The sequence below is a fragment of the Sturnira hondurensis genome, unplaced genomic scaffold (assembly GCF_014824575.4).
Source record: "Sturnira hondurensis isolate 20B ecotype Veracruz unplaced genomic scaffold, ASM1482457v3 Scaffold0021143, whole genome shotgun sequence".
Classification (NCBI taxonomy): domain Eukaryota; kingdom Metazoa; phylum Chordata; class Mammalia; order Chiroptera; family Phyllostomidae; genus Sturnira; species Sturnira hondurensis.
In genome coordinates, this window is record NW_028093774.1 from 8,761,170 (window position 1) to 8,896,549 (window position 135,380).

The 135,380-nt window shown below is 48.2% G+C and overlaps 3 protein-coding genes across 3 annotated transcripts; 1 reads left to right on the plus strand and 2 right to left on the minus strand.

The window, feature by feature from the left end:
* Positions 1-15,262: 15,262 nt before the first annotated feature.
* On the minus strand, positions 15,263-25,830 carry CALM1 (calmodulin 1). The gene is made up of 6 exons (XM_037031101.1): positions 25,553-25,830; positions 22,777-22,807; positions 21,731-21,874; positions 19,468-19,574; positions 18,929-19,064; positions 15,263-18,758 (listed from the first exon to the last, which is right to left on the minus strand). Exons 1-6 carry the CDS (start codon positions 25,553-25,555, stop codon positions 18,730-18,732), a joined length of 450 nt encoding a protein of 149 aa, XP_036886996.1. The 5' UTR covers positions 25,556-25,830; the 3' UTR covers positions 15,263-18,729.
* Positions 25,831-67,275: 41,445 nt separating this feature from the next.
* On the plus strand, positions 67,276-106,402 carry NRDE2 (NRDE-2, necessary for RNA interference, domain containing). The gene is made up of 14 exons (XM_037031089.1): positions 67,276-67,439; positions 72,645-72,753; positions 74,312-74,551; positions 77,103-77,252; positions 83,118-83,568; positions 84,376-84,781; positions 86,321-86,454; positions 88,675-88,795; positions 92,912-93,087; positions 94,665-95,051; positions 95,836-96,764; positions 97,431-97,569; positions 102,198-102,269; positions 102,780-106,402. Exons 1-14 carry the CDS (start codon positions 67,376-67,378, stop codon positions 102,903-102,905), a joined length of 3,504 nt encoding a protein of 1,167 aa, XP_036886984.1. The 5' UTR covers positions 67,276-67,375; the 3' UTR covers positions 102,906-106,402.
* PSMC1 (proteasome 26S subunit, ATPase 1) lies at positions 104,391-117,695 on the minus strand. Its single transcript, XM_037031090.1, has 11 exons — positions 117,612-117,695; positions 113,065-113,118; positions 112,384-112,480; positions 110,068-110,192; positions 109,650-109,835; positions 109,365-109,493; positions 108,186-108,282; positions 106,896-107,085; positions 106,289-106,440; positions 105,557-105,711; positions 104,391-104,715 (listed from the first exon to the last, which is right to left on the minus strand). Exons 1-11 carry the CDS (start codon positions 117,612-117,614, stop codon positions 104,581-104,583), a joined length of 1,323 nt encoding a protein of 440 aa, XP_036886985.1. The 5' UTR covers positions 117,615-117,695; the 3' UTR covers positions 104,391-104,580.
* Positions 117,696-135,380: the final 17,685 nt, after the last annotated feature.

The following is a 135,380-nucleotide window of genomic DNA, read 5'->3' on the forward strand; positions in this document are numbered from 1 at the left end:
GCTGGTCCCTTGCTCTGAACTTACAGGCGTGGCAACTTCATGCAAGGCATTTTGCCTCGAGTGCCTCAGTTTACACCTCTGTAGATTAGGCATGACCGCATGACGTGAGTATGCTCCCCAGGGCGATGTGAACAGGCAGCGCTGACTACATAATTTACAATTCACACAAATCAAAATGCAGGGACCCTTGCTCAGAAATCTTCAGATATCATGCTGCAACAACAGAGAATGAAACCAAGCCAAGCATGGTGTCCCTTGCAGCTGCCGGGCCACATGCCTGTGAAGCTGGCCCCAGGGGGACGCAGTCATTCAGCCACCAGGCGGGATGTTGTGCCAGGTACAAACCGGACGCGCTGACAAAAGTCCAGAGCTCAGCAGAGCTGGGTGCTCAGGCTGACAGTACAGGGGGAGTCTCTGGGTGGGGATGGTGGCTGCAGTCGCTGAGGGCCTCTCCTCCCCGCCCCGGGGTGTCCTCACTGGTCACCATGCTACCTACCGCCATGCCCTGCAGTGGGGTGCTGCCTCCCCACTCCCACCTTCACCACCCCTCCTCACTTCTCCTGAATTCCCTTCTGCCCACCCCGGAGCAGACTGAAACCCTTAATCAAGCCTTTATTGGAAGTCCTGGGGTGACAGAGTGGTAATAATGGCTGCATGCAGCTGTGCCATCTCTCTGGCTCGAAGCTCCAGCTCTCTGCAGAGCCCACAATCGCAACCACTGACAGCTTGCTCCCCTTGTCCTGCCCCTGCTTCACCATACAGGGGGAGGAGCCTTTGGGGGTTTCCTCGCTGCCACCCAGAGAAAGAGAGGAGGGAAACAGTCTGAGCAACGTGCATCCCGTTCCTCTTGTTTTCTCTCTGACATTTTCCTTAAGCTTCCATCTCGACAGGCCTCGCTCAGGGAAGGAACATCGGGGCTTAGGGTCAACGGACCTGGATTTGAGTCTTGACTCTGCTCTGAATCAGCTGTGTGACTTCCGGTGAGGCACTTCACTTCCGGCTCCCGCCCTCAGTTTCCCCATCCATAGAATGGGTACAATATGGGCCTCCCTCACCGAGCTGCTAGGAAGATCCTGTGCTTGCTAAGGGAAATCGTTTTGTGCTATAGCGTATTAAGGCTCCCGGGAGCCTGTGCCTTGTGCGAATGGCTGCTCTCCTGCCCTCTGCTAAGGGGAGGATTACAGAAACTGCACGAGAAAGCCTCTTCCCTGTGATTCGGGGCCTGCCAGGCCTGCTGGGGCAATTAGGAAGGGGGTAGCCACTGTGAGTTCAAAGCAGCCAGCCCTGCTCCTGTTAACAAAAAAAGTAGGGAAGAACGTCAGAGAGATGGAGGGAAGAGACAAAAAGAGACCCAGAGGAGGCCTGGAACCATTAGACTAGATAATGTGTCTAGCAAATGCATACGGAAGAGAAAACCGAAAACCAAAATTTGCTTTCCGGCAGGCCTACTGCCTCGCATGGGGCGACTCAGGCAGGGTCACTTGCTAGGTGTGTGACATTTGCGTGGTGCAAAGGTGGCTGTTGAATCTCAGTATAAAAGAGGTTCAAGGTTGTCCTCCAACAGGGCCACCCTCACTCACTTGCCTTCCCGAAGTTTCTGGAGTGGGACCAAGAGTGCCGGGGGTAGCAGCTGGGCCACCCCCTGCTCCAGCCTGGGGACCCAGCCCCTATCCACCACATGGAACTCCCCTTCATCTGAGCTCAGCCCACTCACTGCTGGCCCTTCACGGTCATCAGCCAGGCCAAGTGCAACATTCCTTCTTCCTTGGTCTGCCCTTCCCCTCCAGCCTTGGGGTTCCAATGAATCCTCTTCACTCGCCATCGACATACAGTCGTGCAAGCCACACGCCTGGGTCTGCCTTCCAGCCTGTGTGCCCTGGGGCCCTGGAGGCTCACCTCCTCTGTGCCTCAGTCTCCTCACCTCTCAGTGGGATGCTATGACTCCCATCGTTACCAACATGGGTGGTAGGGGTGAAATGACGTCTCGTCTATGGCACTACATCTGGTGCCTGGCAGCCAAGCAGCTGTTAACTAGCCCGTGCTGGGGCCTGGTTTCCCCAGATGTGAAATGAGAGGATTGAAGGAAATGGCCATTGTTATTTATTTGTTTGTTTGTTTGTTTGTTTGTTTGTTTATTTTCAAGGTGGGGGAAGGGAGGGAGAAAGAGAGGGACAGAAACATCGATGTGAGAGAGAAATATCGACCTGTTGCCTCTTGTGCGCACCCCAACCAGGGACCAAACCCACAGCCCAGGCACGTGCCCTGGCTGGAGCGGAACCAGCACCTCACAGGACAATGCCCAACCAACCGAGCCATGCCAGTCTGTGCAGCTTTCCAACTTTTCGATGGCAATTCACAGGGAGAAGTAGATTTTTACGTCACAGCCTAGTAAACACATAGGTGCTTATGTGACCGAAAGAAAGCTGGTCCAAACCAGCACTCCCCCGGACTCTGTGCAATGCATTCAGTTACTGATTTCAGGGCATCTGGTGGGGGGCGACAGCCACTAGGAGAGCACTGGGCAGGGGTCCTCAGAGACACTAGAGTCTCCCACTCCGGGGAGAAGAGACCCCTATCAGACAGGACTTTGGGCCCTGCACCACCCACCCCTCCAGCCTGGACGGAAACAACCCTGCTCTTCCGTGTTTTATTCATTGGGCTTCCCCATGAGGTTTAGCTAGGAAGAAGCATTCTCTGGTTAGACTTCTGCCAAAACAAGAGTAAAACCAACTGAACTGGCAGACAGTGGGTGATTTGACGGTCCGTGATTCTGTGGTTTAAACCAAAGTGAGCAAAGTGAATGATAGTGAAAACAGAATAAAAATGTTTGGGAAAAGATGGAGTTAGAATTATTGCATCTGGAGAGAACTTGAACTTATTTCAAGTAAATACATGATTATTATGCATTAATAAAATGACTACCTTTATCAAGAGTCTTCTATATTCCAGACATTTACACGACTCAGCGTGATCCTCACCACAAATGGGTAAGGAAGGGCTCCTTATGCCCATTTTGTGGGTAAGGGAACTGACGCTCAGAGTTGTTCAGAACTGGCCCAGGATCACACAGCCACGAAAAACATTTCCTCCCAAAAGTAGAGCAAAAAGCAGACACTCCTGAGCAAGAGAGAGCCCCAGACAGGCTCCTCAAGAGGCTCAGTTTTCTTCTTCATCAAATGCAGGAATCCTAGCACTCACCTCTCAGGACTACTAGGGGGATTGATTAAGATAATGCAAGCAACCTGGCTGGCGTAGCTCAATGGATCGAGCGCGGGCCTACGAACCACACGCCCACAGTTCAATTCCCAGTCAGGGCACATGCCTGGGTTGTAGGCCAGTTCCCAGCAGGGGATGCACAAGAGGCAACCATACATTGATATTTCCCTCCCTTTCTCCTTCCCTTCCCCTCTAGAGATAAATAAATTAAATCTTTTAAAAAAGATAATGCAAGCACCTGGCTCATAATAGTCACTCAATAAATGGTAGCTATTTTTTTGTGGGATGATTCCATTGGAAGAGTAAAACCCAACCCCAGAAGATCACAGCCCTTGCAACACACACACACACTCTCTCTCTCTCTCACACACACATATACCATTCACCAGAATCCTGCTCTGTAGCTCAGTTTCCAGGAGAAAGGGCCACAGTAAACATTACAATATTCAACTGCCTGCTTTTAACACAGTCTCTGAAAGGATGTGCCCATGCCCCCCCCCCACCCGCTGTCTGCACCCCATGCCCTTCTCCGCTTGCAGGCAACAAGAACAAGAGTAAGGAAGACACTTTCCTTCCAAAGCAGGAATCTAAGGCTCCCGAATCTCTGACATAAAAGCCACCAGAGAGACACCCAACCACAACCTCCAGCCCACTTCACTGGTGAGGAGATTGAGGCCCAAAGGGGGCCGGGGGTGGACTCGAGGTCAAGGTCACACCACACGCCCGTGGAAGAGCTGGGTCCAGGACCTCAGAAGCTCACTTTCCAGCTTTTATACCTCCCAAAGCAGGGCTGCCCTAAGCACGTGTCGGGGTCCTGGCGTGTTCACCCTCCTGTGACGCCATCTCTGACTTCCTAACCGCCTCCAGCTCCAAGACTGTTGAGAGGAGCAAGGCAGATTGTCCTACCAAACCCGGCAGTCTGCCCTTTTGCTGCTTCACCACAGAATCCAAACTTAGATGTAATAACCAGTAGTCCAGTCACATGGGCAGGTGTAGGTGTGCACATGAGTGCCATTAACGTGTCCTTTTTTCCCCAGACTGCAGGCTTCCCAAGGACAGGGACTGGGTTCTCTCAGCCTGAGATCTGGAGCAGGCTACTTCCACTCTCTTAGGCTTCGTTTCCTGATTTTCTTTATAGGATTGATGGGAAAGTTGAATAAGGTGATATATGTATCTAAAGAGCTGAGCTTGATACCCAAAACCTAGTACATGCTTAATAAATGTTAGTTACTCTTATTATTGTATTAATTTTTGTTATCATTGGTATCCCCATCACCATATCACTATACCTGGTAAAAACAGAAATGCTAAGTATATTTGTAGAAAATAAACATGCCAGAGGGACAGTGCCATTTATTAACAAGCTACTGTCTACAGAATTTCTACTTAGTACTTGTATCAGCCAGCTATTGCCATGAAATGCTGTATAACAAATCGCCCCAAACTCAGAGAATTACAACAGCCATCATTTGTTCACTCAGAGGTCTGCAAGTCAACAGGGGCGACTCTGCCCCCCACCCCATATGCTCACTCTGGGGCCTAGGACCAAGGGGCAGCAGCAACCAGGGGAAACTTTCCTCTGGAGATAGCAGAAGGAGAGGAGGACAGAAAAACAGGTGGAAATATGCACATTTTCTTATAGCCTAAGCTAAGAACTGGTACACTGTCGTTTCTATCCATTTGCCATTGGTCAAAGCCAGTTATGTGATCAGCCTCAAAGTCTGCGGCATGGGGACATCGGCTCTGTCTCTATAATGCACTGGCAGGGTTGTGGGTGTGTTACATCAGCAGAGTGAAGAATTGCCACCAATAAGAACAACAACAAAACACACACACACACACACACACACACAGAGTAACTGCAACCAATAACAGTGCTGACCCATCAAGCCAGTCTCTGATTTGCAGGCAGCTGAGGGCAGGTCATTCCCCCACCCTTTGCCTCCAATCTCTACCCAGAAATCACAAGAAGGATGTGTCCCCACCAGGATCTTAGGGAGAAAAAAAAATCTCAGACAAAAAATGAAATGTATTTTGGTGCATTTTGCAGGTATAGAGCACAAAGCATAAACAAACAGACTGTAATTCCTCTCATTTTGCCCTCTGCAATTAGAGAAGTTCGTACAAACCATTTTTAACAGTGTGTTTAATTTCAAGAAGCTGAAAATCAAGCTGACAATGTGTTGTTTACAAGCAGATTCCAGGGTTTGGAAGTACGAAGAAAGCACAGTTGAAGCCCACGAATCATTTTTTCCACTAGGATCCAGCCTCCACTTTAACATTACAACACCCCTCCTTTTAGGCACGTCCCCCCTTCTGCTTCTTGGGGGGCATAGGGCCAGTCTGACGGGAGTGGGAAGAGTCTGGAGGGAGGAGGCCCCATGGCCCAGTGCACTCACTGATAGGGGGACAGAGGCATCCAGAGCTTCAGGTGTCTCCACGGTGTGTGTCTGTGGGCCCCCCTCCGTCCTCGGAGCTCAGTCCTCCCCAGGGAGCCCAGAATGAAGGAAGCAAAACTGTCAGGCCAGGGGACTTGGAAGGAAGCCTGCGTTTGCTCCCTGGCAGCAGCAAAGACTGTTTACCTCCAAGTCTGTGTTTTTCAAGGAAGTAGAGCCCAGTAGAGGAAAAACGCCCTCGTGCAAACATTTCCATGAATTTATGTCATTCATCTGGGGGACACAGCCCTTCGGTGAGGCCTCAGGGCTTGGCCACTGTCAGGGTGAGGGTGGCCTGCCTCTGGCTGCTCAGGATCAACAGCCACCGAGTGCCTGCTGGGTCCGCAGTCGAAGAACACTGGCTAGGCTATAAGGAAATGGGTGTTGCCCTGGGCTCCATGGCCAAGAGGCTTCCGTCCTGGAACTGGAAGTGGGATTAGATCTACACAAACTACATGATTGAGACTCGAGGATGGTGGTCTCCCATGGACACTCAAGGAAAGGTTCTGGAAGGAGCGAGCATCGAGGATGTGCCACCAACTCATCCAGCCAGCAGTGGGGACTGCAGCAAGGGGCTCAGCAGGGCAGCATGCCTAGGGCCATCGTGGGAGGGAAGGCCTGTGCGCTCACAGGAATGGCCTGAGCATTCAGGCAGCAGTCCAATGGCTTCCATTACATTGATCATTAGCTCAGTCCTTGCTCACCCATACCAGCCGCACTCGGTACCGGGATGCCTTGTTCTGGGACCTCACTGCTCAGGCCCTGCAGGGGTGGTGGGGGCTGGGGGGATTGGACAGGTGAGGCTGGAGTGATGACTGAGTCCATTGGAGAGATGGGGTTCTGCGGGGCGCAGTGGTCCCCAGGCTTCTCCAGATCCCAGCCACACCGTTGGCTCTATCAGCCTCCCTCCCTTGCCCTCACATCTATCCCTTTTAATCCAGCAAAAAGCTTTTACCTTTTTTCATCTGTAGTGAAGCCTGAGGATTTAGATCTTTGGCATTTCAAATATTTATTCGTGCTTTAATTTAAAGCCCTGAAACAAAATCTGGGGACTCCATGCTGACCCTGAATCCTTTGCTCATCCTGGTCTCCTCTCTCATCAGACTAATGTGGTATAACAGGATTCGTATGAGTGTGTGTGTTTTTAAGAGAGGAAAAAAAACAACAAAAGGTTTTTTGAGATATTAAACTGTTGTCTTAGTCTTTTAAATTCTGGATGGTTTCCATGGTAACTGGTAAGTTTGTTGCTTTGTTCTCTTCCATTTTCTAAAGAGGCCCCGAGACTGTTCTGGGGAGCATCCCAAGCAGGTTTGAGTCAAAGTCCCAGAGTGCTGGCCTGGGAAGTGTCAGCTACAGCCAAAGTAGTAGGGAGCTGCCACCCTGAGATTCCGTCACTGATCGAGCCCCCACATACGCGGGCTGATGACCCCACCGCCCTTCCCCCATCTCCCCAAGCTCAGGTCCCATCAAGGCCCAAGAAGGCTGCATGCACACTAGAAGCCCAGGTCGACCTCATGCAGGCTGTAGGGCACGTGAAGGTAGGGGAGTGGGCACAGGGAGTAGCCAGCCTAGGCCCTCCTGGCTCCCACAGGGCCTTCCTGAGGTGCCTTTCCCAATCCTCAAAATCCCTGCCCCCCCCCCCCCCCCCCCCCCGCCACTGCCTGGGCTTCAGGAGGGCCACCTTGGGCTCCTCCTCCTGAGAGCCAGGCCTCTCTGTGTCTGGGCTCAGTTGGCTTTCTGAGCTCAGCCCCAGGGCCCCCAGTGGAGTCTGGGCTGCTACTGCAGTGCTCAGCAGTGCTCAGCAGTTCGGCTCCCGAGGGGAGCCTGCTCTGAAGGAGAGCCTCCTTCGTGCTCACCATTTCCCAGCCTGGCTGTCAGCTGGCCAATCAGGTGGGCCCACCTGACTCCTTAACCTGGGAGACTAGGCCACAGGATGGGTAAGTTTTGATGGGAGTCGATGGAAGACAGGCCTCCAGAGTGGTCAGAGGGCCAAGCTTGAAGAGAAAACCGGGCCAAGTGGATGATTTCGCCTGTGGGGGCCCTGCCCTTGAGGTAATCCACGTGGGGTTGTCCAGTCACCTGTGACTTGCTGGGGTAGAAGGTGCCACCCAGGCATCAGGGGTCTGGCTTCTGCCCTGGTCTTACCACCCTCCCCGTATGTGACTCTGGCGGGTCCTCCTCCCCCACTGGGGACCAGATTCTTCACCTGTTCAGTGGAGAGTCTGGACCCAGAGCACATTCCCAGCTCAAAGTGTTAGGAAAGCCAGCCTCCGCCCATCCCACAGGCCTCTTGCCAAGGAGGACGCTGGAGAAATCCTGCCTGGGGTGCGTTTTCCTCCCTGCAAACATGTTTGGCAGGAGGAAAGAGCGGGGTGGAGCCTCGGCCGCCTGCTGCGGCGTCACCCGGGCCAGGAGGCCTGCAGGCCGGGCTGGGGTAGGTGACAGTTCAGGATGTGAGTGGGTTTTTCCCTGAAGCTTCTCAGTCCAGGGCCGAGGGGAAGGTCAGCAAGCTGGCGGTGTGCTGCCCAAGTCAGCCAGATCTGGCCTCACTCGAGGAAAACTCGCTTCAGAAGGTCAGGAAGTCTGGTGTTGGGCAGGGTGTGTGTGTGTGCATATACACACACACGTGCACCTTGTATGTGCCTATGGATGAGTGTTCACAGGTGTGCAACGTTGACGTTCATCTGATGCACACCTAATACACCATGGCCCTACTTAAAATGACTTAAAATACTTTAAAACATCTTTACCTGCTGGTAAAAAGCTACTGCCTCAAACACCCGAGTGCCCTCTTGTTGCCCCAGCCCCTTCCTGGAGCCCTGGGACCTCCCCATGACCCCCCAGCTAAAGGGCTGGCCCTGCTCCAGGGGAGGCCAGAGTGTTCAGTTGGTTGAGTCACAGGCAGCCCTAGGCTTTGGATGTTCGTTATCTTGAGGATTGCCTTGCACTGGTGCGTGCGATTGGGTAAAGGTTTATACCTGTAAGCTCACGTGGGTCTGTTTCACAGAGAGCCTATATCTCACCTTTCCACAGCAATTTGATAAAAGACGTCCCCTTTCATTATTTCAGAGGAAGGAGTCTGAAGTTTAAGGGCAGCTGAACCAAGTTTTCAGCCCAGCTTGACTCAGGAGCCCCAGGGCCCAGGTGGGGAAAGAAGCTCAGAGAAGCTGACCGCCTGCCTAAATCACTCAGCCAGAAATCAGAGGAGCCAGGGCATAGACCCACACAGTCTGGGTCACGCTAAGCCCAGGGTCTGGCTGCTCCAAGCCAGTCTGGGAACCAGCAGCACCAGCTTCCTCTCTGCTAAGCTCCTTGGCTCACAAAGCTTCTTGCAACTGCAGGAGACCCCCAGCACACCGGTGAGGGGCCAGCACAAGGGTGGTGGGCTCCATTCAGTGGGTGAGGGCCAGGGAGCCCCCATGGCAGAGCTGGGACTCAAACACAGATGTCCCAAGGCCCAGTGCTGGGCTTCGCACCACCCCCAAAGACCACCCCCCACGGGGACCTCAAGGCACAGCTGCATCTTTCCCTTTCAATATGTGCGTCACACACACTGGGGCAGCATTTTCTTAGGTCACTGAACGACCTGCTAAGATACCTGTGTTGCTGACCAAAACAAGGAAACCACCCAAATGCCCGTCAACTGAGGAATGAATGAGCACACTGTGGTCTCCCATACCAGGGGATATCATTCAGCCGTAAAGCAAAACAAAGCAAAGATGCATGCAGTGCAGGTGAATCTTGAAAACCTTATCCTAAATGAAAGAAGCCGGACACAATAATAGATCACATATTATGTGAGTCTCTTGACATGAAATATCCAGAATCAATAAATCCATAGAGACAGGACCCAGATTGGTGGTTGTGGGGGGCTAGGAGGAGGGCGATGGGGAGTAAATGCTTAGTGCTTTCAGGGGACTGGGCTTTCTCTGGGTGAGAAAAATGTTTTGGAGCTGGACGGAGGTGGTAGTTACACAACACAGTGAACGTACTAGATGCCATCGAGTTGTATACTTTGAAACGGTTCATTTTGCATTATGTGAATTTTACACAATTAAAAAAACAAAGGGGAAGTGGGCAGTTACAGTGTAATATATATATTTAAAGCCCAGCTATAATGTACTAGGCCGTATTATGTGCCGAGCTTTATATGAATGAACACATTACGATGCCAGAAGGATGTTACATTAAAGCCACCTGGACCCTGGGGTCCGAGTCCCTGCCTTGGCTCTTTGGGCAGAACCAGTCCCCCCAGTGCTATAGCCTGCCTTGGGCTTGCTAACCTCCCCAGGAACTCAAATCCCACACTGTGACAGGAGGGTCCCCAATGCAGCCCACCTTGTGGTGGATCCTGGCCTGCAGGGTCTCTGTATGTTGTGGCTGCTCATGAACAAATACAAACGGACAACAGAAGGCTTGTAGAGAAAAAGGGACGGCACGGCCACTCTCTAAGTCAGAGAGAGAGGGCGAGAGAGCCAGAGTGCTCAGTCCCTGCCTGGACAGGCTTTTATTCCTTCTCTGGGTGTATTACATAGAGGGTAGTCCTCATTTACTATGCACAGGTTCACTGTGGGGGACTGCCTTTACAGATAACAAAGGAAAGAATGTTGCTAATTCAAAGAGAAGGATGTTGCAGACCAAGGGGAAAAGTGGTTGAACTGGTCACACTCCATACTTGGGAGGTTTAGCTCAGATTTTAGGAAGTTGCAGGAAGCCCTTGTGCCTCAATTCAGGGTGAGGGAGTTTCAGCAAAAGCAAGTCTCATAGTGGCCTAGGGACAATACAGGTCTGATCCCCATGGGAAAACCTATCCGAGGGCGTGGTCCTGTGTGCCACTCGCTCCCCACTGGTTTTCCATGTGAGGGCTGAGCTACATTCCCACAATACACAAAACGGTTCCCTACACCATGCCTGCTGTTGGGCACTTCTGTCCTGTGTCACCTTCCAGTGCCCCAGTGGTGTGTCTTTCACCCACTCAACAAATATTTATTCCTTGAGGACTTCCGACATCCAGGCCTGGAGCTGGAGGCTGGGGACACATTGGTGAACCAGACCAACCTGGTCCCCGTCCTGAGGACAAACAGTAGACAAGGGAGGGACACCAATGATGTCGATGAGAAGCAACCAGACGTAGGTGCTGTGGTAGGGACTAGTGGGTGGGCGTCTTGTAGAGGGTGGTCAGGGAAGGCCTCTTGAGGAAGAAACACCTAAGCAGAGTCCCAAGGGCTAAGGAGGAGCCAGCCATCCCAGAGTCGAGGGAAGAGCCGGAGCCAAGAAGGGTGATATAAGACACACTCCTCATGGGCCCAGGCGACAAAATCCAAGAGAAAGAGAGGCCACAGAGGAGGCCGTACTGGAATATAGAAAGGGCGTGAGAGAAGGGATTTCAAATTCTGGACTCAACCCTGACCCCTCCCTAGCCTTGAGTCCCTCACTGAATCTCTGAAATTCCCACAGTGGCGACCCTAAACACTGTCCCTCCCCCCACGCTGTACATGCACAGGTGTGTTCCGGAACCTCAGCCCGAGATGTTACATAACTGCCCCTTAAATTCCTGGGAGCCCATCTGGCCAGCCTGAACGTTGCACATCCTGATTACATCATGCAGGTTGTTATGTCTCCGGCAGGGCCAAGCACAGAAACACAGAACCTGTGGCGATCTGCTGGAGCCCACCTGCCATGTGGATGTTGACCCCTCACATTTTCTGAGTACAGCCATCTCCACATGTCAGGCCCTGTGGATTCAGACACGAGTAAGAAAGTCTTTGCTCTCAAGGAACTCACTAGTGACTTGGGGAGGAGGGTGCCGCATGTGAGGGAACCCATGAGCAAGGTGGGTTTCAGGGAAAGCAGCCACAGAGGTGGACGGGGCAGTTCCTAGAAGCCGTTGGAGAGTGAGCTAATGAGGCTGGACTTGTCCCCCCCCTCCCCCCTGGGACGGTAGGAAAGGAACCCTTCATTCAGGACTGTGACAGTCAGATTTGCATTGTATGTAGATCTGAGGGGGACAAGCCAGAGGCAGACAGTCCAGTGAGAAGGCAGTGGCGGTCAACCGAGAGAGGGGGTCAGGGACATGTGAATGGGGCACGCTGTCTGGACCGTGTCCAATTCCAGTTATCTGAAGGATGAAGTGAGATGGCGTAGCGAAGAAATACAGCATTTGGTAAAGGCTCAACTGGCAAAATAAGGGCAAGGATTTAGTGGCTCTGCAGGGTGATTAAGAGCATAGCAGCTGGAGCCAGATTTCCCAAGTTCAAATCCCAGCTCCCGGCTTCCTGGCTGTGGGAGCCTGGGTGAGTGTCGGAGTGTCTCTGGGCCGCAGGTTCCCTTTTCGAAGATGGAGCTGATGGTAACGATTCCATGGGGCTGCTGCAAAGGCCGTGTGAGTGACAGTGAGTCAAGAGTTTAGACCTGGTTGTTAATTAAATGAATATAATATAATTGGTAATGTACAAGGGGGCAGGACGGGATTATGGATGAGTCCCACGTTTTCTAGTTTGGGTGGTGAGTGGATGGCAATGCCCCTGAAGTGGGAAGCTTTCGTCGCCGCTGTGCAGCGCTGGGTTTGGACAACGGCCCCCCACCCCCGACGCTCCCCAGGGGTTCCTGGGGGAGGTCCCCTGAACGGGTAAAGGAGCCCTGCTTCCTAGCGGTAGTTGATTGGTCCAGAGGTGAACACCTGGTCCGCGGTAAGCCAATCACAGGCTGTGGCAAACAGAATAATGCCCCCACCCCCCAAAGATTATCACCCCCAATTCCTGGAATGTGCGAACACATTCCCTTACATGGCAAAAACAGCCTTTGCCAACGTGATTCAGCTACAGATCTTGAGGTAAAAAGAGCGTCCTGGGTTGTTCAGATGGGCTCAATATAATCCAGATGGCTCCGTGTAAGAGGGAGACAGGAGAGTCATGAGCAGGGAAGAATGGGCGGGTGGGAGCTCAAAGGAAGCAGGCCGCAACCCGTTAGGAACGTTTGCGCACTTAGACCTGCTCGAAATGGCATGTGCTGCCTGGCCTCTATGGGAGGAATAACTCAATTATGCCATACTGATACGGCCAGGTCCTCCAAGAATTTATGGAGATGCTCAACATGAAAAGTGGGGGGGGAAAGATTATGAATACATGATTCTATTTATATTTGTCCAGAATAGGCAAATTCATAGACAGAAAATAGATTAGCAGTTCCGGGGATAGAGGGAGGGGAGGCCGGGGAGGGACTGCCGAGGAGTACAGGGTTTCTTTGTCGGGGGATGAAACGCCCTAACCTTAGCTAGTGTTAATGGTTACACAACCTTGTGAATGTCAAAAACCATGAACTGTCTACTTTTAAAGGGTGAATTTTATAGTACACAAATCGTATCAAGAGAAAAGTATAATGAATAAGAAGATTGTAATACCTATATTACAAGCTTTTGTATTACCTACACAATACCGATATTGTATATATACAATATATACTTGTATATACTCAGGAATATTATGCTTAATTTTTAAAAACCATACATACACATTGCACTTTCGTCAACTATATCTCCGCATCCATACAGTGAGAACAAATTCTGGAAGGAAATACAAAGTGTTCTGTAGGGTACTGGGGTTATTGGATATCACAAATTTTATACAATAAACATTTTTCAATAATCAGAAAAATCATTCTGGGACAAAAATGGGACTGGGCTATCGAGGTAACAGACGTCTGGTCACAGGAAATACCCCCAAAAGTCTGAGAGTCATCAGATACGTATATTCACACTGGGAGTGTGACCTGCAGTGTATGGCCAGGCTTTGGACTAAGATGTTATCATTTTATAATTACTTTTTCACTTACTTTCTATTTAAAAAAAAAAATCCGTTGTCTTAGATCTTGATTCTGGTACCAGTCTGCGTGGGGGGAAAATTCATATTTTACAGTAACAAGAAATCACACCTTAAAGGGCGTATTCAGACTCAAAAAGGGAAAGAAAATTCGTTTAAAAGCAAAAGGTACATGCTTCTAAGCAGGCAGGAAAAAAATGACGTTGCATCAAACTATTTCAGAAATCTGACCAGACTGGAACCCTCCCTTTCATCTTTATGAAAACGTTAAAATGTGACATTTGAAATACTCTCTGAACGTGTAAATACACACTCACTCCAACGCTTGTGGACACAGAGGCAGAACAGAAATAATTCTCAGGAGGAAAACTGCCATCTTTTTAAACCCAAGTTCGGGGACCGTCAGCCACGAGATGGGGAAGCCAGCCAGCTCCTGGGCCTAGCCAGCTTTCCCCTGGGGCGCTGGAGAGTGAGCTAGCTCCTCCCACTCCCCCCGCCCCCCCGCCCCCCCCGCCCCCCCGCCCAGAGGCTTTGAGGGCAGTGGGAGAGGAGATGCACCCAGCTATAAAAAACTTCTAAGTTTTATTTCCTTCTAAGGCGTCCTGAGTCACTGGGTGCTCCAGCCCCGGTGCCCAAAGAAGCGCAGCTCAAATCGGAAATGTCTGTGTTTTTTTCAGACCACATGACGTTGTCCCTTGCACTGAATCTCTCACAGGCCGAGTGGTAGCTTCCTATTTCCGTCCTGTGAGGAGGGCGGAAGTCACTTCATGATCAGTTTCTCTGACCCACGTTCCAGCATTGCATCAGTCCTAAGAGCGAGCTTACCCTCCCCTCCACCCCCACCATGGAGCTACGGGGACTTTAAAAAGTCCCATTTGTCATCTCAGAGCATACGGCTCTCCCACACTATTTTGCCTCCCACCCTCATTGAGGCTGCAATTTCCATTTAAACACCGTTTGGTCAGAATCCTAGAAAGACACAGGTAAAAGGGACCTAGTCCAATGACTTCCTTTTACCCAGGGGAAAAGCGAGACCCAAAGAAGGTAAGGGACCATGGCTACTGGGGGACAGAACAAAAAGTAGGTGCCAGGCCTGTCCCTACGGTGGTGTCCCCATCCTTGTAGTCCCAGCTCCTGGATAAAAGGGGGCTATGTTTCCATGTGACGTCTCAGCTTTATGGCCAAACCAGGGTACCCTGGGATTGTTCCTTCTTTTCAGCCCCCTCCCTGCAGCTGAGAAAAGTTCCTTCGGGCAATGGGTGGCAGCCAGAAGGTAGCCTTTCCTGCTAGGGAAGCCTGTCTGGGAAACAGGGTCTAGGAGGAAGGGGAAGGCGTCAACTCCCGAGGCCCTGAAAGGGGTTGCAACCTATGCCATTCTCCTCGCGACCCTACTCCTGGGATGGCAGACGTGTGCGTTCAGGTAATTTAAAGTCCCATCTTATTTTTAAAGTGTATTTCTTTACGCAATTCCTAAAGAGACTTGGATTAACACGGAAGTTAAAGGAAAATCAGTTTTTTTTATGGTGTGCATTTTTCTGCGTAAAGCAAGCCGGGGATACATGAAGAGGCCAAGAGATTGTGTGAAAATGTCAGTTATACAAACTACTTCAAATCGGAGTAAGGCTGCAGCAGGATGTGTCTGCGGTACTTCTGGCCCCTCACCTACCCAGCGGGAGCCCAGGTGGAATTACATCCTCGGGCGCGGAGATCTTGTTCACTGAGCAGAGGCATTGAAGGCTACGCAAGCTAAAAACCTACACAGTTCGCAGTTAGAGATGAAAGGCTGCAGAAATGTTTATTGAATACAGTGCCAGGTTTATAAATAAAACTTATTTACAATTTCCATAGAGTTGGTCCCCCATCAGAGAGGTGGTAAAATCTCCAAACAGTTTATCTCAAGATTTACAGAAACGTTCAAGTACATCTCCTTTGCAAATTGCCACGGTGAAGGGTAACTTCAGTAACAAAAGAACTACTACCAATCTTTGCTGCAGACGTGTTTGATGAACATTATAATAGATCTGGAGAAAGAACGCACGCTCCACCCATGCCACTAACCTTCTCGCTCCAAGGGATCAGACGGCAACGAGTCTCCTACCGGACAACTTCGAGGGATAGAAAAAGGAAATAGTAATTGCCAGCTGGAGGGATAGATTAAGACACATTCGTGGAATCTAGTCACTGCCAAAAGGATCGATTTAGGATATACAGTAAAAGGATTATTTCAGATATACAATAATTAGTTCAAATGTTTAAAATAATGGAGTGAATGAAGAGTAGATGGACCAAATTTACATTCTTTGTTTAGGAGGAAGCGCCCAGTCCGCTGAGGGGCTGATAGGCCGCAGCGGTGCTGGGCCGCCCGTTACAATGTAGTTACAAGTACAGTCAGACATGCATTTAGAAAGAGAATATAAAAATATGTACAGTAGCTAATTTTCAATGTGTTCTAAGTTGCTGAAAGACATCAATTAAAGTATGCAAAAATTCATTTGTCGAAAAATCAGAAAAAGCCTTCCTTGGCAACAGCGCAGTAAAAGCCCATCTGAAATATCAGGATACATTTGCCTTGCTCAACACCTACCCCACACAGATGGAGAACAAAACTATGAAAGTGTTTGCCAAGTACTCAGCAGTTTTTATGGCAAGTCTCAGGCTCAAGCGGGATGCCAGTTAAACTAGTCACTTTATATATATAAATATATACGTATATTTATAGAGCAGTCAGGAGTAGGGGCAAGAGTTTACAGGAAGGTGCTAACCAACTTAAAAAGTACTGCCACGACCTTCAGCTATTTCCTCTCTCAAACTCACACAACTGTGAACCACTAACCGCTGGGCTGGCCGTCCCCTCAAATGCCAGAGGAAAAAGGCTACCGTGGGCTCGGCTGCACCTCTGCGCCCACGGGGACTCAGTGTTCCCTGGAGGAAAGCTTCTGGTTCCCACGTAGGATTCTGGCCGCGTCAGAACCTGGTTTCAAAGGCAGTCCTTTAGGAGACTGGGGGACCAGTAACATGGAGCCCACCCAGCTTCTAGAAAAAGACTTAGCTGAAAGGGTAAGATAGAAGGCAAAGTTTCCAACAAGTCACCCCAACCCCTCTTTGAAACTACCAAGAGGTCATTTACCAGACCTGAGACTGGGTCAACAGTTAGGCTATTGGACCTCCATGCGAGAAACATCCAGACTGGTAACTTGTTCAAACCAGGAGCCCTCGGTCCTCCTACCTGACCAGAACCCCCAAGGTTTTCTTAGGTGTTCCTTCCAGATGCAGGAACTTAGGAAAGCCGAACCTAACTCATGAGGTCGACCTCTCCTACCAACCAGTCTAAGGACCAGTTGCAGAGGCAGATGGGCAGGCTCCTCTCCACTGCTCTGACCCACCCCTCTGGCAGGAAATCTAACAAGCTGCAAAATGCCAGAAAGACAGGGAGTAGGAGAGGGGGAAGCCAAGGGTCTCTATAAAATCAGCCCTGAATGCACCCATTTGGCTGCCAAGAGCTTCTCACTGCCTCGCTAGCAGCCTGCCACTGTTCCCTGGCAAATTAAAACCTCCCTCACACTCAAAACCCAGATCTCCTTGCTAATAAGATACAGCCAGTTAACACCCCGGAAAATGCACATCCAGCCTCCATTTCTGAGTTCTGCACTAAATGCAACGTGCCTGTAAAGGGGCTTTTGTGAAGCAGACCAACCCCACTGCAAAGACCAGTACCAGCATCTGTTTTGGTTACAGGTTTATAATTAGACACAAGTATCCTTCTCGGGTGGTGTTTTACTTGCAAGCCGAGGGCTACCATTAGCTCTACTTGGGGGGGGGGGGAGGGAGAAAAAGCCAAGTCAACTTTTTAAAAAAGAGGGTAAGGTAGATCTGATCGTTAATTCAAAAGTTGTGAATCAAAGGTGACTGGTAGTGTCTTTCAGGCATGAAGAGACTGGCTTAGAAAAGGGACTACTGCTTCTACCACACACAGCGAGGATTGAATTACAGACACACAAAATTATGTCTCTTGCACAGATGGTCTCAAGTAGTTACATAAAACAGGTAATCAGCAGCACAATTGAGAAGAACCCCTAAATACATGCTTGAGAAAGTGGTTTTTCTGTTCCTTGAGTCCTACTGCCTGAATAATCATTACGTTACCGCGATTCACTGCCCCCCTCCCCCGCCCAGGGAAAATACAATAGACCTAAATGTCCATAAACACGACGAAGCAGTCGGTACTTGCTTGGTTTTAGGCAAGGTCTCAGGCTCAGAGGTTGGTGCCGGGATGCTGGGAGGGAAACCCAATGCTGGGCTGGGGCAGTTACAGGGGCACTGGCCTCCCCTCCAAGGGCCTCGTCCCCACTCAGATCTCAGCTTTACAAAGCATTTAACACCACTTTAAGTTAATGGTCTTTTTATTGGAAAAAAAATAAAAAGACTAGCATTTACAACTTGGAATGGACGTAAATTGTCATTTCTCGAACAGCAATGTTGACGGTTGTGCTGAAGTCCATAGCCTACCTCTGCTGGCTCCAAGTCACGGTTCAGAAGGGTTTAAAAACAGAGTCCAAAGATGCTCCCTTGGTAAGTTTTTGTTTTTTTAATTTGTGTGGTGACAGCCTGACACCCATTTCACTCTAGTATAGTGCAGACAACGCTAAACCAACACACGTGGGCACGCCACCCAGACGTGTCACTGTCACCGCAGATTGGGGCACATGGAAGTACGAGAGGACCATCCTGCTAGTGGGGCTATGTCCGGACAGCTTATCCTTCGCTCGTTTTTCTACACACATCCTGAGGCAAACCAATTTTAAATGTGTTTGCTTTCAGTAAACCTGCTACTATGACAATTTATACTCACGAACTGAACTAGAACCCATTTGAATAGGTACTGAATTTGTTTTTTCATTTTTCGTTTTTAATACAAATGCCTGACTGTGCTCAATTGTCAAGCTGCATGCATGAAAAACCGGCCAGCCCAAACGGTGTATTAATCATTAGCAAATGGAACTGCAAGGGGTCCACTAAGTGCTTCCTTATCGTTAAGGTAGTACAAGTACTTATATCGTAAAACTGATGTGTAGCTTGATCTTTAGGGGACAGGACCACCAACCAATACATGCAGATTTTGTGTGTGTGTGTGGACAGAAGGTACTTTTGACATTCAGTTTTGCTATATAGAAACAGAATGAGTAAATGATTTTTTTTTTGCAAGAGGTAAGTAAAAGATTCAATTTGATTCTTCTAGAGGGGGGAAAGTTGAAAGTAGGTCTTCATTTTGCAGTCATCATCTGTACGAATTCTGAAAAGACAAACAATCATAGCTTTCAGTCATCTTCAAGAGCAGCTTTATGAACACATCTCTACTCTGCATGAAAAATCGGCGGTGACTGTCTAGTGAAGTGATTAACTTGTTGAGATCGTAAAGGGAAAAACTACCCAAAACTCAGCTGCAGAAACGTCGTGTTTTACCTTCATAGTTGACTTGTCCGTCTCCATCGATATCTGCTTCTCTGATCATTTCATCTACTTCTTCATCTGTTAGTTTTTCTCCTAGATTTGTCATGACGTGACGCAGCTCTGCCGCACTGATGTAGCCATTGCCATCCTGCAAACATTCGGCAGTCGTTACTACGAGGGGCTTATCAGGACAGGAGGTCTTTGACTAATGATGCCCTCTCAACTCTGCCCTTAGCGACAACGCTCCGACCTCCAGTTCCCACCTCTACCCACCACGTACATGCGCTCGTCATAGGCAGAATGCCCGGGTGCTTCTCAAAAGCTAAGAGAAATCGAAAGTAACAAGAAACTTGGTTCAAAGTTTTTGTTATTTAATGCTAACCCTTACTCGATAAGGTTACTGCCGAAGTCGGGATATTTGAAAGTGAGATTTCAGAGACTCGGCAGTTAGGTTAGGCAAGTGTTCTAGATACAAACACTGCTGAAGCTTTTAGAACTGAGAGCAAAACAGCAGTACTTAAATACCATCTGCAATGCAGACGCAGGGTTACCTTATCGAAGACTCGGAATGCCTCACGGATTTCTTCTTCACTGTCTGTGTCTTTCATTTTTCTAGCCATCATAGTCAAGAACTCCGGGAAGTCAATGGTGCCATTCCCTCAAATTAAAAAACAAAAGGCTCTGTAACAGAAGTGCTCTGGCGGCTCTCCTCTGCAGTAGTAATTTTAGAACCACCTTACAGAATACTAAGCACCTGCTAGGACAAAGTGGCACATTATTTCGTCAGGGTGGACCCTTTGTGGGTCCAAACTACTGAAGAACTTCACAGGGCAATTTCACATGGTTGACGTGACTCAAACTAATAATCAGTGCCCTGGAGAGCCTGTAATGATGCGAGGGACAGTGCCCCACAAACCCGACAACCAAAGGGGTGGCCGAGTACAGGGAAACAGGCACACAGCACTGCAGGTTGCGTCTTCCCCTCCCCAGGGAAGCATTCCAGGTTATCTCCCTCGCCCACCCCCACTCCGAGTTAGGGCCACCAAAGGGATCCACTCAGACTGGCTAGTGGGACTGGCTGGAGCCTAGATTTGGGCCCCCGGGGATGAAAAGGATCAGAAGGGGCACAAACTGACTTTACTATGCATGGACCACGGATGTTAGAACATCTTCTCCAGGGGGCATTTCTCAGCCACTGTATGGTAAGTGACCTAATCGTTTCTCCCGACTCTGTGTCTTTATTTCCCATTAAGGACAAAACTCACAAGTGTTCTCACGGCTCAGATCATTAACATCAGGAAACTGTGTCAGAGGAATCTGTTCTGTGGCCAGTATTCCAAACAACTCCTCTAAAACTGAGTTAGATGAACACGCTGAAGACACACCACGCAACTAACGATGTAATGTGAATTCAGTGGAAATAAAGTTAAATTAGAAGAAAAGAGCCTTTAGGTTAAGTTACTCATTTTCACCAGTACCTTTGAATCAAAACAGTAATTTAGAGATCGCTTCAAGTTCTTTGGCCTCCCAAATTTTACAGCATTGTTGAAATTTGGGACAATTAGTATTACTTATTTGGCATGCTCACAGCCAAGCAGAGATGTATGTCCTTAGGCATTATCGTATTTATTCACTGGGAATACTAAATGCTATCACACCCAGGGTCTCCCCCTTCCCCACCTTGTTCCACACAATCCTGGGGCACCAAATACACTTTGCCAGTCCCCAAGCCCAGTGTCTATACAAAGTAGGAGGGAGACACCCCATGTTCCCAGATAGCTGATCACCTTAGCAAACTAGAGAGAACCACATACAATCTTTTTCCAAAACAGTATTAAGGATGAAAACAGTCTTTAGTAGTAGTCTGAACGGGCTGCAACCATTGTTAACCCAATGGTTAGAGTGTAGAGTGTTAGAGTGTAACCCAAACCCCTGCTTCTAAATAGATGTAACCAGACAAGTGTAAACCAACTTTACCACCTTTGAAACTCTATTTTTTTAATGACTATCATCAAGTCAATCATCTAAACAACAGTCTTGGTCCAAACTGTTTATTTTTATTCTTAGCTCACCTTTTGAAAATGTACTATGTTCTACAATAGTATACAGTACATTTACTAGTAAATATACATGGTTTCCAAAAATACATTATTTGGGGGGTCCCTTAAAAACTCTTTATTGATGGAAGTGAGCAATAAAAGGTCTAATGCCCACTACTCTAGGGTCCAGAAGAACAGACGGCTGACTGGTGATCAACTGCTACCGGGGTCACTGCCTTTCCTTCCTACTCTGTGCTTCCCACACCCTTCCCTTCTGTTAGGTTCGGCAGACCCACTCCCTACAGCCCTCAGGCACTCCACCCCCAAGGCTCACATGATCTTCAAAATTCTCTTCCATAAACACATCCACTGCTCACACTGTATCCGATTCTATGTTAGTATCTAAGAATGCTCTTCATCCACGTTCCTTGGGGGGTTTTCTTCTCTAAGAGACAATAAGCTTTTAAAAAGGGTCTATGGCTATTTCCTTTTTGCTTCCCCACAGACTCATGGGCCAGCTGATAAAGACTGAGCCGTAGGTCACGGCAGGTAGAAAACAACACCACAGTGATCCGATCCAGGAAATATTCTAGATGGTGAGCAGGGCAGAGGCAGGCCCACAGTCTTCTATTTGAATTGTCAACAGCCACAAAGCAACCACAGAAAGGATCTTTGCACACTTGTTTTGCTCTGGGGACCTGAAAGCCCATCTCGCAACAGGTCTGAACTTGAATTACACAACACTGGTGCTCATTCAGAGTTCTAAAGCCCTTACCGTCAGCATCCACTTCATTGATCATATCCTGCAATTCAGCTTCTGTTGGGTTCTGACCCAGTGACCTCATGACAGTGCCAAGTTCCTTTGTTGTGATGGTGCCATCGCCATCTTTGTCAAATAGGGAGAAGGCTTCCTTGAATTCTGAAAACAAAAGTTTACCTCTTAGACTGAATGTCTTTACCCAGGAACAATACACACCTCCCCGGGGCTTGCCAAAGCAGGCTGTCCGAGGTGTGCGAGTTATCAGAAGCCACCCCATCTTTATCTACTGAAATAAAGACCACAATCGTCCTGCTGGGCTGGCCTTCATACAGCAGTCCATAAAGCAAACACTGCTCCTGCTACCCAGCTCCATAAAACCAAAATATCCTCACATTTTAAAGAAGGCTAAGTTTGAACACATTTAAGTTAGTCCTAAGTCCAATACAACAAGATTGGTCCATGTGTTCCAAGTCTCTTCCTATTAAATTTCTACAGCCGTAAGAACGCCTTGTTTCATAGCAGTGTGGCGGTTAGCGAGATGGACATTCCCAGGTGACCAGTGTGTCCTTTCTACATGTCATTCAGAATCTGGTTTCATAAGGAAACCATCTCAAAAAAGTTCTCTAGGGATTACCACAACCTAAACTAACACAACTCCCTTTGTAATTACTATAATGGTCTTAGCATTCATTTTCACCCATTCCCATCGATTTTAGAACAGCAAGCATGATGTTCCATGGTGGATTACTAAAAGGCCTAAGTTCATTTTGTGAGTCACAGACTCAGTGCAATTGCATTATATGCAAAACCTTGCATGCTGTGAAACACAGTCAGCTACTCCTGGGTGTAACAAATGCATAGTCTCCTAATTCCACTTCCTTTCACGTTATTGCCAAAATACTGGCAAGGATTAACACCTGACCTAAATATTTCTGCTTGTTTTCATTTGTAGAGTCTTAGAAAACTGTTCAGATTACAGGAAAGAGGGGACGGAGCAGCCACCAAAACTGACTGGGGCCTAGTTCTGGTCTACTGGAGGCTTCCTGAAGTCATCAACTTACCAGCAATCTGTTCTTCGGTCAGCTGATCAGCCTATGTGGAGAAAGAAAAGGTTACAATTCAACCTACAACACTCTGAGGCCAACACTGTAGCTCCAGTTACACTTTTAATAGTGACCTTCCATCAATATCTGAAATATATTCACTGAAAACTTTAGCACTGTCATTTAGAAACTCTTCAGGCTATTTCAAAAACAAAGGATGACAAGCAAGTGACAACTGCCTCCAAGTTTTCTTTTCTGGGCCTACCGCTGTGCGCACTGAGGTCTAACTAGGAAGGGTCAGTCCATAATTTGAAAAATGGCACCTCTAGTGGCAAAGGGTCCCACAGCATAGGCTGCAGCAGTAGGCTCTGAAAAAGAAGAGCGCCACCTACTGCTCCCAGGGCTCTGCAGTCCCTGCGTTCATCCAAGAAGAGACCCAGCCTGACGTTGTTGCCACCGCAGCCCGGATCTCGTCCAGGGGCAGGCTTTTAGCGCACCTTGCGCATTGCTCCGAGCGCTCCAATCTCCAAATTGGCGTTACATAACGGCATTGGGTTGGATTAACAGGCTTTTATATCCATTTTATGAGATACAATTAAGTGGAAAAAATAAATATACCGCAATTGAGTTACCCCACTAACTTCATTTCCATGTAATAAATGCTTTCAATCATTTAAATTAGGCAGTTATTTGAGAGTCTACCATTTACAATGGCTAATGCCTTTTGTTAAATTATCCTGATTCAGAAGCCAAAGGAAAAAATGGAACGTCCTATAAGTGAGCTGTTAGAAAACTGCAAATATTAAGTCCACAAAAAACTACACAATTATGAGACTATGCCCTGTCCCTCTTGGAGAGGCGGAACTTTGCTGCGGGATATCTACCCACCTTAAAGATGACATAAGAGCTGCTCATAATAAACCCTTGACTAGAGACGGTAATGGCCAGGGAGGTAATTCTCACCAAAACACTGAACCTGTGCCTCCAGCCAGGGGAATTCGAGATCTCAAGGAGAGCTAATGTGTATTTTTATTTTAATGAAGGACACCTAATGAAGCCAGTTACAAAATAAGTCCTAATAGGAAGCTGACGACATTTATTCTCTTAAATGAAAACTTTCACAAATAAGAGTGGTATTTCAAAATATCGAAAAACTTTTTTTTCATATTAGGACTGGGCCAGCCTTCCTTTCTACCCCAGGGATTGCCAAGTAGGTTTTCTTTGTATCAAATGAAGAGACACGATGATTTATGTAACGCCAGAGCAACCTCTGTCTTGTACAACAGGAAGCGCTGCCACACCTCAAAAGATAAGCTGTCACCCTTACTGGGAAGAAGAGTCCCACCACGCGGCAAAACTACCGTGTTAGAGGGTTTATTGAGAGCATCAGCCTTCCTGGAGCAAAAAAAAAAAAAAAATTGCCTAATGGCGTTAGCCTTAGGGGCAAGGGTGCTCTGAATCTTCAAGGGGGCCATCTTCCCACCCATCCAAGCCAGAAAACGCTATGGATGATGTCAGCCATGCCCAGGGAGGAAGGGGGCTGTGGGCAACATACTCAGTGAGGTGCACAGGCGCATCTGGCAATCTAGAAGCTACAGAGAAAGCGGAAACGTGGAGGGCATCTCCCTGAAGACTGGAAGTGGCGCCGAGTGGGGAAATGCCGGGGGGGGGGGGGGGGCGCTGGGGTGCGGCCTTAAGGGCAGACGAAATGTAAGAGGACGACCCCAGGCCGGGGATAGGGGAGCCGCCCCTCACCAGCCAGTGCGATCTCCCTCTCCCCCTCCGGAACCTCGCGGCCAGCGAGGGCCAAGCCCGCCCCACGCCTCCCACCCGCTTCAGCTCCCCCAGGCGGCAAGCCCGCCGCGGTGTCGTCTCCTCCCGGAGCAGAAACTTTGTGTCTCTAATGGAAACCGAGCCGCGCGCCAGCTCCCTCCTCCCCCGCCCCCCCCCGCCCCAATTAGCGCCAACCCAGCGCCTCCCGCGGGAAAGGGCCTCTGGGTGTACCGAGGCTCCAGCACGCCTTCACTGCCGCCCTGGGTGGGGGGTTGGGGGCTGCAGAGGTGAGAAACAGAGACACGAGACCCAGCCACACCGCAGGGCCCCACCCGGTCGCAGAGCTGCCTGCCCGCCGCTTCCGCCCTCCGCCCCCCACCTCTCGCCTTCCTGCCCCCACCCCACCCTTCCCCGGCTCCTTCCTTCCCAGCCCACGCCCGCGCCGCGCCCCCCGGGAGGGAGGCGGGAAGAACCTCTGAGGGACGGCGGGGTCGACTGGGAGGCGGGGGGAGGGGGGCAACAGTGACGGCGCCCCCCACGCCCCGGCCAGAGCAGTGTGCGCCACCCTCCTGCTCCAGCCCATTCATTCTCCCCTGCCCGCCGGACCCGCCACCCCCGACCCTAGGAAGAGGCAGCGATGTGGAGGGGGTTAGTGCCCGGCACCGCCCGGCTCCCCCGCCCCCCCGGGGTCCCAACCGAGATGCGGCGCTGCGGGCAACCCGGGTGCGGCGCGCTGGATGCAGTGGTGCGGGGCTGGGGGAGGGGATGGATGCGGAAGCCCCGGCGCTGCTGCTGCAAGAGCCCCTGGAAGACCAAAATTCAGAGGATCCCTGGCCGATGAAAGGGAGATGCAAATCCGAAATGTATCCTTTTTAACCGCAACTGCTGCGTAATACCCGGAAGGGGGGGGAAGCCCACCAAAAGAGAAATTCCGCAAAAAAAAAAAAAAAGGGCTGAACTAAAAATTTGTTAAGAAATGGGCAGGCAGCTGCTCCGCCGGCATTTGCCATTCCCAACCTACCATGGTGCGAAGAGAGGAAGAGCAGAGGGATCGAGAGTGGCTGCACCAGCCTAGGGGCTGTGACCGCGGGGCTGCCTCCGCTGCTGCTGCTACTGCTGCTGAGGCGCGGTGTGCGCTGAGCGCTGTGCCGCTGCCGCTGTACCGCCGCTGCGCCGCCGCCCGACTGCGAGTAACGGCGCCGCGTCCGCGAGACTCCCAGCACAGATGCCGAAGCGCGACCCTGCGCTCTGTGTAATATATACGGCGCTCCGTATCCCTCCGCCGCGGCCGCTGGCGACTCGCTCAGAACGGCCGTCTCGCTCAGAGCGCCGCTGCGAAGGCCGGGCCTTGCCCGTTTGGCCCCGCCCCCCGGCGCTCCCGGCCTCCCGCCCCGCCACCCCCCGCGCGTCTGCCACTCTCGGCCAGCGCCCGGGACCCTCGCGCCTAGCGAGGCAGAGGTCTCGAGTTTCGGGGGCAGGCTCAGTCCGGGCCGGGGCCAGGACAGAGCGCCTTTGCTGTTTCGACCTGAGGTGGCCTGGGCACCATAAGCCGCCAGCCCCCCACCCCAGCCCCACCCCACCCGACCTGTGAGCACGCCTCCCCTTCGGCTCAAATCTCCAGCGGCGCTGCTGGGGCACTGAGTCCTGGGCTGGGGCTGCCGCGGGGAGTCGGGGGCTGGACAGAGGAATTGACCGCACGCCTCCGGGAACACGGATCTGGAAGCCGCAAAGAAACGAGTTTGCCTTGTGCAAGAAACTAGTTGGACGGCTTTCTCCTCAAAATTTGAAACAATATCTGAGATAAATATGCTCAATTACTAAATCTGTCGTGTTCACATACTTAGCCAATCTTATTTTAATGTTTTTACGTTTCCATTGATTTTTTTTTGTATGCTTGAGTAATATCACTCCCCTACTGTTTTGTTCTCTTTTTTCCTATGGAAAATACTGTTATTCCTCCCGACTTCAATCTTACTAAAATTAATGTACCTGTACATCTATAAAACCAATTCTTTACATCTTATAGATGTACCTGTACATCTATAAGACCTTAAAACCAATTCTTTTGATTATTTTCCTGATTCTGAGAAGGATCAAATATTTCTTCACACATCCAGAGAAACAAAAAAAGATCAGATACTTAGAATCCCTTAGATTATAGTTGGAACAACACAGCTAATTGACTCTACTATGGAGCTAGACCATATTTAATCTACAATCTTGATAACATTTTTAAGTAGCATTTTAATCTTTAAATTTACGAGTGTTTTTCATTTTCCCCTGTAAACTAGAAAAAGGACAATTCCAGCTATTGATTTGAAGCCCCAGACTTGTAAAAAAAAAGAAGAGACCTTGACAAAAGGAAAACGCTGCAGTTTCTTTTCCTGCCAAGGCGGAACACAATTTCATCTTTTGTGTACAGGGCCTGGGCAACGGTTGCAAATTATCATTTGCTTACTCTTTCAGAGAATGTGGCAAAGCATGTGATTGACAAGCTCTGCTAGAAAGGGCCTTGCTTGGTTATGTTTGTCACTGGCTTTGACAAAGTCTGCAGAAAGATGTTTGAGAAGAATGGAAAGTATTCAGGCCCATCGCAGATGCCGCAGGACTTCTGGGGGCACCTTAGACAATCACCTTTGGAGTTCTTTCTTTTGTGTTCCCTCTCGAACGCCTCAGAAAGGGTGCACCTGCTGTTCAGTAGGGGCTGCAGCAGCAAGCTGGGGACTCTTCCCTCTGCAGATTAGAGAGACATTATTCAGGTCACAAATCACCATCACCATCACCAGTCTGTGCTGATGGAGGCAAACCCGAGTAGGAATAAAGCATATGTATTAATGGGAGAGTTGGAAATAGGAAGATAGAGGAAAGAGGACTAATACAAGGTCAATTTAAAGGGTATTAAATAATCCAGGGAGTTACAGTGTAAATGGCCAAACACATCATTAAAACAGCTTCATTTCTAAAGGCATTCATTTCTTTTGTCAGGTTCCTCACGGAATACATTGTATAAGTAGGAGGAAATAATAGCCTAGAAATGAAATGTGTTCTATTATTAAGGATTCATTAGTTTCTAATATTCTTTGATTCCTTATCATTATTTTGGCTAAATTGCTCCAATCTATGGTTTTGAAAACCAAGCATTCTCTGAAATAATATTTCTCCCTCTGTTATTTAACCTGTTTCACCCAGATAATTTTCCATGACTCTATTTGCTAAAAACTTCATTTTGGATCATTTTACTTGTTACAGTAAACTTCATTATTCTGATTCTTCATAATTACCACCTACAGTTATCTTATGGTAATTTTTTAATGTATCAAATCACATCTTAGGCCCTGGTAGGGTATCTCAGTTGGTTAGAACTTTGTCTCAGTAGGCCAAGGTTGCTAGTTTGATCCCCGGTCAGGGCACATACAAGAAGCAACCAATGAATGCATAAGTAAAGGGAACAACAAATATCTCTCCCTCCCTTTTTTTCCCTCTCCCCAACCCAGTCTGCACCCCCTTCCTCTCCTCTCTAAATTAAATAAATTTTTAAAATCACATTTTTAGCTTTCAAGTCTATTGGGTTTCTAATGAGGTCATACTTTATTCCGTTTTATGGCTACGTCGACACATGGAAACAAGAATGTCAAGTGATTTGCCCATGATCTTACCATGAGTCAGGGTGGAGCATAAAAATAGAGCCTGAGCCCTTGTTCAGGGCTCTAATCTTAGATTACATGTTACTGAAATTTTTAAACATACAATGTGCAGGATTTGCCTACTTCATGAAGCAGATTCTTCTGACGATGTAGAGGACCACAGGGTTTTCACTAGAGTTAAATAAATACAGGTGACCCTGGCCAGCACGGGGCACAATTGGAACTGCGTGGGCCGGCTCAGATGTGGCTTTTTTTCAGGAAGTACCTGTGCTGTTGTAGTCCACGGAAGCTGACGGCCAACCAACTACATGCGTCCATCTGCGCCGTTTTTACATGGGCAACTTGAGCATCCCTGGATTTGGGTGTCTGCAGGGCTGCAGAAAGGTCTGGAACCAATCCCCCATAGATTTCAATGGACAGCTTAAGTTTTGGGTGCGTAAAAAGTCATACTTAGATTTCCGACTTCCCAGGAGGCGGGCACCCCTGATCCCCACGTTGTTGAAGGGTCCGCTGTACAAGAGGCCCCTTATCTACACTTTCATTTTCTGAGGTTTCAGTTACTCACAGTTGACTGCAGCCCAAAGATCTTAAATAGAAAATTCCAGAAATAAACTATTTATATGTCTGAAATTGCTCACGGGTTTGAGCAGCAGGACGAAATCTTCAGAGTCCTGCTCTGTCCTGCCTGGGATGTGAGTCATCCTTTCGTCCAGCGTCTCCATGCTGTAGGTTAGTCACTCAGTAGCTGTCCGGGTTATCAGAGACTTGCCTTATCAGCCTCTGTGTGCCAGCAGCCCTTATTTTACTGGATAATGGCCCCAAAGTGCAATAGTAGTGACGCTGACAGTTCAGATGTGCCAAAGAGAAGCTGTGAAGTGTCTCCTTTATGTGAAAAGATATGTATACATAGGAGAAAGTGAGGTATATATACGTTCAGCATTATCTGCAGTTTCACACATCCACTGGGGGTCTTGGAACCTAATACCTTCAGATATGGGGGGACTGCTTTAGCTCCCTGGAAATGAATAAACCTCCTACTTTATGAAGCGATCTGCAATCAGGAAAATAAGCCATGTTATTGTGATACCATAATTTACCCAGAACCAAGCCTATAGACATGGCATGATATTATTGAGAGGAAACGGTTATTATTGTGATTTAAATAAAATAATGTCAAATCGAACAAGAGTAGAAAGAATGTCGCCCCAAGCCAGGAATCCCAGGTTTGAATACCATTTCTGTTACTAACCAGACCACTCCAACCCTCTGAGTCTGACAGAAAGAATACAAATGCAATCATTATACATACTCCTGGGTAAAACCAGAAGGTGAAATTTGATCTATAAATTCCTTCCAGCTGTAAAACTGCCTAAGATTATAACATATATGGGTATAATATGCACATGCATCACATGTATGTCCTATACATGGGCAAGCTCAAATATACATATATTGCAGGTGGAGAGGAGAAGTGGAAATAGTTTACAAATGAAAACAGCACTTGCTGAGCACTGACTGTGACCAGGCACGGTGTTCAATGTGTTATTCCATCCCTCCTGTCCTGTGAGGCAGGCACGGCAGTCATGCTCACGTGGAAACTGAGGCACCGAGAGGTCCAGTGACTTGCCTGATGTAAGTGCTGGAACCCAAAAACTTAGCTCAGAGGCCCAAGCACATAAGAATCACACTATGTTTCCTATTCTTTAATATAACTTACTTTAAATTTAATTTTTCATTTGGGGAATGGAAAGATTAAAATTTGATTTTAAAGAGATACTTCTTACCCAATGATCTAAAATTAAAATAAGATCACAGAAATGCAGCTATAGATCCATTTTGCACACAAGGAGTAAGAGCCTTTGTGAAAAAAACTCAAGCAAAACATGGACTTTGTGATGCTTTCTAGGCGAAGGACATTTTTAATTCTGCAGATGAGGCCTACACCATCCCCCACTCCCTCCTCTTCGCCCCACAGTCCAATGACACCCTGAAAATCATCACCCTTCAGACTCTCTGCCTCACTAGTCATCTCCAACAGCCGGAAGAGATGCTTGCAGTTTGTGTGTGGATTTACATTTCTTCCAATCTTATACAGGATTGTTATAAAAGCCTTACTATCTCTATCAACAGCAAAATAACCTCATTATTTTTCCATCTAAAATTTCGCTATTATCTTTTTTTGGCTATTATCATGTATGAATGACTCATATAGGTGAAGACGGGAGTGAGAATTCTAACATTACATTTAAATTTGAATATATGTTACCATCGGAACATAACAAACGTTAGGCCATGAATTCATACCATGAAAAAAGCGTTATCAATTTTAGCTCATAGGGTGCCTATTGATGCCCCATAATATTAAGGGAATCATCATTGGACTGCATGTCAGGACATGCAGTGTCCCAGCTTGCAATGTTCATCAGTGTATGAGTGAATGGTCTAAAGTCAGCGGGTAAAGTGCGATTTCAAACAGCGTCATTCACCTTGTCTGCGTGCCCAGTTCTTTCTTCTTTTTCTAAACACTTTCCTTTGTGTAGTAGAGGACACCTCCTGCCCTCCATGCACAGAGCTTGTGCTTGTTTTGCTAGTAGCTGTGGTGATGGATTTGCACTAGTCCCTCTCTGGCCTGGTCCACCCTTGTGACCAAGGCCATGAATATGCAACACAGCAAGGGGTCAGGGACAGAGCACAGAGCAAAATAATGGGCCATTAATGAGACTAGACCCATGACTTGAGCTCTGTGCTTCGACACACTGAGCTCTTAAGTCACAAGCAGCCAGTGGTTATACAGCCTTCGGGACCAAGTACGTGGATTCAGATTTTAAATGCCCAAAGGGATAAGATCATAGTTTTTGTGCTTTAGTTGTTGACACTAAATTCAAGCTGCTTTTTAAAATAATGCAGCCAACCTACTGAGCAATGTGTTCACTAAGTTATATTGTTTTGGAATTCTTGAATCACCATTTCCTCATTAATCCAAAAATCGAGTACAAAAGTAACATTAGTCAACAACGAAGTACAGGAACCAGCACTTCTTGTTTCTGCTAGATGCGCCAGCATGGGGGCAAACCAGAGAGTGGGTCTAAGACACCCATGCAGCACAGGCATTTAGCAGCTTCCGGATGATTTCATAGCTATTCCGTTGAGGGGCATGTGGCCACAGTGGGAAACTGGAACGGCCTGTTTGGGGACGACTCCGCTTGCCTGAAGAGCAGAGCCGGTTATTGGCACAAATTGACACTTTCACTGAGGTCTTAATATGCAGAAAACGGGCCCGCAGTGGTAAATCAGATAAACTGATGTTGATTGTGGGTGATACCAAAGAATGGGGCCCACCACGTCCAAAGGAGTGAAGGTTTCAATTGGTAACTGTGTGGTTTGGTTTTAATTCGTAATGAAAAACCTTTGTCCTACTTTCCAGAGCCGCGCTCTCCCAGACAGTAGCCACTAGCCATGTGCAGCTCTTTAAATGAAAATTAAAATAAAAAATTCTTCTATTCCTCAATTTCAATCGTCACATTTCAAGTACTCAGTAGGCCCATGTGGCTCGTGATGACCGTATTGGACAGCAGACCACATTTCCATCGTCACAAAAAATTCTGTGGGTCAGCACAACCGTGTTGGCTGGGATTGAGAATCTTGAGGACTCTAAATTTTTTAATACCACATCGACGATTCTGTATTCATCCCAGTGAGTTTGTCCTCTTCTGATCCATTCAAGACATGGCCACCAGATTAGTTCAATCATGTCACTTCTCTGATCAGAAACCTTCAATGGCTCCCCAACGCCCACAGGAGATAAAAGGCTAAACCCTCGTGTCTAGTGTGTGAAGCCCTACAACAGTCTGTTCCTCTACCTTGTCACCATTTTTTCTATTCTACCATAAAGAGGAACTCGGTTACAAATCGGTTTACTCTCTGTCCCCCGAATACATGCCGTGCCCTTCTGACTCATGGCCCTTTCCATGCTGTTTCCGATGCCCAGATGCCTGTCCGAAACGTCACTGCTTCTCTAGATCCTATGGTGTTTGCCCTGGCTGGGTAGCTTGGTTAGTGAGCGTGTTGTCCCAACATGCTAAGGTCGCAGGTTCGATCTTGGGTCAGGGCACCTACAAGAAACAGCCAATGTATACACAAGTATGTGGAACAACAAATCGATGTCTCTCTCCCCGCCTCCCTTTCTCCTTCCTTCGTCTCTCTAAAAATCAACAAAAAATTTTAAAATCCTATAGTTAGAGTAAATAGATAAGTAAATCCTAAGGTTCTTCAGGCCCAGTTTAAATCCCACATTTTTCAAATATTCCTGATTATCATAGCTCCCTGTGAACTTCTTCTCTCCCGAATTCCTACAACTCTTATCCATTTCTGCTTGATATTTTTTCATGTACCTTACCTCCTCAACCAGATAGTAGCAGCAGCTGCCATCTTATACTCTTTGAACTCAATATAGTAGCTGAGTTGATAAATAACCAAAAGATCATTTAATTGATTACTGTTGAGCTCCTGGGACTCAGGAGAAGATATTAGATGTGGATTTTCCAAAGCAAGAGAAAAAAGGAAAAGAAAGTTCTTGGCCCTAATGCTGAACCAACGCCTGAAGCCAGTCTGCCTGGATTTGGCGGCAAGCCAAACCTTCGGAACACGCCGGACCGTTCCTGTTTGGGTCCTGATCCAGACCCTGTATAGCCCTGAACAAGCCTGCGCCTGGCCTGAACCTTCCTGCTTCAGCAATTTTCTCCCTATTTTTACATAACTGAGTTCATTCCCTGTTTCCTGTAATGGAGAAAACATGGCCAAGGCCAAGGGCAAGCTGTACTTGAACAGAAAAACTGGGTCTATTTCTAAGTCCAGGGGAGATGCTTCTGGAGTTTTACTCATTCCAAGTGAAGACCCTGAGTCCCTGGATAATAAATGAATTCTAGGCCTCACAGCAGGGTGACTGGATTCTCTGGGTCACTGGAGATACTTGCCTTCAGGAGAATTTTCGGTCGTACAGTTGAGTACTGACTGGTGTGCCCTCTCATCTCCCATTCTCCTCCATAAACCAAGAGCATAGACAGGAGTTTGGTCTTATTTCAAGGAATCGTCCCTCAAGGCTTTGTTATTTTTATTATTTTGAAAAGTTACTTCTTAAGAAATGTCTTTTGCAATATTGTGGGAAATCATTTGCTAGGTCAGATGGCTGCTTCCTTGGCCGCTTAGCCACGCAGACTCAGCTGTCTCACTTGTACAGTGATATATTGTATTACAGTAATAACATACCCGGAGGACTTGTGTGAGGGTTACACGAGAGGGTAAGTCAAAAATCAAATTCGTTTCTCAACAATAAAGCCCTAGACAAACATGAGTTGTAGCTGATTATAATATTTAATATATTAGCCAACTAAATGGACGTAAGTCAGATCAGAAGTCGATTCAGAACCAGTCACAAGCTAAGGCAGGAGTACAACCTGTGGGCAGCGGGAAGAGCCAACAGGCTGCTGCCCGGGAGGACCAGCCCGGCTCAGCCTCCCTCCCTGCACCTCCCCACCCCCCCAACAGCCCTTGGCCCTCTTCTACGGAAGCCTAAGAGGTGGGCGACCCAGGGAACTGATTGACGGCTTCCCACGTCGCTGCTCTACCTCTCCCTGCTCTACCTCTCCCTGCCGCACCATGTCTCATAGTTGCTTCTGTTTCATGCAAAATTTGAGACCTAGGAAATGAACTCAAAACTGAACGGCGGCAAAGTCCATAAGCCATATTTTAAATGGCCCGTCGACACAGTGGTTCTAATACAGGCATTTCTATTTTCAAATCCTAAAGAAAGGTGGGAAATTGATGAGAGGCGTTCAGCACTTTGTGCCTGTGCGAACTTTGTACTTTGTGATGCTCTGAGGTTGGAGCATCTACCTCGGCCTGTGTTTTGTATGGTGATACCATAGCTCCCACCAAGCCATTCCTAGTTTCTGAGCGCATTTTGCTTGTGAATGTTAGCTAGACCGCCAGCGAGGTTACAGTTTTAGGTGCTGCCAGAGCCAGGGAACAAGGTTTTCTTTTTCTGAAAGGACACCATTTCTAAACAAGGTCAGTCCACACTTGCTGTAATCAGCTGAAGAAGAGAGCCAGTTTTTCAAGGAGCCAACCTAAAAGTTGCATAATGAGAAATGAAGATATAACCATGGTTATTCTTCACCAGCACTTTACAATACGCTAAAAAATACCTTAGGGTTTTATAGAAGAATTATCATTGCATAGCTGCATTCCTTTTTATTTGTTTGTTACCCATCTCCAAACGTGGCCTTTTGGGAATGGGAAACAGAAACACTGCTAGAATTAATAAGACGTAAGTAAAGAAACTATGATAAGGCTTTGTAACAGGAAAGGCTCAGCAATTTAAATGAAGGTCCAAGATTTTAAACAGCTGTATAGATAAGGCCCAGCACAGAGAACAATTCAAGATAGCCAAACCCTAAATGAAATAACAAAGTCCAAAGCGAAAGTCATTCCGAGATTTTCCACAGTCACTTGGAGGCCTTATGGATGATGGTATCTCTCTGCTCCCCTGAGTAGGATTAATCTTTGATTAAAATGCATTCAAAGGTCAAAGGAAAGTACAGTCTAATATAATCCTAAAGCCTGCTCTGTCCCTAACTAGTCACTTCTTAGAAGTTACTTAAAAAAATCAAAATGGTGGACCAGATGCACTCGCTCTGGTTCCTCCCAGACTTAGAATTTTCTGTTGCTGATGAATACTCCGCTTGTGAACGTTGCGAGGGACTTGTACAGAACCCCCTAGCAACCAGGAGACCCCCGGAGATGAGGGCGTAAATAGAACTATGGTGACAGGAGACTTGACTCATGAGTAACAGCTTTTTATAAATGACAAAAATTAAGATCATTATAAATATCCCACTTTATTGAATGATACTCGATTAAACTACTTAGAATGCACTAGGCCATGCCTACTCAAACTGACTGATCAATCCTGACATTTATTTCTAAAAAACGACAGAAGAAAAAAGAAGATCAGAAGCTAGGTAGAGGACATTATCTCTTTACAGAAAACCAGACAAGCAACAATAGAAGGGAAAAGAGAGCAATTTTGTCTGTCAGATTTTTTTAAATCATTTTCTTCTAAATCTTTGTATCCTTCAAAGAATGTACTAGAACACACACAAAGGAAAGCTGGGAGATAAGCCTTGCTCTTTAAGAAGACATTATTAATGTCCCATAATGACGATATTTCCTTAAATTAAAATAAAAAGTGGAGACAACTCAAAAAGAAAAAAATTGTAGTGTTGAAAAAGATATTTCTATATTGCAGACTCTCAGTAAGTATTGATTAGAACACGAAAAACCCTTTTACATCTAATTCTTCTACCGCTGTCTGATTATTCTTTGTCCATTCCTTCAATAAACCTCTACTGAGTTCTTGGAATGTAAAATGAAACTCATTAACCACTGAGAATGTAAGGGGAAAGTGGGTAGGACCTGTCCTTAAGGAGTTCACAACTCAGCGAGCTAATTTGCTGACCTCCAAAAAGGCAGCGCATTTGGTCATGTACTAGGATTGAAGTGATAATCCTAGAAGATTATTTTGTGGCACACTGATTCACATTTCAGATAAACCTGGGGCAAACTTTTTGGCAAACCTAACTTCTTTGTAAATGGGGACTCTCCCTCCAAAATGATGGTTAAGGTTGAACATGAAAATAAACATGAAGGTGACTTTAGAAGCCTAAAGTGCTACCAGCAGAAACAGGTAAGCCTGAATTGAATGGCACGATTAAGTTTTAGTGCAAATTCTTCACAGCAGAACCAAATATTAGAGCTGGAAGAAAATCTGGAAATTGTCTAATCCAATCCTTTCAGTCCACACTACTGAAAACTGAGGTTCCGAGTCCAATGGGACTTACCCACGAATTCCCACTTTGTGGGGGGCACAATCAGATCTCTTTTCTCAGGTCCCTGTTGGATCGATACTAAGAAGTCAGGGTATATATTTTCTATACCTTGTATGTGGAATAGAAATATGGTGTATTGTTTCTTGGGGTAGGTATTTTTATGGTGAGATGCTCTTTTGGAACTTCAGATATTTGATCTCTTGGCAAGCATCTTTGGGGATGACCACTAGCCGCCTACGGAAAGAAAACCACAGCTTTTGAACAAGGCTTTTAGTAAAAGTTTAAGAAGTAGCAATAAATGGCAACCAGCAACCAGCCTTGGATCAAAGAACAACCTTTGTATGGGTAGAGAGCAGTCTCCACTGATTGTAAAACCTCAGGAAAAAAACACTAATAACACAATCTCAGAAACAGGATGTGAATATAGTTCAATGACAAAAAAACACTGGATTATCCAAGCCCCACTGCATCAAAATCACAGATAGAGCATGTTAAATTAAATGGCAGTTCTAAGAAATCCACAAGATTTAAGTGTTCTTGGCTAGATTGTGATAGCAGCAAGAATAACCAAACCACCTTTCTTCTCTGCTACTTTGTAGGGCACGATTGAAAATTACATTCCTATACCTTCAGTTACGCAGTAAAGTCCCCCAAATATTTGAGCCACATCACAACCACAATGGCATCTTCGGAAGGTGGGATGTTACTACAGTAGACACGCACAGGCTTGGGAGACATTCCCCGTTGTGCTCTGCAACTAAATTGCTATGTTGACTGTAGGTGTGTCAATCGACCTTCCCGAGTCTCGGAGTTTCCACTGTACAATCAGTGCTTAGCGATATCTTCTAGCACTATACAGACGAGGGTACCAGATCTGGCTCATTGTTGAAGTTATTTCGCGAAATCTTTATTATCTAGCTGGGCCTTTTGCAGAGATGAAAGAAGGGGCTTCCATGGGGGGAGAACTACCTAGGACTTCCCCTCGGCCTACCGAGGAGCTAACCAGCAGCTTCCTGGCTCCTCCGTCCCCTGGCCCCTGGCCGGTCCTCCTGTGCACCGTGGGCTGAAAGCTGGAGCCCAGCGAAGAGATGAAAACCGCCCGGGGGGGCGGGGGGCGGGGAGGAATGGAAACCGGCCCTTCTCAAATTAAAGTGCCCCCGAGGGTGTTCTCCGGCGCCTGGGCCTGAGCTCGTAAACAGGAAGGGTCGACTCCGTTGCAGTTAGAATCCCGGTTTCGAGATAAGCCAGGATTTTCTTATTCTCCGGCAGCAACTGTTTTCCCAAACCGTGCCCAATGAACGGCAAACATCGCGGCCGTATGGAGCTGGGGGGGCAGAGCGAGGACTGTTCGCGATCGCTGCTCGGAGGGCCACGGCGAATGAACTTAGCTTTGTCTTTCAAGTAACTACCCGTCTCGAGTGTCTCCCAGCGGGGGAAAAAAGAAGCCAGCTTCGCGCCTTAGGCTTTTCAAGCGTGCGCGGGCAGGCTGGGCGGGGCGCGGGCCAGGGTACTATATCTCCCGGCGGAGGAGCACACGGCAGTGCTCGCAACACCCCGCCGCAAACCGCGCTGTGCAGCCGATTGCTTAGTTGGCGCTGCTGAGGCTGCTTTCCTCGTTCAGTTTGACGAGGACGCTCTGATAGGCCAGTGCGCCCCTGCAGTGGTTGGCCGGAAAGAGTTGAGCCTCCTGATTGGCCGCTCCGCACCTGCAATGCGTCAAACCGCGGCGGGCGTGGAGGGCTCCGCGTGAGTGGTCGCGGCTGGGGGGGCAGCCCGCGGCCTCAAGGGGAGGGAGCGGCTCCGCCTATGGCAGCCATCTTTAGTAGTGGCAGCCGGGACTGCTGCGGCCGCGGAGCAGCTTTGCACGGCGCTTTTAAGCAGTGGAATAAAGGCTGTGCGAGAGAAGTTTTGTTTGGGGTTTCTTCTCCCTTTTTACTTTGTAGTGGGTTGTTTTGTGTGGTTTTTTGCTCGGGTCCCAGGGATGTGGTGGGGATAGAATTCCAGGGGCTGGCGGTTGGGAGCTCCGCGTGGCCACCCTGGGAGGAGAGGGTCTAACAAGAATTATAGCTGCCACTTCAATAAAACCGCTCGGCGTGCGACCTCTCGGCGTGCTCGGGGGAGGGCGATTTGATTCCTCCTACATTGTAGAAGCAAACAATGAGATTTGCTCCCGGGCGTCTTGCTCGAGCTGCAAAGCAATATGGAACGCTCCCCCGAGTACGTCACGGTTCTCGCCCTCGCTGTGCGCCGTCCCAGGCGCACGGAATGCAGGTTTGTGGTTCAGAACTGTACACCAAACAGTCTTGGAAACTGTTGATCGCTCCAGAAACAGTGGCCTGCAGGGGCGAAACTGAGCTTGCCTGGCAGACATGCTACGAGATGCTGGCTGAAAAAAAAATTTTTTTTGATCGTATCAGCTCATTTGCCTTTTTAGGCGACTTGTGTGTGTGCGCGCATCCGGTTTGCATTCGTCTCTACTGTCCACTCTGGCAAAAGAGAAAACCTTTTATCTCTTACGGTATCTGAAGTGGTCATTGTTCAGGACTCATCTTCCCTTCAGGGGATAGGGGTGGAGCGGGGGGCGTCAGAATTAAAGAAAGTGTTTAGAAATGGGGAAAAGGAAAAGCCATGGCTGTCTTGCTCTGACGCCAGGCGATGCCCTTGTTGGTTTTATTTGAGCTGCGTAGGTGCACATTCGGGGGTTGTGGATAACCAAGGGTGAATCCGGTGCTGCCTTGGCTACAGGGAGGTCCAGAACTCACCTTGTGTCGGGTGTTGCCATGGCTACGGGGAGAGGTGGTTGGTGAATTTCGGGCCCGATAAACCCAGCAAGGCCAGACCTCTTTGATTTATGAAGTCTTAGAAGTAATGGACCACCCCGGTTTATGCATCCCGCTTTCATCCTTCCCATCCCTGTCCAAGATTCCTGACTGATCGATCCAGGCACACATGGACTGTCCATTTCAGTGTTGACTAATGCAGGGGCACTCACTGTCTTGTGTAGATTTTCTGATTAGATGCTGGATATGGAAGGGAGTACAGTCTTTACCATTTGCCTCCCTTTTTGATTTGTAAGTTATTGCTACTCTTACCTAATTTTAGCAATTGCGAATATTTAATTCTTGCCTTTTATGCCTTTTTCCCGTAGGTAAACCATCACTAGCCCCCCAAAACTAATAACTCCCCATTTTGTTGTTTAGCAGTACAGTATCAGAGCACTGAGTTCATGGACATTGCAAAAGAAAGAATATTGCAATTTTGCATAATCTCCATATAGCAACAACCACTGGAGCGACTGTGGAACACGCAGTAGTTCAGTGTCCTTTGGCAGGTGCAGTAGAAGCCGGGCTCCTTTGCTTGTTGTGTGAGGCAGACAGAGCAAAGTACTGAATTTTCCAGAGCCTAGGTTTCTTCCGTGGTGCGAAGAGAATCGAGTCTACCGCACAGAGTTCTCGTGACGATGGCGTGAGATGTGAGCGTGCCAGCACTGTGTAAATTGTAAAGCCATTGACCTAAAGTTGTTTGGTTACTGAAGCATTTACTGAGTGCCCGTAAGTGTCCGACCTTGTGAGAGGAAGATTTTCCTGGAAGATTTTCTACTTTGTAGGAAGAACAGATGGACAAACTCAGATCCAAAATAAACCTTAGGTGGCATAGTCTTTTCTTAATTGAATATTTACATAGTCTTATTAGCATATATTGTCAGATTTTTATCCTCACCAGAGGACATTTTTCCATTGCTTTTAGAACGAGAGGAAGAGGGGGAGAGAGAAATATCATTGTGAGAGAGAAACTAGTTGGTTGCCTTCTCATACCCTCCTGGACAGGGAGGATGAAACTGCAACTGGATATATGTGCCCTGACTGGGGATCGAACCTGTGAACTTTCCTTCCATGGCACAATAATCCAATGGACTAAGCCACCCCAGCCAGGGCTATATCACCACATTTGGGGGCTCTTGGGGTCACCAGCTTACCAAGTTTGTCTTGGACTTCCCTGGTTTTAACACTCCGATGCCCATACCCAGGAGAGCCTCATTCTCCCAGGCAAATCAGGATGGTCGGTCAACCCTGGACTGTTCAGTGCTGCATGCTGGGAGGGTGAACTGAATGGGAAGCGAAGCTTCTTACTGTCCACAGGTGACTAGGGTTCCCTGCAGCTGGAGCTTACTGGACACAAGAAAACGGATATCTTTGTCTTGGGTAAATGTGGCTGATACCTGGAACTCAGCACAGCCGAGGTCAAAGTGATCATTTCACCCATCTTTATTGTTCTTCCTTCTCCCAGTCCCCACACATGGTTCTTTTTAAAAATATATGTGTGTCCATGTAAAATTTTCTATTTAATTTCTAATCTTTATCTCCGGTGAAGGCTTTACTAAAGCATTAGTCACTTTAGAATGCAGAAGTTCTCCATCGCGCCACGGCACCCGTGGCCTGGCCCGTCTGGTGGAGCCTCGTGCCACCATGATTCATTGCCCATATTCCTAATGGAAGGTATGCTACCGTTCACTTCAAGTGAAAATAGAGATGTTCTACTTTTCTGTCCAAGTTCACGGACCCCCTGAATTTTCCGTAGAGTCCAGCCTGAGAATCCCTGTCCCTCCTCTGCCCTATTTCAGTTCTCTTCCCACTGTGTCCCTTTTACATTCTTTCACCTTTACGTTCCCGTCGCCACCATCATAGTTTAAAACTTCGTTGCTGCTTTCCCGGCTATGGTGAAAGTCTATATTGGGCTCCCCTACCTAGTTCCATCTTCCGCCCCGAGATGGACAGTTTTTCTAAAGCTTCTGATGATGTTACTTCCCTGCTCAAACCTCCTATGGTTTCCCCTGGCCTGGAGAACTAAATCCAGATTGTTTAGGAGTTCCTGCAGGGCCCTCCACAATCTGGATTTTTATTCCTAGTACCCTTTCCATCTCCTAAATCTCAGCTATATATAAATTGTTCTGAAATCTTTGCTTTCCCTCCTCCATCTTTATTCACATTGTTTTCTTGGCCTAGATTTCTGTCCGAAAATTTCTAATATCCTTAAAGGCTTTCTTCAAGTGCAGAGCCAGCCAACATTATCTCTTCCTCCACTGACTCCCTTTGCACTTCACCCTCTTCTGTTACTGCATTCTACTTTTATTGAGAATATTTGATCACTCAATTTCATAAATATTTATCAAGTACCTTTTGTGAATGTGGCCCTCTATGATGGGCCATAGGGATCTAAAATGAAACAGATATGAACCTTCGTTTTTGAAGAACTTAATATTTTAGGTTGAGAGATAATGTGAACCTAAGTAACAGTTTTTCAAGGTAGAAGAAATGACAAGCATTTCAGGAATCCAGAGGGGAAAACTCACTCTGCTAGAGGGGTAAGAGGAAGCTTTGTAGAGTTGGTGGCGTCTGGCTGGCTTGGAGGGTCAGCAGCTTATGTGGATGGCCGTAGGGAAGGCATTCCGCGCAGAGGGGCTACCAGGAACGAAGCAGGGAGGCTGAGAAGAGCAGGGTGTGCTGGGGAAGGAGAAGTTCAGTCTGTTCTTAAGGGGGAGACCAGGCTGGTGTCAGGTTGGTTACGGCTGGGCAGAGAATGGCCACAGGTGCCAGGCAGGAAGATAAGACTATCTTGTATTCAGGGAACCCACTGAAGAGTCTGGAGAAGAAACAAATACAATGTAAGAGTGATTACATGGCAGCAAATTGGGAGGCGAATTTCATAGGCTGTAGACAGTGAGACCGTGGAGGCAATAACAATAAGAATAATGGTTAACATTTCCTGAGCACTTACGGAGTGGCATGCAGTGTCTTTATTTACGATATCTCATTCATTGTGCACAAAAACCCTGTTATTTCATAATGAAGGAAAGTGAAGCTTTGCGTGGATAAATAACTTAGCTGGTTTACCAGTGGAGATAGACCTGGAAGTTGAATTTCAGCTACTGGAAGTCTGCAGTAGTTGGTCCACAAATGAGCTACAATCTGGAAGTTTTAGCAGTGGGATTCAAGAAGATCTGAGAAATTGTACCGCACCAAGGGGCAAAGGATGAAAAAGCCACAGTTATCACCATGTTTGAGCTCAATTCTTGGACTGTACCCTCCAGTACTGGCCTTATCATGTCTCTCTGACATATTGTTCTATAGCAAGTAAAACACCAGTAAGCAAACAGTTCCGCCTCACTTTACGAAAACTCATACTACCAAAGTGACGAAAGGGTACCTGTTAGACTTGGCCTTCTGCTGGGACTCCTCAGAAACCTCACAGAAGGAAGTGGCAACAACACTGGTTTGGGGGTATACCAGGTTAATGCTTCCAAGTATTCCTGTTGGGGGTGCTTCCCAAATGTGGACCAGAGCGTCCCAGGCATTTGCTTCTGGTGAAAGACCTCTCCTGGCCTAGTACCTGTTTAAAAATGTTTAATGGGTTTCAGGGCACTGGAGGAGTGATTTTCTTATGCTGTGGTCAGAGTCAGCAGCCTCCACATTCTCCCTTTCTCCCCCCACCCCCAAAAAAAGTAGCCAAAAGAAGGAAGAGCTAGTGAGTGTGCCGTTCAGGAACTCCTGGGTTGCGTGGCCTTCCCCTTGACACTCTCTTCCCCATGACTGAAGACTATAAAGTAGGTCAGGGAGTCTCGTTCATTCCAATTTCTTCTATTCCTTTTATACTTTTGGTCTTTTCCTGATTGTAGATGGAAAAATTTAAAACCGTACACATCCAAACTCTTTTAAACCTAGGAAAGGCTTTCACTTTCAACAATTCTAGTATGCACTTCCTAATCCATTGACTACCTTTTCCCTTTTTTAATATCCTTACCTCTTTCCATGTATCTTTTATCATTCTGATTAGTTCATAAGTTCCTTAGAAACAAATTACTGTAAAAAGACCTCCTGCCACCTGTACCGCTGTCGTGCACACAGTAGTCAGTCTTGATTTGTCATTTTTCCTTTTTTTTTCCTGACTTTTCTTTTTTCCTCAACACTTCCGTCTGATGACAGCATCAGCAGTTCAGGGATAGTCTAGAAAGAGTACTCACCCAACAACACGTACTGAATTAACTGTACAGAGCAGGGACCTCAGAATGTAAGTGCCGAGCACTCTCCTTGGAGTCGTGATTCTTAGTGATTTGGGAGGGGGGGTAAATCTACACCTTTTAGGGTCTGATAAAAACCATAGAAACCTCCCAGAAATATACATACATAAGGTAATTATGCAACCCCTGTCACACAGTCTAGACTCTCTGACTCCCTCAAAACCAAAACAATTTTTTTAAAAAATCCAAAAGATCCTCTAGTGTGATGTGTGTAGTGTTTATCATGGTATAATCATACGTGATCTCCACATAGATCAGTGTACATAGACATTTGTATGTAGATGATCAACCATCTAGCACTAAGGGAATTGTTTCATTACTTAAACTGTGTGTTGTATTTTTTAAAAATATAATCATAGTCATAAGACTCTAAAATGAAAACTGCCCATCTTTCTGCTACTAGATTTTGAAAGGCGAAACACCTTCCACCATTGTTTTTTCTTTAAGGTAAGAATTCTGATTAATCACTGATGTGGGCATTTTTCAAATCATAATATGCCCTATCAGTAAACCTAGTCTTGGAAAGTGCTAGTATCTTTTTAAAATATTGTGCGACCTGCAACACAAAATTAAATTCAAGTCTGAACTGGAGTACATGAATGAGATTTTCACAGAACATTTTTCCACAATTTGGTACAACTGGTGTTTCAATCAATGCTTATTATCTTGAAAACATATTTTCTTCAAAGAGAGTGAGTAGTGATTGCATAATTTTCACAGCAGTTTATCACAGATTCCTTTGTATTCCTTCCGTGTGCTGCTCTTCCTAATTAACAGCAGTTTGCTAAATTGTATTGCAGAAAGCCTGATTAAGGTGGAACCCTCCCATCTGGAGCCTGAGAGCTCTGAATTTGTGTAAAACTTGTATGTTAAAGGGTGTGGTGGGGGTGGGGTGGGGGGCTGTCATTTGAGAACTTCCTCTACGTGTAAATAATTAATGATGGGATAACTGAACAGGAAACAAAATTGATGGACAGCTGCACCTCCTCACCTCTACCTGGAAACTTGTTGCAATGATCATTTCAGTCAGACAAGGTTGTTGAGATTTCCAAGAAGAGGACATTCTAGGTGGCTTTTAGGAATCAAGTATGACAGATTCCTTTATTGCTGGATGAAGTCTGTTTTAGATGCTAAGATGAGCTGATGACAATGTGCAGAACCCCTCTTCTACCCGCAAAGAAAGATCCGCAGGCAGTACAGACACTATCAGAATCGTCGGGGAGCATTGTTGAGTTTCTTTCCCAGGCCAGGCACTCACAGAGCTGACAGCAGGTTTGCAAAGACTTGTAGCTCAGTGCTCACGACTAACCGGAGTGCCACCTGCACGAGGACAGGGACTGTGTTTTTATTTATGTTGGTTTTTGTTACATTCATATTTGCTTATGCCCTCAATACTCACAATCATGTGTGACATCGAATAGTTGCCAAATACATGTGGAACACCTGAATCAATAGCCATCAAAATTGTTGGAGAGAAGAAGGAGTCCAGTGAAAGAAGGGAAACTTCTGTTTTACAGTGTAGCTTTTAAAAGGCAAATCTTTTATTATGTTCTTTTAAAACACTTACTATATGACTTTGATACCTACAGAATAATATAGTAAATGTAAATTATTGAGCACATTAAAATAAGCCACAGTGAGCCCATCACCTGTTCAAATCACTAGAAAATGACCAGTTTTGTGGAAAACACTGGTGTACTTCCCACTGTCAATCTTGGTCTGCCATCTTATGGATCCCAAATGGTACTGCCAGAATGCAGGGCAGTGCCTCTGTTAGTGCTGGGAGACGGCGTTTGCACAGACCAAGAGGACACCAGCTCACAACCTGTAGCTTATTTCCAAAGGGGTCTGTCTATTCAGCATTCTGAAATGTATATTCTTTGGTAATTCTTAATTTTAACTCTCTAGGAAAGAATCCAAGTAAATTGTGCCAATTTTAATGGTTTATTGACCCCACTCAACATTTCTTAGGCACCATTTCATTTCTTTGCTTTTGAAATGGTCTGGAATGAGAGAACGGTTCTTAGCAGTGATTGTGTGTGACTGCCCGCATGCGTGTTTTATGGAAGCTGGGACCAGCTACTCGTGTACGATTGTGAAGTAGAACAGTCTTCCTCTTTTCATGGCACGTCGCTGGAAAATGATGAGCATAGGTGGTTTTCCACTGCAACCAGAAGGTGTGGTATTCACTCCCCCCCCTCCCCCCCGCGCTGATGCACCCTAGCACTTGTCTTTTGTTACATAAAGGATCCCAAACACAGAACTTATGTTCACAGTGATCACGAGGGAGGTTAGACAGTAGGAAATATTTTTCAACTCTTTCAAAATCATAACTAAAATATTGCAAATAAAAGATGAAGGGGGAAAAGAGTCTGATTTTAAAGTGAATGATGGAACTTGCCTCTAATTAAGCTTTGTTTTGTCCCAAACAGATCCAAATAAAAGTGTTTTGCCTCCCTTCTCCCTAATATAATTTGAGACACCGAGGTATTCTAAGGATTGCATTCGATGGGCAGACTGAAATTTTATCTGGGGCAAACATGGTAATTCTGTTTAAGGTTGCTGATTTCATGAAGCTTTTTAAATTCTCTTCCCCACTAGTTTTCAGTCTGTTTCCGTGTTTGCACTGGGGCGTGGCTGACTGAGCAAGCAGTTGCTGTAACTACCAATTTGCATCAGTGTGGATCCTTACAGCCGAACCACAAACATCACCTTACCCGTCCCAGAGAACTAACTGTAGGGTACTTCTTTCCAAACAATTTCAGCTTCTCAGGGCTCCCTCTTTTGTTCAGCAGAGACGTTGGATGTGATTACCTTCTTCCTGCAGCCTCCTGGGAGGTTGAGGATTTTCTGATCATCTTATGATTTAATTATTAGATCTCCTCTCTTTAGAATTGTATCTCAGTTTGACTAAGTTATTATTATTGACTTGAGGAAACAGTGTAAAGTATTATTTCCACCTCGAGCCTAATCAGAAGACTGACCTCCACATTTTTCTGTTTATTTTGGTCGTATGAAAGGCCCAGCAGGAGTAAGGCTTGTGTGAGTGTTTGGTGAGGTGCGTGAATGTCTCATGAGATGGACAGCGATTGGAACATTTCACCTAAAGTGTTGCATGGTGTGCTCGAGTGGGACATTATTATGTTACAGAATTACATGCTTATTATTTTGTAATAAAAGGTGCATGTTTTATGTCCCAGACCCTGCATTTTAAGGTTTTTGCAAACATTTAATATGCTTTAGCATTCTGGTCAAAATTGAAAGTATTCTTTTATAGTCTGACTCTAATAGTTTACTCAAAACATAGTTGAGGAAAGCTTTTGGTTTTTGCTTCCAGTTTGTTCATGTTTCAAAATTTCTGAATCATCTACATTCGCTTTTACTCTTAAAATATGCCTTCATACTATGATTAAATGACTATTCCAGGCTAACGATGTATTTTATAGAAATGAAATTATCACAAAAATAAATCACTATAGGAAAGATACCTCACGAGTGTCTTGTGAATTTCAAATTTCGCCGAAAGAAAGTAAAGTTTGAGATCATTCTAATGCTGAAACCTGATTCAGAGGAAGGGATGCAAATGTGCAATTTATTGAGTTGGCCAAAAAGTTCATTTTTTTCTGTGAGATGGTTCTAGTAGTGCTTAGTTGTCTTGAACTTCATTTGAAACAATTTTGTTAGATTGTATTGTGACAGCTGTCATATCAGTGTGAATAAAAAAAGTACCAATGTTGGTGGATTTTTGTGTAGCTGTTTTAATGTTGAAGATGGAAGAAAATATGCAACATTTTCAGCATATTATGCTTTATTATTTCAAGAAAGGTAAAAATGCAACTGAAATGCAAAAAAAGGATTTGTGCAGTGTGTGGAGAATGTCCTGTCACTGATCAAATGTGTCAAGAGGGGTTTGTGAAGTGTCACCCTGGAGGTTTCTCACGGGACGGTGCTCCACAGTTGGGTGACCAGTTGAGGTTGATAGCAATCAAATCGAGACATTGAGAACTATCAACATTCTACCACGAGGGAGATAGCCAACATCCTCAAAATATCCAAATCAATGAAGTTATTGGTGAAAATGAAAAACGTGCTTTTTATTTTAAGGAAAAAACCACGCGGACTTCTTGGCCACCCAGTACATGTTGTAACGTTAGTGTATAGCTATCTATTAAATGTCAAGATTTAGTTTACTTTTAGTTCCGCCACTGGAATATCCCAGTGGCTATAAATCCCAAAACAAAATCCTTGCCCGTTCTGTGCCTTTCACTTAAATATGTAATCACAACATTTTTCTTTAGGCAATTACTTTTGGAAAAATAAGGTCCCAGTGAAAATTTAAATTGAGGCAACTGGTTTTCCAGAGCTCTGTGAAAAGCAAATTCAACATTTATTCTTCAAAGCACAGGAAGAAACTGTAAAGCAGAAGTAAAAGAAAGAATAAGGACTTTAATGTCTCATAGATTTGCGTTCAAATTCTGATACTGTCACTCATAACCTGTGTGATTTTGAGCAAGTTATTTAACCCCTCTGGCCTCTACTTCCTCATCTGTAAAATAGGCGTGATAGGATTAGCAGTCTCATCCGTTCTTCTGAGGGCGAAGTCAATGTAAAGCAAATGTGAAATAGACCACAAAAAAGATTTCTAAAGCTCGTTACACAGATTTGCCTAATAGTGGAATAAATTGAATAAAAAAGAAGCAAACTGGATAGACATTTCTGTGAAAGCTCAAGCATAAGTTGAGGCCACCATCAGGGATTTTGTAGAATGTATTTTTTTCACTGGGAGGGAAGTTGGACCAGACATGGACTCGGAGATCCCTTCTGATTCAAAAGTCTAAAATGTTAGCAAGTTTAAACTAAGTCTTTATTAAATGGAGAGTATGCACGGGAGGCATTTGGGGGGTGTTTAATAATTATTCTGGAAATACATGCTAATTTGGGGCAGTGGAGAAAAACCTCTTTCCCTTTTTGTCATCATTAAAGGTATGTTGACAGTAGAAGATAAAAAACATTGCACTCCTATAGTTCTAAAAGTGCTTTGTAAAAGCAATTACCACTTCAAGTTTCTCTTCTATTTCTGCTGATCTCCAGCAAGTTCTTTTTAATAGAATGTGCGGATCATTTTCTGTCATTATTGGGTTCTGAAGTTGGATCTCCAAAAGATGACTGTCCCTGGGTAACTGGCCATGTGTGGTGCCATGTACCTTGTAAGACCTGGGTGTTGATCAATGGTGGAGATTTTTCCATTTTAATTCCGGCAGAAGAACCCTGTGGTCATAACCGGAGGGCATGACTCTGCCCTGTTGGGTGGGTACCAACCACACCTCTCACTGTTCCCCGATATACACCTCGTTGAAGGGGAGACGCTGTAGTTCCCTGGCTGCCAGTGCCTGTCAGGTGTCGGCCAAGCGTTGTGTTAGAATTCCCCGGGGGTGGGGGTCTTATCCACCCAGGATAGCAGTGACCCGGAGGTTTGTTTCTGACCAATGGTACACTGACCCTTAATACGACTATGGCCTCGTTTATACCTTTCACCCTGGTTCCCACTCTCCTCCGTGGTCTTCCGGTCCTAGCTTCCATTCTCAGAAGTCTTGATTTAGTCTTCTCCACAACCCACCGTATCCCAAAGCTTCCTTTCTGGAAAGGATGAGTTATTAATATGCTAATGGAAATTTGGGTTAATGTCTTCTCTCTCTCAGGGATATGTGCATTTCAGACTTTTCTTACGGAATGATAGAATCGGCAGACAGCAGAGGTCTGTGGGGGCCCTTCTGGAGATTCAGTCACGTACAACCATTTCCCAGCCTACTTTCTTTTAAGGTCTTCACCTCTCGTCTCGTCTCCAGCATTCGCTGCCATACCACTTCCTCCCATGCAGTCAGCAGATATTCACAGCGCTCTGATATCTGGCACGCACCAGGCCAGGCACAGGGCATTCCGCAATGAGCTAAGGAAACTTGATTTCTACCTTACACCAGACGTCAATGTGAGATTGCAGGTAAAGGAAGAATTCAGCTGTGTGAAATGGAACTGGAGTATACGAGAAGAAACTGTTGGAGAATGCTTATATACAGGGTGGGGCAAAAGTGGGTTTACAGTCGTCCGTATGGAAAAGAATGCAATAATTAATAAGTAATAATCCAAGAAGAAACTCTGATTTGTGTCCTCATGACTGTAAACCTACTTTTGCCCCACCCTGTATTCTAGGAGTGGTCTTGATTTTTCTAAGCGTGACACCAAAGTCAGAAACCACAAAACAGCCTGTGGCCCTACCACCCCGAAAGCGCCTGATTTCATTTGCTCTTGGAAGCTAAGCAGGGTTGGGCCTGGTTAGTACTTGGATAGGAGAAACCACAAAACAATAAATAAATTTGACTAAAAGGAAATTATGAAAACTTTCCCATGACAAGCAAATCCCATATAAGCAAAAATTTAAGGTGAGCAGCCATCTGAGAAAATAGATTTAATGTATATACTTTTATACTTTTTTATTTTTAGAGAATGGGGAAGGGAGGGAGAAAGCAAGGGAGAGAAACATCAATGTGTGGTTGCCTCTCATGCACCCCAACTGGGGACCTGGCCTGCAACCGAGGCATGTGCCCTGACTGGGAATTGGACCAGTGACCCTTTGGTTTGCAGGCCAGCACTCAATCCACTGAGCCACACCAGCCAGAGCTATTTAATATATTTTAAGATATGTAGTAGGCCTATATAACATCCTATATACAAATGTACGAGGAATTCTTACTAGTAAACTCTCCAATAGGAAAATGGGTGAAGGTCTTGGCTAAGCAATTTATGAAAGGGGAAATACAAAGGACCACAAATATTTCAGTGTAAATTAGTGTAATCTTTCTGGAGCTCCTGTACAGAATGGCAACTATACTCTATCATATATTTGGAAATTGCTCCCCCCCCCACCCCCCCACACACGGGAATTATATGAGGAACTGGAGGTGTTAACCTCACTGGGATAAACCTGTCACAACAGTGAATTATCATGTTGTACCTCTTAAACCTACACTGTTGCACGTCAGTCATCCTTCAACAGAGCGGAGAAGGAAATGGTCTCCGAGTCGGTAGTCTGTGCAGTTAGTGCTGCCTCTCTCGATTCTCGGTAACTCAGGGTTCTCAGCTACGTGAAGGCAGAATTGTATCTTCCTGAGATGTTAAGACTCAAGTGAGGCCCAGTCTTCTCCCAATCACGAAATTTTGCGTTCTCTGCCTCTCCTGGCCAGGTGCCAGGGCAGGCCAACAAAGAGAACAATCGGGACCCATTCAAAACCGTAGTTCAGCGGACTAGGGGACAGCGATGCAGGGGGTGGGAATGTTTGAGTAGCCGTAACAACCATAACAACAACAGCACAAATACCTCAGACGACTCCTCCATAAAAGACACTGTTGTGCCAACAGGCCGGCGGTGTGCATGTTAAACTCTGTTAAATGTCAAACCAACAGATAGGGGTCAAATGTTGATAAGCATTCGAAAGGGCTTTTTCCTGTCAAATAGAGCCTTGTTGCAACATCGTTATCTACAGTCCGAAACAGGTGGTAATCTTGTCAGGAACCTCAACTAAAAAGTCTGCAAAGCTTTTTTTTTTCCTTAACTTTCCTTCAGAAGTGGGCAGTGCGGAGGGAGTCCCTGGGATAGCATGACTGGGAAAGGGATTGACCTTGCTATTGCTGGAAAGGTTGGTTGCTTGATGTAATTTATTTATTTTTAAAAATAGTTTATTTATTTATTTTTAGACAGAGGGGAAGGGAGGGAGAGAAACATCAATGCGTGGTTGCCTCTCGCATGCCCCGCACTGGGGAACCTGGCCCACAACCCAGGCATGTGCCCCGGCTGGGAATCGAACCGGCAACCCTTTCATTCGCAGGTCATCACTCAATCCACTGAGCCACACCAGCCTGGGCTGGTGGATGTAATTTAATAGCAACTGCCAGAGCAGGTGAAAATTAGGATAACTTGGTGTAAGCTCATGACAAAATCTCCAAGCATGATTTGCTCAGGTTCCCTTTTCACACAAAGGAGCGTGGAAGAAATGTGCTCCTGCCGGTCCAAAGTGCCCCGTCCAAGGACCCACACCTGGCCTGCTGTGAGCTGCCGCAGAGGGAGGAACTGACCTGGCATGGAAAGTTCAATGGACGTGCAGCGCTGACTGCTTGAAAATTACTTGTTCCAAAAGCCCTTTGGAAACCAGGAACCCTATTAGCTTGGCTTCTGGAACAGCTACCCACCTGCAATAAAATGTAATCACAGCTGTCAGCTCTGAGGTCTGCACGAACGGGGAATCTTCTCTGAAGGAAATACAGTTCCTTAATGAGTCAGCTCAGCCCCTCATCTCTTTCATCTCTACCTTGGTTGCCAACACACTGGGCCATGGGCCTAAACCAGTGAGGAAGGGTGAAAGGGCTGAGGGAGCTCTGATTGGTGGAAACAAGGCAGGCCAGGGACTCCCAGAGGTTTATTAGCAGAAGGGCTTCCTCCCCCTCCTTTTTCTCTGAAGGTCTTTTCTGAGCCCAGTGGGAAGAAGCCACCCTCAAGCTTTTCCTGAAGAAAGCGTGGGCACCCTGGGCTGGTTTCAGGCCAAGGACTGGCTGCGGGCTGCATCATAAAACCTGGGGGTCTCCGGCCTTTTCCTCCCATTCTTTGCCAGTGCTCACCAGGTTTACAAGGGAGCCTACAGGAATCCCCACACCCGCAGCTGGGTAACAAGGTTGGGGGGAGTTAAAGTCGATGGTTCCCAGAGGAAATCCACAGGAAGGGTTTGGCAAGGACAGGAATCAATTTGTAAAAGGAAAAAAATTCCAGTAAATTGAAGCAATGACTTTTAACTGTACTGCAAAGCCCCGTGTGCTGCTCAGGACTTCTGGACGACCCTGCTTTCTCTTCTCCGAAAGCCTGCTCTGCTTTGATTGGTATCCCCACGTCTCTAACAGATGCAACTGGGATACGGTGGAGCCCACTCTGAGGGGAGGAGATCAGGGGTCAGGCCCAGCCATGCCATAACCAGCCGCCCAGTTTCCGGCCAGCCCTTGAATTTCCCAAGCCGCTGTTTTGTCACGTGTAAAGTAAGAGGGGCAGTTACTGTTGAGGGCTCTCCTACTTGGAAATTCTCTGCTGGGTTTGGGACACCCCTGGGCTGTAGGGTCCGAATGCTGGAGGAAAGCTGCAGACAGCCGGGCGGGGGTGGGGGGTGGTGGTGGTGGTGGTGAGGGTTTCAGGCAGGCTCGGAAGGTTGATTGAACAGTTTTTAAAGGACTCCTGTGCATGGAGGTCCACTGGGTGTCATTAAGCCCTGGGGGAAACTTATACAGAAATAGCTACTGATGTGGAAGGCGGTGGATTGTCAGGTAGAGGCTTGGCACCATAGTAACTGTGTGCCTAGAGGCTGAGACCTGGTGCAGGTGACCAACATTGCTGGGCCTTGATATTACCCGTTACCCTCTGCAAATGCGGAAGATGAAGCACTGCAGGAAGTTATGTCGGTGAGCATGGCGGATGCCCAGCCACAAGCTTCCTGCTTGGTCTTCCACCCCTTAACAGTTAATTTGGCAACTCAGTTGTCTACCAAAATAACAGACCATGGCGTGGCTGCGTATCTGTGCGCCAGCCCCTGTTTTTTCTTCTCTCTTTAACTCCAGGTTTAATATTAGTATTGACTCAAAATATTAAACACCTAACTTAACTGCAGACCCAGTTACTACTTAGGGACCAACAATATTGGTTTGAATGTGTTGCTTAGAAGACATGAATTCTTTCCTAAATAATTGCCTGGGGAAGTTGCATAAGTAACAGTAATTAAGCAAATGCCTGAGGTTATTATTTACCTATTATTAATTCAAAGTGTATTTTCTTTCTCTCCACTTTAGATTTATTTACTTCATGACCATATCTATGAAAACTGTTAACAGAGAGATGTGTATTTAATGAGTGCCTGTTAAGGATGTCATTTGATTTGGGGGGCACTTCTCTAAACTGCTTATCAACTATAACGCTTTTATAAACAGCAATTTTGGATGCAAGGACTAAGGAAATCATTCACTTACTTTTTACAAAGCATTTTGTTCAAAATATTGTGCAGGCAAACCTGACCCTATGCAACGCGCTGCACTACCCATCAGACATGTTTTGTTTTCCATGTATGACCACACCCACGTTCGCTCTGTGAGCGCTGGAGTGGAGCTCTTTGCTGAACACTGGGCCAGGCGTCCAAGTGCTGTGGCGTTGAGAATAAGCCCTTGGCTGCTTTCTGCTTTGATTTCCCTTGGAGAGCTCTTTTCATTCTCAAGATGGAAACTTTGGAGTGCCTGTCTTTTTGTTCAAGGTTTAAAACTCTGTGCAGACAGCTTTCAGGTCCACACGTTCCACCCTGTAGCCCACATTCCCACTCAGGTAGATGTTCTGTCTTTTGAAACCGAACTCTGGCTGGGTCGGTCTTAGTCTGGAAGGCTTCTTTTGCTGGGCCTTGAAGTGTGGGGTGAAGGGCAGGGACAGGTTCTAGGTAAGAGAGCAGCCGACAGAGCCGTTGCCAGGTTCCTGTGGACGCTTCAGACTGGGAGGTGTGTGAGGGAACTGAAACCACTAGAACTTGTGTTTGGTTGAGGGAACTGTGGCGTGGCGTCTGTGTACAGGATGGATTGGAAGGAGGCTGGAGGCAATGGGATCAGCCAAGGGACTGTTTGAATACTGCAAGTAGAGCATAATGATGGTATTGATTAAAATGACAGTCCATTTTGATCCTTTTGGAAGAGGAGAGGGTCATGGAGGGAATAGAATGGAAGTTGGGGGTCTTCTCCCCAGAAAAATATGCACATGTACCCAGTGTTATGTAGAATTGGGGGGTATGGGTTCCAGTGGATGATTAAATGAATAGATTTGGGATCCCCAAAAGGGAAGAGGAATAGTCACACAGTGTAGCTGACAGGAGGCAATGGGAGACTTGGGAAAGGAAGTTGTTTGGAAAAGAAGGGAACAGGTTTAGTGTCATAGAGCAGGACTTGTGGACACGTGGAAATGTGCTTTTGGCAGCAGGACAGGAGTTTGGCACTGTGAGGAGAGAAGGGGACGCACAGCCAGATGGGGAGACCTGAGTCATTCAATTCCACTGCAAGAGTTTACATTTTGAGAATGAATGAGCCCCCCGGGTTAACAAAAAAAGTGGAAAGCAATCAAGCATTTCTTCATATAAATGATGGAGGCCTAACAATGCAGCTAATACTCCTACAAGAGTTTGGGACTGCTGTTGCCAAAACCATACATACAAAAATAGCCACTAGGTGAATTCCTAAGTAAAGTATTCATTAATATTTATTAGGAAGCTTAAAAATTAAACACAAGTTGTAAGGATCAAGATCAGGATAGAAGCTGACTGTTAAAAATGACAGTTACTGAATGAAACAAGCTTAAGATGAACAGATAGGTCAAGATGGCCAAACTTTCCAACATCGCTTTCGCGGCGTCTGTGACGCAGAGGAAGCAGCGTGAGTGAACACAGCTTGTGCCTTGGTTCCAGGCGCTCTGCCCGCCTCCCCCGGAGCTGGCAGCTGAAGCAGCAGCTTCTCTCGCCCTGTAACCTGTGCTCAGCGGGGGCTTTTTGGAGATTGATCTCCCAGGAGCCCGTGTGTGGAAGTAGACTGTGCTCTCAGAAGAGAGAAGGGAAATGACACGGTTAGTTCCTAAAACATCCAGGCTGCTGCCTACTGTACACAAAAAGTCACCATCCTGACATTCAACTTTGGGAACTCACCAGTTCTTCCAACTGGGGCCAAAGTGACACACCTATTCCAGAGGCTGAGGAGGGGCGTATTCCTGAATCCTCCCTCCTAGGCTGTTGCCACCTTTCCAAAGGGTCTGACGGTCACTGCACAGGCCGTGAAAGGCCCTGCATGGATGCAGGCTGGGACTGAAGGCACAATAGCCACAAACCACCTGGGAACTGAGCATGAGTCCGACTCTCTCAGAATCCACATCCTGTTCACGACAATTGGGTCCTTACAGCCAGGTTCTCAAGAAAACCTGGGATGGAGAGCGGGATGACAGCTAAGGGTGGGGGAGGTCAGGGGGGGGAGGGCTGGAGGAAAAAGGAAAAAGGACTCATGGACAACAATGTGGTGATTGTGAGGGTGGGGGCTGGAGGGTGGGAGGAGGGTACAAGGGGACTAAATGGTAATGGGAAAAAATACAATGCAAATTATAAAAAACAAAAATAACCTGACAGCAAGCAGAGAATATCCCTGAATTATCAGGGTATTTCTGGGCAGTGTGATTTATGGAACAAAATAACTGAGGCAGTTTCAGAGGCCCTGAGTAATCTTCCCTTCCCAGGGGCTGTGTAGCTCCTGGGGCCCATCCAGAGGGTTACAGCATTGCAGGCCTGAAAGACCTCTGCTCCCCAGGACTTGCAACTCTTGGGACATGGTTGCTTACTTATTTTTCTAGTCCTTGTCCTTGATCAGAAAACATCAAATGACGAAAGAGGGACTCAAGCTGAGGGCTGCAGTGTCTGGCCCCATTAGCTGCTGAGCCGAGTTGCTGGGTGAGCCCCAACTGTGTGTGGCCTTCACTGATGTTCGTAATGAGGACCCTGAGGTCCACACCTCCCCTGCTTCATCGGGGAAGGGCCAGACAACAACCTACCAGGTCTTTTGAAGTGTTGAGGCAAAAGAAGATTTTTCTCCTTGGCTCTAAATAAGCAAACTCCCCAGAAATACCTTGGTCTGCCGAGCCTCAGGAACTGGGGTTGGCTTGTGGGGACCTGTCCTGGGGGAGGGGCTCCTAGAGGCGCTCATACAAGCCTAATACAAGGAATGGGTTTAGGTTCAGGAGGAAACAGGAAGACAGGGGAAGACCCAGAGAAGCCAGCTTGAGCACCAGGTCCAAGGGTCTTGGAACAGGTTGGAAAACAAGAAGGGAGGGGTCAGGCCAGAAAGATGCTTCTGTGACAGATGAGTGGAGTGGGCCCATCCCTGGGACAGAGGAGGCCATGGCACTGGGGGACGGATTCCGACTGAAGATGACTAATGGGGTGAGCACGGATTGGCTAACTACAATATGCCAGAACAGACTAATTAGGACAATTCTAGAAACCCGAGGTTCTATTATATTTTTGATAAAGAAAGAAAATGCCTAAAATTAGAGTTTGAAGTTTCCTTGTGCGATGGGTATTTTGTATAACTTTGCAAAGGACTAATGAATGCTCGTCAGTCACACAGCTGCCCCTGGTCTCAAGCACAGCCTCCTTCTGGTGTTTTGTGTGGTCTGGTCCCCGCCGGAGTAGCCACCGGGCTCCCCAGCCTCCGGGGGATCAGTCATGCAGCATGTTGTCACCAGGCCTAACTGCTTTGTGGAGGTAAGAGGTCTTTCCCTCCTGCCTTCGTCCTTACAATTGATTAGTAAACCCCTCGAGTCAGGCAGAAAGCTTCCCTTTCCATCAGCACACCTGAAGTACCTGTAGGTGGAGGGTCACAGGGCAGAGTGAGGTGAGGCAGCTGGAGGGAGCCTGGGTGGCCCTGGGGTTGTGTGTTTAAGTCCTCTGCTTGCTGGCGGGATTTGGGGAGCAGTTTGGCGAGGCCCACTCTAATCTTCCTTGCCTGGCTTCACCTCCCGGGGACTTTTCCAGCAGAGTTGGTGTTCTACATGGGGTGCTCCTGCTGGCAATGACACAGGGCTCCCAGGAGATTAAACAACAACGACAACAACAAAACCCGTGGGAGAATGTCATCTCTGTGTTCTGTTCCCCAAGCTCTCAGAGCCCAGGGCAGGGCTGGGAATCACGTCAGTGCTCGCTGAGAGAAATATGAAAAGAAATCAAACACAAGGACACATTTACAGCTCAGTGCAAAGCGTAACAACACAACACATCAGTACTTTTGAAATCTCAGCTGCCTCCTGCTATTACCCTGGATCCTAGAGATTCTCGTTTTCAATGCTGTGGGGGATGGTTTGCTAAGCCCCTTCGGTGACTCAAGGGCAGGAGACCAAGGTTCTCCTGAGCCTCCTGCTTCTGAAAAGCTCACTTCCGGAAGGTGCCTGCAAACCCACTGACGTGAAGCCAGGTCTCTGGCTGGCGTATTAGAGATGCTAATTTAGTCTTCTGTCTTTATTACATGATCCCATTGAAAAGAAATTCTCCCTAGCACTGTTCACCTGATTGCTTAGGGTCTCATGCCATGATGTATAAAGTTTTACAGTAATTGAAAAAGTAATGGATAACACCCCAGACAGTAAACAAATCACAAAGTTCATTAATTCAAAGCACCAAACATCAATTTGTAGAACACTATATAGCACAGTGTAAGATAACATTACCTACAGGGCAAGAATGGGAAAGTGGGAATTAATTTTATTTTAATTTTTAATGCATGTTTCACTGCCCAAAAAGATATTAAACATTCATGTAATTTAATATATACACTGGCATTTATTCAACCACTGATTCATGAACAAATTAAGCATCATGTATTTTTTAAGTATTAGAGACAATAGTGGTAATTAAACAGAATATCAGAGGAAGCCATTATCAACATATTCTGCAGAATCCCTCACAGATTATACAACTCACATGCTGAAGGGTTTCGAAAAGTTGCAATCAGCTGCCTGGTAGTCTCAAGAGAGGTTGAAAGACATCGTGCTGTCACTTGTTCTGATGGATCAGTGAGCCAAGCACTGGACGACAGTGACAAATCAGAAGATAATCCCATCCTCGATGCCGCTTCGCTGTGTCCCAGGGAGTGGTGCGTTTCTCGTTTGGGGCGAATCGAGCTGCATTACGGAGTTCTGCCTAGGACACGAGCATCGCTAATGACGCTAATGATGCTAATGATGCAGTGGTGTGCTGCTCAGTCTGAATGACTGCCACCACTGTGTGACAGGTCATCGCTGAAGTCTTTGAATTTGAGGGACCTGACTTGAATTTTTATTTTTTAAAATATAAAGACTAACTCAAAATAAGTAGCAAACTGAGATGAGTTTTCACTAAAAGAAAAGAGTTGTCACTCTGGGGGCTGATTTAGTTGGTAAACCAATCAGGTGCGAAACCAACATATCCTGTTGCGTTGGCTTTTTCCTAGTTGTGAAAGGGATTTCTCCAAGGAATTCCATTTGGTTGGTGTTGAAATTGAGCATGGGATTCTGAGGTGCTAAAAAAAATAATTTATTGTCTCTGAAACTTACCAGTATATATTTTTGTATTTGTCTACTCTGACAAAGCCTTTTGGCTTAAATGATCTAGTTTGACAGGCTAGAATGGTCAAATCAACAGAATGATTGCCGAGTGTCCATGAAAGACGCCCACCCGTAAATTCTCCTGGATAACTAATATCCATATAGTTTATACCTTCCCCCCTGTGACTCACTCCCACTCAAGGCCGCAAGCTGCTGCACCTCAGTGGCCTCTTTGCTGGCTCGCCCCGCAGAACCACTTGGGCTCACAGTTTGCAATTATTTATGCAAAAAAATTAGCAATCAGAAATTGAACTTTATTTAAATAAACCTGCAAGAAATGAATTTAGGACTGAACTGTCCTTTTGTAAGTAACTTCTTTCTCCTTTATTGTGAAGGTCAGAATATTCATCGTATATTTTGCATTATAACATAAAGTTGGACGCATGTATTTCCCACAGCCCCACTGCCCAGGTATTTCCTTGTTTACTTTGGGATGCATAAGCTTTATTTTCCAAATGGACATCCATACTTTTCCCCCCAACGTGGTCCTGTTCCAAAACTTTTAAGAAGCACGTCATGTATCATGGCAGCTTGCCATATTAATCAATAGAAATCAAAGTCATTACTTTTAAAGCTGCATGGTATTTTACTGGATGCACCTTTAGGTTGTTTCTAATTTTTCACTATTTGTTGTAGACTCAGTTTTGTTCCCCCAGAATTTGTACTTTGGAGCCCTCAGTGAGACCGCGCCTGGAGACGGGGCCTTAGAGACGTAGTTAAGGTTAAATGAGGTCCTGAGGGTGAGGCTTTAATCCGGTCTGACCGGTATCTCTGTCTGAAGAGGCTGAGACTCCAGAGCAAAGGCCACCTGAGGAACCAGGAAGAAGACAGCTGCCTGTGAGCCAGGAAGAAAGGTGTCCGCCCAAACTAACCCTGCTGGCACCTTGATCTTGGACTGCTAGCCTCCAGAAGTGTGGAAAAATGAATGTCCATTGTGTAAGTCACCCAGTCGTGGTTCTTTGTCATCCCTAGCAGATGACTTAACAAACACACCATTATAAACACAACAGATGCGCCCTGGCTGGTGTAGCTCAGTGGATTGAGCGAGGACCTGCGAACCACATGATCATGGTTCGATTCCCAGTCAGGGCACATGTCTGTGTTGCAGGCCAGTTCCAAACAGGGGACTCATGAGAGGCAACCATACATTGATATTTCTCTCCTTCTCTCCTTCCCTTCCTCTCTAAAGATAAATAAATAAATAAAATATTAAAAAAAATTTCATCTTTGGCCCTGGCTGGTGTAGCTCAGTGGATTGAGTGCGGGCCTGTGAAGCAAAGGGTCACCAGTTCGATTCCCAGTCAGGGCACACGCCTGGGTTGCAGGCCAGATCCCCAGTAGGGGACACATGAGAGGCAACCACACATTGATGTTTCTCTCCCACTCGTTCTCCTTCCCATCCCCTCTCTCTAAAAATAAATAGATAAATAATTTAAAAAAAATTTCATCTTTGATCCAACTAGAATTTATTTGGTATTAAGGAGAACTAGAATTTATTTGGTATTAAGGAGAACTAGGGATATAATAAAATTTTTCTTCCAAATTAAAATTTATTTCAAGATCATTATTCTCTCTTCACTGACTTGAAATACCACACTTACGGTAGACTACATTCTATTTCTGTCCTCTATTCTGCATTATTATATCTACCTTGTTTTAAACAGGTGCCATACCATTCCAATTACTATGGATTATTATAGCAATATATTTTAAGTCTGGTAGGGCAAGTTCACTTGAGTGTTTAAATGATATTCTCAGCTCTTCCTGCAAGGTCATAAACCGCATTTCGGGTGTGATAAAACGGGTGTTGCTATTACCAACTGAGACTCTCATTTCCTCTCTGTGGCAATTACGCTGACAATTGTCTCTTCCACGGTCCCACAACATCATCTCACGCACATTACCTGCTAATGTGTATGTTTCCCGTTCTGGATTACGAGACCCTTGAAGGCATCTTAAATGAGATTTCCCTCACCTGAGATGGTATTTTACCACCAGTGTGGAGGATAGTGCCTAGCATACACTGAAAAATGTTTGTGCTTTTTATTTTTTAAATAAAAACCAGCTATTTTTTGGTTCTCATCTCTTTTGGTTACTTTCACTTAGTAGATTAAAAAAAACTTTTTTTTTTTGCATTGAAGCATCATTTCAGTATTAGCTCCAAATTCTTGGGTTAATTAAGCAAAATTCTAACACACTTTGTAATGCAAACATCTGTTTGTAAACTGTGGTTTGAATTAGGTCATCTTTCTTAATAAGCCTACCTTTGGTGGCCCTATTCCAGGAGATATTATTAAACTCACACTCCATTCTGCAGAAGACTCAACCACAGGACCTTTGTAGGATGGACTCCGGGTGGCAGTGTCTAAGGAGACTGAATGAGGAAGGAGTGTTTATTGCCTTTTGTTTTGGTCAGGGCTGAAACATGTCTAGCCCTGTGTCTAACCTTATTTCTGGAATAAATGGTTTCGTGGTTTTACTTTCTGCCACAGTGAATGAAGGAGAGTTGAATTTCCCCTCCCTTCCTTGGGTGGGAACCCAGCCTACCTTGAGAAAGGGGCCACTGCTGACTAGCAGCGGTAAGGGGATGGATGGTGGGGGGAAGCATGTCTGTGCAAGCACACTTGTGTGACAGAGGACTTAAAAGGCAGCACCTTGCTCTGGCTGGTGTAGCTCAGAGGATTGAGTGCAGGCCTGTAAACCAAAGGGTTGCTGGTTCGATTCCCAGTCAGGGTACATGCCTGGGTGTTGGGCCGGGTTTCTGGTGGGGGGCATGCAAGACACAACCACACATTGGTATTTCCTTCCCTCCCTCCTTCCCTTCCCCTCTTTCTAAAAATAAACGAATAAAGTATATTTTTTAAAAAGGCAGTACCTTTACAATCGCATTTTTTACGGCAATGGTAGTACATGTTTTGGGTACTTTTGCTCCTATAGAAGACATGAGAATTAACTAAAAATTTCAAAGGGTTGAACCCTAAGAACTCAGCAAAAAAAATAAATTGGAAAAACCCACCAAAAAATCTGACCATATATTTAATTTTTGGTAGCAATTGCCTTTGGGGAGAGGGTAGATGGGAAGTAAGTTTGGGTTTGGGGAGGGTTATACAGGGACCTCAATTTTATCTATAATATTATATTTCTTTTATTTAACTCAGGGTGTTTCAGCCTCAGCACTCTTGACATTTTAGGCCAGATCATTCTTTGTTGGGGTGTCTTCTATATTGTAGGATGTTTAGCAGCATCCCTGGCTTCTGCCCACTAGATTCACAACCCAAACTATACCCACATATTGCCAAATGTCCCCTGGAGAAAAAAATTACCCCCCCCCCACCATGAGAGGCATTGATTTATAATTTAAAAAATAAACACAAACAATATAAATTAAGGAACAAGAAGAGAATGTTAATAGATGTTAAATGGGGGACATGAGTGATGTGTTATTCCGTATCTTTAAACTCTTCCCAAAGACTCAAAAGGAAAATCTATTTTGTCAGTCCTTGTTTTAGATCTAAATCCTTAGCTTTCGCATAATTAAAAGTGACGTTTCCAATAAACTGCTGTCTTTGTCCCGCCCCAGGCTGGACACACCCTGGCAGAACCAAGCCCAGGGGTGTCACTCTTTGATCTGACACTTCCCATGCTTATTTCAGAGATGCTCGGCCCTCCATCCTCACTCCCGATGCCGTGCGCCGGCCCAGTTTCTTGCTCCCGCCTGATGTTCACAATCCGTAGTGCACCTCCCTAGTGTTCTTTTTGTTTAACCTGGTCTTTGTGCTGCCATAAAGAGTCATTTTTCTAATTCACAAACAGTCGATACTCCCGTACTTGAAAACGCTTCAAAATAAGACCCGAACTCCTTAGAATAGTGTAATAACTGCCATATGATTGCCAACCAAATCATCTGAAGTTAGAACAGACGTAAAGGCCAAGGGCACTGTTCTCAATAAGACTGCTCGCACTTCAGATGCTAGCCACAAATTCAGGGGTCCCGGGACTGACTACCCACACTTCTGACCAACTGGCTGCAAATTCAAGGGTTCCCTCAACCACCTAAGGTATGAACTCTCAGGAAAGTGGCATGGTTGACAATTATAGTTTGATCGTAAAGGATACAAAGCAGGAGCAGCCAAATGAAGCGACTGGAAGGGCGAAGGGCGAGGTCTGGGAGCATCCTGAATGTGGAGCTTCCGTGCACTTTCCCCGTGGAATCGGGATGCACCACCCTCCCCCACGTCGATGCAGTCACCAACCAGGAAGCTCACTGGAGCCTTGGTGTCTCGAGTTTTATCGAAGTTTCATTATGTAGGTGTGATTTGAACTCAATTTCCACTCCTCTCCCCGGCAACCTTAGAGGTCAGCTGGCTCAAAGCCCCTGCCTTCCAGTCTTCCAATCACATGGTCCTTGGGCAGCCCACCTCCTGAGTCCTACGGTCAGCATAAACTCAGGTGTGGTTAGAGACCCACCATGAATAACAAAGAATCACTCAGGAAACTCCACGGATTTAGTGTTTACCTCTGAAGAAGAACCAGGGACAAGGAGCAGCCAGATTCCTCATGGTACAGTGCGTGGCATCGGGGGCCTTCAGGTCCCACCCCGGCCAGTCCTCCTCCCAGGCTCGCCCCAGCCTCCTCCCCGCCCCCGCCGAGTCCTTGAACACACCTTGCCATCCTGCACGAGCTCTTTCCTCTGCCTCCACTTGTTTTCTTCTTGGCCTGTCCAGTGAATTCCTCCTCATTTGTCAAGATGCAGGCTAGCAGCTCCACCTCTGTGGCGCACCCCCCGGGCACTGGACACTCACCTCCCCAGGGCTGGCAGTCCTCTCTGTTCATTTATAGATTATCTTTGCACTCACGTCTTCGGGTCTCAGTTGTTTGTAGGGTTGTCTGTGGGCGCTGTTGCCACATAGTGGAGTGACTTACCTCACTGAATAGGCGTTTTGGGGAGCTTTGTCTTTGTTATTTGAAGTTACACGTGTCTTTTTAGAAAGTGTCCCTTTCCCCTCCTTGGCTGCCCTTTTCAGCACCTCGTGTGCTGGCAGAGTCATCATTATAAACCTCCTGGCTCCTGGTGGATGAGCGAAATGGCCATGGAAAACCTTGTGGCTGGCGGTCCTGTCTGGCCATTTGTATTTGGAGAACTCACGGACAACACCGATGAGACGACACAAGGAAGGTCTGCTAAATACCTAAGAAATAAAGCATAGTTAAGAATATCACGATCCCAGTTGTTAGATGAAGTATTGTACATCCCATATATGTTTATGAGATTTGTACTAAAACCGGGAGATGCTTATGTATTATATTGGGAAGAAAGAATCATAACTATAATGAGAAAATGAACTCATAAACTAAGACACCTGAAAAGCATAAGCGAAAGAAAGAAAAGGCCTGTGTGGAGACACTCAAAATAGTATCTGTCTATGTATAATGGGAATTGGGTGATTATTGCCCATCTTTTTATACCTTCCTGTTTTTAGGACTTTTTCTGTATCAAGCATGCATTGCATGCTTAAAATGGAAGGGGAGGGTAGTTCCTGTGTTCGTAAATAGGCAGGCACAGGTGAAATCAATTTGTCTTAGATACTTGCACCTGCGAGTGGAAGTTTACAGGTGAAAAAAATTCACACTTTTGCTTTTTTTGGCCGTGAGAGGAGGCAGTGAAAAGAGAGGTGCAGATGGGAATGAAGGGGGAGAGAATAAACCAGCCGCTCCTGCCCCACACTTACAAGACGTGTGACCACAGCCAGGAGACTTGCCAGAAAGATGGAAGTCAACCAGATAAAGGAGTTTTTACATGGAGACTGAGATCAAATCAGTTCTTAAAATGTCACTTTCCTAGTCAGAGAAAGGCACCTTGGATAGTGGGGATTTAATTATTTGCTTAATTAAAAATTATAAAAATATAAAAGATTTATGCTGTTTCATTGGTCCCTTTCATTGGCAACGGCACAGGAAACATCTACCCCTTTCTGGGAGAGTGCTAATCACAACAAAAGCTGAGAATACTTTCAGGGCTTTGGGGGAAGAAGTGTTCAGAGTAAGCTTAAGAAAATTCACTTAACCTTTTAAAACTCTGGTTAAAATTACTGTTATCCAAGGCTCTCAAAGATGCCCTTCAGCTGACCACATGACCTTCCTTAGAGGAGAGGAAACCTAAGTGAGGCTCCTCCTAAAGAGTTTAAAGATTCGAAGTGGTAACACCATTAACTACTGTTGCTGACATTAATTTCTATGCAATTTCTCAGATCCTTACATATTTCAAGCACATTCTTGAATATGTGAATTGGGACTAGGCGTATAAATAGGCTAATTTAGCTGTGACTTAAGAACTAATGCTGGGGGTTTTGTCCACGAATGAAGGCATTTCCAACCTGAGCTGTTCCTACTCTCATTACCTAACTCAAAAAAAGAAAAAAAAAGAAAAGAAAAGAAAAAAAAAAGTTGGGGGCAGGAGAATGCAGATCATACCAATGAAGTGGTTAGGGTTCTTTTATTTTCTTGCTGGTATCTCTGGTTTCCAAAGGCACATATTTTTTCTATTACTTCAGAGGAATTACCAGCAAATTCCTTGAGTCTGAGTGTGTTGATAGACCAGTTTCTCCTGTTGGCCTGAGTTAAGTGAGGATTCTTTCCTTCTTAAGATGAAAAGAGTTTGCTTTTACATGTTCTGGGTAGACCAGTTTAGAAGTCTCACTCATCACTGAAACTACCTGGGCTCCCTCCAGACTTTGGGATTATGACCTTGAGTGTGGAAATGGTGTCATTTACCCATTCATTCACTTTATCATTCTGTATTATTTGGGTCCCCTGGTTGTAAAGGACAGAAAGTCAACTTGAATCTGTTGAACTGAAATGCAGAATGCATCCTAAGTACATTGGGCTGGTTCCCAGGATCCAAACATAGGAATGAGGCTCCAGGGACAACTAAAATGAGAGTTCCAAAATCTCTGGGACCCTCTTCTCCAGCTGACATCTGCTCTGTCCTTCTCCTTCCACAGGCAGGTTTCCGCTGCTCCTCCACCAGCTCCTGGGCTATTACATCTTGCAGCCCAGACACACAAAGACATACATACAAGCTTCTCTTTCTCAGTCTTAGTTCCAAAATCCCTAGAAGAGATCTCTTGGTTTGGTTTGGGTCAGAGCTGGGCCGAGCACCTACCACCTGAAAACGTGGCCATGTTGAGTCACATACTTACCCTGACCAACCAACCAGATGGGGCTGGGACAAGGAGGCCACACTGTACTCATATGACCACCTTGTAAATTCAGAAAACAGGGTGCTAATCAAGCAAAACAAAAAGTGTTCACTACCTTTCTTTTTTTCTATAATATCCTTCTGCAAAAGTAAATGGGAATCATGTAAGTGCTATTTTGCCAGAAAACAAGTACTGAGCACCTAACTTACCTTGTGTCTAAGTGGCAATTCTTGGCAATTCTTTTGTTTTATGATATGGCTTAAGGACCCTTTTTTCTACAGTTTTCAGCCCTTACTCATGCCTACCTCTTTTTCATTCTTCCTGGCCAGTCTGGCTACTTAGTCTACTGAGACCAAGACCATATATCATCTCTCATCCAACTCCTCTGCTACTAAAACAAAGCCCATTTTCATATATCTCTACTGTACAATTTTTCCTTCCCCCCTTTTCCTTCATACAGCTTTACTTCCTCCAGTTTCAGAGAAAATACTCACTCTGGTCAGTGCTCAGAGGCGATCAAGATATGTGAGAGACGCAGGTAGGCGCCAGAATAGCAATCTACCAATTTAGACGAGTAATCTTGGCCGCAGAGAACAGAAATACTTAAAAGTGGTTGAGTGGTGCATTCTCTTTCTTAGGCAAGCCACACACAAAGCCAAATCGTAATCTGAAACCATTTTTAGTTTATTCTAAGAAATCCCTAACTCTAAAGATCTTTGAACTCCCAGGGACTCAAAAAATATTTTTTCATTTATTTATTTCCATTTATTTATTCTGCAAATACTAAGTATGCATTTCTAATACATAAAAAGTAACTTTATTGCCATTAGTTCATCTAACAGAATTAAGAATTACTTGACGTCATTGAACACTCTGCTCACCTCTTATTTTTCCATTTGTTCCAAAAAGGCCTTTTTACAATCTCTCCAATCAGAATCATAATGAGGCCATATACTGTATTGCATTTGGCCACCAAATGCTTTTCAAATTCTTGCAAATTCTTTGCAAGATACCTTGCAATCTTCCACCCCATTATGCCATTGATGTGCTGAAGAAACTGGGTTGTTTTTTATAATTTCCCATATTCTGGATTTGGCTGATTGCTTCTAGGTTGTATGAAGTCTTTAAATTGTTTTTTTATCCCCTATATTTCTAGCAGGCTTGATTATTATTTATTTTTATTTCTATTTTTTAGTTAAGAATCCTTCATAGGCCAATAAACATATTTTCTAACCGCCAAAGACTTGATTGGAACTTGCGATCTTTTTTTGTTGTTCCTATATTTAAAATGGTAAACTCACTGAAATTTGGATATCTTACATGGCAATCACAACCCACTTTTATTAAGTGCTTTCCACAGGCCAGGCACAATGCTAAGTACCTAAACTATAAGCTCATTCAGTCTTATAACTGTTTTGCAGATGAGGAAACTACAACTTAGAGAATTTGATTAAATTAATCCAGTTAGTAAGTGATGGTATGAGATCACTGTAAAATTGGAAATCCCAGCTTCGTAACACTTCCTGCTCTGAACAATTATGCCTTTCTCGGTTCTCTCAGAAGCCCGCAGGTATCAATGACTGAGAAGTGGTCCACCCCGCCCTCCCCGGGCCCTGGCCCCTCCCCTCCCCTCCCCTCCCCTCCCTTCTTTGCCCCGCCCCACCCCACCCTGCCGCGTTCCAGCCCAGCCGGTTTGAGGACCCGGAAAACCACATTTCCCAGAGTGCACCGCGACCACGAAGGTAGCACTACCGACGTCCGATCGCCGGCGCCGTTTTTTGTAGAGGGGCCGGGCGGTGCGGCCTGTGATCATGGCGCTGTTCCCGGCCTTTGCGGGTGTTAGCGAGGCTCCCGATAGCGGGAGCTCCAGGAAAGGTAAGCACACATAAGGGATGAAGAAGGCGCTCAGCGGGCTAAAGGCGTAGTTTCTCGGCCCCAGGTGTCGGCCCTTGCTTTGGATGTTTATCCACTTGTATCCCAGAGTTCTCCGCGGCGCTGCAAAGCCTTCTGGGAAGGGCTCTGGTCCTCGCCCCGGCTTTTTTGGGACAAGTGTTGAAGAGTTACGGAAGGACGAAGACCTAGGAAAACTCCCAAACCGTTCTTTCTATAAGCCTCAGTTACTTCACCCCAAGTAGATTCCTGGCGCAAATGCTGGGTGTTCTTAATGCCCTCTTTCCTGTTTTAGTTATTTCTGAATGTTTATTGGGTTTAAATCTTTAGGCAGGTCTAGAGCTAGGGGGAATTAAGGACCCAAAGCCTGTTCAGTTTCTCTCCACGGAGGCACAGCTGCTGGGAATAAGAACTAACATTTATTTGAGACCCTACCATGTGTCAGGTGATGGCATCCCATATCTTACTTAAGCCTTCAAAATCTCCGCGTTTGTATCGAATGTTGAGGCGCAGACAGGCATACCTCATTGATGCTGAGGGTTTGGTTCCAGACCACTGGGGTTAGGGGACTTGTAACCTTGTTGCTGGCGGAGGGTCTTGCATTTGCAAAAAACTCACAATAAAGCACAATAAAGCGAAGCTCAATCAAAGGAGGTATTCCTGTAGTGAATTGCAATTGAAGGTGATTCTAAGTCACGCACTTATGTGGCAGAGCCCAATTGTGTCAGAGACCTCTCTTACGTCCTCCCATGTGGCTCCTACACCTATTTTTTGGTGGCAGTTACCATAATTGTAATTAATTAATTTAATTTATTTTATTTATCTTTAGAGGGGAAGGGAAGGAGAGAGGAAGAGAAACATCAATGTATGGTTGCTTCTCATGCATCCCCTGCTGGGAACTGGCCCGCAACCCGGGCATGTGCCCTGACTGGGAATCGAACCTCAATCGTGTGGTTCTCAGGCCCGCGCTCAATCCACTGAGCTACACCAGCCAGGGCTTGTAATTAATTTCTTATACAGTGTAATTGTGGTCATTCTTTAGTAACTGTACCCTCCATGTGGTCGAGAACAGTGTCTAGACTCCGTAGCATGCGTAGCCCCTTGCAGAGGCCCAGAATACAGGTATTTGATAAATATTTGCTGAATGTACAGACCAATGGTAGGTACTTAACACAGAAATAACAGGATAAGATAGGATGTTAGAAATGTTATAGGTGAACTATGGAAATAATGACTTCGACGGGAGGATCATAGAAGGCAGAGGTATCCCACCTTTTGGCTACTCTGGGCCCCACTGGACGAAGAGTTGTCTTAGGCCCCACATTAGCTACATTGTGACATGTACTCACACAAGAAAACTCACGTTTTAAGTAAATTTATGGTTTTGTGTTGGGCTGCATTCACAGCCATCCTGGGCTGCATGCAGCACACCCCTGGAAGACTTTTTATAGGAACTAACTTTAGGGATGGGCCTTCAACAAGGTAGGAGCTGGATAGACAGATAGTGGAAGGGCCTTCCAGGGCCTTCAAAGGCATGCAGAAAGGGAAGGAGACCAGTGTAGAGAACTGCAGATAATCCAGTGTATCTGGCCATCGAGAGGCATAAGAGGAGCCTTGGGAAATATGGTTGGGACTGGTGGTTACGGAGGCTTGTGACTTGAATACCAGACCAGGGGTTTATCCTTCTATTTTGGAAAGGTGAAGTGGAAGGTTTGTAAGAGAGTGTTGCTCTTGTCATTTATCATAACCAGTATTTATTGGACATCTGGGTACCCAGTGTCAGGGTAATGTTCAGAAAAGTGCTGTTTGTAAAGTACTGTATTTTAAAAAATTTAAATGCAACATTATTACTTATAATGAAATTAACTATAATTCTTCAATGTCATTTAATTGTCAATGTTCAGGTTTCCCAACTTGTCTCAAAAATGGCCTTTTACACTTGGTTTGTCCAAGTCATGATCCAAAAAGATCCACATTGTATTTCGTGGACCTGTCTCTTGGGTCTCTTTTAGATATAAAAGTCTCTTCCTCCCCTCCATTTACCCCTGTGATTTATTTGTTGTGGAAACTGGGTCATTTGTTCTACACACACTTCCTACCAAATCCTCATGGTGTCATTTAATGTGCTTCTCTATCCCAGTATTTCCTGTAAACTAGTAATTAGATCTAGAGAGTTAATAAGATTCAGGCATAATTTTTTTTAGTTGAAAACACCTCATTGAGAGTGCTCTGCATTTGATGTTGAGTCGTAGCAGGAGGGTCTGCTGTCTAGTTTTCTCTCCCATGGTGATGTTAAGATCCATCCGTTTTAGTTTTTTATAAACTATTCTCTCACCCCCCACACCCCACCCCTGAGCTCCCTTATGGCAAAGCCTTAATTGCATCCTTAAAACCCCTCCTGTACCTTCTGAGAGACTCTGGGAAATCACACACTTTGGGTTTTTTTTCTTGACCTTTGTGTTACTTTATCTTTCCTCCAAGATGTCATCACCATCTAGAATCTTTATGTAAAAAGGTGCTGGAATTATTTGAGAGCATCTCTCCTTGCATATTGTTTCATCTTCCCCACTTTTCCTTTGTTCATTCTAGAATCCAATTATGGTGGAAATAATTGTGATCTCAGAGAGCAACAGGGACTGTTTTCACATGCCTCTTGCCAGGAATTAAGCCCAAGGGAAGGGAACCGACCTCAGAAGGAAAAAAGAGACAGGAGAAGAAAGATGGTGTGAAGAGTCGTTTAGCCCTTACTGGGTGTGACCGTACACATTACTTACTCCCCGAGAGCCTTCGTTTCCTCTTCTGTACAGGAGAGATCAGGACACCTCCGGTAGAGGGTTGCCGCGAGGATTAAAAGATGTAAGGATGTAGAGTGCATAACCTGGGGCTTGGCCTATTGTAGGCACTTAGTAAGTTAGGATCCCTCTCTTTTCCCTTTTCCTGTGCTTTTTAAATTCCTCCTACTGTATGCCAGACATTGATTCCACTTCTGGGGTTGAAGCAGTGAGTAAAATCAAGTACCTGTCATCAGCGGCTAGCATGTAGAATATATAAAGAACTCTTACAACTCAGTGATTAAAAGACAATCCAATTAAGAAATAGGCAAAAGATTTGAATAGCTATTTCTCCTCCAGTATGAATGGCCAATAAACACGTGAAAAGTTGCTCAACATCTGTAGTCACCAGGGAAATGGAAGTCAAAACTACACTGAGAAAACACATCACTCCCACTCAAATGACTATAATATAAAAGACAGCCACGAACATGTTGGCAAGGATGTGGAAAAATTGGAATCCTCATACATTGTTGTTTTTTTTTTCAATGTATGGTTGCCTCTTGTGGGTCCCCTACTGGGAACTAGCCTGCAACCCAGGCATGTGCCCTGACTGGGAATCGAACCGTGATCCTTTGGTTCAGGCCCGCACTCAATCCATTGAGCTACACCAGCCAGGGCTTAATCCTCATATATTGTTAATCAAGTGTAAGATGGTACAGCCAGTTTGCCAAACCGGCTGGCAGAACCTACTGTTACCCAGCAATTCTGCTCCTTGATACTTACCCAAGAGAAATGAAGACGTGTTCATATAAAAACTAGCACATGAATGTTCACGGCAGTGTTATTCATGATAGTTTCACAGTGGAAACTACCCAAATATCCATCAGCTGATGAAGGGATAAAATGCAGTATAATCCATGAAATAGAATTCAGCAATAAAAAGGAATAAAGTAGTGATACATGCTAAATCATGGATGACGCTGAAAACCTCAAGTGAAAAAAGCCAGTTACAAAAGACCATATATTGTATGATCTTGTTTAAATTAAATGCCCCAAATAGGCCCATCTGTAGAGAAAAAATATTAGTGGTTGCCTAGGGCTGGGAATTGGGGTCGGAGAGTAGGGGGTGGGTGGTGGAGAGAGCCTGCTAATAGGTATGGGGGTTTGGGGGATGATGAAAACATTCCAAAATTGTTCTATGGTGGTACTGTACCATATACTAAGTACTCTAAAAACTTGTGAATTACACACTTTATATGGTTGAACCTTATGGTATATAAATTATGTCCCAGTACAACTGTTAAAAAATCTAATTACCCTTCTCTGTCTCTCTTAAGGTTTTATTTATTTACTTTTAAAGAGAGGAGAAGGGAAGGAGAAAGAGAGAGAGAAACATCGATCGGTTGCCTCTTGTGTGCCCCCAACTGGGGACCCAGCCTGCACCCCAGGCGTGTGTCCTAACTGGGGATCGAACTGGCCACCTTTCAGGCTGTCAGTCCGCTGAGCCACACCGGCCGGGGCCCTTCTGTTCTCACTGCTACCGTTTCCTGGGTTCTTTCTCCCCAGCACACGGATGGGCCCTGGCCACCCACCCTCAAACAAAACAGGACAGATGAACCCCTGCTGCCACAGTCCCATGCTCTTTTTCTTTCCTTCATAGCTTAGACCCTTAAAAGTCAGAAAATAAGTGATTTAGAAATAGTTCATTTCTTCTGTTCAGGTAATTTAGAAATAGTTTGTGTTTTCACGGTGAAACATTTAGAAGAGTTAGAAATTAATGGATCAGCAGCAAAAAAAAAAAAAAAAATCAGACATTTCATCTCAGTACCCATAGATGTCACTGTTAACATCTTGTATAATTTTAGCATTATTAGAAAAGTTGACACCTTGTGTTTTTATCGAAGAGGAGTACTGGTTGTTCTAACAAATGGTTTATGTTAAGTTACCTAACTAAGATAGAACATGGGAATATTCTTTTAAAGAGAAGTATTATAATCTGTAATAATTTTCAGCATGGTAAGCTTATATGCATGGTTTGATTTTTAACTTTTCGGCATTGTCTACATCAAATTTGAGGTCATTAAAACCTAGTGCTTCGAAGCTTTCGTGCTCATTAGGGTAAGGATGGACTGCCTAGAGTATTGTCGCCTTTTAGGCCACATTCGTTACATGGCTTTTGCTTAAGCCCCAGCCTGATACCACACAGGATTTCGGTCTTAAGTGCTTTGGAGTGTGTGAAAGCCCCGTGCCCTGTGAAATGGAAGTTTCATGGATTCCCTTTGGCCCCCGTGGGCTGTCATGAACGTTTGGCTGACTTTGGCTACGAGTTAGGATGCCAGCCAGTAAGATGGATTTCCTGCTTCAGAAGCCACATTGAGCTTATTTCATTGATCTTTTCTCTCTTTTGCATGGGCAGAATTAGATTGGCTGAGCAACCCAAGCTTTTGTGTTGGGACCATAACAACTCCGAGCCAACGAACTGAAGAGGCCACAGCGCTTGTTTCTGAGGGGTCACCGCTGACGAGGTAGTGTTTTTGGTGGAGGGAGTTTCAGTCTTTGCCGTGCACCGTCCGTGGCTTAGCTCGGGTGGTGCTCCTCAGAAAACCCCGGGGCGAGAGCTCGGTAAACTGCTAAAGCATCGAGGTGACCTTTGCCTCTTTTCCCTTACCTCACCCTGACGGATCAGTCTTCTCCCCGTTGCATTGCAGCGGCAGCTGCGTGACACAGTTACCGCCAGTAATTAGGCCGTCAGGGAAATGGAGTTGTTGTGATTCTTAGGTAACTTTACCGGCCTCATTAGTAACCTTTAGACTATTGATAAACATGGAATTCAGATAGTTCCAACGCGTCTGCAAAAATAGGAGGAGCTTGTGCACTATAATGTGGGGGAGGGGAAAATCCCCCTTTCCCTCCTCTGGTTCTTTTTGGCCACATAGTAAACCAATAGGAGGCAGATTGACAAGAGAAAGTAAAATTTAGTGTCACGTACATGGGAACCCCACACGCGGGAGGGACCCAGAGCCCCCGGCGTGTGAGCGGTTCAGCCGCAGGAGGTGGGTTGAGGCGTGGAAGGTGTCCTGAGTGAGGGATACGGTGAGGCCCCTTGGGGGCTTCAGAAGGCCGTTGCGATGACCAGAGGGGCAAACAGTTCATAAACACAAGTCTGCCCTGCCCTGTGAATGTGTCAAAAGAAGTTATCTCTGATCATCTCTCATGGGTGTGGCCTCTAATTCAAATTCTTCTAGGTAGTTCAGGGAGAAGGGAGAACTTTCTCTTGAGCCAGAAGCTAAAATTCTCTTTAGCTCAAAGTAATCTGCGTACCCCCGAGGCGCATCTCGGGGTGGCTCATTCTGGACCCTGACCACAACACGATAAAATCTCGTGAAAACTTGGGGCGAAGCGGAATGGTACACATTTCTACCCAGTTGTTGTAGATCATTGAATTGAGAAATGTGCTCTCTCATCGCTATAGACTAGATGGTCTGTTAACACGATGAACCCCGGGAAGCCAGGGACCCTAAAAGTGGAAGAAGCCTTTGGAAATTGGGGGCAGTTAATGCATGAGAGGGAGTGGTTTGTGGGCATTTCAGTAATGATGAGCTCGTATAGCCATTAAAAACAGGGACTGGAATGAAAGCTTTTTTTAAAAGATTTTATTTATTTATCTTTAGAGGGGAAGGGAAAGAGAGAGGGAGAGAAATATCAATGTATGGTTGCCTCTTGTGTGTCCCTTGCTGGGAACTGGCCTGCAACCCAGGCATGTGACCTGACTGGGAATCGAACAGCGATCCTGTGGTTTGCAGGCCCGCACTTCTTTTTGCATTAAGAACATGCTGGTATAATAGGTAGGACTGAAAATAAACCTTTTATAATGTAGTTTTTAAAAATACTATAGTTGATAAAGTAACTGTAGATTACTTTGATTTAAAAATGTATGTACATGAAAGTATAGGATTAGAAGATAGAGGTCCATGTGAGCATTTTTAGAATTTCCTTGGGTATTCTCATATATTTGTTTGATTACTTATTTACATATTTTCCCTAATTCTGTTGTGCAAACCCTAATGTGACTTTTTCACACAGGAGCCCTGTGAAATCAGACCCTTCAGATGACAGTGATGCGAACAGGAAGCTCAGACACTCCGGCAGAAAGAAGAAGAGAGAGAAGAAGAGGAAAAGGAAGCATCAGCACCACGAGAAAACCAGGAGACGCCATGGGCAGCCAGGTGGCAGCGCGTCTGCGTCTGCATCGGACGCCGGTTCTGACCGGGACGGGTCTTCCAGAGGCAGCAGAGACGGCAAAAGAGAATCGGAGAAGCCAAGGTACGTTCTCTGCTCTCTGGCACCTGTGATGTTCTGCAGTGAGTCTTCGGTTCTCCTCCCTCACTTTCTGCCCCAAGGTACACACTCGTGTGATTGTTTAACTCAGTCAACATGGACTCAGTAAATATCTCAGTAAAGCTGGGAAAAAATAGAGCTCTGTTGTTTGGTCATCCTAAAAAAAAAGAGAGAGAGAGAACTTCAACAAATTAGGGCCACAATTTTGTTCAAGTAATGTTAACTGGGCACAGCAATGATGTGTTGAAATCTGATTTAGACAAAGTCTTTGGGAATTTCAAAAGATGGTACATGTGCCGCCCATGGTGTGTAGGGGCTAGTTCACCGGGAGCGGCCCTTGGCCCCTACGCTTACAGAGAGACAGAGAACTGTCTTCTCTTCACGGTGAAGTCTCTCTCTTTCCCTCATTCCCATTACCCTTCCCTCCCCCACTCTTTGGGGAAGGCGACTTGTAGCCCTTAACATCGTCGTTGCTTTTGTCCTTTTCTTCCTTCACGTTTGTTTGGACACTGTGCTGAAGGTCTGAAGTAGCTCAGGACCACAGTCCTCCCTTCCCTGGGGCCTTCGTTTCCCCGTTTGCTGCACAGGTGTCTACTGGAGCATAGTGTTCACTTCGTTCTGCAGAACGGTCACGTCACAGGTGCTCAGTGACAGCCCCTCCTCTCTGCCTAGGCTGACACCCTCCTGCTTGGGGAGGCCCTTTGCCCAGGGCTGGGACAGTCAGTATGTGGTGAAAATTCTTGAATTATTCCTCATGTAACTTTTTTTCTTTGTTCACACGGTCGAGAAGAGAGAATAGCTCAGCACCTGTCCAAAGCATACTAAGAAAGTTAGCGTTATTAAGATTTGTGCGATTCTTTTGCGATATGATTGGCTTTTGGGTGCTTAGATGCCCCGCTGACCGCAGGGATGCTCTGTGTGGAGCACCGTTGGAACTCAGCCCGGACTCTATCAGGGAGGCCGACTCCGCAGTCTCGCAGGGTCCTGCTGCCATCTGCCCCGTGTGGGAGGACACTGCCAGCCTCTGGGGGTCTCGGGTGCCACACCCATAACCCAGACTTGCTCTAGGAGGAAAAATAAAGGGGCCAAGCATAAGGTCTAAATCTGGCTGAATTCATGTGGGCAGGGACCACGCCCCCTTTACTGGCCATGGCCTGCCCCAGCCTTGGCACAGGGCTGAGAACATGTCCAGAAAACATTTCCGTTATGGGAATGAATGAATATACGGGGTCTGGTACAAGTAACGCCCCCCCCCTTTTAAATCACAAAATCATAGCCATGTAATTCCTTCACGAAATAATGTCACACTCAAGCTCACCATATGGCATTTGTGGTGAAACGTCCCCAGAGGCTACAGCTTCTCATTGACCTTTGTTTCCCGGGATGACTTCCTCCTCACCTTCAGGGGCAGGCCCTTCCCTGTGCACAGCCTGACCACATGCTGCCTCCTGACCTCAATACCCAACAGGGGAGGGATAGGGCTTGTTGACTCCCCAGAGGTGGTCTGCAGCTGGCCCTTCCTTTTTTTTCCACCCTCAGTTGGCTTTCTGGAATGCATCACCCTCTCCCTCCGTCATTGCCCCTTACGGTTTTCATTGACAGAAACTTCTCCGCATTTGTTCTAGAGGGGAATGTGTTAGCATCACCATGCGTTTTAACCTGAGACGTAGCACTCAAATAGTTATTGAATTGCTACCTCGTGTCCCTGAAATACCATTCTCTTGTATTCCCAGCCAAGAATGACTTAGAGGCTTCCAGAATCTTTATTTCTGTCTGGGCAGAACTAAAAAGCAGAAGGAACGACAATGGCTGCTGTGACCCCCTGGGCAGCGCCTGTGTCAGCAGCATCGTGAGCTGATTTTCCTTAGAGGAGGAAAAATGTCCGATGCCCCAAAATCCACCCCCCTCTCATTTGGCTCCTAGGGACGTGGCTCCATTTGCGTCTGAGATGCAAGTCTGCCGACTCACAAGCTGGTTCAAAGGGGTAAATCAGGTCTGGTCTCACGGCGGCCTCTCTCTGCCCTTTATGTACAGCAGAACCCTACGCAGAGCCCAGGCTAGAAAAACTGGCTTAGACCAGGCCCGAGTAACCTGAGGCTGAACTGGTCACAGCTGTGGCTTTGCCGCTGTCGTTGTTGAGTTTTCGGTTGGAATCAATAACCTGAGCACTTTTTGGGTGAGGTGACGAGAAAAGAAAACCTTGCACAAATATTTTTGAAATTCAGGATACAATAATTTAAATGGAATATTGAAAAAGAGCACCTGTGTATCCCTCAGGTTAATTTCTGAGGTCACTGCCTTTTTGGTAAGGTGCCGCTTGGTGGTGATGGTTTCTGCGTTCTATTTTAAGGCTCCTTTTTGGAGAGGCATCCTCTTCCCTTCCGTGGGGCAGGTATGCGTTTCTGTCCTCAGCCCCCTTTGTGCTGCGCGGAGTTGGAAACGCCTAACCTCCGTGTCTCTGCCGATGTGAACGTGTGACCAGCAGGTCTGTAAGTGCCTCTCCCTTCTCTCTTCCTCACCCTCCCTTGCCCCACAGTCAAGAACACAGTGCTGCTGCGCACATCGGACGTCGCTGCGTCTGGCTGGAGGACCTCCAGGCTCTGACGGAAGAAACCTTCAGAACAGATACGAAACCAGACCCTGCAAACTGGGAGTATAAGTCCCTGTACCGAGGAGACATAGCCAGGTACCCGTCCTGACTTCTCCCCCTGTTCGCTCTGGTGGGATGTAACTTCCTTCTCCTGGGCACTTGGTGCTGCCTCCTCTGCCTGGCCACGCCCACCCCATGGGTTCTGTTGGGTTTTTATCCATTTCACACCCTAACGTGAAAATTTAACCCTGGAGGTCAGGGTCCAGGCCGGATTAACTGTGTGTATCCGTGGCACTTGGAAGAGTGCCTGGCACGGTACGTGTTTGGTAAGTGTGTGCTGAGTGAGTGAACCTAAAAATATCTTCGAGTAATTGTGACAGGCCATCCGGAAACCATCTGATCTAATGTAGATGCCATTTGAAAAAGTTGCAAAAGCCTTTTATTTGTCTGCCCCCCACCACGTGTGCCGTTTGCATAATGACATCAAGTGGAAGTGACATTTTCACCACATTTTTTCGTACATCACCAGATAATCAATGGGAAGAATAGGTGGTGGTATTTGCTTAGGTAACGAGTTTAAGCTTTTCTCCTTTACTCTGTCAGTCAAAAATATTTGAACACTCATTCAGCCCTTCCAGGCGTGACTGCTTGTGAGACTCTGCTGGCAGCGCACAGTCTGCCCCAGGCAGCGCACAGCAGTCAGCGTTGGAGGCCGAGAACCACGGGGCCCGGAGGGGCCCGGTGGAGCTGTGCCGTTCTGCGCAGGCTAATTACCTTCCAAAACAGGTTTCTTGCCCTCTACTGTGCTGCCCCTTCGAACTTAAAGCAGGTTTTCGCTCATGACATTACATCTCACCATGTAAGCAATTCCAACCAAAAATGTCTTTATGGTGAGTTTATCGTAGTTATTTTTCAGTGCATATTTGTATCTGTATACTGCCTAATAAACCTCATGGCTGAGAGTAAAATGCATATTTACTCTCATATTTAAAATGCATTTTGTATTTTAAAATTATTGCAATACTCTCTACAACCTTGTTTGGTTTTCCACGCCACCACATGATAATGCCACACAGATGTGGTGGAAACCCAGGAACAGCGGGGAGGCCAGCAAACACCGGTGGGGCACGGAGCGTGCGCCTCGGTCCTGAACCCGCTCTGTCACTCACCGCGGCCTGCCTCCTCCTCATGGCTCTCCGTGGGGCAGAGAGCACTCTCGTGTTATGAATGTGGGAAAGGAACCTCAGGGAGGGTCAGTGACTTCTCAAGGTCATGCACCAGTCAGCAGCAGAGTTGGGATTTGAACCTGTGTTCCTCTGACTTCTCGTGTTCTTTCTCTGTCCACAGATGAGGCAGGTTATATGGCTGGGCATTTTCTAGCCTGGGAAACCGAGGGCTGGTTCTCATTCTGACTTTGCCATTTACTAGGGATGTCATTCAAGGCAAGTCATGTAAGCCGTCTGAACCTCTGTTTCTTCGTTTGTGAATTGGGAATTGTAACTCTGGCTGTGCCTGACACTCAAATATTAGAAATATTTGATAGGGAGCTAGAAATCAGTGTGCAAATGTGAAGGGTTATTATTTATAAATAGATGAACAAAGGAAAAAACACCGACAGTGAGTGGCTCTTGAGCCTCTGCTAGTGCATGGCCCAGACTCAGGAGGAGAGTTAGCGAAACAGCTTCATCTAAGCTGCAGAAATGCCACTGTCGGGGGTGGAGGGCGTTGGCATGGTGTCTCAGTGACTTAGGAAAGCGCTCAGGAGGTGTGCCTTGCCTGGAGTCACAGCTGTGCAGCTCTTGGTGTCCAGGTCTGGGGAGGCGTGGCTCCCACGGCACTCAAGCCGGTCAGGAGATGGTGGGAGTGTTGTGCCAGGCACTGAATTTTCACACCCCAGAGGGACACGGACAAACCGAGAGCACTGAGAGGGAGCCTCGGCCAGCCCTGGCGCGTGTGGACTGGGCCGTTGTGCGGGGAGCTGTGCTGCATCGGCAGTGTTCTGTGTAATGGGAGGGCACAGCCGGGGCGCATGGGTGGAGGGCAGGGAAGTCCGGCTTGGCCAGCTGCAGAAGTCGGACCGACTGTGGGCGTCCCAGCAACAGTGTCTGGGCTGGAATCCCGTGGTAAACAGGGCGGGGTTCTGAAGTCACTAACATGGAAGAGTCAGAATCGCCTTTGGAAAGTTCCTCAGGACTGGAACCTGCCAGTGAAGTTTATGGGTCGCCCTGTCTTTGGCTGTCCACCTGATGAACTGCTTGGCTTATGTTTAGGAGCCAGGTTTAAAAGGTAGTAATAGTTTAGACTTACCTGCCTCTTACTGTATGGATAAGGATTTTACGTGTATGAACCTCATTGATCATCCCAGCAAGTCTGTGACCTAGGAACTATTCATCACCCCCATTTTACAGACAAGGAAACAGAGACACGGATTTGTGTGCTTGTTTTAAGTAACTGGATCAAGGTCACCCAGTGAGTAAGTGTTGGCCTTGGGATTCGGACCCAGGCAGTCTGTCTCTGGGAGGGGCATGCTCACGCTGATGTCGCCGAGGGAGAGGCGCTGCGGTGCCCAGCCCGGCTCACTGTGGGGCTCGGACGCTGGGCGGGCTCAGGGCAGGGCATGTGCTTGGCTTGAATATGACCTCTCCTGTGCCCTCTTCCTCTTTACTCTTTTTTCCTTGTTTTCTTTTCTTTTCCTTCCTTTCTTGATTCTTCTCTTCCCTCCTGCCCCCCACTTCCTTCCTTCCTTCCTTCCTTCTTTCTTTTGGTGGCCAAGTGCCTATAGCTGAATTTATTTAAATTAAATGTCCATATGATGTCATTTCCTCAACCTCCACAGTGGGGGCTCTGCCTCTGGAATTATTCAAGTGCAGATTAGCTGATTATTGGATAAGGATTTTATAAAAGAAGTGCCTTCATTTTGGGGAATATTGAATTAAATTTTACCTTAGGTCCTGTCCAGTTACTAACATTTTATGACAAATGATAAACTGACCACAATCTCAATGTCCAACAAATCGGAAGTTGTTAAATACATTATGGCACTCCAATGGACCAGTTTGAAGCCAATAAATATTATATATTTTAAGACTAATGGTGTAAGGAAGTGCTTAAATAGAGGGAAAGAGAGCATGAAGCTATGTATCAGCTGTTTTAATGTACAGTGTGTGTATATATATGTAAATCTATACATACACACATCTCTGAAGGTAGATGCTTGATAATATGGATCAGTAATATTCTTTGTTCTCCTTTATTATTTTCATCTAATTTGTTTTGAAATGCTTTGTTAAAATCAGTTTTACAAAATGCACTTTTAAATTCAGAAAACTCAGTAAATATTTTTTTAGAGACTATAATACTGTTCTAAAATAATGTTCATTTTTAGGAAAAATAAAATAGTAATTAAGGAGAAAAAAACTAGTTTTCTTACTTAAAATTGGCTCCGTGGGGAATGGGGGCTTATTTAGAGCTGCCGCAGCACTATGGCCTCTCCTCTGTCACCTTGTGTTTGACGCATACACGGCTGGAGGGAGAGCATGAAGTGAAAGGGTTTGAGAGACAGCTCGTGCGTGCGTGCGTGCGTGCGTGCGTGCGTGTGTGCGTGCGGCCCTCTCCCCTGAGGTGGAGCCCAGTGCACAGAGGCAGAAGGGCAGAGAGGAGGCCGGCAGGCGGAGGGCCAGCGTCTGTCCACAGTGGGGAAGCAAAGGAGCTGTGGGTTCGACCACAGGGGGCCGGTGGGCGGGTGGGGGGTGGAGACAGAGCTCCCTGGAGGTGACTGAAGGTGGCAGCCTTCTCTGCTGCCTTTTTCTCCCACAGCATTTTATGATGAAAATTTTAAGAAATATAGCCTAAGTTGAAAGGCTTTTTACAGTGAGCCCTGATCTGCCACCCCCTTCATTCTACCATTTTACTGTACTTGCCTTATCATATATCTGTTCATTCATCAACCTTTCTTATTTTTAAAATTTTTATTTATTGATTTTAGAGAGAGGGAGGCAGGGAGAGAGAGAAACACTGATTTGTTGTCCCACCTGTTTATGCATTCGCTGGTTGACTCTTGTACGTGCCCTGACCAGGGATCGAACCAGCAACCTTGGTGTATTGGGACAGTGCTCTAACCAACTGAGCTACCTGGCCAGGGAAACCCATCTTATTTTTTTATGTATTTCAGAGTAAATTGCTGACATCAATAAACTACCCCCTAAATACTTCAACATGGATATCATTAACTAAAGTGCAAGATGCGTTTCATTTTTTCTTTTGGTTTAAAATTTTCATACATTGTAATATACGAATCTTTGCTTGCTGAGTTTTGGCAGGCATACACCTGGGTAATGTGGACCACTGTGAAAATGTCAGACCCTGAAATGGGACCCTGAAAGTTTCCTCCTGCTCCTTTCCCGTCAGTCCACCCCCCACCTCCCCAGAGGCCATCACCTTTCTCAGTTTTTCCACCGTTAGTTTTGTCTATTCTAGAACGTCATAGAAACAGTCACGCAGTGTGGATCTTTGTGTCTGGCTCCCTCCACTCAGCGTCCTCTGTGTCCAAGCATCCTCCGTGTTGTGGCGCTCACGCCGCTTGCTTCCCCCTCTCCTGTCGGTGGACACCCAGGCTCCATCCAGTCGTGCTGGGCTGTGAGGAGCAGACTTGCAGAGAACCTTCGTGCCAGATATGTCTGTGGGCACGTGCTTCCCTTTTTCTTGGGCAAATACCTAAGGATCAGAATTGCTGGGCCATCGGATGGGTCTACGTTTAGTTTTTCTAATTTCTTTTTAAAGGTTTTATTTATTTATTTTAGAGAGGGGAAGGGAGGGAGGAAGAGGGGGAGAGGAGCAGTGCCCTGCGAGGGAACATCGGTCACTTGCCTCTCCCACGCCCCCAACCCGAGCCCCGGCCCACAGCCCAGACGTGTGCCCCGACCTGGAGTCAAACCAGCGACCTTTCGCTCTGTGGCCAACCCAACCCACTGAGCCTCACGAGCCGCAAATACGTTTATTTTCTAAAACAAACTGCCAGACCTTTCCCTGAAGTGATTGCACCAGTTTATCTCCCCGTCTGCAGCAGATGGGAGTCCTGGTGACGCCACAGATCTCTCACCAACAGGTGTCGCCGGCCTCTTTAATTTTGGCTGTTTGGGTGGGTCCGTGGCTTTAATTTGCATTTCCTTGATGACTAATGATGTTGAACACTTTTTTGTGTGTTTGTTGGCCATTCACGTCTCCCTTTGTGAATCCTGTTCGGATCTTCTGCCCGTTTTTAAATTGGGTTGTTTATATAACACACGTACTGAAAAGTGCAGTTTCCCTGAGCTTTTGTGCAGATACTCAGTAGTCATGTGTTTGTGGCTTTGGGGACGCCTACACGTTCCATAAAAGCATCTAGAACCAGCCTCTTTTCCCCTAGAGCAGAAAATAGCCAGATGTAATTTTGTTTGACATACTTTGTTTCAGGATTAAAAAAGAACCTCAGACCTACATGTTGTCTCTTTAAGTGGGGACACAGGACAGTGCCGAGGAAAAGGGACTGCTCGAGGACACGGCTGGCCTGGTGTCACCTGAGGCCTTGGTGTCCTTCTTCTGGAGCAGTGTGAAAGGGGATGATGATATCCGCCTTGCTTGTCACTTGTGTTTGTAATGGTCAAATGACGTCATGTAGGTGACAGTACTTGAACTGTGAAGCTCCAGGAAAATAGGAATCACCAAGACCTAGGCACCAGGCCATGACCCTAAATTCATGAGGGGTTAACGAGGCCTCGAAGTGTTAGAAGACTAAGTCAAAGGGTCAGAAAAAGTTAACTGCCAATCCTCATATTTCTTTAAATAGATATAGTTTGGAGGTAAGGCAAATTTGAATGTATGCGGTTACCTTGCATAACAGGCCTTCAAGTCTGATGCGCTTTTACTCATTCAGAGCCAGTGCACATGTTCCCTTAGTAAATTTTTCTCTTTCTCAAATCCAAGGTACAAGAGGAAAGGAGACTCCTGCCTTGGCATTAACCCTAAGAAGCAGCGCATATCCTGGGAGGGGGCTTCTGCGGCGAAGAAGCACTCACACAGGCGTGTCGAGCGCTACTTCACGAAGAAGAACGTGGGGCTGATGAACGCTGACGGGGTTGCCGTCGGCAGCAAGACTGGACCTGCCTCGTCCGAGCCAGTGTCCTTCATCCCGGTGAAGGGTGCGGATGATGTGGCTCCTCCCGTTACAACCTGGCTGAACCCTCTGGGGATTTATGATCAGTCCACCACGCAGTGGCTGCAAGGACAGGGTCCTTCAGAGCAGGAATCAAAGCAGCCAGACCCAGAGCCAGACCGAGAGGACGCGCTTCTCAAGGCCAAGGTGGAAGAGTTTAACAGGAGGGTGCGAGAGAATCCTCGGGATATTCAGCTGTGGATGGCCTTTGTTGCTTTTCAGGTAGGTGTCCCTGTCGCACTTCTCTTACGGTGGCAGTCCTCATTTTGGGCAATGCGAGGTACTGTGCTGGTCTTTGCGAGCTCCTTCCTGGGAGGAACCCAGGCGCTGGGCACCTGAAGTTACTAGAATGCAGCCCTTGGCCTGGGCCTTCCCAGAGTGGCGGCAAGACTGACGTGTGAGGAGCATGTGCCGTCCGGGTGGTAAAGGCTTCAGTGTGTGATTTGGGGGTGGACGAGGGGCTGACTTGCCATAGAGAGTAGTAGGGAAGGGCTTCCGAGCGTGGGTGACATTTGAGTGGAACCTGGAAAGGAGAGTAGATGGTCCCCCGCCGGCGGAGGCATTCGGGGTGCAGCCCCAGCACGAAGAGCTCACAGGGCGGTGGGAAGGGGCTGCTCGCCGAATGTCTGAGGTGCACGGGTTCTCTGAGTTCCACTGTGTGTTTGAGCCACTTACACAACTATGTTCTGTCCCACATCGACTGTTTTAATGGTAGTGGTAAAGTTGACTCTGCAGTAAAGGGTTTCAAGGCGTTGCATGCTAGTCATTGATCCACAAGTCTAAGTGCTAAATGACCGAGAAGGGGCAGGCTGGTGAACACAAGGTCCGGTTTGCTCGGTGACACAGGCACGTGGGGAACTGAGGTTCCATTGGAAGAAATTGTGATGAACAAGACCTTCACGAAAGCCTGAATGGCAGTTCATTTTGAGAGACGAGATACCCTTTTGGGGCCTGTTGGTAACTTGATGAGCAGAATCAGAGGATCCCCCATTGCCTTTGCATTTCTCAGTGGGTCTTTTTCTCGTTGAGGACGAGGTCATGAAAAGCCCCGGCCTATATGCCATCGAGGAAGGAGGGCAGGAGAAGCGGAAGAGGTCCCTGAAGCTCATTCTGGAGAAGAAGCTGGCCATTCTGGAGCGAGCCATCGAGAGCAACCAGAGCAGCGTGGACCTGAAGCTGGCCAAGCTGCAGCTCTGCGCGGAGTTCTGGGAGCCCCCCACGCTGCTCAAAGAGTGGCAGAAGCTGATCTTCCTACACCCCAACAACACCGCCCTTTGGCAGAAATACCTTCTGTTTTGCCAGAGCCAGTTCAGCACCTTTTCGGTATCAAAAATTCATAGTCTTTATGGAAAATGCCTGAGTACTTTGTCGGCCGTGAAGGATGGCAGCATCCTGTCTCACCCCGAGCTGCCTGGCACCGAGGAGGCCATGTTTGGTAAGGAGACGGTGACTAGATCCATTTATGTGGGAGGAAACAGATTTAAAAAAAAAAGGTTTTATTTATTCTTAGATGGGGAGCGAGGGAGAAAGAGAGGGAGAGAAACATCAATGTGTGGTTGCCTCTCATGCGCCCCCCACTGGGGACCTGGCCCGCAACCCAGGCATGTGTCCTGACTAGGAATCGAACCAGTGACCCTTTGGTTTGCAGGTTGGCGCTCAATCCACTGAGCCACAGCAGCCAGAGCAGGAATTATACTCGTGACTGTAGTTGAAAATGAACATTTATTTTGGCTTATTTTAGAAAACTTTTTAAGTTGATAAACCTGATTAATAAGTTGATAAATGGGTTAATCAAGAAAAAAGCTATTGTGATGCCTCTTGACCATAGCACACTGTCCCCCTCGGTGGTGCTGGCAGGGGCACTGGAGGCAGCGGGCGAGGGCAGTACCACTGCCGAGAAGCGCCGCTTCTCTCCTCACTAACCAGGGAGGCACAGTCGGGCTCCGGACCTCGGGCTGCTGACGGCCTTGTCCATTGCGATGCCTGTGCCACTGCCCTCATCCAGTTCTCGGGGTGCAGGCAGTGATGCTCGTGGGGCGCCCTGACTGACTAGAGATCACTGTGTGGATGTATAGGCCATTGGTACTGTACTGTCAACACTTTTGGTGTGTCCCGAAGGAGCCTAGAATGCTTACTCTGTGCAGTCATGAGAGCAGAGGCAGCATGTCGTGCAGGAGCCAGAGGGCACAGCTCTTGCCTTGGACCCTGGGCTTGCCCTCCTTGGTTTTGGTGCGTCCTTGGCCAGGTTCCGTCACCTGTGTGAACTCCCGTTTCTCCCTCAGCGCCCATAGTGTGACACCCGCTTTGCAGCATGTTGTACAGTGACCTGAGGTGATGCACAGGTGCCTGATGCACAGGCAGCGAGCTCAGTGTCAGGCAGTCACTGATCAAAGTCCTGCCATCCCCACGAACTGCTAAAGATGCAGATACATTGCTCTAGAAATAATGAGCGTTCACCACCCTGACATAAAGAGCCTTGTCTGGGTGTCACGTGAGATGTGCTCACACAGCTTCGTGTTATTTATGGGGCACACGGCAGGAAGCTATTTGTTCTGTGGTGAATGGAACCGAACCACAGTCAAGGCCGACTGGAATTTCCAGACCCCCCAGCTCCGAGCACAGGATGAAGATCGCTGGCGGACAGTGCCATCTAGTGGTCAGCAGAACACAGATCTTAGCTTTCTGATAAGAAATCTGCTGTGCCATTCTCTTCCTAGAATTTTTCTTGTGATCGTGAGCTTTGAGTTTCTGATGGTGATTAGGTTTATGTACATGTAGTTTCAATTGTTTGTATTTGTGTTCTGTGATGGAAAAATCAGATTAAGTACACTTGGGTTACCATGCCGTTGTGAGCCCTTGTAAACTGGGACGCGCAGGGATTACAGTTCTGGAGGTGCAGCGGTAGCTCCCTTCGGGGAGGCGCTCCCCTGCCACCCCCTCCGGGGTGCTGACACCCGTGTCTGCCCACCCCCAGCCCTCTTCCTGCAGCAGTGCCACTTCCTGCGCCAGGCCGGCCACTCCGAGAAGGCCGTCTCTCTGCTCCAGGCCATGGTGGACTTCACCTTCTTCAAACCCGACAGCGTGGAGGGCCTGCCCACCAAAGGACAGGTACGGCCCCGCTCTCCTTTCCTCCCCTTGCCGCCCCTGCTTCTCCCCTCTCCTTTGGGGGGAGGTCAGGTTCATGGGAGGTCGTGGTAGTATTTGTAAAACAGTGTGTCTTCCTTTGTATCAGACCTGCTGACTGAGGGTTGTTTCTCAGAAAGATTCTGGCAATGCAAGGAAAATTCCGTAACGAAGAAGACCCTCCTGCAGATACAGACTCCCTCACGTCCCCTCTTCTCCTTCCTCATGGTCCTTGTTAACATGCCGGTTCTGCCCACCGGTCGGGGAAGCCCTTGCCATGCCTTTTAAACCCTGTGTCACCCTGCCCCCCTTTCTAATGTGGGTCTTGTGTCACTCCCCCATTAACCCTTCCACTGCCTCAGATCTTTGCGGGGTGGCAGATGGAACTACGTGCTGGTACTTTGTCCTGATTGGGGGAAGAGCTGACGATTCACATGGCAGATGGACATTACCAAGGCTCGGGGTGTGAAGCAGTACAGAAGAACCTTACCATAGAGCTGCTCATATAAGAGCCTTCTTTATCCTCTTTCCACCGAAGAAAACTCTCTTTCCTGTTCTGCACGGAGGGTCTGGTGGGAGACGGACAGGATGTCTGAATTCGTGGTGACCTTTTGAAGGCCTTCTTGAGAGGCTAAAGTCTCCATGTTGTATAATTTTTATGAACTGCCTGCAAAGACTTTATCATCATTATTTTTATGTTTTATCCTAGACAAAATTGTGTTTTAAGAATATCAGTGTAACTGATTATTAGTGTAACAAGCCAGATAGCAGTTATTTTAAGACAGATTTTACTCCCTTAAGAGTATGCTGTGCTACAGAAGTGACCCTTAGCAGCTCTGTGGGGCACGTGCTGTGTGGTTGGGGGTCAGGGTCGGGGCGCTCGGGGCGGGTGGAGGGTGCTGCCCAGGACTGTGGAGCATGGAGAACCACGCCTCTGACAGGTCGGGAGGGCTGGGCGCCGCTCTCGAGGCTTGAAATATCAACAGCAAGTGGAATTGCAAAGTATTTACATGACAACTTAGAAATAAGCTTGTTATTTAAGGACTTTTGTATCTTCGTGACTGAGAGACATTGTTACCACAGGCAGACAGTCTGGTGTTGCTGGTCCATGGGATAAATTGGTTTTTACCACTTGTCACGCTTTTGGAAAACACACCCATCTTTTTCTCGAGTGCGCTAACTTCTGTCCCTCTTGTAAGAGTAAACCCCATGAAGATGGAGGGTGGTCCCCTTGGGTCGTCTCCCTAAGGAGGAGGCTGCCGAGCGCTCAGCAGCCAGGGCCCAGGCCAGGATGCTGGCCCTGCCCACCAAGGCTCTCCCGGACACTGTCTTGCCCCTGACGTGTCTCCGGGCCTGGGCTGGATAATCCTGCGGCTCTTGCCCTTGGGGTGCTTGCCGGAAGCCTGCTCATCCTCTTCGAAATGCTTCTTACCAAAGCACTCAATGAGCAAGTTACTGGCTCTCCTTTAAAGTCCTTATTGGCTGGTAACTCGATCCCTTTCCTGTTGCTTCCCTGTTCACCTTCTGCTCCACGTGGAGTTGTTTGTTGCCACGGAACTGGACTGCAGAGCTGGTGACGTCCAGGTGAACGAAGTGAGGCCAGGCTTTCACATGCAGGTCTTTTTATTCGTGGGGCGCCAGCCATCTTTAGCTCTGTGCCAGCAAGCACTTTCTGTGTCCCTGTCAGGAGTGGGGCACTGTGCCAGGTGTTGGGGATAGTTAGTTGAGATGTGGCCATGCCCTCAAGACCTCAGGGTCTGTCCTGTTAAAACCTTCAACCCCCTTCCCCTGAAAAGGTCTTAAAAGCAACAGGACTTCAGGCAATGGGGGCCTGGCTGCCCCCCGTTCCTGTGAGACGGGCCTGCCGGGCCGGCACCGGGGAGCCGCTCTCCTCCTGCCCTTGGCCCTGACCTGGGCCAGGCTTTGTAACCCAGGCCTGGAGGTGTCATCCCGTCACTCCTTTGCCGTATTCTAGGTCCAGCCCACACTCACGGGTGGGAATCCCACGGGGCAGGAGGAGAGGGATGGAGGCTGCCGTGGAGGCTGCCTCCCACACGAAGTAGTTACATTTTCCTTCTTGGGGTGTGTGTGAGGTTTGACGGGAGAGGTTTCAGGAATCAGCCCTGGTTCTGCCAGTCAGCACTTTGCCTGGTGGCTCACGGTTTTGCGCAAGTGGGGTAACCTCTGTGTTTTAAATCTGAACAGGTAGAATTCTTCGAGCCCTTCTGGGACAGCGGAGAGCCGAGGGCGGGGGAGAAGGGCGCCCGAGGCTGGAGGGCCTGGATGCACCAGCAGGAGCGGGGCGGCTGGGTGGTCGTCACTCCAGGTGAGGCGCCTTGGCGTGCGCGGGAGTTCTTCCGGACTTTGTCTTCACACGTTCATGAGCTTTTGTTTATACGTGTGCGCCATTTATCAGTAGCTTGAGGACATCGTACAAATACCGAAATGTTGAAAGCACGCTGAGTAGATGTCCCGGGAGAACAGACCGCTCCTTTCCCTTTCGGGGCGCCAGCTCTTGGCCCGTGGCCGCATGCAGCCCAGGGTTCTGTGAATGCAGCCCAGCTCGAAATCGCGCACGTGCTTAAAACATTATGAGATTTTTGTGTGTGACTACATGTCACAGTGTATTTAATGGGTGGCCCAAAATAACTCTTCTTCCAGTGTGGCCCAGAGACGCCACAGGGTTGGACAGAACCTTTGAAGGTTGTGAGAACCTTTGAAGCAGTCCACCCCCCATTCTCAGTGCGTGATGCTTCTTAGAGGAAATACTTTCTTTTTCCTTAGCCTTGTACAGGCTGTTCCTGAAGAACTAATCTTGTTACTAATCCTCCCACCCCATCCCCACCTTAGTGTGTATTTGAGAGTCTTTTACTTTTGTTCTTCACTTGGTTTTACTTTACTTTTGCAGTGTCCAGATCCTTTGAAAAATACTCACTTTTTAAGGAATACTGTAAAATAACCATTAGCGAGCATTTACCCTTTCCAGCAGCACTGCCTGATAGAAATACAACTCACGCACATGGGAAACCTCACACTTTCTAGTAGCCACATTGAACAAACAGAAAGAAAATGGGTGACTTAATTTTGATAATGTATTTTGTTTGATCTAGCATATCAAAACATCAATATTTAGGCATCTAATCAATATTGAACTAATGAGGTATTTTGCTTCTATTTTTCACATGAACTCTTTGGACTCTGGTGTGTATTTTCCATGCGTAGCACGTCTGAGTTCAGACTCGCCACGTTTGAGGGCCCCAAGGCCACGGACTAAGGGCTGCCCCATCAGCCAGCACAGCTGTGTGCCAGTCAGGAATTGCTGCCCTCGCCCAGTTTCATCAACAGTGGGGAGGGCGGGGAGGGGGATGGTGGGCACTTGGGAGACCAGACCTCACCCAGGTGCAACCCGCTGCTTGTCCCAGGCCTGCCACTTTGCCAGGCTGAGGCTCCTTCATCCGAGACGTGACGTGGGAACTGGGTTGGCTGTGGTCTGTGTGGCCCCGTGTGGCTCCAGGTCGGCAGCACGTCATCACCGCTTGGCCTGGGCCCTTGCGGTGTCGAGGACCGAGCTCTGGGCAGCGCCATCCGGTGATGGCCGGGCCCTACGTGGGCTGTGAGTGTGCTCCGCCTGCAGGCCCCGGTGCTCTGGTTCAGGCCCCCGGGGGGTCCACACTTGAGCCAGAACCTGCAGGCCGAGAGGGAAGCTTCGCACGTGGCTGCTGCTTCTGCGTGGGCCACACGAAGACCTAAGAGGAGCAGGTCTTTTGGTAGCACCTCCGCTTTCTTGGAGTGGCCAGCTCAGCACGGCTGTCTGTCTTCAGGGTTTTGTTTGTGTTAGAGTGAGTGAGACCCTCAGAGTGCGCGTGCTCACGCTCTGCGGTCCCTGCGTTGGACCTGTCTGTGGTGTGTGCAGGTGCTGGTGGTGGCGCCTGGAGGCTGAGTCAGCGTGGCGTCTCTGGTGAGGGCACAGAGGTCCCGCGGTGCTCCTCGTCGGAGGCGGGGGTGGTTTTCTCAGCGAGGTGGTGCGGGGACACAGCTTTGGTGTTTCATGTCACCTTAGGGACCTATGATGCTGCGTGTAGCCCCTGCCAGCTTTCCAAACGCTCCCATCGCAGTCTCTGAACGCGATGTGTTTCTTCCCACCGAGCTTGGTGGGGGGCCTCAGAGCACCAGGATCTGAAGGAGGTTGGCGGTTTCTTGTTTCCAGAAAACTGCTTGGTAGCTGCTTTTGTTCGCAAGTTCTCTTGTCCTTCCTCACAGGGTTGGCACTTGAAGAGAGTGTTGGGGTGTATCGTGGATTCCAAGGTATTTGTGGTGACAGCGCAGCTTATTTCTTCTTGTATCGTATCACTTCCTGTTAGTCTGGAATTGTTGCCTGCGCGTTGGTGTCAGACCATGCAGTCTTGTACATTTCTAGTGTGACAAACTCAGGCATCTGGGCCTGACACAGGACGCACTGGGGTGGTTTCCCTGATGCTGCGGGTTTTTCAGCATGAGGAAAGGTTACCTTAAAGGTAGGTTACTAGAAGAAGGTGATAATGAAACTTTAGTTTTCTTTGAGGCATTCAGAGGAGTGTTAAGATAGACTGGTGGGTTAAAAATGCTCAGATTCATGAGAGGTTGGAAAGAGACACACGGGGTCCCCGTCCCGAGGCAGCGTCGCGGCACCGTGTCCCAGCCAGGGGTCGGCACCGGGGCAGCCCGCCGAGGTCGCTCGGATCTCCCTGGTCCCACGCCCCTCCTCGGTGTCCGGCACTGCGCGGTGTTGTCCCACATGAGCTGGGACTCGCCACCACTGCCGTCCGCACACAGCCACGTTCTGCCCCCACACGGCTCCCGCGGGCCGGGCCGTTCAGCCACTGGTCTGTCCTTTATCTCTGTTTTGTCACACGTGTTCTAGAAGTATGTCATGTCATGGGACGTTTTTGAAGCTGTTTTTTATTGTAAAACACTCAATGTGACAGTTCAGCCATTTCTGAGTGACCACTCGGCGGCACTGACCACATCCCCCCTGCTGTGCCGCCGCCACCAGCCCGTCTGGCCAGTCCCTGCTTCTTCCACCGGCTGCGACCGAAGCTCGGTCCCCAGCCCCCGGCCCCCACGAGCACCGCTCTGCGCCCGTCCTCGTGGTTCCATGGCTTCAGGAACCCCGCAGAAGGGGAGTCGAGGGTACCTGCTGGTTTCAGCTGGCTTACGTCACCTCAGGGGTTGTCCTGGGTGTGCTGGTGCTGGTGTCTCTTCCTCTGTAAGGCTCAGTAATGGCACACTGTCGGTGGGCGTCCCGTCGCGTTTGTCCAGGCCCCTGTCAGCGAGGCCGGCTCGCGTCACCTTCCGGCAGTTGTGAAACGTGCCACTGGGAACGTGGTTGAACAAGCGCCCGGTCGAGTCCCTGCGTTCACACCTCGGGGTGTGGACCAGAAGCGGTGTTGCCAGGGCATGGTGGCTCTGCGAGGCTTTCTCCAAGAAACCTCGGTGCGAGTTTCTGCCCTGGCGGCGCCGTTCGCCGTCCCCCGTCCCCACCGCCAGTGCGCCAGACTCCGGCCTCACACACGCTTGTTTGCTGTGTCCCTTTCTAAGCGTGGCTTTTTTCCACTCAGCAGAACTCCCCCGAGGTTTGTCCGCATCGTCGCATATGTCAGTGGGTCCGTGTTTACTGCCCAGCACTGTTCCTGTGGGCAGCTGCGTTGCAGCTCGTCTGTGCTGCCCCAGTTCTTAGCGTCAGGGACACAGCCGCCGTGGGCGTCGTGTGTGGGCTGTGGTGGGAACGGGTGTTCGCTGCTCCGGCCCCGGCACCAGCGGAGAAGTCGCTGGATCTTCCAGCGAGCCCACGCCTGGTTTCTGTAAGAAACTTCCACACCTTTGCGAGTGGCTACTTTACATACCCCTGTTTGTTTACCTTTAAATATGGAGGTTTACAGGTGACTCAGACTTTGCTCCTTTTCTGTTCTGTGAGTTCAGAGTTAGGAAACAGTGAGATAAAGGGTGTCACTAAAGGATAGAGAACATCAATAGAGGGTATCTTGAATTGCCCTTTTTTTCTTGAAGAAGTGAGCGTAGGTCATAATCATAAGGCCACTGGCTGAAAATTCGGATGCCTTAAGAAAACCTAAGCCAGTGGTGTCGTTAAGCCAGTGGTGTCGTTAAGTGTCATTTAGCAAATTCTAGAGCAGTGCTGTCCAATAGCAGCCACCAGCCGCACCTGTCGTTCCCACTGCAGTTGGGGTGGCAGCGTGGGGAAGCGTTTGAGTCCATCGGCCAAGCCGTCGGTTTTTGCTGGGACCTCGCTGTGATCGGAGGAGAGTCCCTCCGTGCCGCCGAGGGCTCCAGGAGGCTGGGCCACGCCGGGTCTTCCTTGTCTCGCCCTCCTGGGTGCCCTTTGTAGTAGCCGGCCTGCAGGTCCACGGGGCGTCAGTGGTGAGCTGGCAGTTTTGTTCTTGTCTAGACGATGACGACGATGAACCGGAAGACGATGACCAGGAAATCAGAGATAAGACTCTGCCCAGGTGGCGGATCTGGCTGGCCGCTGAGCGGGCCCGAGACCAGAAGCACTGGCGGCCGTGGCGCCCTGACAAGACCAAGAAGCAAACTGAGGACGACTGTGAGGACCCAGAGAGACAGGCAAGTGCCCCCCTAGGGGGTGCCAGCTGTGCAGCACCCCCCCCCCCGCCCCATTCCCACTGGGGTTCGGTGCCCGGGAGGAAGTCGTTGGGCTCTTGGAGCACCTGTCTGGCTTAGGAGACGCTGGCCTGGCTCCTTGCCTGTGGAAACGTTCCTTCCACTGAAAACCAGGGAAGAATTTCAGTGGCTGCTGGTGTGCGGGAGATAGAGGCGCTTGTCCAGATACAGCTCTTTCCCCTTGATTCGGGGTGGGGGCTCTCAGGGTCACCCCTCTGGCGACTGGCTTCCAGGTTGTTCAGTTAATTCTTCATGTGGAAGTGGAGGGCCCAGGGTTCAAAGCACCGAGTCACTGGCTGGGTCCTTCGGCTGTGTCCTTCGGCTGTGTCCACTTTCCCCACGCTGCTCTTTCAGCTCCAGAAATGGGACAGGCAGGTCTGACTCCAGAGGACGGGAAGGCCTGGGCGTAGAGGCCGCACGGGGCTGAGGGCTTTTCCCTGCAGCGGGGCTTATTGGCTCTGCCCAGTTTGCCGTCCTGGAGCCTGCCCACGTGTCACCTGCCTCAAGGGGGGAGACGGTGGCCTGTTTTCTGCCCTGCTGAGTCACCAGTGCTGGGTGGGAGGTGTTGGGAGGCGAGTCTGGTGGAAGCTCCCTTCCTGCCTGAGGCCGGAGTGTTCGGGGAGGACTGGGGTCTTTCTGCCGAGTCCGGGGTTTTACAGAGTTCGTCGCCCTGCCAGCAGTCCATTCCCAAGGCTCGGAGTCTTGGCAGCTTCCCGGAAGCTCATTTCCGGAGCAAACTGCTGCTGTGAGCAGTTCTTGTCACTTGGCTTTTTCTCTACTCAGAACCCGGAAAGACTTCTGATTAATTGATGGTTGTGATTAGATGAATCCCAGGTAGTCCCTCTTTGCTGGGAGCCACAGAGACCAGTCAGGTGAGCAGACTTTGAGACAGAAGGTAGCATCGTGGCTTACATTTTAAAGTCACTTCCCAACAGCCCTGCGAGTGCCCATGGTTACTGTTAGGCGCTTGAAAGTGCTCTTAACACGGCCCCTTGCTCCTGGAGTTCTTACCTTGCTGCTACGTCTCTATTTCTGAGCATATTTTTCATTTCATGCAATTTTGTACAAAGAAAGCACAAAATAATAAAGTTCTTTTCTCTGTCTTAAAAAGAAATTTACACTTGTAACTAACTACCAAGCAATTGTGTGTGCTTTCAGAAGTGAATATGATTCTAGACTTTACATGAATCTGAGAGGATACTTTGAAAATTGTTTGTTTCAGCCACCTCACCAACCTCCCTCCTTCCGAGAACCCCCGGAAGTGTGAGCATCCTGATGGCGTTGCAGGGCTCCCCACCCCCCACACTTACTGTCCGGCCCTCCACCTGCCTGGTGAGGCCTGGCTTTTCTGCATCTTGCAGAAAACCCAGCTCCTATCTGTTTAAAATCACACAATGTTGAATCATACATTCATATGAAGAGAATTACGGGGAAAATTGTGAAGGCATTTTTGTTTGTGTGCTTCAGTAAATAAATAAACTGGGCTCCAGACAGGTCACTTTATTTTGTCTTTATTGCAGGTGTTGTTTGACGACATCGGACAGTCTCTGATCCGACTTTCCAGCCAAGAACTTCGGTTCCAGCTGATCGCGGCCTTCCTGCAGTTCCTGGGCGTGCCTTCTGGCTTCAGCCCTCCCGCCGCCTGCCTTTACCTGGCCATGGACGAGAACAGCATCTTCGATCACGGACTTTGTGATGAAAAGCCGTTGACTTTTCTCAACCTTTCATTTTCCGGCGTGAGCTGTGTTGGCCGCACGGACCAGTTGGGCTGCCGGCGCTGGACCAGAGGTCACAACCGAGAGGGCGAGGAGTTCATCCGCAACGTCTTCCACCTGGTGATGCCGCTGTTCTCAGGCAGAGAGCGGTCTCAGCTCTGCTTCTCCTGGTTACGATACGAGATTGCAAAGGTAACTCCAGCTGCCTCCTCCCCGGATTGCGGACCTCCTCTTGTGTCTGTGTTTACGAATGGGATCGCAGGTGCTTGGTGCTCTTCAGGTTCCTGGGCCATAGCACCTCCTTCCTTGGGGACCCTAAAGGCACCTGGCGTGTGGCAGCCCCTTCTGAGGAGCCACACTGAAGAGGGACACCAGCTGTTTCTTGTGTTGGTTCTCGTGTTACCAGATTCCTGTGATTACACGAGGATCGAACCCACAGCCCTGGCATATCCAAACGACGCTCTAAGCAACTTAGTGTTAAGAGCCAAGCTTAAACAAGGTTAGAGGATTTAGGGGCTTATTAAAATAGATCAAATAAGCTAGTAGCCTGCTGTTTTTTTCTGTGTCTGCTAGAAATTGGCTGAGGATGGACTCTTCTGCCCTCTGCTGGCCACAGGTGGAATTTAGCCTTAGCACCCAAAGTTCTGACACTTGAACTACAGATTGCATACCCCGAGTTGTATTATTAAAATAGTGTTGTCTGATGAAACTGGGTGGCTGCCTCTTTTTCGAGGACGTTTAGAGTATTGAAGCCTTGTTTGTGGAGGGTTCAGATGAAAACCAGGCTGCGTTCATTTGGGGGTTCCCGTGGCCTCGGTAAAACCCTGATTTGCTTCCCGACTCAGAGAGCCCCAGTGCTTAACGAGACGTGTGACGAGGGAACGAGGCACGAATGCCTTGTGTGGCTTTCTCAGCTCAACGGGGCTGCTTTCAGTTCACAGGGCACTTGGAGTCATTCTTTTCTTTCTACCTATAGGTCATTTGGTGTCTTCACACTAAAAACAAGAAGAGATTAAAGTCACAAGGAAAGAACTGCAAAAAACTAGCCAAGAATCTCCTTAAGGAGCCAGAAAATCGCAACGATTTTTGCCTCTGGAAGCAGTATGCACATCTGGAGTGGTTGCTCGGCAACACAGAGGACGCCAGAAAAGTTTTTGATACGGCACTCAGCATAGCAGGGAGCGGAGAACTGAGGGACCATGAGGTCTGTGAGCTCAGTCTGCTCTACGCTGAGCTGGAGCTGGAGCTGGCACCAGACCCGAGAGGGGCCGCCAGGGCCCGAGCTCTTCACATATTAACCAGGCTGGCTGAGAACAGTCCCTATGGGCCCTACACTGGGCAAGTCCCAGCCGTTCACATTCTGAAAGCTCGGAAGGCTTACGAACGTGCGCTGCAGGACTGCTTGGGTGAGACCCGCGTCTCTGATCCACCTGGCACCGATTCCCTTGACCGCCTTGTTAGCGTGGTTAAATGCTTTATGCTCTTCCAGTATTTGACTGTGGGGATTGACGCCGCTGTGCAGATATACGAGCAAGTGTTTGCGAAACTGAAGGGCGCTGTTTCCCCAGAAGGCCCAGGCCCCGAGCACAGCGCCAGCGCCAGGAGCGTGAGCAATGCTCTCGAGGCCGTCACGCTGATGCACACGAGCCTGCTCAGGTTCCACATGAAAGTCAGTGTCTACCCCCTGGCCCCTCTGCGGCAGGCGCTCTCGGAGGCCTTGAAGTTGTATCCGGGCAACCAGGTTCTTTGGAGGTCGTATGTGCAGATTCAGAACCAGTCCCACAATGCCAGTAAGACCAGAAGATTCTTCGATGCAGTCGCCAGGAATGCAGAACCCCTGGAGCCATGGCTGTTTGCGATTGAAGCTGAGAAAATGAGGAAAAGACTGGTGGAGACGGTTCAGAGGTAATTACACATCGCCTTGTTCACGTGTCCACAGCCTCCGGGAAGCTTGCTGCGCCCCCCTCCCTGAAGCCTCAGGAGCACGTGAATACGGCCCGTGCCCGGCACACCTGTGTGGGTGTTTCGGGTTTGACAGAGTAGCACATCAGAAGAGGGACATGTGCTACCTGTGAGTAGCATGTCTTGCGTTGGAGGCTTTGTGGCCGTGCTCCTGGGCCATGCTGGTGGGATCCTGAGCATTGCTTACGGTGCGTGGGTGGCGACTCTCAGGCCTTCAGGTGTCTGAGACGCTGTAGGGAAAGCATAATGTGTAAGAGCACAGGCTCTGGTGTTGGACTCTGGGCTCAAATCCCAGCTCTTCCATTTCCTAGCTTTGTGACCTTGGACAAGTCACTTTACCTCTCTGATAGGTTCCCGGGAATCGAGAACTTGGTGTGTAACTTGTAGGCAGACTCACTGTGGGTACAGAAGCCACAGGACCCAGGACACCGCCCTCCTCCGGCCTCAGAGGAGCCACACTGTGTCTGCTCTGCACCCACGGACCTGAGGGACAGCCCTGCCCGACGAACTCTGACCCGGCTGTGGCTGACATCCGTTACCACGCACGTCTGCCCCTGCGGCCTTGGTGTGAGAACTTGCCTCAGAGTCACACGAGCCTTTGTCTTGCAGGGTAGATGGCAGAGAGCTGCACGCCACAATTCCCGAGACCGGCTTGACGCACCGGATCAGAGCCCTGTTGGAAAACGCGACCCGGAGTGACCACGGCAGCCACTGCCCCTTACTGTGGAGGATGTATTTGAATTTCTTGGTAAGAAAATACATAGAGAGAGAGAGAGAGAGTGTGTGTGTGTGTGTGGAACTCTGAGTGAGAAAGTGCAGGTGTCCAGTAGCCACTGTGAGGGCCAGCTGGGCGGGGGCGCCTCCTTCACCCTCCCACCTTCTCGAAGGTGGGTGATGTCAGGTCTCCTGGGACTTGGGAAGGGCCAGGGGTGCGGCAGGATGACAGGGAGGGGTAGTGGCTGGGTGGCTTGGTGTTGACGTGGGTGTGTCTCAGTCAACTTCATTGAGTTGACAACTTGGAAGTGGTCTAAGAGCCTTCATTTGAAAGAGACTTATATTCTTGGCCATTTTGCTCATGCGTTCCCAGGCCCTGATCTGTTATTCAAAGATAAGATCTTTCTAGAATGTGGTTTTTAAATTAGACATTTCCAAAGCAATTTTGTTTTCGCTTAAAAGGACTTGGTGGTTGCATGTGGTGAGACACCATTTGATTTTGCTCGCGTGTATATGCAGGCTGAAAGTTGGCTCCGCCCTGTCAGAGGCCGGGCGGTGGGAGGGGCCTCGTTGGCGGTACCACTGTGGCCGCACTACAACGTACTTCCTTAGGAACAACTTTCTGGGCCCCTCGAGTGTCTCGATGGCTGGAGGCTGCTCATAGTCATATCTGAGTGACCGCCAGTCAGCATTGTCCCTTTGAAAGTCAGTGGTGGTCTGCCTTACACATAAACCTCATGGATCGCTCTGATGATTTCCGTAGGATAAATTCTCACCAGTCAGTCAGAGTGTCGGGACACTCCCCGTGGACATGGCTGAGCAGGTGTAAAGAGATGCAAAAGAGAAAGTCGGGCAAGGACGGGGGTGGGCCTCCCCTGCTTCTTAGACCCCTGACCTCTGACAGGCCTGGGCGTGGAGGGAGGGCGCACAGTCTCAGGCCAGCAGCTCATCGGCCCACCCGGGACAGATGGGCACATCCTCGGGGCAGAAGTTGGCATCAAGATGGATTGTTGTGACAGTCTGTGTGCTTTGACCATTTATTCTTCAGACCTAAAGCTCAGGTTTTGTGTCTTGACTCCCTTGTGTGAAATGGAAGCCTCCAGAAGTCCACATGCTGGCATGGTATTCGTGGTGCACCTGTGGCCTGTCAGCCGGAAGTGGCAGCATGGGCGGTCATCGGGAGGATGGGGTTCCAGTCCAGTCTTCGCTCCTGTCATTGGGCCTCCCAGTGAAGGGGCGGTTGGATGCTCCCTAACGTTTCCAGCACCGATGTTCTGTGTGTCTTTCTAAGCAGATACAAGACTTGTGCATTTAAAAAGGGAGCACTTGGAGTTTGCCAGTGTCACTTCTCCAGTCTTTCATGAGTAGGGACTGATGAGGCCGGGCTCAAACCTGCAGTGTTTTTGCTGAGAATCTGCCGAGCCGGGTTTGGTTGGATTGTAGATAGAAAAGTTCCCGTGGACTTGGAAGACAAGACGGAGCACTTGGGGAAATTCGGTCTTTGGGAAGGACAGTGGAGCAAAGATTGGTTAGAGCTGTGACCCCCCCCCCCCCCCTTCCCTGGTGGCTCCCAAGGTGTCTCACTGAGCTCCTGGGTCTTTGATAAACACAGAGAAACAGGTCGGGCCAAAACGCCAGGTGTCAGCTGCGAGCGCCCGGAGGGGCGGGAGGAGGGAGCCGAGGGGCCTCGTGGGCGGGCGGGACCCGTGGAGGAGGGTCGCTGGTGTGTGTGCTCGCATGTGTGTGCCCTCTGGCGTGCATGTGTGCACGTTTCCATGCCTGTTCACACACATGCAGGCACATTCACTTGTTTTTCACCCCTGAGCAAAAGCAAAGCAATTAAAACTTACAGTTGGTCGTGGAGAGTATGGGGGAGAAAAGGACTTGGACGAACAGTTAAAATTTTCCACTGAGTTTGGAACTCAGCTTAAAGCCTGCTTTTTGAGGGGGACTTTTTGCATACCCACTAGCACTTGCAGGCAAACTATTTTTGTTGTTTTGGCTAAAATTACAGTTATTTTCAGGATAATTAGAGTTCTTCGGTTTGGTCATCTGCCCACACAATAAGGAGATAAATTTAAGTATATAAACCAGTTAGCTGATTCCATGGGCCTGATGAGAGAAGCTTATTGCATGAAGAGGGAACAGTGGCCTTTCTAACGTGGAATCACTAGGTTTCGTTTTCTCCAGTGTGACTTCTTTCCACTTGGTTGGCAGCTGGCAGAAGTGACAGTGTATTGAAAGGCCACCGTGTACAGGAGCTGGCGGGAGGGGAAGAACCTCTTCAGTGCCCCTTTCAGTGGAAGGGCCGGCCTGCTCTGAGGAACACTCTGATAAAGTGTTCTAGAAATGAGTCTTGTTTGGGGAGAGTTTGGTGCCAGTTTTGTCCCATGACTTTTTGAAACAACTGTGTAGGCTAAGTCACTCAGACTTGTTTACGCCTGATTGAGAGGCACGGGCGGCACAAGCTGGGAGACCCGCAGGCACGCCCCCCCCCCCCCCCCCCCCCCCGGGGNCCCCCCCCCCCCCCCCCCCCCCGCCCCGTGGGGAGGGTGCGGAGGGTGCGGAGGAGGCGCACAGATGGGGAGGCGCACAAGCGCCACGACACAGGGCAGCTTCTCTGGCCCAGTGCTGCAGCAGGCCCGCTGCTCTCGGGTGGGGGCGCAGCTCCCACTGCACACTGCTGTCTCCCGAGGCCCCGCCCACCCGCCTGCCTGTGCAGGGAGAGGGTTGCAGCCCAGCTCAGGTCTGGGCAGCTGGCCCACTGCACGTGCCATGGACTTGTGTCCTCTGTCCATGGAGGTCTTGTTTGCGGACTCTGCGTGGTACGTGGGAGGCTTAGTTCTGGAGACTGTCATTGGTGGCATCGGAGGCTTCTGTGGGTGGAGACTGAAACCAGCTGCTCTGCCCATTGGGAAGCTGTGACTTCGGTTCTGTGCCTGGTCCCCGTTAATGCCCTGAGACGTTCTCTGTCTGCCTGGGGAGAGACGTTCTTACCCAGTCACGATCCCATGGGGTCACCGGGCGCGTGGGAATCACCACTGTTAGATTTCAGCCCTGACTTGGGTTTTTCCAGGGAGTGGGGATTTGTTAAGATGGTAAAACGTGGAAGGCGTGGAAGGAGGGCACAGAGGGCCAGGTGGAGCTCGTGAACTTTCTTCGCATTTGCAGCTCTGCTGTACAGAGAGGGAAGAGAGACACCCAGGCCGTGACTTGGATACGAAATCTGAACAGAGAAAACCAGCGGGCTCGCACCTGGCCTGGAACCCTTCTTCCTGCAGTGTCTCTCAGGAAGTGTCTCACAGTGCAGGTGTCTCCTGGTGGCCCGCCGATCGTCACAGGGGGCCGTTCTCACCCGAGTTCCAGGGTTGTCTGCAAAGCTCACAGATACAGTGGTGAGAATGCGCGGCAGCACAGCCCTCCTTCCTTCTTTCAGAAGCGGGGAGAAAGTCTTCAGTTTGGTCCATGGTTTAGGAGAGGACAGTGAAGTATTTTGTCATGGGAAGGGAGGACAGTGCCCTGGCTCCCAGGGTGTGAATTTGGAGGTCTGGCCTCAGTGTGGCCGAGGCTCACGCAGGGCAAGGGGACAGGAGTCCCCCACCCCTGCGTCGGCTCTGTGTTGGGGGCACTTGGAGGAGGTGGGGATGCCTGCACCTTGCCTGAAGCAGGGTTGTCACAGAGGCTGGTCACAGCTCAGAGTGACAGTGCTGGTGGCTGTGGGAGTTACCCTGGAAAAGGAGAAGGAAGGCCAACCTTGGTAGGCAGAGCTCCTGAAGCATAGATGGTGTCTGTGGGTGCCATCGCCAGGGTTTCCGGGAGGTTGGTCAAAAGTCCTTTATGGTGCCACGCTGGGCGCCAAGCACCAGCCACCTGGCAGAGGGAGACCCGGGGGTCCCCTGGAAGGTTTTCTTGTGGAAACGGAGGCGAGAGGATGGGGTGCGTGCAGGGTCCACTAATGGACTCCAGCTCCGTGAGCTGGGCTCGTGTCCAGCAGTAGCTGCAGACACTGCCCACCTAGGGGCTGCCCAGGGGGGCTGAGGGCCTGGCAGACCATGAGTGACAGAGCCCTCCCGGGGACATGGGAGAGGCCCCCGTGGGGGTGCCACACGCAGCTCCAGCTCCCGCAGTGGGCGTGGAAGGAGACTGCTTGTCTATGGGTTGAGACTAAGGGTTTTCTACCTAGAAAATCTGCCGTGTCTGTACACTTTCAGACGGAACTTCCTGACGGAGGGCTACTTTCAGTTTTACGAATTCAGCAGTCTTAGAGTTTACTGAAAACTCGAAGGTAGTTTTCAGAAGGTGGCGGGTGTTAAAGCAGATGCTTTCTCTGTGTAAAGTCATCATCAGTCTCCCCGAGCACACGTGCCCGCACATGGCCTCGTTCCGGGCACCTGGGTTAGTAATGAGAGGCGTGAGGGCCCTGGGAAGGGATGGGGACTAGCGGGCAGTGCTGAAGGTCAGCTCCCTGGTCCTTTCGGTGGAGGGCGCCGACCCCACACTGCAGTGGCCCTGGCAGTGTCACGTGGTGCACAGACGCCCAGTGGCCACTGTGAGGATGCCCCCCAGCCTGGCTGTCTGCGTCCGAGGAGCCCTGCAGGGCCGTGTGGGCCGGTCTCTAGCCTGAGCCTGCCTGAGTCATCTTTGTCCCCTCTCCCCACTCAGGTGTCCTTAGGAAATAAGGACAGGAGCAAAGGTGTCTTCTACAAGGCGCTCCAGAATTGTCCTTGGGCAAAGGTAAGTTCCAGAGAGCCTGCCACCCCCAGATCCCAAGACCTCCCCTCCAAGAGTCAGCGCACCCACTGTGCCTGGCCTACACCTGTGTCATCGCAGACAGGGTGTGTCCCAGGCCTCTCTCAGTGGCACTGTGCCCTGCGGAGCCTGCACTGGTGGGTGTGTTTCTGGGCTCTGCCATGCAGCTGGTGTTTCAGGGGCTGATGCTGTGGGTCGTGGGCTTCCCGGCAGTCACCTAGAGTCCAGCCCAGAAGCTGCAAGCACTGGGACCAGTGTCCTGAGTCAGCCTTGCAGAGCCCAGGTCAAGTCTTCAGAAACCAAACTGGAGGTGACTGCAGTGCCTGCCAGCTACCTCTGGTCCCACTTTGTGTCGATACCCTTCCCCTGTGCCCTTGAGTGCAGCCCTCCCTGAAGTGTGCCCAGGGGCTGCCGAGCAGGTCAGGACAGCGGGGGCCAGGCTTGCCAAGACGGGGAGTGGCTGGCTGACCAGGGCTGCGGCTCTCCCCGCCCTAGGTGTTGTACATGGACGCTGTGGAGTACTTCCCCGATGAGATGCAGGAGGTCCTGGACCTGATGACGGAGAAGGAGCTCCGGGTGCGCCTGCCTGTGGAGGAGCTGGAGCTTCTGCTTGAGGACTAGACAACACCCCCAGCCCTTGTCGTCTGCCCCACGGGCCAGGATGAGCCAGAGGAAATGGTGGCACCTGCGTGTCAGATCCTGTTTCTTTCTGGGTTTGTGTCTGGGTTCAGTCTCACCTCTCACACATTTTCAGATGTGCAAATGACACAAAAGCTCTGTTACATATTGTATATGCAAATATGTATATGTATGTCCATAGACAAGAATCAGGTCGCACGATGAACTAAACCTATTGTGCTTGGTACGTGTGTGTTCTGCTCTTCTGCCCAGCCGGCGCCAGCCCGCCCCGGGGAAGGTGGCCCGCCCACTTGGCACCCATGGTGGTCCTTGCCTGGGCTTCTGGGTTTTGCAGGAACCAGGATACGGCCTGGTTCCTCAACGCCAGGACCTTCTCCCTGGGGCTGGTTCGTGGGAGATTTTGCTCTCATTTTCAGACCAGGGCAGTGGGGAGTCAGGTAAAACCTGGTGTTCTGGTTCTGGCCTGCACCGAGTGTATTAAAGTTTCTTGTTGTTCCCCGAGCCCGACTTGGCTATGCCGCCGTCTGTGGACCAGCAACATCACCTGGGGGCTTGTCAACACACGGGCTCAGCTCAGCTCTGCAGGGTCGGAGTTGGCGCCTGGGCAGAACCCCAGGCCCTGCTGTGCCCCGCAGGGGAGGCTGCCTGTGCCTGGGGGTGTGCCGATGGTAGACTGTCCTGTGCTCTCACTGTCCAGAGCACCAGCACTGCTTAAAAGGTGCGGGCCCTAACTGGCCGCGTCCTTGTTTGGATTTTTTAGGGCTGTCCAGCTTCTTGCTGGTCTTTAAAAGTCATGATCTCTAGACTTGCTGAAGAAAAATTTCTTTGGCAACTCATTGAGAAAAGCCAGTGCTATGGAATAGGGTTTTGGCTAGAAACAGACGGCTGTTAGGCTGGGGGAAAGCAGCTGGGGGAAAGAGGCAGCCCAGCTGGAGCACTGTCCAGGGCTCAGCCTCAGAGCCCACAGGAAGCTGGCCAGCCACGCAGAGCCACTGCCCTGCTGAATGGCTTCAAGCCTGAACTCAGGGAAATGCAAGAATTAAAAGAGGGAGCAGCTCTGGGACTTCCAGAGGCTCTGGAGAAGGGTGGGGCTTCTGAACCCCTTTGGGACAAGGGAAGGAGTGGTAGAAGACTGTTCACCCCTGACCTTTTGAGATTTCTTGCAGGAAACCCCCAGTCTCTCAGCACCAGCACTCCTTTCCTGCCCCAGAACCCACAGCCCTTCCAGAAAGCAAAGCTCCATTTCCTCCGGAGGTCCCAGCTCTGCGACCCCACGGCCTTTGTTGCTGAAGTGTTACCAGAGATGGCTGGTGTGCAGTGATGACCACTGCTTGCCCATCAGATGCTGGTGAATGGCGCCACCCGGCTCTGGGGGCAGCGGGCACTGAAGTCTGCACTCCCAGAAGCTTCCCTGACAGCCAGGCTGCCCACAGGTGCCGAGTGAGGCCCCACGCCCCACACGCAGGATGAGAAAGAGCTCGCTTTATTGGGAATGGAGCACTGGACCACGGGCTCCCACACGGGTGCTCCGGGAGGTGCACAGTGCACAGCACGTGTTGCCGGGAGGTCAGCTGGGGTGGGCGCCCCTGGGCACCTCCCCCGCTGCCTCCCTCCAAGGGGTTGGGCCAACCATTTTCTTGAAGGTAACTGTAGTCTGCTAGAGATAAAGCCCCTCAGGGGTGCCTTCCTGTTTTTTATAGAGAACATTTTCTTTAGATTTTTTGAAGTCTTCATTTGTTACTTTCATTCTGCGTTCTCTCAAGGCCATCAGACCAGCTTCTGTACAGATTGCCTGTAAGAAAGAACAGTATGTTCAGAAGTGAAATACTTTTTAATTTTTATTCTTACAATTCAGAGAGCTATTTTGTAGTAAGGTATATGTTCTCTCTGAGGTGGCTTAGACTAGAGTGATTAAGGAAGAGACTGGCCACAAAGGCCCCAGGGTCCTGTACTGGCTCCGGTGCCAGCCAGTCGTGTGGCCTGGCAGCTCCATTTTCGTTAAAGGGAGTAATGTTTCTAAGAAACAGATGAAATTATACCCGGAAATTTAGAGGTAACAGAGTGTGTACCTACTTCATTTACCTACAGTTGTAAGAGAATACATATTCTGGTTAAATAATGTAAGTCAGTATACATTTTATTATATGTATCTTTTCAATAATTACTTGCCAAAAAGTAAAAACATAACCCACGAAACATGATGCAATAAATACCCAGTCCTGGCACTGAGGTATCTATTTGGTCATGGCCACAGGCCATGTCGAATGGTTCAGCAGAAAAGAAAGATAAAGCATTTTGTAAACTGAAATAATGGGCGTGTAGCTGTTTACTATTGTTGCAACTTTTCTGAAGGCTTAAAAATATTCAAAGTGAAAAAAGTGGTGCAAAATTAAATTTTTGTTCTAAGTGGAGGAGACGCTATTTAAGCTCAACAGACGCCAAGGACGTGCAGTCCAGGGCAGGTGCCACACGAAAAGCCCCGGGGCTGCCTCCCACCCCCAGCCGAGCACGGTCCTCCCGTGAGAAGCACGGTGCACCCACATTCGGAGCTGCCAGGCCTTGCACTATGGTCTGGTCATCTGGGAAGGCACGCGTGTGATGAACCAAGAGGTACGATGGGCCCAGGCTCCCACCTTGATGTCGGCACCAGAGAGGTCATCTTTAGCCATGATCAGGTCATCCAACGTCACGTCATCAGCCAGTGTCATTCGGCTGGTGTGGATCTGAAAGATGCGCTTCTTGGTCTTTTCGTCGGGCAGGGGGAACTCGATTTTCCTGTCAATGCGGCCTGCAGGTGAAACGGGTTCAGGGGCGGCCCCGTGCGGTCCCGGCTCTGCCCGTTCAGGGAGAGGCCTGGGCCACGCGCACAGTTTCACTGTCCTCTGGGAAGGAGGTCCAAAGCTTAAAAAGTGAACATTCACCTTTGTAGTTGGTAAGTTTCTATGTTTGAATTCATCTGTTTAAAAGCAATCCTCTCTGCTACCTTCAGAAATGAGTGTGAGCAACGGTTCCTGAACGGCATGTTCAGTGCAGAAGGGTGCAAGAGCAAACAAATTACCTGCTGCTGCTTTGGGGCTAAATGAATGTAGAAAATGAAAAACTATCGTCTGAATTATTTCTTTGGGGAAAAGTTCTTGAGGCTTAAAAGGGAGTATGTAGGAAAGAAAACATGTAAAAATAAAATTCAAAGAGCCACCCTGGCAGACATTACCATGCTCTTACCTACACTCTTAGGGAGACAGTTTTAAGTTATTCTAAATTTCAGTGCAGTATCTGCCTTCACGTGTATCGTTTTATAACCCGCCAGAGCACACTTAAGAAACACACACAGAGATTCTCCGTGATGAAACAAAAGCAAACCTGACCGGGTCTGATAAGTGCTGGATCCAAAGTTTCTATTCGGTTTGTGGCCATGATAACCTTCACATCCCCTCTTGAGTCAAATCCATCCAACTGGTTCAACAGTTCCAACATCGTTCGCTGAATTTCTCTCTCACCTCCAGAATTTGAGTCGTATCTTTGGAAGAGAGAAGGCATGAAGATGCAACTGATCTCCTGCTGAAAGGAATCGCCATCAAACCCCTCAATATTTCTGTCCCAGCCGCAGGTCCTACCCTCCTCAGCAGCCCAGTCATGCGGCTCATCACTTTCTCTGTAGCAGTCTTCACGCCCAGAGTTGTGTCACTTACTCTGTCTCAAGTGTGGTGTCACCCAACCTGAGCTCCTCCAGGTACTATGTCCCCTGGCTCAGAGCGGAGGCTCAAGGAATGGTCACTGCGTGACCAACCTCCAGACTCACAGCCACCGGGGACTGGGGAGAGCAGAGCCAGAGAGTGCACAGGTAGCCCCATCCAGTGGGGACTGTCAACAACATGCGGGCCACACGGGAGTGCCCAGCCACTGTTCACGGTCAGAGAGGAGGTACGTGGTTTTCACCTCTAAAGGACACAACACAGCTAAAACAAAGACTACCTTTTAGTCCCAATGGCATCGATTTCATCAATAAACACGATGGACGGTGCATGTTCTTCAGCAACGCGAAACAACTCCCGGACCAGTTTGGGCCCATCGCCTAGGTACTTCTGAATAAGTTCGGAGCCAACCACTCTCAAGAAGGTGGCCGAGGTTTGGTTTGCTACTGCTTTGGCTAATAAGGTTTTACCTATTTTAGATTGAAAAAGACAAAGGGGGGAAAAAACTTCAAGTGGTGTTTTAACTTACAAACTGTCATTACCCTCGTAAATGGACAATGAAAATGGGCGGATACACTCAGGTGCCTGCACATTCTGTCCTCCCGGGCCCTCCGGTGCAGGCGATCCCCAGCACAGACCCCCTGGGTACGTGGTCTTAAGTCGATCAGATGACCTCTCCCCTGCAGTCTACACACCAACGAGCTGTTAGGTCCTGGACACACACTTAACCCAGGTGAATTCATGGCACTGTGAACCCAGTATCTCTATTTTTACTTTCATGCACTTGTATATCTGGTATTATACTTAGTGCCCACAGACCAAGAGAAGGAACCTCAGCTGAATGGCACAGGGCATCTTTAAACCAGGGTTTTGCACCGTGGCTCTGATGGGCGACCAATCTCAGGGATGGGCCAGCCATCGTTATTTGTTAAAGCTCCCAAGTGATTCCCATGTGCCAAAGTTTTATTTTTTCTTATGAACTATTTTTAATAGACTCACATTACTCACAAACATTTGAAAGTATTAGGTTTTATAACATAGACATCTAGTGTGTTGGCGTATAGATCTTGGGAATTGTAAATGTTTCACACTGAGGCAGGTAGGTATTTTTGGAAGGAGGGTCTACTTGCTGTAATCCACACAACCGTTTTCATCACATTAACTATGTGCAGTCTTCAATTTCAAGTCTAAGTTCAGTTTCATGGTGCTTTTTTTTGAGTGAGAGAAAAACATTGCTTTGTGTCCCACTCATTTATACACTCATTGGTTGTTTCTTTTGTATGCCCTGACCTGGGATTAAATCCACAGCCTTGGCATATCCAAACGATGCTCTAAGCAACTGAGCTACAGTCAGGGCCTCCTAGTCCATCACTTATACAGATAAATACATTTTTATGTAATAGACATTTCCAGAGGAGGCGCTTACTCAAAAATTCCAAATGCTGCTCTGAGCACCCTGTTTGAAACTAAGCACGTTGTGGCATCCTCACTCAACGGGTAACTGAAACTAATGCTGCTGTTTGAGAGATGGGCCGAGTGCCTGCAGAGCCAGGACACACAGCACACATACCTGTGCCAGGTGGGCCATAGAGAATGACCCCCTTAGGGGGCTTGATACCCATCTCCTCGTAATATTCAGGATGAGTAAGAGGAAGTTCCACCGATTCCTACAGGAAACAAACATCAAGTAAACATGGAAGGCGTTCTTACTGAAATCACCATCAGATTCACGGGCTGGCATCATGAGTATGCCTCACTTTCAACAGAAATAAGCGAAAACTTCACTCACTCTCCTTAGAGATGATGTGCTCGATGTCACCAGCAGCAAGGACATTCTGAGGAGGACCTCTGTCTCACTGGAGCACCGTGCACCCACCCCCTCTCCTTAACAGTACCCCATTCCCAGCTCTCCGTTAGAAGTCGGCCTTGAATAGCCTTCAAGCACTTCTTCAGCAAATGGATCTTAAAAAAGCTGAAATCCACCCTTTTCAGGTTGATCTCTAGACAGGAGCTGGAAAGATTCTCTGGTTGCTGTCACCACCCAGGCCACTGCCCAGCAGTTGAGAGGTCACCAGGGCAGATTTGTGTCAGCTCTGCCTTCTCTACAGATGAAAGAACCTGCGAAGGACTGGCCCACAGACATCCTGAATGGTCACTTCCCTGGAGCCGGGGCCAGATTCCAGACCCCACCACTGTGTCAGCCTGGGCCACTCACCCACCCTGCCCCACATGTCACCGCTGGGGGCAGCACAAGGGGAACATCACATATTCACTAGGGAACCATTAACCATTACATGTGAGAAGTATTATGCTGCAGCTGCTTTGAGAAGTACACCTTGGTTCTCACACGTCTTGGTTCTTGAACAACTAACTCAGTTCTTGACCAAGTTGTTCCCAGAAAAGATGTCTTGGGTGCCTTAACCAGACTCCAGACCATGCTGACACCTGTGCGATCAGCCATGCATGTCTCAGGAGACAAAGGAGGCTGGACTTTCGAACAAACTGCTTCCCCAACATTTTGTGCAACAAAGTTCGAGAACCGGGGTTCCACCGTGACACAGAATATACTGTTACTCTACAACCGAACTCAGCACTCTCAAACAGAAAACACCACACTGGCAGGCTCTGAGTTACTGCTCTGATCAATGAAGAAAACAAAACATGCAAAAGAGCTTACGTGAGACCACATTACGTGAGACCGCAGCAAGAAACCCGAGGTCTAAAACCGGGTGCTGGTTCCCAGAATTACCTTGATCTCCTGGATTTGGTTGTCCAACCCCCCGATGTCGGCGTAGGTCTCCTGCGGGGCCTTTTCCACCTTCATCACTGTGACCAAGGGGTCCGTGTCGTCCATCAGCACCCCTATCACGGCATGCACCTAACCAGGAACATGACGCTTTACTATCGGGATGTGTGGATCACACGATTCGTCACAACAAAGCAACGCCGACCACAGAGTGAGTTTGGGGAAGCTTTCCTTCCACGGGACAGGGGACAAGTCTAAGGAGAGCAAGCTTTCTGAGCCTCCACTCACCTTGTGGTTGAGCAGGACGGAGCAGCCTGGTTCCAGCAGGTCCTTGTCCACAAAGGAAAGAATGCTGACGTAGTGTTCTGAGCCCACAGATGTAGACACAATGGCGTGATTGTCATCGATGATCTCTTCCAAGGTTCCTACCGACATTGGGGTCCCCCTCAGATCGTCCACCTTCGATCTCTCTTCCTACAGAAGAGTGTGCCGAGAAGGAATAGCAGATTAGACCTGAAGAGTAGATGGTGTAGAGAGCTCACTGGATTCACAAAACAGCTGCTGCTTTTAAAAGGCAGTTCAAATTCATAACGGCCTGAAAGGTGCACCTGCTGATATTTGAGAATATCACTCACTCACGGACAGTTCTGGGCTTAAGTAGAATTCAGTTTGTAAAAATGAAACTTACAGTAACTTCTCAATTTACCTCTTGCTTTTCTTCTAAAGGCTTCATCTGTTCCTGATTTCTAATGAATTCTTCCTCCATGAGAAGATAGTCTTTAATCCTCTCCAACTTCAGTAATTTTAATCGGCACTGAGTGTGAGGCGTCACTGTGATTTTAAAAAACGAAGTTTTATTATCCTTGAAGCTGGCAATTAATTCAGTTTGTTCTTAAGAAAAAGAAGACTTAAAATAAACTTATTTTAGCCCTGGCTGGTGTAGCTCAGTGGATTGAGCACAGGCCTGTGAAGCAAAGGGTTGCTGGTTCAAGTCCCAGTCAGGGCTGGTGCAAGTCCCTGGGTTGCAGGCCAGGTCCCCAGTAGGCGACACATGAGAGGCAACCACATTGATGTTTCTCTCCCACTCTTTCTCCTTCTCATCCCCTCTCTCTAGAAATCAATAAATAAATAAATGAATATATATAAAACAAGTTTACTTTCGTTGGACAGACTCTGAACAGTTCAAAGTTTGGTGACCCTAATTAAGCAGGGGCCTAAATGCAGGATATTGGGTCAGGATTTGGGCAGTTACAAGCTAGCCTATAAAAATGGGAATGAGGTCTATGCCCAAACAACTAATGTGTAATGAATATGCTAACTGAATAGTGTTTGGATATATATAATACAAAAATCATAGACCCCCAAACAGTTTGTTTTGTCTTATTATTTCCCACAGTCCTAATAAACATGTGTACCATGCTGTTCAGCCAGTACACCCTGCTGCACACTAGCTGTAACACATATTCCATTATAGGACTGTGAAACGTCAGGGATATTAACATGCAGCAAACATTTTTTCCCCCACACTCCCGGGCTGTTTCTTTTGGCTTGACTTCTTACACTCTACAGGAATTTTAACTTTTTATAAGAAAAGATTTATTTTTAGAGAGGGGAAGGGAGGAAGAAAGAGAGGGAGAGAAACACCAATGTGTGCTGGGGACCTGGCCCACAACTCAGGGATGTGCCCTGACTGGGAATTGAACCAGCAACCCTTTGGTTCACAGGCTGGGGCTCAGCCAGAACCAACTGAACTGACTGAACCACACCAGCCAGGGTGGAATTTTAAATTTTATATAAATAACCCTGTCAGTCTTTCCTTTTATGGTATTGGGTTTCTTGAATTCTTCAAAATGTCTCTCCTCCCCTAAGGTTCATGAATTTATTCCTGAATTTTCATTACTTATTTTCAGATGTATATCTATAATCCATCTGGCAAAAAGCAAGGGGTCTATTATAATTTTCTTTCAATAGCAAAGGATGCCAGCCATTTATATTAAATAACCCATCCTTTCCACAGAACTAAAACATCAGCTTTACCATATATTAATTATCCATGTAACCTTTGTTTTTGGACTTTCAGTGACCTGATTTATTTATTTTTTTTAAGATTTTACTTTTCTTTTTAGACAGAGGGGAAGGGAAGGAGAGAGACAGAAACATCAATGTGTGATTGCCTCTCACGTGTCCCCCACTGGGGACCTGGCCCACAACCCAGGCATATGCCTTGACTGGGAATTGAACTGGTGACCCTTTGGTTCACAGCCCGCGCTCAATCCACTGAGTTACACCAGCCAGGGCTGATTTATTCTTTTTAATACTGTACTGATTCATTAAAGTAGATTGATGGCACATTTTTAACTGTCTGAGTCCTTTCTTAACCAAGCGGCATTTAAAAAATTATTTCATCTAAGCAGGAAGGGACTTGTTTAGATAGTGGTGGCCAAGGTATTTGAGCTGAAGCCTAAAGGGGTGGGAAGCACGCAGGCAGCCATGGGAAGGACAGAGAAGAATATTTTGAAGCACAGCGCAAGGCCCAATGTGCAGAAGAGTGGAAGAGCCCAAGGCTGTGTGAATGACCAGCAGAGGGCGTGGTGGGGCTGAAGATGGCCCTGTGGGCTGGGCCGGGTCACCTGGTTTGAGTTTTATTCTATGTTCAATAGGAAGCTGATGAAAATTTTTATGTTCAGGCACCACATGATGTGAATTCCAATACCACATGATGTGAAATATGCATTTCTTCATGAAATAAATGCACTTCTAAGTTACTCAAGCTCAGCCTGGGTTTTCTAATCTAACACTGTACTTTGGAAGAACTGGTTAAAGCTTCTTAAAGTGAGACGGTTAAAACCAAAGTATAGCTCTGATTCCTACCTAGAGGAACGCTCCATGAAGAGTTAGAATACAGTCATGGAGCTAGAGCTTCAACCACACCCCTATTTCGGTCTGCGCTCGAACCTCTAATGACAACACACAGTCGCTTCCCCGGGGGACCAGAGACAGCCGGGAAGAGCCACGTCATTACCCAGTGGCAGTTTGCTGGCAGCATCGGGCCCCTTGGTTTTCTTCTTCTTTTTCCCCACTCTGGTCGGTACGGGAGGTTCATACTTCTTTTTCTTGTCCTTGAGTTTTCAGAACAGCAGGGGGAACACAATCACGCAAGTCACATTAAAACACAGGCTTATTTCTGTAGGACTACTGTCCATTTCCAGATGATACAATTTTCCTTATCTTTTAGGATGCTATTAAAAACTGTCTTAAAAACTAGGTTTTACATTCCTGCAATTTTAATATGTGAATGTAATTAATTTATTTTTATAATATACAATGATAGATTTTTCAATAAAGAATAGAGAGGTTAGAATTAAGTTAAATGCCAAAAGTTTGTGCTGCTATAATTTGAGACAGTTCTTCACATCTCAGGATATTAAACACTAGAGTTGCAAGCAGTTTATTTCAACACTTCTGTAATGTATAAATTACTTTTACACATTTAAAACCATTAATTAATACCTATCTGACAGGTCAATAATCTTTTTAAAACCACGTGAAAGGTACTGACTATAGCTGTAGGCCAGGCTGGTTAAATAACTACAGCATCATTTATTTTGCATTTTAAGATTTGTGAATCTCAAAGAACCCAGCTGAGACCTATGACATTCCCCACATTTGCTCACATCACCAATACCTCTGGCTCTTGAATTACCTTGTCATCCTTCTTGCCACCTCCAGGACCATGACCACCACTCTGACTTTGACCCTGGGGGTGGGGGCAGGTGGGAAGAGGTGTAAGTTCAGAATTGATCACTTGAATATCTTTCTTATTTCCCTGAGATTCTAAAACTCTAGAATGTCCCCCCTCATTTTAACCTTTCTGAACCCAAGATGTACTTGGAGTCAATGAGCGCATTTAGCCTGGCAGAATTTTTTCCCCCTGAAAAGCTGTGAGTGCTCAATGGTACACCTTGTAACTGATCGCATCTTAAACCAAGGACAACAAATAGAAATGGTTAATGTGTATCATAAGGAGGCAAAGATTCTAAACCTTCCCCACTTCTTGAGGGGAAGGTACAGAGTTTGGCCTTCTCTCATCTAAAACTCCCTGAGGCCACCAAAAGTGTATTTGTGAAATTAGGCCGTGAAAGCTAAATCATTTTCCCTTTTCAACAATGACTTTTTCAATCATTTACTCCTTACTAAGATCCAGGAGACTCCGTTCAACAGCAAGTTACACACCTGCCATCCTTAAAGCCTGGGGCTCTCGGGTAGGCCCTCTCCTCTCTCCTCACCCGGAAAGCTGAATCACCTTCAGGTATCAAGAACTTAAGTGCATTGGATTTCTAGTCAAGATGGAGGTGTAGGCAGAAACCCTTCACTTCCTTGCACAACCAAAAGAAAGACAACAACCACTCTAAAAACAGTCAACAACCAGAAGTACCAGAAAATCAAACTGCATGGAACTCCGACAAACAAGGAGCTGAAGAAGCATTCATCACACCTACAGCACAACGAAGCAGCAAAGAGGGTCGTCTCTCCCAGGTGAACACCTAGGGCCCCTGCCCCCAACATAACAGGCACACCAAGACAAAGAAAAATGGCCCAAATGAAAGAAAAGATCAAAACTCCAGCAAAAGAGCTAAGCAATGAGGAGACAGCCACCCTATCAGAGGCAGAGTTCAAAACACTAGTAATCAGGATGCTCACAGAACTGATTGAGCTCGGTCACAAAATGAAGGAACAATGAAGGCTACCCAAAGTGAAATAAAGCAAAATATACAGGGAACCAACAGTGAAAGTAAGGAAAACAGGACTCAAATCAATGATCTGAAACAAAAGGAAGAAATAAACATCCAACCAGAACAGAATGAAGAAACAATTCAAAAAAATGAGGAGAGGCTTAGGAACCTCTGGGACAACTTTAAATGTCTGAATCATAGGGGTGCCTGAAGGAGAACAACAATAACGAGAAATTGAAAACTTATTTGAACAAATAATGAAGGAGAACTTGTCTAATCTGGCAAAGGAAACAGGCTTCCAGGAAGTCCAGAGAGTTTTAAAGAAGGTGGATCCAAGGAAGCACACACCAAGACACATCATTAATTAAATCACCCATGATTAAAGATAAAGAGAGAATCGTAAAAGTAGCAAGAGAAAAGGAGACAGTTACCTACAAAGGAGTTCCCATAAGACTTTCAGCTGATTTCTCAAAAGAAACATTATAGGCAAGAAGGGGCTGGAAAGAAGTATTTCAAGTCATGAAAGGCAAAGACCTACATCCAAGATTGCTCTATCCAGCAAAGCTATCATTTAGGATGGGAGGGCAGATAAAATGCTTCCCAGATAAGGTCAAGTTAATAAAGGAGTTCATCATCACCAAGCCCTTATTATATGAAATGCCAAAGGGACTTACCTAAGAAAAAGAAGATCAAAAACTAAGAACAGTAAAATGACAACAAACTCACAACTATCAACAACTGAATGAAGAAAGGAAAGAAGAAAACAAAAACCAAGAAACAACTAGAACAGGAATAGAACCAGCAAAATGGAGATCACGTGGAGGATTTTCATGGGGGGGGAGAATGGGGGGTAGAAAGGTACAGGGAATAAGAAGCATAATTGGTAGGCATAAAACAGATGGGGAGAGGTTTAGAGTGGTATAGGAAACAGAGAAGTCAAAGAACTTACATGTATGACCGATGGACATGAACTAAGGGGGGGAGGCTGGAGGGATGCAGGACAGAGGGGGGATAAGGGGGGGGAATCGGAAAAACTGTAATAGCATAATCAATAAAATACACTTAAAAAAGAACTTAAGTACATTAATAATGAGCTTCAGTGGGATTTCTGATTTTAAAGACCTTTCAGTTACAGGACAATGCTTACCAGAGCAATGTCTCAGAAATGACAGCATTTTAAACGCGTAACAGTGAACACCCCTGACTGGGGGCCCTCTCAGACCCCTCAAATCGCCTCTGCACAGGCACCTCTATCAAGACAAAACCACCACGTCACAGTCACCTACAAGAGTCAAAGTTACATGCATGTCCCCACATGAAGGCTTCTTAAAACTTTGTGATTTATCCTGAAGATAACTAAGGGCTCTGAGGAATTCTGGGAAACAGTTGTACTATAACAGACTGTCCAAATTATAGGTCTTTACCAATTACTTACAACTCCTAGGAAATCTGCTGTTGGCTGGGGCAGCTCATGCTTGCGGGTGCTTACTTCGTGCCTCAGTCTGTACTAGACACTCTCACTGTCACTGACTCCACACAGTCCTTCAAGGTCAGGTTAATTATTCCCACTTTCTTGGTGAAGAACTACAACAAGCCTATGGCCTTAGCTGCACCCAGGTTTGAATCCCAGTCCCACCACTAACAGGCTAGGTGACCTCGGTAAGTGGGATCACCTACCTGAGCTGTGATGTCCTTAACTAGAAAGCATAGATGACACTGGCTCCTATCTGTTACCGAAAATGAAGTAACACACAGAAACCACTCAGTATTTACATGACTCACAGTAACTGCTCCCCGAGATAGTACTATCGGTGAATAAGAAGTGCCAGGCCCAGGATTTGTCGGTCTGGTTACAAATCTCGCTGCAAGTCCACTCTGCCCCAGCACACACCTGTGCGTGTGCGCTCCCCCCCCCCACCTCTGTTCTGGTCCAGGCCATCGGATCTTATTTGGACTCAGCCTCCCAACTGAGACCCCCACATCCAGTTTCTCCCCCCACCAATGCAACACTCTCCTCCTGAAACAAACAGCCGATCCTTTAATTCTCCTTAAAAACCTTCACCTGCGCCCTAGCATTAATGGTGTGACGTCCATTCACTTCAGCTGAGCGTCCCGGCCCTTGCCAAACTGGCTGCAGGCTCATCTCCTTTGCAGATAAACTTTCTCAGGAGCCTGCAAGTCTAGCCCCACTGAGGATGTTTTCCTGAACAGACCCCAAACCTCTTTAGGTCTGGGGCACACTACAGTGTGTTCTCAGACTCAGTGAACAAATATACCCGTTAATCGAGCCCAGACTACACGCCAAGCAATGTGCTGAACGCGCTCAGGGTGTAATCTCCTTAAGGCACTGGCATCACCTCTAATTTACACAGAAGAACACTAAGGCCCAGAGAAGGAACGCGTACTGTCACAAAACGTGTCAGAGACGTCGCCAGGAGTCACACGCCCATCCACTGGCCACCAGGATCTGCGTGTCTGTCCAGGGCAGGGCCATCCGAGTCCAGGGAAGACCCATGGGGCTTGTACTCTCACACAGCCGCCTTACGGTGTCTCCCTTTCCTCCCTGACCAAGAGAGGATCAAAATGACCTCAAAGGACTGCTGTGAGGAAAATGAGACCATGCCTTATAAAGCCTATGTGGCTACGTTGCCGGCCCCTGCCGTTAACCACACAGGCCAAGCAGACCCTTCTCCTCCAGACACGCGCTACTGTCTCACTGTATTCAGCTGTGTCCAAATCTCCCCTCCAGCGAGCCACCCGCCCCACGCCACGCTTTTCTGCACAACAGCCATATAGCCACCGCCACTCCATCTCTCTCACCCAGACATCACGTTCCTTCTCTATTTCTGGCTGCCTTACCTAGAACGTAAGCTCCACGAAGGCAGAGACCGTCAATCACGCTCCACGCCTACATCCTCCGTGCCTACAACAGAGCCTGCTCCATCCTCCAAAGGGCAGGTGCTCAATAAACCCTTGCTTAGTGAACTAAAGAATAAACGCCAGCTGTTTTTATTATTACTAATGCACCACGGGACATTTCCCTCCGATTTCCACCGGTCCCCAAAGCGTCAGAATCCAAGGCCTCCTTCCAATGTCCCGCTCTTCCCGGCTCAATTCGAACCGCGTCGCACATCCCTCCACCCGAGGCTCCGACAAAAAAGAGTTCGTCCCAGGCACTTGAAACGGCTCCCGCGGAAACAACCCGCGCCGGTCAGCAGAGCCCCGGTCGGCGGAGGCGCAAAGCCGGGCGACCGGACTCGCCCCGAGGCCCCACTGGTCCGCCTGGGGCAGCCTCTGCGCCGGCCCCGGCCCCGGGACCCCCGAACTAGGCCCTCCAGTCGGCCACGGCTCGCGGTAGACTTTTACACCGTCTTCCGGGGCCTCCGTGCCCCGAGGAGACCCGGCCGGCGGGGAAGTGGGTGGGCCGAGTGCCTCGAGCAGCCACCTCATTCCCTCGTTTCGGGGCGCTCGAACCCCGTCACACCCCGACCACCAGCCAAAACCCTTAGTCACTCACCATTTTGACTCGGCTGCAGTGGCCGCCGCTACCGGAAGTGCATTCACTCTGTCGTCGGTCAGAGGCGGAAACTGCCGAGGGCCGCTACGGAGGCCGGGAGGAGCCAAACCCCGCACGGACGGCGCGCGCTCCCGCGGTGATGGTACCTGAATGTGAGAACCTTGTAAATATTTTACTTGAGAACAATTTTCTAAATCGCAGCAATTAGACGGTCGTCAACGACTTAAGACAATAACCTCAACTGTCAGAGAATTAAGGTAATTGTGAAAATATAAAATACTTTAACATGCAAAAACCATAATTGGGAAGAACTTTCCTTATTTATTGCTCCAAGAACTGAAATGGCATTCGGAACTGTGAGGTTGACGTCTACTTTTGCATCAACACTTAGGTTATTACTTGATCTCTGGCATGAACCAGCTCACCTGAGAGTATTTCTTTGTCTAACGAGTTAGCTAAATTTGTTTTTCTTCTTCCCGATGACTTGTGGCTTCTGATGATGCCAAATGTCTGAAGTCCTCATCTTGCGTCTAGTTGGTACCGTCCCTCGTTTATCACACCTACCAGGACTTCGGGAAGATAGCAAGCATCCCTTCGGCCTCTGGAAATTTCCACCACGGGTTCGCAGAATGCTGCATCTTGCTGAACTGCAGAGATGGATTTTTTTTCCTGTTCCGAATTAATGTAGGCATTTTCATGATTGCATCTAGTTCACTAGAAATATTTTACTAATAACCACACACCAGGTACACAAGACATCGTCAGCAAAATACTGTACTAGAAAGCCCTGGCCCCTCAGACCTTCACTAACAAATCTGGCCTCTGCAGGACACTTGACAGGATGCCGGTGAGGGGCAAGGCGACGCCCACCAACGGTGAAGGCTATGTCTAGGTGTCACTTTCAGAGCAACGCAGCCTAATGATCAGAACTGAAGAAGATTCGCATTCTGAAGGACGAGCATGAAGAGGTGCCCTCTGAATGCAGAGGGGAACCTGCACGTTTCTCCTCGGGATGGCTGACTCAGTGCTCCATACCCAGCTGACAGCCACATCAGCAACGTTCCCTCTGGCAACTTTCAACCTCCCCAGGTGCCAGCTTGGCCCAAACCTTTGTTCTGCCTGCCTCCCTGCTTTCTCTTAGCGATTCATTATGTAAATAGACTTCACTTCCCTGCTCTCCTATGGTTTACCTACATTTTACCAGTTTCTTGGATTTCCCTAACCAAAGGGGCACAGGACCCGAAGGAGTCATGGACCCAATCTTTCTGCCTTAGAAAGGAGGGGTGGAGTTGGTTTCCCAGGGCCGTGCCAACGCTGATGGGATCCTTAGGAAAGGTGAGGGGCACTTTGGGTTGTCAGGACGATGAGGGATGTGACCAGCATTTGGGTGTAGGATGGACGAGGACCCTATGAGCCCGATGGTCCCGAACAATGAAACATTCAGTGTGACTTTCAAGTGCCTTCTCCCTGGGGCACCTTGCAGTGGAAAAACCTATTTATGATGATCAGAGCCTAGAAACAGACTCTTTTTCAACCATGAACTTCTTTTTCTTCTCAAGGCTTGATTCCTGCTGTCAGACAGATGCCTCAGGGAAGGATTTAAGCCTCGCTTAGATGTTGGTGGGAAAGGAAGTTCAGCAACAGGGGAGGGGGACACTCAGTCCTAGGAACCGACAGCGGTGGAGGGCAGAGCGGAGAGGAAGGGGCAGAATGCGGCAAGGCGAGTGGTGGGAGCTCAGGATGAGCCTGTTCACGGGACAGGGGAGGCCCTGGCCCAGGGACAGTGCGGTGCAGTGTGAGGGGCACTGGCCCCAGTCAGAGGCAGGGGTCAGCTTCTGCCCTTTTCTTTACCCGGATGTGTGGTGTGGGTAAGTGTTCTACTCCCCCCTCACTGGGCCTTCCTCAATATCCTTACCTTAAAAAGAAATCTTGAAAAATCCAATGAGGAGGGAGTAGGGTGGGTGGAGGTGGAAGAGCATATAGGAGGGATAAATGGTAATGGAAAAATAAATAATAATAAATAATAATATATAATAAATATAAATACATAATAAAATAAAATATTAAAACTACATGATAAAAAATACTAATTTCTTCAAGTTAGAGACGGTCTGCAATTAACCTTTGCAAGCTCTACAAAGTAGATGTTTGGCAAACAGCAGCAGAATGAACTGAATCATAAGTGTTTCTCCCTGAAATGAAGCTTCAAGGATACGGTAGAAAGGCCAAAATATGGTTCCTGCCGCTCGGTTATCCCACGGATATTTATTAAACAAGTACGATGTGCTAGGCACTGAGGATTTATATAAAAAAAACAATAAGCTAGCCCTGGCTGGTGTAGCTCCGTGGATTGATTGAGTGCAGGCCTGCGAACCACACGATCGCGGTTCGATTCCCAGTCAGGGCACATGCCTGGATTGCAGGCCAGTTCCCAGCAGGGGACTCACGAGAGGCAACCATGCATTGAAATTCTCTTCTCTCCTTCCCTTCTCCTCTAAAGATAAATAAATTAAATTTAAAAAAGAAGACAGTAAGCTTAACCCTCCAAAAACATAGTTGAGTGTGGTGCTTACAATTCCACATTCTAAAACATCAAGGTAATAAGAGAAGTAGAAGGGACAGAATCCTTGATAAACCCATTTAGAAGTGGGTCTTTTTCTATCAGAAAAAAGAAGGAACAGTCTGGCAGCTCCTCAAAAGGTTGGGTGTAGAGTTACCCTTGGACCCAGCAATCCCACTTGTCGGTGCACACCTGAGCCAAAGAAAACCGTGTGTCCACATGCGACCTGTGCATGGATGTTCACAGAGGCAGCATCCACCAAAAACCTTTTTGGGGTTTCTGATGAGTACAGTGGAGTATTATTCAGACGTAAAAGCAACAAAGTCTGCTACATATAACATGAATAAACCTTGAAAAGATGTTCAGTGAAAGAAGCCAGTCACAGGAGACCACGTGGTGTAAGCTTCCATTCACAGGAAACGTCCAGAATAGGTTAAGTCAGTGGAGATGGGAAGTAGTTTGGTAGTTTCCCTGGGGTGGGAGGGGGTTGGGGAATGACAGCTAATGGGTAGGGGCTTCTTTGGGGGTGAAGAGAATGTTACAAAATTTCCCATGGCGATGGCCGGTCTACCTGTGCATACAGGTCACCTCAGCTGTCTAAAAGCAGAGTGGTCCTCTGAAACCTTTTCTAAACCGATGGGGCGTAAAGCGAAGAAATGATTACCTTAGCACACATGGTGCTATTTTCACTTTTTGCCTTTTCCCCCTAAAAGCAAGAATCCGTTTTTGATTTCTTCTAGTTGGTGAAAACAGACCCTCATGTAGGACTTTTGTCAATGTGAAGCGGCCGTACAGTGAGCTTTCGAAAAGCAGGGCACACCTGTATACTGAAAAACACTGACTAGTACACTTCAGAAGGGTAGATTGTGTGGCTGTGCATCATATCTCAATAAAGCTGCTATATTTATATATAAGAGAGGGAGGGGTGGTGTCATCTAAGGGTTAAGGGCAGAGAATCTGAAGCCAGCTGCCTGGGTTTGATCCCCAGCTTGGCACGTGTCATGTCGGTGTGTGGCCCCAGGCGTGAGCTTCCCCACCTGCAAATCAGGTGTACCGAGAGACCCCAGTATTGGAACCATAGTGCTTGTAAAGAAGTTACAACAGTGCCTGGCATGTTGGAAGTATGACACAAGTTTGTTAAATAATTTTAAGAGATTTTATTTATTTACTTTTTAAAAATATATTTTATTTATTGTGCTATTACAGTTGTCCCATTTCCCCCCCTTCATTCCCCTCCACCCTGCACACCCTCTCCCACCCACCTTCCCCCCCTTTAGTTCATGTCCATGTGTCATAAGTTCTTTAGCTTCTACGTTTCCCATACTATTCTTTTTTCCTTTATTTTTTAATTTTTTTAAATTTATTTAATTATTTTTCAAGTACAGTTTTCTGTCTATTACTCCCGTCCTATCCCACCCCCCATGCTCCCCTCTCCCTTCCATTTCCACCCTTCTTAATTGTTCTCCATGTGTCCTTTATATTTGTTCCTCNCACACCCTCTCCCACCCACCTTCCCCCCCTTTAGTTCATGTCCATGTGTCATAAGTTCTTTAGCTTCTACATTTCCCATACTATTCTTTTTTTCCTTTATTTTTTAATTTTTAAAATTTATTTAATTATTTTTCAAGTACAGTTTTCTGTCTATTACTCCCATCCTATCCCACCCCCCATGCTCCCCTCTCCCTTCCATTTCCACCCTTCTTAGTTGTTCTCCATGTGTCCTTTATATTTGTTCCTCTAAATCCCTCCCCTATTTCCCCTGAGATTTCCTCCCCTCTCCCCTCTGGTCGCTGTCCCCCTGTTCTCTATTTCAGTGTCTCTGGTTATATTTTGCTTGCTTGTTTGTTTTGTTGTTTAGCTTCCTGTTCCCACACCATTCTTGTCCTCCCCCTGTCTATTTTCTACCTACCATTTATGCTACTTATTCTCTGTACCTTCCCCCCTCTCTTCTCCTCCCACTCCCCTGCTGATAACCCTCCATGTGATCTCCATTTCTGTGGTTCTGTTCCTGTTCTAGTTGTTTGCTTAGTTTTTTTCTGTTTTTTGTTTTAGGTGTGGCTGTTAATAATTGTTAATTTGCTGTCATTTTACTGTACATGTTTTTTATGCTGTCATTTCACTGTACATGTTTTTTATCTTCTTTTTCCTACATAAGTCCCTTTAACATTTCACATAATAGGGGTTTGGTGATGATGAACTCCTTGAACTTGACCTTATCTGGGAAGCACTTTATCTGCCCTTCCATTCTAAATGAAAGCTTTGCTAGACAGACCAATCTTGGATGTAGGTCCTTGCCTTTCATGACTTGGAATACTTCTTTCCAGCCCCTTCTTGCCTGTAAGGTCTCTTTTGAGAAATCAGCTAAGAGTCTGATGGGAACTACTTTGTAGGTGACTGTCTCTTTATCTCTTGCTGCTTCTAGGATTCTCTCCTTCATTTTTATCTTGGTTAATGTAATTATGATGTGCTTTGGTGTGTTCCTCCTTGGGTCTACCTTCTTTGGGACTCTCTGAGCTTCCTGGACTTCCTGGAAGTCTATTTCCTATGCCAGATTGGGGAAGTTCTCCTTTATTATTTGTTCAAATTAGTTTTCCATGTGTTGCTCTTCCTCTTCCCTTTCTGGTACCGCTATAATTCAGATGTTGGAATGTTTACAGATGTCCTGGAGGTTCCTAAGCCTCTCCTCATTTTTCTGAATTCTTGTTTCTTCATTCTTTTCTGTTTGTTTGTTTCTTCCTTCTGGTCCACTCCATTGATTTGAGTCCCAGTTTTCTTTTCATCACTATTGGTTCCCTGTGCATTTTCCTTCATTTTGCTTAGCATAGCCTTCATTTTTTCATCTAATTTGTGACCAAATTCAACCAATTCTGTAAGCATCCTGATCACCAGTGCTTTGAACTGTGCATCTGATAGGTTGGCTATCTCGTGATCGCTTAGTTGTATTTGCTGTGGAGCTTTGATCTGTTCCTCTGTTTGGGTCATTCTTTTTTTGTCTTGATGCACCTGTTACGTAGTGAAGGGCGGAGCCTTAGGTGTTCACCAAAGTGGGGCAACCCATGTTGCTGGGTTGTGACCGCTGTGTGTGGGGGCGGGGTCTGAGAGGGAACAATGGCTCTTGCTCCACTCTCTCCTGGATTTCAGTCCCCTCTGCTGCTTCCCCCAAGCAAACTGGGCCTTTCTGGTGCTGGTTCCCTGGGTGGGTGGGCTTCTGTATGTCCTAGGACCCTGTGGGTCTCTTCAACTAACTCTCCTGTGAGGCTGGGAGTCTATCCCTGTGCCTCAACCCTCACAGGTGTTTTCAATCAGTGTTTTGAGGCTTTATTTCCCAGTGCTGGGACCCTGGGTTGCACGGTCTGTCTCACTCTCCAGTTTTGCCTGGTGTATCTGCGTGCAAATGTGGGACTGCCACCTGGTCAGCCACTGCCTTGTGTGCAGTGCCTTGTGTTGCAGTCACTGCCTTGCTTGGTCTGCCCATTGCCACCTCGCACCCGGGGTCTGCCAGCGGTTGCCTGAGTGCCTAGGGTCCAGCCACTGCCGTCTTGCACACCCGGGGTGCTTTTTGCGCCTGTGCCACTGCTTTTTGTGCCACGACCCCTCTCCACTCAGCCACCCGGCTCTGCCCTGCTTACCAGTCTGGATGAATGTGTCTGTTTTATCTCTTTGGTTGTCTAACTTCCATACAGTTCAATTTTCTGTCAGTTCTGGTTGTTATTTCGTTCCCAAATTGTTGTTGTTCTTATTTTGGTTGTGCGCGGAGGCACAGTGTGTCTACCTACACCTCCATCTTGGCTGGAAGTGTTAAACAATTTTTTAAATGAAGCATTTCGGTAAACAACTTGAAGTTTCAACATCTGCTACCAGAAATAACCCCCAGCTTTAGCGTTCTGTGTGGCTAGTGGGTGCATGCAGTTCAGACACTCACCAGCAGAGGGAGCCACACACCCAAAATATTGCGCAATGGCCCTCTTAGAAGTTCCTTATGGAGCGGTCCCTGCTCCTGGGCTCCCCAAAAGCTTTGACTCCCTTCTTTCTTACTGCGGCCCTTGAGCCTTTCGCCCAGAAAGCCTGGTGGAATCTACTTGCTGGCATCTCTGTGGCCACCCACCCTGCCCGGGCTGCACCTGGCGGGCCCACCCGCACAGGAGGGACACTGGCCCTGCCAGAGGCCCTCTTGGTGCTGTAACCAGAACATCCCACTGCCCCTGGATCCCTAGTCACCGGGGATCCCTTCCCCACCCCATTTCTGCTCCCCATCAGTTCCCTTGGACACGGGATCCCCAAAGATAACTACAGCTAGAAACTTGGATTCCACTCCACTTGCCAAGTGCCCACTGACTCTGCAGACATCGGCTTGGAGGGCCCGCAAGGGTGCTTCAAGTTGGCTGTGTTACCCTCATTCTGCAGACGAGAAATTGGGGCCCAGAGACACTGAACGACCTGCTCGAGAGCACACACCTGACAGGCACTCGTGTCATAACTGAGACACTCTGGTTCCCAGCCTTCATTTTCACCGCCCTTTTGTCTCAGAAAACCCCACGGGGGTCTAGGGCGGGAAGGCACCCTGACATTCTGCTTCTGCAGCTTCCCACCCAGGTGCCCAGTGACCTGGCCAGCCCCTGGGGACCCGTGACCTCCACTTGGGGACATCTCTGTGTGGCTTCCTCCACTTAAACACGGTAGGCACCTGCTCAGAAACCAAGGGTTGGTATGAGGGTTATTTTAAGCTGAAAACATTTGAGGTTCCACAGATGCAGAAAGAGGCCTTCTGGGAGCTCCTCTTCTCTGCCTCAGCAGCAGCTTCGGGGACACGAGGCCGCTGTGAATCCCTCGCTGGGCGGCGTCCTAGCAGAGAGGCGCGGGCTGAGTAGGCCTGGAATTCCCTCTCGGTGTGTGTGTGGGGGGGGTATGGCTCCGAAGGACACAGAAACCCTGCTCACGCTGCCTAGACAAACACCATCACAAAGTTTCTTACCTTCCACTGGGTCTAAAAATCTGTTTGTCTTTTCTATCACCACCAATTTGGTCTTCCCTTAGAAGTCCTTTCTCCCCCTCCCGTTTCCCTGCTAAGTTAGGTATATAAAAGACCCTCTAAGCTGAACCATTTATAGAACTACCTATTTATTTTGTGAGCTCTATGTGCATATTAAAAAAAACCTTTTTCTCCTGTTAACATGTTACTTGTCAGCTTAAATTACATAGTCAATATACCTACGAGGGTAGAAGGAAAGTTGTTCCTCTCCCACAACACTGTCCACCCAGGACACCTGCTCCCTGACCCTCATACCTGGATCCTGGCTGTGGCCGTGTTTCCTCATCCTTCTCTCTGGGACTTACTAAGAGTAGTGATGGCTGGGTGCCCTTGAGCAAATCGCTTGACCTCCCTGAGCCTCAGTTTCCTTCCTGTAGGGTTAGATGTTAAATGAGAACATGCAGACCAGTCCACACCAGGTCTGGATTGTCTTTCAGGCTGTAGAGCCGGGACTCTGAGGAGCCTGCCGGCAGGCTCCCCCAGGCTCGTATACGGGGCGGGGCAAAAGTAGGGTTGCAGTTGTTCGTATAGAAAATAACACAACGATTAATAAACAATAATACAAGAATAAACTGTGTTTCATGTACTCACCATTATAAACCTCGTTTTGTCCCACTTCTCAGAGGGGATTATTGTTACTTATTGTCTCTCGAGCCGCTTCTCCCACATCACCCGGCCTTTAGCCAAACTGTGCCCCTGCCCTAGGATTTCCACCTCCTGGTCTTTACTCATACTTCTCACTCTGCCACTAGCCACCGAACTCCTCCTTAACCTTCAAAACCCATGCAGATGCCTCCTGCCAACAAAGCTTTTCCTGATCCCCCTGAAAGCCAGGCTCCTTCCTGCCGTCCTCCTGGTAGTAAGGCTGAGTCATCCACTGACTCAGTTACGGAGATTGTATATCTCTCATCCTCTATCTGAGCCTGGAAGCTTTTAGAGTAGCAGATGCAGAAGCATATCTGTTTCGTATCTGTCCTGGGCTCTGTGTGTGGTTCAGTGGCTTGTGTAAGGGGAAAATGCAAGGGACTTCCTAGAAAATGGAACTGAGATCATGGAGGGACAGGTGCAAGCAGCTCAGTGTCTGAGGCGCCATCACTGTCTGCCTGAACTTGAACATCTGGCCAGCGCAGCCACGGGGAAGCGCAACCACCCAGCCGTGAGTGCAGGCCCGTTCAGCCCACAGGCTTCCCCCAGCTCCCAGGAGGAATCAATCAGCCATGCGCTGGGGGAAGTCCTGGCGGAGGTAAGATCATGTGCAGTTTGTTAACAGGAGTGTTCACCAAATGTCAAAACCTGGCTTCCTGTCTCCGCAAAGCCTGCTCGACAGAGCAAGCTCTCTGGGGAGATGCAGCAGCCAGCAAGTCCCCATGGCCTTGGAGCAGCGGAAAAGCCAGCTGCCAGAAAGATTCCAGCCAAGCAGCCGCCAGCAGCAATGGGCTGATTGGTGGGGCTCCAGTTGCAGTGGTAATAGTGAACATCATCCCCAAGTTGGCCCTGCCCGGCAGGCCTGAGCAGTGGGTTCAGAGCAGACGTGAGACAGCCGAGCGACAGAGAGCCGGCTCGCAGGTGGGGGTGAGCGAAGTCCTGCCCGTCATAGGGCTCGGGCTCCTTCTCCACCCAGCCGAGGGATCTGGGGCTGTGTGGCTGGGCGTACGCCCACTGGATTTCAGGGTGTTGTCCTGGAGCACTCACTGAGCACCTGCTGTATGCATGCACACTGGCTCAGGGATTAGAGAACCTGGCTCTGCCATTTATAGGATGACAACTAATTTTGTCTCATTTCTTCAACTGTGACATGGAGACAATGATGGTGACAGCAATGACAGTTTCTACAGTTAAGTCCTCACTTAATGTTCTCAATAGGTTCTCGGAAACTGTGGCTTTAAGCAAAACAAAACCAACTGCACCATAGGCTAGTTGGCATGAGCAAGAGTGGAGTTCCTATGACATATTTCTGGTCACAAAACATCACCTAACTTCGAAATAAAGGCCCCAAACCCTTCTCATATCACACACTGAAATAAATGTAAGCTCTACACACATTTGAGAAAGATGAGTAATACAAACAAGTAAGATACTGGTTTTCCAACCCTGCTCTAGCTCAGGGTCGTGGGGGTTCCAAGACTGTCCTGGAAGCTCAGGGTGCCTCACTGGATGCACCCCGGACAGGACGCCCCGCCCCGAAGGATGTGTGCAGGTGTGCGTGCGCACACTCACTGGTGCAGGCAGAGCAAACGCACGGGTTCCCCTTCTGGGCACACCCTCGGGAGGTGGGAGGACACCAGGGGACGCAGAGAGAGTGCACGTGGGTGTGGGGACCGTGCGCAGCCATGCTGACCGTGGCCCCACCCTGGGAATTGTTTTTTTTCTTGTCAGTGTTCCAACAGAGCGACGTTGAACAAAATGGCGTTATCTGGGGACCTGGTGTAGCTGATGAGCACTTTCAGCGTGCCAGACTCTCTTCCCAGAGCTTTCCAGCCACAGGTCGTACCCAGTCCTCCTAACAGCCCCAAGTATAGAAGCTGCCACCGGCACGTCCTACAGATGAGAGAGAAAAACGTGGTGCAGAGAGTGTGCTGGTGTTTGCAGAGGGCCCCTCCCCCAATTCCTGTCCTTCCCAGAACCTCAGACTGTGACCTTACTCAGCTATTTAAAAGTGGGGTCACTGCAGACGTGATTGGTTACGCTGGGTGGTCAGTACTGGGATTAATGTGTGAGTAGGATGGGCCCTTAACCCGGGACGACCGGCATCACAATAAAAGGAGGAGTCTTAGCCCCAGAACTGTGGGGGCAATACCTTTCTGTTGTTTGTAGGCACCCAGTTAAAGGGACTTACCTAAGGAAAAGAAGGTCAAAAACTGCACACAGTAAAATGACAAACAACTCGCAACTGTCGACAGCCGAACCTGAGAAAACGAACACAAACTAAGCAAACAACTAGAACAGACACAGAATCACAGAAACGGAGATCACATGGAGGGTCATCAGTGAGGAGGGGGCAGGGAGAGATGGGGGGGGGGAAAGTACAGAGAGTAAGAAGCATAAACAGCAGGCACAAAATAGACAGGAGGAGGTTAAGAACAGAGTGGGAAATGGAGAAGCCAAAGAACTTACACGTGCAGCCCATGGACATGAACTGGGGAGAGGGGGGAGGCAGGTGGGAGGGGGTGCAGGACAGAGGGGAATAAAGTGGGGGGAATGGGACAACTGTAATAGCATAATCAATACCATATATATATATACGTGGTATTGATTTAGAGGTTAAGTAAGTTGCCCAAGGCTGCACAGCAGGGAGGCAGAGACCCCGGGATTCCAGAGACCCGGTGATGAGCAATTCCTTTTTACTGGGTGAATCGGTTTTGTAAATCAGTGCCTGGATCAGAGCACGAGCTGAGCAAGCACCGTTATGGTTACTGTTGTCATCAATTATCCATTATCGTGGGCTCTGTCCCTCCTCCTCACACTCCGTGGGGTTGACGCGAGGGTCACGAAGCTGATGAGTGCCTTGTTGTCGCTCGAGACCCAGACAACCGAGAATCACGTTATCCTTAACGTTAGCAGGGACAACGAGGGGCAGAGAAAGCACAGGTCATGTTTCCCCACAACCCACCGAGGGGCGTTTGGTTAAAGCGCCACCGGCTCATCTCGATGAGAGGGAGGAGGGTCGGCAGCTCTGTTGTCTTCGGAAGGAAACTGGAGACTTTCCTGCTGCGTCATTTATGTCACCAGATGCTGCCACGCACAAGGCAAGAGGGAGGGAAGGGTGTCGCCCTGAACCCACCTTTGGCCACATGACTTGGCAGCTGCCCTCACTTCCACGGGTGGTGCATAGTTCCCTGCCTTTGACTTTGGGTAGACCACGTGACTTACATTGCTCCATAGAACGGGATGAAGTGATGGTTTGCTTAATCTTTTGAGTGTCCACCGGCCCTCTGGTGCCTCTGCCACTGCCATGAGAAGAACGTTCCAGGGCAGCTTGCCGATCCAGGAGGAGGACGAGAGGCCCCGGGGGCAGAGCAGCCTCCATCGGCGAGCCCAGGGGCAGACCAGTGAGCAAAATCAATGCTCACTGTCATTTGCCACTGAAGTTCTGATTTTGTTTGCTATGAGGTACAACTATAGCCAAAGCCAACTGATACAATCTCCCCCAAGGACTTCCTCCTTTAAAGACCCAGGTCTGCAAGTGACGATCCAGTCACCTGGAGCTCTGACACACAGTGAGACTCAAAGAGCGGGGAAGGAGTCCCTTCAAGCTGCCGCGGGGGTCAGGGGTAGAGTATATTGTCACACGGATGACACCTAATGACTATATGACCTTAGACAACTTCCTTAAATCTCTGTCTCATATTTTCATCTGTGACATGGGAATGGAAATATGTCCCCCTCGGGAACGATTTGAGCTTTAAAGGAGAGGGTCTAGCACAGCACCTGGAACATAGTAGTGTCACCACGGCAGGTTTTTACTGATAGGACAGCTGAGTCTCAGAGAGGCTAACGAGTCTGCCTCGGTCACAGGAATGGTGAAGAGCGGAGCTGGGGTCGGAACCCGGGGCCTGCCGGAGTCCAGTGCCTGCGCTCCTCACCGTCTCACATCCAGCCTCCGTCTGTGAACTCCTACACACCCGTCAAGGCCCAGTCTAAAAGTGACTTCTTCACGAAGTCATCCCTGAATCTGCGAGGCACAGTTTTCCCACTTCTGTGGTCCCGTTGTCCCTTTAGTGTGATATTAATTTGTGATTATGTGTTTACTTCTGCGTCTTTCTCCCTCTACACAGTGAGCTCCCTGAAGGCGGGCATGCCTGGCTCCCTCCTTCAAAAAAAATCTTGCCTCTTCCTCCAGAGACTGGGATCTGCTCATTTCACTTCAATTTTGATTTTAAACTAATTTAACCTGTTAGCCCATTTGTCCCCTTATTTCTGCCATTTACCACTAATCCAATTAGTGTGGAATGAGGACTCAGTCCCGGCAGAGCTAATGGAACAAGAATTCTCAAGGTCAAATCCACCCTCAGCAATGTCGTGGACCCAGCCTTCAACCACTTCCTGCCCCCTTTAATTCTGCCCCTCCACTGCGGACACCGGAGCTCTCTGACTAGAGCTTTGCCCCCTTATTAGGAGCACCGGCTGATAAATATCCTCTGGTCGTTAATGTCCCTGGAACCCTTTCTTCAGGGACCTGCATCAATTCAGAAAGAACTAAGACTGAATTCCCACTCAGAGCCGGCCGTGGTGTGACTTCTGTGATCCCTTCCCTCCACCAATTATATTAAGAATCACATTTTATGACTGTGTTGGTGCAAAGTCAAATGAAAGCCAGGGTGGCTTATAGTCATTTTCTTTCTCTCCTTTCTCTTTTCTTTTCTTCTCTCTCTCTCTCTCTCTTTCTTTCTTTCTTTCTCTCTCCTCCCTCCCTCCCTCCCTCCCTTTCTTTTCCGACAGGAGACACAGCTTCACTGTGGGAAGGTGAGCTGGCCAAAGTCTGAAGCAGCAACAGGAAGCTGAACCCAATAAACAGGAGCTGGGGTCCCACATGCAGCCCCTGCCCCTGCTCCAGATGTTCCAATATTTCCCCAACAATAGTCATTTCCTGCCTGGGGCCTGGACGTGCCACTGGCCACCGAGTAGACAAACTCTTCAGGGTGACATCCACCGTGGCATTCCCAGGCACTGTGCCTGCTCCCTCAGGCTCCCTCCCCGTCGTCGGCCACAGCACAGTGGGCCCTGCTGACTGCGTGTTGTGGTGTCATGGCCACAGCGGCAGGTGGTGGGGCCGTGGCACGGTGGAGGCTCATCTGGTCTCGGTCAGGGGGTGAGGACAAGGGGGAGAAGAAGAAGAGGCAGCTGCAAACCTTGCGTGGGGAAGTGGGGCTCAGAGGGGGCGGAGGGAGACAAGGTGGCAGACTAGGGGGTTTTGGTTTCTTCTCTGCTTTGTGTCACTGGGAGCAACTCGGGCAGGGGCGGTGGCTCCACGTGGCACAAAGCTACATGTTTGGAGCTTTGGCGTCGGCCGGACCTGCTCCTTCGTTCCTCCAGCGCGGTCACCTCCAACAAGTCATTCCTCCGAGCTCCACTTCCTCGGCTGTAAAACACGGACCATGACTGCAGGGACTGTGCCAAGTAATGTGCGTGAGGCCTGGGCAGAGTGTCCGCGGTCACCGCAGAAGGAGCTGATCGAAGAGACCAGACGTGCAGAAGAGAGTGGGGTGATGGCAGTGCCCGACCCCTCAGCCGGGCCCCTGGAGGGCTTCGCCCGGGACCGGGACCTGGCTGCCTGGCGCTGCTGATGGGCGCATGTGCCCTGCTGGCTGTTTGATGATGCCGAGTGCGGTCGGAGAACGGGCTAGGGGCTGGGACTTCAGGGGGCTCGCAGCCCAGGCTGCGTGACCTGGCTGGGAGCCGCATGCCATTAGACGGCTGTTTAATACATGTCTGTGTGCAGGGGGAGATTTGGCTGACGACTTGCTTCCATTACTTCCTGGGGCAGTGACTGTCTCTCATCTCCGAGTTCTCCCTGGTCACCCTCATCCAGCACAGGGACCTAAACACCGTGAATGACCAAACTGGCCCTGGTCTGGTCCCGGGAGAAACCAGAAACGGGCGTTGCAGGCGAGCGAGAAAAGGACCAGGACATTGAGAGAAGGGCAGAAGGAGGGGACCATGGCGGTTAAGCTGAGTGAGAACATGGTGTGTCCAGGGGCAGGAAGGTTGTAGTATCTTCATCTTGGCAGCCCCCAGAGATTGCTCAGTGACCGAAAGGCACCCAACTGACCAGACCCAAAGGGACCGAGGGACCCGCCCTGCAACGAGCTGTCACCGCAACCGACACTAGGAAGCTTACCGAGCAGGCCATCATATCCTATACTCTTGGACAATTGAGGCTTGTCACTGAGGGCCCCCCCAGGTCAGTCTCTGAACGTGGACTGATCGGGCGACTGCTTCTTCAATTTTTCCTTAGGAGCCTCTGGGTGAGAGAATTCCTGTGGCTGAAGAACAGCCGTCCCCACACTTTCAGCGCAGAGAGTGGAGTGGGTCCTTGAACTCTCCGTGAGAATCGTGCAGGTCTGCTTCACATGCAGGGGTTTGAATCCTGGCCAGGGCTCGGCCCCCAACCCTCAGGCCAGTCTGAGAGAAGTAAAGTGGAGAATAGGAAGTGTTTTGGATCGAAAACAGACTGTTGTAACTGGATGTTCCTGCCCCAATAACAGCACATTTGAGAAAGTTCTCTCACTTCCGTATAGAATGGCATCCTCATCGGCAATAATTTTGAAGAATTCTCTTTTGTGAAGCTGATTAAAGATACCTGTTAGATGCAGTAATAGTCCCTTTTCTCCTTGAAGATGTGTCATTCAGAAGGGAAGTGCAGTTTTTCATAAAAGGTGAGAACTGTTAGTTCCTGGAATAACCCAGGAGAGAAGGAGAGGGAGGTGGGAAGGTATATTCGTCAGGGAGCTCTGGAGAAGCAGAACCAATGGGAGACAGACAGATAGGTGAAAAGATAGACACACAGACAGACAGATTCTGATTGAGAAGATCTGGGGAAAGGCCTGAAGATCTGTATTTTAAAGAGATCTCCCTGGGGGATTCTCGGGATTCGAGGGTGTTGGGACGGACAGGGTACACGGTGTCTTGACAGGTAATTCTGCAACGACTTACGTGCCAGGCCAGCTGCTGGGAAGACAAAACAAAATTCAGCCAGTGTCATAGGATGACACAGAAATCTTCTACCCAAGGACTATCATGAGGTGGTATTTTTTAAAAAGTCCCTTCCAAATGAAAAGGCACCCCCACCTTCTTCATGAATCCAGGACACTAACTCTTTACCTTCATCTATGACTGTGGCGAGAGCGTAGTTTTCAGAGGCGTTATTCTGGCGTCTGGGCAATATAATCAGTCAGAAATGGCTCTGAGATGCAGAGGAGTGATTCAGCTCTGGGAGGCACTGGGATCTGGTAACAGTGGCAAAGCTCCGTGGGGACACCAGCTCGGCTCCAGGGGAGGGCCTCTTCCCTGTCCTTGAGTGCTCGGCTCAGGACGACATCACTGGAAAAATCACCTGGAGGGCTTCTTAAAACACAAGTCCTGCTCTCAGAGTTTCTGGGTCCTCAAGTTGGGTTCCAGAGCAGAGAATCTGCATGTCCACTCTCAGCACGATGGCCTCGGGGCCACGGCCAGGACCTGCTTGGGACCCAAGGCCGGAACTGGAATCACAGGTGTAAATTCAGTTGACGGCCCACACTGAGGTGTGACGGACTGTGTGCAGGCTTGGGAAGGCCTTGTTTTGTTTAACTTTTTACTTCGAGATACATTTAGGCTTATAGTCGGATTGTTAAAACAGTACAGAGAATTCCCATATACCTCTCACCCAACTTCCCTTACGTTAATATCTTACGTGAGCACAGAGCAATGCCCAAAGCCAAGAACTTAACCCTAGTATAAGACTAGTATTAACTAGACGACAAGTTATTGGATTTTGCCCCCATTTTCCACTCATGTCCTTCTCCAAGAAGGACCTTCTCCAACTCCAGTTGCCACGTTGCATTTCGTTGTCACGCCTCCTTAGTCTCCTCCCATCTGTCATGGAAGCACATCGGTCTGCTCACCTTTGCTTGGTGGGATGTCCCTCACTTTGTGTCTGTTTCCCGTGATGAGGCTAAACTTAGGTGCCATTGGGAAGGAGGTCCCAGAGCTGCTATGCCCTTCTCAGGACATCCATCTCAGGTGGCGTGTGACACTGGTATGTACTACTGGTGATTAATGTGGTGTCCGCCAGAATTCTACTTGGGGAAGTCACTGTTCTCCCCTTTGTAATTACTAAATATTTTGGGGGAGATCCTTTGAGACTCCAAATATCCTGGTTGTGTAAACTTTAACATCACTGATTTTAGCATCCACCAGTGGATCTCCTCTGCAGCAATCGCTACTTCGATGTTCTGATGGCCAAGCGCTAGCTCCCTAATTCCTTCTACGTCTACCAAGTGGAATTCTTCTGTAGGAAAGAGTTGCTTCTTCTGTGGGTGAAGATCTCTGCTGTTGCAGCTGCACAGCCCTACGTTCAGACCCAGTGATGCTACTTAAGACGCCTCTGCTGCTGGGCAGTGGTGGCATCGTGAAGGGAATACCTGGGTTTGCCCACTGGAAGAGAAGGCAACTGGGCCTGAGGAGGGCGCAGTTGCAGGGGGTGCTGCTGCCGTGTGGGGCCCATCAAAGGGCCCCCCTCCCCCTTTGGAGGCCTGGGTTCTCCTAGCTGTGCCCCATCAGCCTCGAGAGCCCAGACAAGGAGCAGCTCCTCTGTGCCCATTTCCTTGTGCAAACAGCGTGGAGACGGGAGGGTGTGGTTGCTAAGGGTCCTCAGCTGCTGTCGGCCCAACATGTGCGTTTCCTCAGGTCGGGCCTCTCCTTTGTCTTCTTTGCTGCACCCGTCCATCCTCTTCATTTCTGGAAGTCCTGTGTCTACATCACTCTTATCACATGCAAAAACAGCTATGTCTTTTTAAAAAAGATTTTGTTTATTTATTTTTAGAGAGAGGGGAAGGGAAGGAGAGAGAGTGGGAGAGAAACATCAATGTGTGGTTGCCTCTCATGTAACCCCTACTGGGGACCTGGCCTGCAACCCAGGCATGTGCACTGACTGGGAATCGAACCGGTGGCCCTTTGCTCCACAGGCCCGTGCTCAATCTACGGAGCTACACCAGCCAGGGCACAGCTATGTCTTTTTAACTCTGCTCTCATCCCCAAAACATTCTCTCCTCCATGGAGGAAGACCAACAGTCTTCGTTCCTCATGTGGACATTTGAACTGCTTGGGAGTTACCACACGTGTAACCACATGTAACCACACGTGTTACAATCCCAGAAGGCAGAACCGAAACAGTTCAGACGCGCGGTCAGACTTTCTTTTCTGGCCTAGAATCCAGCCATGAATCCAAGATGATGCTCCTGTCGCCAAAGGTTAATGTCCTGCTTCCTTTTTCTCTGCGTAATCCATGCCTATTTAGTCACCCCACTCCCACTGCCCGTAATTAGCACACACGTCATCTTAGTTAATAAAATGAGGATTTATTGAGTTTTCAGTTTTAATAAATAGTCAGCCATGATCTTTGCGATGGGCCCCAAGCCCTGGTAGAAATGGAATGGTCTCTGTGACCCATGAGAAGGCAAACGTTGAATTATATTCTCTAGTT

What these genes read in the sequence shown, in the direction of transcription:
- CALM1 (XM_037031101.1), bottom strand. An exon ending in CAATGAAGTGGATGCTGACG is followed by an intron (nt 19,575 to 21,730) that starts GTAAGGGCTTTA and finishes TTTTAATTTGAG; the next exon opens with GGAATGGCACCATTGACTTC. An exon ending in CATTCCGAGTCTTCGATAAG is followed by an intron (nt 19,065 to 19,467) that starts GTAACCCTGCGT and finishes GAATGTTTGCAG; the next exon opens with GATGGCAATGGCTACATCAG.
- PSMC1 (XM_037031090.1), bottom strand. An exon ending in CCGTCCTGCTCAACCACAAG is followed by an intron (nt 109,494 to 109,649) that starts GTGAGTGGAGGC and finishes GTTCCTGGTTAG; the next exon opens with GTGCATGCCGTGATAGGGGT. An exon ending in TCTCTGGTGCCGACATCAAG is followed by an intron (nt 104,716 to 105,556) that starts GTGGGAGCCTGG and finishes TCTTTCTTACAG; the next exon opens with GCAATCTGTACAGAAGCTGG.
- NRDE2 (XM_037031089.1), top strand. Translation starts at nt 67,376, where the DNA reads ATGGCGCTGTTCCCGGCCTTTGCGGGTGTTAGCGAGGCTCCCGATAGC. An exon ending in TACGATACGAGATTGCAAAG is followed by an intron (nt 95,052 to 95,835) that starts GTAACTCCAGCT and finishes TTCTACCTATAG; the next exon opens with GTCATTTGGTGTCTTCACAC. An exon ending in CTGGTGGAGACGGTTCAGAG is followed by an intron (nt 96,765 to 97,430) that starts GTAATTACACAT and finishes TTTGTCTTGCAG; the next exon opens with GGTAGATGGCAGAGAGCTGC.